At 33.8% G+C, this 144179-nt stretch overlaps 4 protein-coding genes, 2 long non-coding RNA genes and 1 pseudogene across 9 annotated transcripts; 3 read left to right on the top strand and 4 right to left on the bottom strand.

Moving 5' to 3' along the window:
• Positions 1-9361: 9361 nt before the first annotated feature.
• LOC18608600 (putative GPI-anchored protein At4g28100) lies at positions 9362-11811 on the top strand. Its single transcript, XM_007043386.3, has 2 exons — positions 9362-10507; positions 11222-11811. The coding sequence occupies exons 1-2, from the start codon at positions 9875-9877 to the stop codon at positions 11558-11560; spliced, it is 972 nt and encodes a 323-aa protein (XP_007043448.1). The 5' UTR covers positions 9362-9874; the 3' UTR covers positions 11561-11811.
• A 2676-nt stretch (positions 11812-14487) lies between these two features.
• LOC18608597 (equilibrative nucleotide transporter 3-like) lies at positions 14488-19103 on the bottom strand. Of its 4 annotated transcripts, none has more exons than XM_018115721.2 (11): positions 18921-19103; positions 18731-18771; positions 18024-18133; positions 17827-17931; positions 16942-17097; positions 16567-16710; positions 16350-16455; positions 15559-15731; positions 15312-15472; positions 14982-15240; positions 14488-14886 (listed from the first exon to the last, which is right to left on the bottom strand). In XM_018115721.2, exons 3-11 carry the CDS (start codon positions 18057-18059, stop codon positions 14779-14781), a joined length of 1248 nt encoding a protein of 415 aa, XP_017971210.1. In that variant the 5' UTR covers positions 18060-18133; positions 18731-18771; positions 18921-19103; the 3' UTR covers positions 14488-14778. The 4 variants fall into 4 exon arrangements, with proteins under 4 accessions (XP_017971210.1, XP_017971212.1, XP_017971214.1 ...); XM_018115723.2 differs by having other exon boundaries at positions 18024-18129; XM_018115725.2 differs by lacking the exons at positions 18731-18771; positions 18921-19103 and adding an exon at positions 18374-18688.
• Positions 19104-20462: 1359 nt separating this feature from the next.
• On the top strand, positions 20463-21313 carry LOC148764009 (uncharacterized). Its single transcript, XR_016024602.1, has 2 exons — positions 20463-20831; positions 21039-21313. It is a non-coding gene; the product is annotated as an uncharacterized LOC148764009 (long non-coding RNA).
• A 5301-nt stretch (positions 21314-26614) lies between these two features.
• On the bottom strand, positions 26615-29194 carry LOC148764008 (uncharacterized). The gene is made up of 4 exons (XR_016024827.1): positions 29066-29194; positions 28336-28420; positions 27404-27467; positions 26615-26993 (listed from the first exon to the last, which is right to left on the bottom strand). It is a non-coding gene; the product is annotated as an uncharacterized LOC148764008 (long non-coding RNA).
• Positions 29195-55671: 26477 nt separating this feature from the next.
• Positions 55672-57553, top strand: LOC18608593 (tryptophan decarboxylase TDC2-like). Its single transcript, XM_018116538.2, has one exon. The coding sequence runs from the start codon at positions 55795-55797 to the stop codon at positions 57280-57282; it is 1488 nt and encodes a 495-aa protein (XP_017972027.2). The 5' UTR covers positions 55672-55794; the 3' UTR covers positions 57283-57553.
• Positions 57554-60055: 2502 nt separating this feature from the next.
• LOC148764007 (uncharacterized) lies at positions 60056-117406 on the bottom strand (annotated as a pseudogene).
• A 7957-nt stretch (positions 117407-125363) lies between these two features.
• PETC (photosynthetic electron transfer C) lies at positions 125364-127956 on the bottom strand. Its single transcript, XM_018116481.2, has 5 exons — positions 127795-127956; positions 127451-127695; positions 126693-126810; positions 126012-126194; positions 125364-125661 (listed from the first exon to the last, which is right to left on the bottom strand). The coding sequence occupies exons 1-5, from the start codon at positions 127831-127833 to the stop codon at positions 125560-125562; spliced, it is 687 nt and encodes a 228-aa protein (XP_017971970.2). The 5' UTR covers positions 127834-127956; the 3' UTR covers positions 125364-125559.
• Positions 127957-144179: the final 16223 nt, after the last annotated feature.

The following is a 144179-nucleotide window of genomic DNA, read 5'->3' as shown; positions in this document are numbered from 1 at the left end:
TGGCTTCATGATAGGAATTTGGTTCATGTAATTATGACAATGTAATAGTGAAAGCTTTATGTGCAGGTGACAAGTATTTGCGAGATATGTACTTTGAAATGGGATATGTTGTAACACTGCTTGATACAGAAGGTAAATCAGTGTAATATGCTTCTAGATATTTAGGAGGATGTTTTGATCTTAAACTTTTTCTGACTTGTAAATTGTTTGATGAATCATTGTTGTTTTGGTTACTGATTGCATCAGACACATTTTGCATACTATTAGCTGTAGTAGGTATGTTGATTGTGATAGGTGAATGAATTGCAAAATCATGAGAATTTGGTGTCATTGATGTTTGTGATGGTGAAATAGGTTCAAATGAAGTTGGTTCAACTTTTGTTTGGTCTTGTGAAGAAAAATTTGGATGATGAATGTCAAAATTGTCTAGATAATCAGCATGCACACCAAGTGTTTGATAGAATGGAAAAGATTGTGAATCATGTTGTTTTGAGTGAAATGGAAACACATGTTCATGAAAAACAACATTTCTAGAAATGAGGACTTTATTTGCTTCCAGATCATATACCCTTTACCCCTTAATGTTGTTTAGATATCCTAAGAAAATGCATTTACTTGCCCTTTTTTCCAGTTTCTTCTTATATTGTGCTAATGTGGATGCAAAACACAATGAACTAAAGACTCTAAAATAATCATATAAAGGCAATTTATTGTATAGTAATTCAAAAGGTGATTTGTTTTTAAGAATTCTTGATGGCATCCTATTGATTATATGCACTGCTGTTAACACTGCATCCCCCCAAAATTCAATAGGAACCTTAGACTGATACATAAGTGCTCTTGCCATAACCAGAATATATTGTTATTTTCTTTCAACAACTCCATTCTGTTGTAGAGTTTCTACACAAGATAATTGATGGACAATCCCAGTGTTTGGATAAAAATCACTAAGTTTGAACTCCTATCCATTATCAGACCTTAAGCTTTTAATTGTTAAATTAAACTGTCTTTTAACAAATTTCTCAAAAGAAGAAACCACTATTAAAACATCTGATTTACTTCTTAACAGAAAGATCCAAGTGAAACGACAATAGTCATCCACTATAGTGAGAAAAAATCTTTGAGCTACCATTGTTGGTGTCTCATATGGCCCACAAATGTCAAAATGCATCAATTCAAAAACTCTTTCAGTATTTTGCACATGTACTGAAAATGAAAGTTTTTTCTGTTTAGCGAAGAGACAAATTTCACAAACTAAATTTTCAATGCATTTAACATTTGGAATTTTTTGATTTATTACATTGATTCTTTTAGCAAGAACATGGCCTAACCTAAAGGTGCAAAGATCAAAAGAGTTGTGTCCTGCTTCACAATAACTGATATAAAAAACCTTTGGAAATTTTACAAGTCTTTCAAAAGAGAAATTTGAAAAATCTTGCTCATCTTGACTATCTTGCATCAAGTAAAGTCTTGAGACAACTCTAGCTACCCCAATCATAGTCCATAAATGAGTGTCTTGAACAACACAACATTTGTCAGTAAAAACACAATTTTTCTTGTTTCTGGTCACTTGTCCTATTGACAACAAATTGAATTTAAAGCTGAGGACACATAAGACATCACGTAATATCATTTTTTAACTCAACTTGACTGTTCCTATATGTGAAACCGAAACTTTCTTGTTGTCTAGTAAATGAACAAAGCAGTTTCTTACTAGTTTAGCATATATGAAACATTTCAAAGAATAAGCTATATGATCTGTAGCCCCTGAGTCAACTATCCAGTAATGTTGTTTAATCATGTCAGTGCTTACACTATTAAATCTAAAAGGCATGTTATTGACAGTGTTAAAGCAAGAATGGCTTGAAACAATACCTGCAAATGTTGAATTAACAAGTGAATGTTTGATTGGTTTAGTGTTTGTTGGGACATTCTTACCATCTTTACTATTTGCCTCATTTAAATACAAGAACTCCATGAGCCTATTCACCTGCTCCTGTAGGATGGATAATTGAGACATAGAACCAGTTCCTAAGTCCTTTTCTTGCTCAACATGTTTTTCATCCCCTGTACCAGTTTCATAGCTCTCTGATACACTGTTAGCTACCACTTTCCTTTTTCTCCCACTGTTCTTCCCTTTTGTGAACTTGAAATCTTCTAGGAAACCAATAATTCTGAAACATTTATTCTTGGTATGTCCCTTCTCCCCACAATGATTGCAAACAACTTATTTTCTCCATTTCTTTTTGTTGTCTGCATTCACCATCATAGCAAAAGACTCAATGATAGGTTGTCCTTGCAGCATCACGTTTCTTTGACTTTCTTTTCTTAAGACTAAACTATAAACTTTATCCAATGCAAGAATTGGGTCCATGAGGATTATCTAAGATCTGATAGCTGAAAAAGACTTATTTAAACCATTCAAAAACCTGAATACCATGTCTTTCTGGTATTGATCTGTATACTTTCTAAAGCAGTCAAGATTACATTTCCCACACTAGCAGTGAGGTAATGGTCTATAACTTCTCATTTTTTCCCAAATTCCTTTTAATTCAGTAAAATAAGCATCTACAATTCTAGTTCCTTGAGTCACATTTTCAAGGGAATATTGAAAATTACAAATCTTAGTGTCATTCGATTAAGCAAAGTTTTCCCTAAGTGTTTTCCATATCTCAGCAGCAGAGTCCATATAAAATATCGTTGAAACAACTAGTTGTGTGATAGAATCTAACAGCCACGCCACAATTAAATTATTGCAACGGGTCCAAGATAGAAAAAGAGGGTCTGAAACTTTAGGTTTGGGGATTGTTCCATTAATAAATCCTATTTTGTTCCTGATGGAAAGAGCTAATGAAAGGATTTGCTCCAAGCAACATAGTTGCTAGTTGTCAATTTGGGGTTAATGACTATTGATCTTGGATTATCAGTGTGGTGCAAATAGTAAGGTGATTGGGGATCTGAAATAGGTGGAATCAGAGTGATTTGGGTAGAAGTTTGTGAATGTGAGATTTGAGCTGGTGTTGATGTAGTTGAATCAGTCATTTTTGTATGAGTAATGGCTAGCTAAATATGACTAAAAGATTTAAAGAAACTAGATCTAATAACCTTGAGAAAAAAAGTGATTTGCTTATTGAAGAAACGATTGAAGAAATGATCTATATTCTTCAGTAACAGATGTTTGTTAATCTAGAGAATCGGTCTGCTTTAATACCATGAAAAACATGGTACAAACAAAAACGGCACAACAGGGATGATATGAACGGATATTCTTCATTCATAGAAGACCTTTCTAGGGTACTATACAAAGAATGTCAGACTTATATACAGAGAATTACAGGTATAAAAATAAGAAAGCCTAACTAATTTTATATTTAACTAACACTAACTAACTATCTTAACTAAAATTTGAAACAAAGACTTATTAATTGAAACGGTGAGTTTCATATACAATATGCCTCTGTCTCGTTGCTATAGTTAAACGGTGTGCATAGGGAGAGTGGTATTCTTCAATGGCTTCAAGACTCGACAACCTCCTTTCTTTGTTCTGACATTTTTCTTTTTCCTTTGCTCTTCAGCTATCCAGGCCAATCTTGAAGTTATTTATATACTTCCATTTCTGATACTTGATTCCAATTATATATAGGGAACTCTTTCTAATTTACTATATATTTTGTTGTCACAATTCAATTGCAAGCTGATGGGTAAATGGTGGAATTTCATTTCAAAAATTACGTGACAAGAACAAATTAAGCTAGCAGACGTTGGAAGTAACCCAAGTAGATTTCCAACTGAGCAGTCAAAGGGCCTTTCTATAAATTGCCTTGTCTATCAATTACCACTGCATGGCTAATGCCAGTTAGGTGAAGTAAGATGAGGACTATTTTAATTTCTTCCCATTTACGCCCATTGGCTTTAGAAATTGCCTCAATTCATTTGTTTAGGTATTATTGCTGATGAAGAGAACACTAGCTAATTAGACATCCACTCATCTTTACTTGGAACTTTATGGAATGTTCAATCTCTATTTGTCTCAAGGGAAAAAAGATACCAGCATCCTCTAAATAAATAAAAAAAAAAGAACTTGTTCATGTTTGAAACTCATAGTCTCATACATTTGACAATACATATAAGTTGAAGCAATATAGTCTGAAATTAAGTTTGTCTTCGTAAAGCGTCCCAGGCAAGAGATGAGATATATAGTAGCAAACATTGAAAAAGAAGAAAAGAAAACTAAAGTTATCCAAACTAAAGCACTTTCATAAGCAATAATTATTGGATTCCTAATCAGCTGATTGAAAAGGAACTCGATCCTAACAATGCTTTATCATCAGCAATCTCAGAATTTTGCATCCGTGCCACATATTTAGAAACACATACAGTAATCATTTTCGGTGATTTCCCAGAGTGGGGTCTGCTTGTATGCTAGGAAATTTTATAGTAATAGACAGCTGCTTTTGTTTCTTTACTAATTTCACTGAAAGCTAAAGCTTTAAGTAAGTTCTATCATGCATTTTTCTCCTTTCCCCACTTTCTTTTCATATAATTTCAAAATCATTTTGCTTTAGGACTAGTTGATGTGTTGTTAAAAATGGTAAAAGGCAGCTGTATGATTGATCTAATTGAGCCAAAGTCAGCAATGTACATCCTTCCTTTAGTCTTCCATTACCAATCTTTCTGTGCTTTTAACTGAAGCTAAAACTGTAATGTGACAGTCCCATGCACAAACTTACTGCTCTTAGCGTCAAATTATTTACATGCTTTTTAATTTTTCCCTTCCCTAAGAATATGACAAGATTTACGAAAGCCAAAGCCACCGTAGAGTTGAACCTCCCTTGTGTTCTTTTCAACTTACAGTTCAGTGTTTCTTTTTTTACACAACATATGTTTCTGAAATTATTAGGATTGATTCTCGACTGAACTGTTACATATTGATTGAGAAATCCTATTTCCTTGGGCGCTGTTGACCAGACGAAAACTTAAGTTACAATTGAGGCAAAAGTTTCGTATGCACCAATTCTTCTTTAGTCCTACATGTATACATTTGTACTTAATCTACATCCAAGAATTTAAGTCAGTAAACATCTTTATATGTTGCCAGAGTTTGTGCTCGAAAACACTAGCGTCGTCTCCTTCAATTTTCTTTTTGCTTGATTTCATTACAAGAAAATCTTGTATTTTTTGCAAAATATTTTTTGTTGAAAAAATTTCATCAATAAGGCTACTTATTATTGACGGAACAAATTTTGAATTTCAAAATTATTTTCAATAAATTTTTGACAAAATTTGTTTTAATAGAATTTATTTAAGAAATTCATTCTGTCGACGTTGTTGGCAATAATTTGGTGCAAAATAGTGATTTTGGCGGGAACAATTCAGATGGTCTGGACTGCAATCACTTTGTCGCCAACAAACTCCTCTCCCTTTCCTCTTTCTTTTTCTTCCTTTTTTTTCTTCTCTTCTTTCTTATTTTCCTTTCTCTAGAAAAGCCTTACACACACTCCCTTTCTCTTTCCTTACAAACAAATCTTGAACTGAAGCTTATAATTAGTAGTTAATTTTGCCTTTCAAAAAATAAAAATAAAAGTTAATTTTTTAACTGCTTGATTGGGCAGCTCATATATATAACCATCACTCCACTTGAACTTACTTATTTAGCCGATTTATGCATGAGCCACGTCAAAAACACCAAAGATATAGCCATGCGAGTATTGAGATGGTTAAAATCATCTACAGGCCAAGGCATATTTCTTCTATCATCTAGTTCTCTCACTCTAAAATGCATATTGTGACTCAGATTAGGCAATTAAGTAATTATCCTTTGACCAAATGCTCCACTTCAAGATATATTGTCCTGGAAAACTAAGAAAGAAACCAACAATGTTGAAGCCGAATATCGCTCAATGGCAGTTAGGTCAGTGAATTGATGTGGCTGAATATTTTTTTACATACTCTGGGTGTCTCACTTCATTCTCCCATGACTCTCTATCGTGACAACAAGGCACCAATTGTCCAATCTAGTATTTTCATGAATGAACAAATCACATCGCGATAAATTACCATTTCATTCTGCAACACATCCAATATGGCGCAAATATTGTTACTGCTTATACCCCTACAAAAGCTTCAGTTGGCAGACATTTTCTCTAAAGCCTTGGGACATGATCAGTTCCATTCTCTTATTCGCAAGTTGGTCATTATAGACATCCATGCTCCAACAGGGGAGTATTCTCGACTAAACTACTGCACATTGATTGATAAATCTCATTTAATTGGGCTGTTGATTAGGCGCACGCTTAGGCTATAAATTAAGCAAAATTTTTGTAATTAATTACCAATTCTACTTTAACACGTAAAAACAAGGCTTTAGTGTTTAGACTTAAAGATTTGAGATCAACCATGTTTGTGGTAATTTACGGTTTATGTATATATATACTAACGAAGCGTGTATATATGTATATATACAGGGACGCCTTTAAAAAGAGGAAAGGAGCAACGAACATGTGACATACTTTTACAGCCGAAAAGTCTTAAAAGAAACCTGTGAAACTGTCGTCAGACTCCCCACTCACCAATGCCATTCGCCAATGGCCGTCCGTCTCTAGGATGGGGCTACCCAAAAACCACCGACCGTACCGCATCGAAGATTAGAAGTAGCCAATATGTTTGGTTTGGGCCCGTCAACATGATATTACAACACCATGATTATACCTTTTCCCTGCCCTTTTTATGCTCAATTACCAAAGATTTCGCAGGGCCACATCATAGATACCTCTCACTTTTGAATCTAATCTGCTCCTGGATAAAATTTGCATATCTGGGTCTTAATAAAGCTATATGTCTGACCCTTTTTTCCATGTATCATTTTATTGAAACAGAAGGTCCCAACCTCGAACCTAAAGTAAGATACAAAAGTTACAAAGGGGTAAGAGAAAAAGAAAAAAAAACACAAACATAGGGAAACGAGATTGTTTAGCTTTTTAACAAGTGAACTTTTTGCTGGAATTATTTTTGCTTGATTAAAGCTTTATGTTTATTTTTGGATTAATGCATCACTTTCTATTTGAGAAGATTCGTTTATATTCATTATATTTAACTTGTATTCTTCCAACCATGCATTGCTATGGGTGTGTGATAGTATTTCTTTTCTTTCTGTTTTTTTTTTTCCAATTTGTCCTTTGTGTGAAGAGAATATACGTGAAAAGAAGCAAGATCAATTTGGTAGGTAGTTGTTGAGGGACACTTATTTGGACATTTGTGTTATGTGTAGGCAATAAAAAAATGATAGAAACTAATACGTTTCTTGAAATTAAAATACAGAGTGGACAGTCCATGTGAATTTGTTTGAATTCAAAAATGTTGCATGGGACTTTTCATTACTTTACGTTATCTCTGTATAAAAGCCACTTGTGGAAAAAAGAGGGGATTAGAAAAAGACGGGAAAGAGAGAAAAGTTTGGTGTTTAGGCTGTCACGCACAAGGGCTTGTATTTGTTAGGAGTAATGAGAGAGGGAGAGAGAGAGCTGGTACTGGTAGTGTTAGCTTAGGCTCAATCAGTAGTGGCTTAAGTCACGCAGATAATGCTGCCTAAAATGAGTTCAACAGAGAGACGTCAAAATCCATAGGATGCTTTGCCTCTTTCCGGACGGTAACGCTTCTTTGCTTAAAGTGGCTTTGTCTTTTCTATTGTTTTCCTCTCTCTCTCATAGTCGAAGTATATCTCTTATACTCTCTGTTTCTTTTTCTTTTCTCGTGGTTTTTGTCGCCTTTTTTTTTACCTTGACCAAAATAAAATTATGGGGATTTTTCTTTTACCAATAGCATATCCTTTTTACCCAAATTGTCTTCTTTAATCATTATCTAAGTTAAGCGTTGACTAAATCATTGTCTAAGTCCATTGTTTCTCTTTGCAAACTTTGAGGATCACAACATTAAGATGACTCCCTAAAAATATATTGGACACTTTAACCAATAAAAATCGTTCCCTCTCATTTGCAATTTTCTTTTCATAATTTTATATCATATACTCAATTTTATGCTATTACTTAAAAAACATTGTTCCTGTCTCTTTACAAATTTTTTAAAAATAAAACTTGATATTATTTTTTTTTTTTTTTGTAAAAATGGATCAAAATAAAACTAGATAAAAATAAATAACAAAAATTTGGATAAAAAGAAATCCAAATAAATCACTCAATTTCTTTTAATGAAATTATATATCAACTGTAACGATACAAGCAATAAATTGCGTCCCTCAAGCAAATTAGTAGACGCCCGTTAACCTTTTTTTTTTTTAAGGTGGGGGGGGAATCGGAAGCTTCGCTGCTGAGTACAATGATAGTGCCTTTTATTATTTATCTTGTTTTCCTGATTCTGAATTCAGCAAAAGCGATAAGAGAGATGATAGTGATCCCCCGATGCTTCTATTTTGATGATGATTTCAATTCAGTCAAATTATCATCGTAACATTGACGGAAACGTGTGGTTCATTGTGCTTTTGATAGAACCATACTCGGGCTTGTATCTTTACGATTTCGACAGCTAGCTAGCTTCATCCAATGCATTCCACTATGCTCGTCGCAAATTCAAAGGCTTCCCTAAAACGTTAAAAACTCTGTGCTGTGAAGGGTCAATTTATTTAACGATTAAAAGAAACGAAAATACTAGAATCGGTTTGTTTTTTTTTTTTTTTTTTTTTGGTTAGGAGAAGTTTAAAGAAACAATTAGCAAAATATTTTAGTTGAAAATTGAAAGATAATATGTTGAGTATAGTGGGTTTTAGGAAAATAATTTTACCACTTGTTAAAGAACCAGTAAACAAGTAGTAGTACCACAATATTTATTTCCTATTTATTTCTCTTTAACTTATAATTCAAATCACGATTTTCAAACTCATTTTTCACAAATACTAACTCCTTTTTCCTTCCTTCAAATTGACAAACAGGTTCAGTGAAAAAGGGAGAAAAAAAATCATATAGGCTGGACGTGCAATAGAAGAGCTAGGGAGCATAGAATCTCATAGACACACACTAGCAGATACCAACTAGCCAGTAAAAAAAAAAAAAGTAGTCGCGGGCAAGCAATGACAGGAGGTGAAAGGGAGGGGGCACTTTCATATCATGCTATACTATCAGCCAGGAGAGGATAGAGAATGAAAAGGAAAAGGACACCACAAGCAGCCAATTCCTCAGACGGACAGCCTTTCTTTTCAAGCTCCAAAACCAAACGAATCTCTTCTGTTTCTCAATGGACCCATCTCTTTTTCGCCCTTTCCATTGAAACTTTAGACTATTAGAACGAGATTTACCAGTATTAAAATAAAGAAAGTTGGAGCATATAGTAGTAATATAAATTAGTGAATGATTACTTTGTTTCCTCAATATGGACCTAGAGAAATCTCTGAAGCCATATCCTCTCTCTTTTCATGTGGATGCTCATATCCGTAATCTGTCATTTCTAATTTTCTAAGGAGAGAAAGGTGGGAACCTCCCGATTGAAGTTGAACACTGAAGAGAGAGAGAGAGACAGGAGACCCCAATTTCTTCATGACTTTCACTCTTCTCCCTCACACCTTTCGTTTTCCATAGCCTGCTTATAGTTTTCAAAGGCCTCTGCTTACAGCTTATCTCTCAACGAGGCACAAAGCACCACTACCTTTGCTACTTCTACCTTTTGAATATCTCTTGAATCTCTTTCCTTTTTCCTCTCTAATATAATAAAAGGAACGATTATAAGAGCAGATTAAAAGTCGTCTCTTTAGCTTTTACCCTCGAACGCCGATTCCCAACTCCCAAGCAAACTTTTTTCCATCTCTTTCCTTACTCAAAAAACACCCTGAAAACCTCATCATCAACGTAGAAAAACAGGATAAAAAAACATGGTTTCCTTTACCCTCATTCCCGCGTTAATTTTTTTAGTTTCTTTCACTATGTTCCATCACTCTCTCGCCGGTTTTCTAGCTCAACCGGTATCCGGTCACGACCAGCCTTTAAAACCGGGAGACTACTCATCCCCAAATACGGTCCCGGCATTTCCAGTTCAAACTGAAGCTCAGGTTTGCCGGCTCGACCTGTCAGCTGAGCTATTCGGCGGCGTCAGCGATGCCTGCGGCCACAACCTGGACAGGAGCCGCTGCTGTCCCGTGTTGGCAGCTTGGCTCTTCGCAGCTCACGCCAGGTACGCTCTGGAGGTGTCGGCTCCGGCTCCAGCGGAATCGGAGCAGCCAGAGCAGCCCATGATGCCGGATGATTCGCAGAAGTGTGTGAACTCGTTGCAGAACGCATTGTTAAGCAAGCGCGTGCGGATTCCTCAGCCAAACGCGAGTTGCGATGCGATTCTATGTTTTTGTGGGATAAGGCTGCATCAGATTAGTTCTTTGAGTTGCCCCGCTGCGTTTAATGTTTCCGGGTTCCGAAACGCGACACCGACAGCTGCCGTGAAGAATTTGGAGAGAAATTGCCGGAACTCTTCTTATGCTGGGTGTACCAAGTGTCTCGGTGCTCTTCAAAAGGTAAGCAGTAATAATGAAAGTTGTTTCCTTTCTTGGTTTATGTTGTGGCTAGTTTATCAATCAGACAATAAAGTTCATGGGAATGCATTAATTCTGAGCTCTGAGTCTTTTGATCTTTTTTCTGGGAATGTTGTCTTAAAACTCGTTTTGGTTCATGAGAAAATAATTGCCCTTTGAGATTCCAATTGTTAATTAATGAATCAATTAATGAAGATGCATTTAATAGTACCTGATAATTGGTCCACATAGGAAGAATTGCATTGCAAAAATTTCTTCCTTTTGACAAGTTTTGAATTTTAGAGGGCATTGGGAAATGGGGGTTGGTTTTGGTTGTGGTTTTTAACATTATTAGCTAGTTTTGGTGTTTGTGAAATTTGGGTTGTAATCAAAATAGTATGTGAATTGGTGATGGTCACATGAAGGAGAGGCTCGAGAGTGGACTTTTTAGGCGGAGGAGGGTTCTTTTTTTTTTTTGCCGTTTCATGAAAGGAACCAAAGTCATTCCGGTAGACCCAAGACAATGACATTGGCATGTGCACCAATGAGCTATCCTTCTACATTGCAAACAATTAGACCCTTCGCTCAGATTTCCTTCCTTATCACCTTTCCCATTCCATGCCACCAGCTCTGTGCTGCGGTGCTGCCTTTACTTTTCAACCCAACCCAACAGGACTCAAGCTCTAAAACACCCTTGGTTGTTGTTGTTTATTACAGCTAAAAGGTGGATACTACAAGAACGGAACGGAAGACAGGAGCACAAGCGAGAGAGCCAGCAAGATGTTCAACCGAGACTGTCAGCTTATGGGGCTGACGTGGCTCCTCGCACGCAACAAAACGGCATACATACCCACCGTTTCAGCCGTGCTGCGGGCCATAATGTACAGTGCGCACCCTCACGAGTCCAAGTGCAGCCCAGATCAAGAGAACATGCCCTTAGCCGTTGATTCTCTGCAGTTCGAAAAGGCCCAATCGTCTGCATCGCCACATCCCTCGTGGGCATCTTTTACGTTCCCGGTTTTACCCCTGATCATTTTGGTTTCTATGTTTGGTTAGTCTTGGGTGGTGAGTGGCACTGTGCTTTTGCCAATTGCCTCTTAAATTTTTTTTGTAGTCCTCTGAGACTGTCGGGGGTTCACGTGAAAGCTTTAGAGCTATCAGACAATTAAAAGAAGGGGCTAATGCGGGGTCATTTTTGTCCTTTTACCCACTGTAAATTTCAGATCGTTTTCAGATTTGTTTGACATGTTGTAGCGGACGACGACGAGGAGCAGCTTTATAAATATATATATAGTTTTTTTTTTGAAGATTATATATATATATATATATAGTTACTTATATTAATTAACCTTTGCCATTTGTTCATCCCATTTCATTTCATTTCACCAATCTTACTGAATTTGTTAATATCACTTTGTTTATGACATAGTAGTAATTGGTTAGTAAAAGTCATTATATTAGTACATAACAACGTGAAGATTCATTGGATTTACCATTTACAAAAACAGAGAGGGCCTTTTGCGCCTGCCCCGTTTGTGCTTGAAACCAATAATTTTAAAGGCAGATAAGATAAGATGCCTTTTGGGGCTCTTAAAACAAGACTGCTTCAAATCGAGATTTGTTCCAGTTAGCATTTACTAATTGAAGGAATCAATTTCAAGAACAACTTAGTAAGAAGGGAATCCCTATGACTGAGTATGTTGGTCGCCTAGTAAATGTTTTAATCAATTTCAAAACCATAAACAGCCAGTTTAATTCAATTTATAATTAGTTTTTATAATGGAGCAAATTCTGCTTCGCGAATACAAACAAAAAGATCATGTCCAAAGTTGGACCGTTTTTGTAAATTGATGTTTAAAATATATGGGAGGTAACAATGTTCAAGAGAGTGATTTCGGTCGAATGTCGTCGCTACGCAGTATCACTTTCCAAAGGATGCTGCTCCCGTTTACCGACAGCCACAACACACCAACAAGGGATTTTTATCAACTTTTTTTTTTTTTTCAAATGGAGGCTATGGATTAGAAATATTTGGAGTTGGTTATCATTCCAAAATGTATTTATTTAAAAGGAAACAATTTTTAAAAATTATTAAACAGGATATTAAACTTTTATTTTGCCTCGGTTAAATTATGAAATCAGTTCTTATTCTTTATCAAAGTAGTAGATTTATTTCTCTACACTAATTTGTAAAAATCGAATCTCTATGTTTTTGAAAATTAACAATGTTAGTCTAATTGTTAACAACATTAAAATTATTGTGTTTTTTATGTTGATGACATTTTTTTTCCTGATGTTACATTAAATATGTTGATGTAATTTTTTTTTTATCTATTTCACAATATTCTTTTCACGGTTTTAAATTATAGAGAATAAATATTCAAATCTTTTATGCCTCACAACACTCTTTTCTTAAATCTTAGAAACTTATTTGTATTTTTTATCTGTTTCTTTTCCAATTTCATTTAAAATCATTACTTCACACTGAATAATTTCATATCTACACTTATAAAATTCATATCGGTACTTGGTTACATCATATCAACACTAATGTAGCATCATTCGTGAAATGTTACATTATCATATCATCATATTTAATATCATATCAGTAATAAAATATCACGTAAACACAGACAAACGTTATATTATTATAGATGATAGAAAATTTTTAACACATAAGACTGATACTGTTAATTTAAAAAAATGCAGTACTTAATTTTTAAAAATTATTTTACAGGAATTAAATTTCTCATTTTGAAAAAGTAGTGGCCTTTTACTTTTGATTTTAAATTGCAGCTCTGGCAAAGAGAGTAACGGAGATAGAAGAAGAGAATCGCAGAGACGCGTCGCTGTTGGCATAACGCCATCGAAAGAGGCTGAAAACAGCTCGATCCGACCTGTGACGCCAAATCTGTCAATTTCAATCTTCTATCTCTATCTCTATGCCCCCTGAGTCCCCTCCCAATTTCAATGTACTGAGGCTCTTCAACCCAATTGGACGAGCACATCCTCTTATTTGATTGGGTGGCTGCCCAATTGGCAGTCGCATTTGCTTTCCTTGGAACGCAACATCTTCAGAACTATTCAACTACGCCTTAATATCTAACACCAATGCTTGAATCTTGCAATCTGAGTAATTCCTATTTACATCTTTTATGTTTATACATTTGTATAACACCTTTGAATCAGTTTCTACCAGAGTCATTTGAAAATTTTTCATGCTTTGCCAACCTGAGTCCTGCCATAGCCATTGCCTCAGTTTCTATGCTTGAGCCTGCATTAATTTGTTTATCAACCCCACTTAATCCAATACCCTTAGTGTCCCTAATGTCAATTCCAGTAGCTAGCAGCTCTAGGAGGATTATCATGAAATGCTCAATCAATATTTACTTTAACCCATCCTTCTCTAGGCCCCTTCCATCTGCCCTGCCGTTCTGTCATTGTTCCCAGTAGCTTGATCTCCTTTTTTCTGCTTTAATATATCACCATACCCAGTCATGGGCGTCCTTATTTCTTTTTGACTAATAGTTTTAGTCTCATGTGCAATATTAATAGATAAAAATAAATTACGAGTTTTTAAAGTTTAAATATGAAATAAAAATTTACCTATAATTATAATTAATCCAAAATTGTAGCTTCCATGGTAGGTACCAGATTGAGTTGACGCACGAGTTTACGCCTTCAAATGCTCATAGTAGACGACAACAGTTGGTGGGCTACCTGTACCGTGTGTTGTGTCAGAATTTTCTTGATTTCTGAATGCTCAGTTAGCAAGTTTGGTAGATGTAGAATAAAGCCCGTTTCAAAACGTGTTGGGAGTCTACCAATTGGGGTCATGCTGTTGATTCCACGCCAAGATGGCTTTGGGCTTGCCAGTAGAAGACAGACGGCAAAGGATTCCTTTGCCCCAAGCCATCCCAACCATTGGGACCCAAAAAGTCCAGTACACTCTCACCAAAATAACTAAAATACCTGAAACAGCCTTGAGCCTTGCAAATACGGGCTTCTTGAGTCCTCTTCACTGCAATTATGAAATGATTAATATATAGAAGACAATGAACATGAAGTTGAGAAAATTTACAAAGCAATATGAATTTGGCACTATCTCTATCTGAATACGAAATTTAAGCATCGCTGCTTGTAGAGTCTTCAACTATTGAACAATTTCACCATGTCACCGAGTTTGAATAGATGAATCAGTATTTCGAATTTCACCATCCGTTCAAATGAGAAATGTGGTCTTTCATTCTTAATACCAGCTTTAGAACCTAAGTTTACCATCCCTTGCCTATGAGCCATAACCAGTCAAGTGTGACCCCTGCGAAGATGCCGCCTATGAGAAACAAAACAAGCAAATTTCCCAGTGCATTCTGCTCTGGTCCCTGCAAAAACCAGATTCCATTTAAGTTTTAATTAGAAAACTGTCTACAAGTTTCAGAAGTTGGCATGTTTCAATTAATAGCAATAGGCTACAAACCTTATAGCCCTTGGGTGCAGAAGTAAGAACGCAGACAGTGAGGTAACCATTAGTTAAGCCCAAAAAGCATGTTAGCATGATCATCCAGCCTTGGTCACCGTATTTAGCTGTGAAATAAAATGCTGGGATGAGCAAGAAACGAAAAAGTATCACTGTTGTCAGACCTCTCCTTGATTCCAGCTTCAAGAATTTCACTAGTGGAATGTATCTCCCAATAAGATCCCATACATTGTACATTGCTATCAAAACAAGCGCATACCTGAAATGTCACGAGTGTAAGTACATATTACACGCTTAGAAAGAATAGCAATGTCACAAACAAAAACTTACCAAGTGCCTAAACTGTGCTTTCCAGTATCTTCAGACAAAAATCCCGGAAAAATAGACAACGTTAGCACATATATCAGGAACATGTCAAGAGCATAATCAATGTTCTCAAGCAGTAACTTTTTGTTGCTCAGCCTTTCCTGGTGTTTTTGGTCTTCCTCAGCCTACAGGAAGACATCGATTGTTATAAAATTCTGAATTGAGAATTACAAGGAGCATTTTATGTATGACACTAGGCAAAAGGACATACAGTTTGGGGCAATGTTTGGATGCCACCAGCAGCCAGGTCAGCTGCAACAGTTTTAGATCCTTCAGAGGCTGCCTTGGAGCGGTAGTACTTGACAATGGGTAATTTTGGGAACACATATGCATAGAGAAGAACACAGAGAAGCTCAAAAAATGCAGAGATGGCAAAGAATAGAACTGCACAGGGGTGGGGTTAGATACAGAAAAAATAAAATTAGTCTCTAGTAAACCAAATTGAGATGAATCCCCAAGACAAGTACAAAATAAAGAAGGAATAAAGGCCAACAGTGCATTTTTCAGTCAATTGCAATAACAAGAAATGCAAGATATCATAACAGCATAAAGCATTTCAAGCTGTAACCATGTTTGAGATACTGCATCATCCGGACTGACCAATCCTATACCAAAAAAACCACCTATAATTCTAGACGTGCTCTCCTAAACGTTCAGCATTTATTGAATGATAATTTGAAATTAAACCATGGACTTTAAAGTGAGTTATCTTTTATTCTTTATTTTATGATGCCATAGAGAATGGTAGGAAGCATTCTATAACACAAATTACTCATCACTGTCCCAATACAATGGTTAATGGAGATCAGTAAAATTATGAAACAACAGGCACAAGAAAATGACACTAATGACTTGCAAGTTGATTAATAGTCAAGCTTAATTCAATTTCAGATCTTTAGGCTATAATTAACAAAAATACTAATGGCATTACAACAGCAAAGATGGATTTTCTTTTCTCTTCCTTTGTGATAGGGCATAAAACATAAGGCAATTTGAACATACTGGCTCCGTTGCGAAGACCATCCTGCGAATTCTCAAATGCTGCTTTTGTGATTAACCTCAAACCAGAGGTTATAACCCCTGATGCAGCCAAACCAGCGACAAATGACTGAAGAATTCAAAAAATACAAGGACGAAAATATCATAAAGGTTAGTCATCAGATAATGAGGAGAAAGGAGAGTTCATTAACATGTAAAAATGTCAATCCCTCATACTGACTTGAATAAATTCAGGGTTCATGTAGGAGAGATCTCCAATCATTCCACCTTGCACATGAGCATCTGCAACCCCAAAGGCACCACTGACAACACAAATTCCGATGAAAGTTCCAATTCCTCCTTTTCCAGAAGTAGCTAAATCCAACTATATAAAAAGTAGAGGAGAGAAATCACAGTCTTCTCAAATTATATAACTTTGAGTTAATGAAAAAAGAACATATGAAAAAGTTTAGGAGCATGAGGAGTGCTTCAACTGCCATTCTCAATGTAAACCTATCATGTACCATGATACCTGTATGATACATCTTTTGTTATGCAAAATGAATGTTAGGAGAACTGAAGGATCAAAAGAATGAACTCTATGAACAATACTTACAATTAGAACGGCCAGGGAACTTAAGAAAAACAGGATATATCCAAATAGATTCCTTCTTCTTGTGTTTATTTTTGCCTCATTGTAAGCCAGTATTGCAAGTGTTCCAAGTGCAAATGGCTGATAAACAAGAGTAAGGACCCTTGAGGGGTGATAATGCTGCACTAGGGAAAAGAAACTGGGTTAAATGAGAAGAGCAATTACAAATATCACCAAGCATCCTTTCAGCTAAAGTAAAGCAAAGCAACTCTGGAGAGTGGAAGTGTTCTGCAAGATGAAGAAGCATGAGTTGCAAAATTTAGAATTTAACAGTTAGATGGAAGAAATGTAATGCATTATAAAGCATATAGATTACGATATTTAAGAACAATGATAGTAATTATAGATCACCAGCCGAGAATCAGGATACAATCAGACAATTTGCAATCAATTGAAAAACTCCTTGTTTGAATAAACTAAATGTAACAAGGCTGGGGCATCAAACCCATTTGCAAATTTTGTGTGCAGATTGACAAAGTGCTTGATGAAAGTACAACAGCATTCCCTGGCTTTCTGTTATTAAGGTCTCCTGAAGAACCTAAATGCTGATTTACGAATTTAATAAAAGTCTGACATTGGCCATTGACAATGTTTTCAAATGACAAGATATAAAAACTTGTTTAAATGTCAATGATTTATTCTGGGCTAGATGTGTTAATTTGATGATTTTGCTACAGACTGCGGAGTGGCAACAAAACTCTGTTCAAGCTGCAATCTTTTGACGATTCTCTATCGTAGATTAAAGGTGTGCATTTTTATAACCATGGCAGACCATCACAGTACCACAACCATGAGAAATAATTAGAAAAGTCAACAAAAGAGTGTAAAATTAGGATATCAAAAAATTACCGGGAACAAATAACCATAGTAATCTTCTATTGTAAGCATACTATTCCAGGAAAAGAGGCAGCCATTTCCAAGAAGCCAACACACAACCATTGCTGCATACTTCCCCTATATGAAAGCAAATGCTTATCAGATTCAATGGAGTTCGTTGTCCAGCTAATTTTCTTAGTTAGAGGAATAAAAAAGTTGAATAATAAAACCTCAAGCCTTTGAGAAGCCTCATCAGGGAACACCATAATTGCTTTCTATGAAATGCCTCGTACAGCTACTTGGAAATAAAGCTGCTTACTATCCAACGATCATGATCTGTCTACAAAAAAAAGGTCAAGCATTTATAATCCCCCCCGTGTAGTATTTAAGGAACCTATTCTAGTTATATTTGCACAGGACCACACATCAATTTCCCTACTCTACTATTTAATAAGAATTTCCAGGGCACTTTTACAAATCATTCTTATCTAATCAGAAAAATTAAAAATATAGGAAATTCTACAATCCCAGTATGAATCCAACTCCACAATCTCATAGGATAGAAGTCAAAATCAAATACCTCATCACTCTCACAGTAGAATCAGTTATTGTTGAGTATGAACTATTTCACCAAACTTAATCACCTCTTCTGGATGCAGCGTGGCAAGCCGAAGCCAGCAATCAAAAGGTTGACATTCATCACGCAATCACAAAATGCTAATAGTATTTGTTATGAATAGGGAAGGCTTTTAACCAGAAGCACCGAAGATCAGGTTCATTCATAATTCACGCTTTTATGGGAAGAGCGAAAAGCATGGAGTTTCCGATTATTCCGTACATTACCAAAGTGCAGAAAAAAATTTTTTGTCTACGAGACATGGATAGCACTCAATTGGAAAAAGAAGGTGAAAGCAAAAGCCAGAGAGATTCAACTTACTTGTTAAAGAGATTCTTTTCACGTTAACAAGAATCTGGGATCTGTAAGTTTATTGATTCAGTTTCATCAGAAATACAATATGCCGAGAGATTCTTGACAAGGATAATAAAACAAACCGCAAGTTTTGAAAAAAAAAATATGTAAAAAGTCCACTTGTGGTTATGTCATATGGAAGAAAAAGAATACATACAACATTCACACGTAAAGCAGTGTTACCGACGGTGGGCTGTTTCTTATTTCTATCATCCAACGAAACCGAAAGTGATGGAAACTCCTTTGTTTGGCCGCCGGTTTCCAACGTTTTTGACGTTTCTGGATCTGTGTTACCCTTTCACACGTGTTTTGCAGCGTACAGTTGACCAAAATGAAACTTTCAGATAAGATTTTCACCTATTGTATTTTATTCTTTCTTTTCAAAAATATATTAGCCTGTTTGGTTTGTTTTTTTAAAAGTTATTGAGCAGTTGGAGTATTTAATTGTCAATATAATTGTTAATTGCCACTACCTTCATATATTAATGTTAACCAAGTTTTGATTTTACGTATGCAACGACTATTTGAGATATCTCTAAAATATTTTAATTTTGTCCATTTATTTACACTTTATTACCTCACCATTTCTTCTCTTAATTTTTCAATTAACATCACTAAAAGAAGGTGTGTAAATTCAAATCGGATCGAAAAATTGAATTGAATTGATGTAAGTTCAGTTTTTTTTGTTTTGTTATTTTAGTTAAATATGTTCGATTACAACGGTTTAATCAATTTAATTTTTGATTGAAAAATTGTCAACCAAATTAACCTAGATAGAAAATACTATATAAAACGGGATATTTTTATTGATTACACAAATTTTTTTTCAAAGGAATTCTAATTTATATTATAACTAAAGTTTAGGTGTGAAGGTAACTTGTTGCTCTTGGGAGGCTAACTTGTGGAAGTAGTAGTTCTTTCAACTCAGGCACAGACCCTTCAACTAGGAACTTGGCCAATGGAACTCATTTCTTGAATACGTTAGAACAACCCAACCTCATCTTTTTTATTCTGACAGGACTATTTGGAAACAAACTACGAATGGACCCTATTCGCCATCCTCCTTTATTAAGCTCTATTAGGTGGAATGTGGAGAACCCAAGTTGTCTGGACGCAACTTCGAAAATGCTTTGCCCCCTCAAAAGTTTTTATTTTCACCTGGTAGGTTATCATGGCAAAATCGCTACCAAGTATGAGCTCCACAGAAGAGGTCTCCTTGAGGCTAATGCCGTTCTCTGCACAACGTGTAGCACCAAGATTGAAACCCTTTCACACCTCTTTTTCACTTGCCTTGTTGCTTGGAAAATATGGATGAACAACTGCAGTCTTTGGGGACTCAAATGGGTCCATCCTAGTGACGCTACCAACTTCTTTGTCGCATGGCAGCACACCATCCCTCTTTCAGGCGCCGCTGAGATTTGGAATAGGCTTTTCTTTTCCCTTATTTGGTCATTGTGGCTTTGTAAGAACGAAATTTTATTTCAAGGGAAGCACCTCGACACTGATAAAACTCAAGGATATTATTTTAGTAAGGTTGGCACACTAGTGTAAAGCTAAATGGCCTTTCAACCACATCTCGACAGCCCATTTCCCCCTTGGGCCTAGTCGAATCACCTTTAAGAAAAAGAAAACCAAAACTGTCATCAATATAAAATGGGAGAGACCCCCTCCTAGTTCCTTGAAACTTAACGTGGATGGTTTAGTCCTTGGTAAACCAGGGCCGACAGGCATAGAAGGTGCAATAAGAGATCATGATGGATTCATCAAGGGACTTTTCTCTTTCCCAACCGGCATTGAAGACTTGAACTTCGCAGAATTCCTTGCCAATCAAGGAGGGCATCTCTCTCTTTCTCTCCTTTCCATGGGCCTCTTGTTCTCTCCACATTAAAAACGACTCAAAAAATGTTATCTCCTTTGTTATGGATCAAACCTCTGTCCCATGGCGCATGAAAAACATTTCCAATAGTATTGAGGCCCTTAAAACCAGCGTTTGTGAGTCAACTATCACTCACATTAATCGGGAAGCCAACACACTGGCGGATGGGCCTGCTAGAGCTAGGACTAAAAGGTGAGATCACTACCCAACTTTTCTCTGATTCCTTTTCTTCTGGCCTTTGATGATCTGCCCACTGGGTCAATTTTTTCTTCTTTTTGTTGATATTACCTAGTGGTGCTTGTGGTTAATGAAAGGAGGTGCAGATCAAGGTGTTGATTTTATTGAATGAGGATTGCTTTAATAAGGTTTCTGTTTTGTTTTGCTGTTGCTTTGTGTTAGGAAGCTGATTGGAAGATGTTTTTTGGTTTGTATTGAGAATGGTGGGGTTATTTTTGTCCAGGAAAGAGGGAACATGAGTTTATTGAAGGAGTTTTGGAGAGAGATACCAGACTGAGCGTAAAATTTCACTTGCTGGTATACACCGACCAAATCTTCATTTTTAACATATATCTAATTTTAATATTTTTTTTCATAAGTTCGATTTTTGATTTTTGATTATCAACATTTTTCGATTCAGTTTTGATTTGTATTTAGAAGAAGTTTGATTTTTTCAATTTTAGAAGATCTAGAGCCGATCTAATTATTTTAATAATTTGCACTCCTCTACGGCATTAAAGGAAAAATGACATATATGTCCCGCATTTCATCTTTTGTAAAAATGGAAATAAAACACAAGACAAAATAAATTAATAGTTACTAGCTCTTTGGACAATTAAAATCGGATAAAATGTGTTGAGAGAAATTAAAATTTATGGTATGTGTACCGAACCATCATACGAGTAAGGATAAAAAAACACAAAAGCACGAAAGCAAATACTACATGTATTAATAGTACATCCTCTAGCCTGGCCCACCATTTCGAAACCCAAGTCGGTGCTACCTTACTAGAGAAGTTGGGTATTGGGCTGTTACCAGGCTTTAACATGTACGGTCTGTCAAGACCTTGGTCCCATCACATTCCCCTTGCCGACGTACGGTACCTAAAATATTAGGCATTTTTCTTTTTTGAGAAAAATGATCCTTAATAATTTCGAAAAATAATAATAATAATGATTTTAATTGTTATTTTCTATTTTATTTATGATATTTTTTGCTACTTTATGTATCTTATTAAATTAAATTAAATGGTAAATATTGCAATACTATGTGTTGAAATTTACGTAAACAATTTTCATAAAATACAAAGCATGAATGGTTAAAGGTACTCCCAATGTAATAATTTAACGAAAAAGGTTATAATACAAAAATTAAAATTACACACATATATATATATATATATATATATATATGTGCAGAGCAATATTTTATTTGATTTCTTTTTAAGAAATATATAATTTATAAGGTTTAAATTTGAGACTACCCAAAAATATAATTGAAAATTATACCTTTTAACGTAAATAATAATAAAACAAATGGTTAGATGGGGAGAATTGAAAGACTATTAGGTGGAACCAACTTTTCTTTACGTCGAAGATTGGATACCTGTCCTTTTTTATACAAGTGCATATAAGCTAGTTAGATGTCAGGGCAGCATGAGACGAACGAGTCTTCATTTACTTAACTCTGAGTTTGCCATAAGCAGAACTGCACATTGTTGACCGCTTGAACCCAGCACAGTTTCGAAAAGTTTAGCATGGCTTAGCCATTTCCAGAAAAGAATGCAATTATTTATGTACTAAACATATGTCGTCATCGCTTCCGTAACTCCATAATAATAAACATTTTGATACACTACAACAAACAATAATTTAAAAGGGTATGTAAAAAATTTACAAATAATAATATAAAAGAGTATTTTAAAAATTTATGTACTAAATGTATGTCGTTATCGCTTCCATAACTCCACAACAATAAATATTTTGATACACTACAACAAACAATAATTTAAAAGAGTTCTATAAAAATTTGATAATTTTGCCTTATATTGGTGAAATACTTAGTAGGTTGGTTTCGTTTGTGCAAAACACAACCAATTACTAGGTTTCATTGTATTTTTGAGGTTTATCATCTATAATCTTTTTGCACATTATTAGTGAGGGTGAATAAAATCTTAAGAACAGTAACATTGATACATGCCTTGGAGCCATTCTATTGATTCTTTGTGTTTGCAGTGTTGTATTGTAACAATCTTAAAGTTTTATTTTCAGTTTAATAATGGTTGCTACAAGTGGAACACTAAAGGAATCAGCTTCTGGTTTTGTGAAATTAGATTAATTTGATGGTGACAATTTTCAAAATGGAAAAAAAAGATGCACTTCTTACTTTCAACTTTGAATGTTGCCTACATACTGACTATTCCTAGGCCAAAAGATTTAATGAATCGGTTGCTGCAACTTCAGAAAGGCAAAAATTGGATAATATAGGTTATATGTGCAAGGGTCATATTTTGAATAGTCTGTTTAATGGCTTTTTTGATAATATTAGAATGAGACTACTACAAAAGAATTATGGAAAAAATTGGAGGCCCAATAGATGACCAAAGATGCAACCATTAAAGAATTCCTTGTGAGTTGTTTCAATCGTTATCAAGTGGTTAGCGCGGTTGATCTATTATTAAACAACGACGTGAAATTGAAAGAATGATTAATCAATTTATATAAGATTAGGTAATTGTCTATTTTTTATACATGTGAGTATAGGTTAGTTAGATGTCAAGGTAGCATGAAACAATCGAGTCTTCATTTACTCAACTCTGAGTTTGCCATACGCAGAACTGCACATTGTGGACCACTTGAACCTAGCATAGTTTCGAAAAGTTTAGTGTGGCTTAGCCATTTTCAAAAAAGTATGTACTAAACATATGTCATCATCACTTCTGTAACTACATAACAATAAACATTTTGATACACTACAACAAACAATAATTTAAAAAAGTATTTAAAAAATTTATGTACTAAACATATGTTGTCATCGCTTCCGTAACTCCACAACAATAAACATTTTGATACACTACAACAAACAATAATTTAAAAGAGTATTTTTTTAAAAGTGACTTCAAATGCAAGTTCGAGTATGACCAGGTTTTTTTAAGCCTTGCATGATCTTCTAATTAAATTAAATTAATAATATATAATTAATATATATTATTATTTAACAAAGACACTTGACACTTGATTAAATAATAAATTATTTTAATTTTAATTAAAATTTAGAATTAAATGGTTGTTAATTAACTCTTAATTGTGCCAACAGATTTATTTGTGGGAAATAGACAATTATATATGTAAGAAATATATATACTTAATTATCTTTAAATAGGGATTCCTCTCGTTCAAAAGAGATAGAAAACAACATCCATACAATCTCTCCTTATTCTTTAATATTTCTCCAAAATTTTACTAAACTATTTTACTATAAAAAAGTTCTATAAAAATTTGATAATTTTATCATATATTGGTGAAATACTAAAGGAATTATGGGAAAAATTGGAGGCTAAGTAGATGACAAAAGATGCAACCATTAAAGAATTCCTTTTGAGTTGTTTCAATAGTTATCAAATGGTGGACGCGATTGATCTATTATTAAACAATGACGTGAAATTAAAAGAATGATTAATCAATTCATATAATATAAGATGAATATGGATGAAACTATAATTGTGTCTTCCCTAATAGATGAGGAATAAAACTATGATATCTCTCAACACTTCATCTGAATCCTCTTTTTTTCTCTAAACTTACTTCAATGGATTGAGTTGCTAACCTAGAGTTTTAAGTTATTTATAAGTCTCTGTCAAGGTGCTTATAAAAATATCTCTTCCAATAAATTTACTATATGTCTATGTAAATTTAATTGAAGAAATATTCATTAAGTTTGTACTCTAATCTTGGCTACATGTAACTCAAAAGTATATGTCTATCATATATGCAAATCAAATAACCTAATCAACTAAGTGAATTTGAACACATGCTATTCTATTCATGGCCTAATCTAAACTCCCTTCATTAAGTTGTATATAGATATCCAAGTTAATCTAATTGGTGATCAAGCAATTAGAAGCATTAAACACATAATTGGACAAAAGAACTCAGATTCCACTGAAAATAAGCAAAAGATAGATAAAAAATTCAAACTATATGTTAAGTTCAATCATATCCTAAAAAAGGTTAATTAGTTTATAACTAAAGATAAAAACATAATGTAAAGAAATTTAGCCATTGTAACAATTCAAGAAAAACAAAGAATAAAAAGAGAAGAACAAAAACTAAAGATTTGTTAGATCTCCAATATTCAATCTTGCTTGCTTTCTTGATTGTTTTGTAGTCGCTTTTGACATCCTCTTTGATTGCCTCAAAGTTGCATTTTTATAGCCTTTACAAAGACCTAATTCTGTCAAAATTCATAAAAGGAAAGCGTAAATATCGTAACCTGGCGCCACGGCTTTTCTCCTTGGACACTGTGGTGCCCTTTTCTCGGGTGGTACTGTGGGAGCTAAATTCTTCTAGGGTGCTGCAGTCTTCCTTCACCAGCCCCGAGGCGCTATCCTCTCTGGTCCTTGTATGGGAGCTTGGGCATCAAGGGTGCCGCAACCTCCTTCTCTCCAAGGCTACAGCCTTTGTTTTCTCATGTTATGTTGTGCAAAAACTATAGCAGTCCAACCTCTTCTAACAAAATTTTCATCTTGATCTGATCCAAACTAGGAAAAGGTAAACATGAAGGTTTTATTCATGTCTCTTAGCTTTCCAATAGCTCAAGAATCATGTCAATTAAACTTTTGTAGCGAGAATTATTCTTGAAATAGTATAGCATGTACGAACAAAGCTATCACTATTCTTACATAGATTATCACCAAATAAGATCTTTTCATCAAATTTTCTACAAAAACAATAAAAGAGATCAGCAATAACCAAATTGAAAGTAATTTAAAGTAATTTAATATAAAATTAAATTAAAATAACTTAACCTAAACTACTCATTATGCATTGAACTTAACTAAGAAAATAACTAAAATACTTAATTTCGAACATAAAGTCTTCAAGACTTAGCTATTTATGCACCCAAAATGTGACAAAATAACTTTATAAAATAGAGTTATCAATTACTTTTGGGAATGCTACTATTTGTCGATGCAAAACATTTTGAAGGTCCACGTTATATCATTGATAGCTAATGAATGGCGAATATTTTTGGAGAATAAATTCGATTTTAAGGTTGATCATGGTCTTAAAATTAGGGTGCATTTGTTGTTTCAAAATTTATATTTAACTATCTTGATTGGATTTACATTTTTAATGCCTTATTTGGTATGTTTTTCAGTATAAAACAAATCCCAAAAATATTTAAAGTAATGAATTTATAGTTTTGGTGTAGATGAAGTTATTTTTAGTTTCAAGATACAATAAATCAAATTCTCATCAAACTAAAAGTATTTAGTTTTATGAGTCCAAATGATAGCAATCCACTGTGAGTGCAAAATGATATGAATTTCCAATTTGAAAAAATTCAATTCTAGATGAAAATTACAAAGGGGAAATTGGCAAACAAGGAAAAAATCAAAATGGTCTGACCTCCTATAAGTCCTACTCCCATTATTTGCCAAAAGAAATATCTTTGCTTCCATCACATTAGTTCAAGTCAGTCATGACAAATATAACAGCCCAAGGACTGAGCCAACCGTATATCATCATATATTCATATTAATACATTACTTAAATTCAAAAATCTAGACTTGTGTTGCTAAGATCATATGATTGCGAAACATAATGTCCACTTGGAAGGCGAGTACATATTTTTATGTAGTAAGTACCCATTAAAATTTTAAAAATATTTTAAAATAAAATAAAACAGCCCTCAAATTCTCTAGAACCTTCATTTATAACTTTCTCATGCATGTCGTGAAATGTAATTTTCATGATTCTCCAAAAGATATTTAGAAGCTTCGCTTCCTTTGTTCCCCCTTTTTCTCACATGTTATTTTAGTATGCTAACACTACAACATTTTTACCCTTTTACTATAAAATTTTAGCTGCATTTTTTCTTATGTAACTAAATTCATCATATTACTCTTAATACGCTTCATTTAATTACACTATTTGAAGTGTAATCCCATAAAAAATTAAGAAGAGAAAAGCCCATAAAATAAAAGCAGCCATGTCACGACCTGGAACTCCCCATCGGGCCCGTGACAACCGCCGCGAGGCCTCGACAGACGTTCTTCACCTCGAATGCCGATTGAAACCCCGCAAGGCTTAGCATCAACTTCCGCATCTCCCAGGTGAGTAACAGTTATTAAATCTCGCATTTCAAAAAAAATCATAAGTCATTTTTAAATAAGAACAAAAAAATATTATTTTCTGGCTCACAAGGGTATTTTCGTAATTTTTCGTCAAAAATCTCAAAACTTGCTAAAAATGTAGTAGGTAAGCAAAAAATATATATTTAATGATTTAAAAACAATTAAGTATCTAAAACGTTCATTTGAAAGCAAATTGTTGACAACTAGTACTATTCAAAAATAATAAATAAAATATTCTATTTTCTCATAAAATAAATTTTTATAGAAATATTCGTAAATAATTTTTCGCACATGAAAGTAAAGTAAAAATTGTATGAATAGAAATACAAATAACCAAAATATAAGTTTTGGTCTGCAATGACACGTGAGCTCCAATTGACCAAGAGGATGTAAGACTGTGAACTCTTACTTTCTATAATGCAGTTTAGAGCTTAGTTCTCGTCCTACTCGACTATCTACAAACTGTCTTGAGCCTGAAAAATGTATAGGAAGAAGGGGTGAGATTTTATAATCCCAGTGAGTAAACAGATACCATCTAAAGTATCTAAAGCCGAGTAAATAGAGACAATTAAAATAAGTCATCATACTGTAATTTCATTACCTTTCAGTTCATTTCAACCAAATAAAATCAATCCATATAAATCGAGTAATCAACTTGGCTTATGAATTTCTTAAAACTTTGGCTCGTGCCAAAACTCATACTCGGCGATACCTTGCGCAGGGCATCCAACCGAGTCCACCAAGGCTGTTAAAATTTTGTATACACTTAAAATATATTTTTAATTTGAGAAAAATACAACCGTTCCTTGGCGTTGGCTGAGTTCCACTTCACGTGGTGGTTTGGCGTGAAGTGAACCCTAAGCTTTACCCTAGGAGATACCCTACGCGCCTCTCCGTTCCAAGTAATAATATAATGGAGTTTACCGTGCCCCTCTAATAGGCTGGTCCACGGAACCCCCTCTGCAGTAAATAATTAATATATAATCCACCAATCAATAAAATTCATTCTAGCATGACATGGCAATTTATCGCAACCTAGCCTCTCAAGGCTGAATACACAGTATAAATAATTATAACACCAAAATTAGTTTAGCCATTCATGCTCATTTATTGTCATAAGCCATTCAATTCAAAACCATAAATTTACAGCACAAGCAGGCAGTCTCCAATTACTCTATTTTCAAAACCAATATTCGATTTTCCAGAAATTTATAAAATCATTTTATAAAATTACAATTTCTCTTAAAACATAGCAATTTACCATTTAAACCCATTTTCCATAAAATCACACAGTTGTATAAAACTACTCTAGATAATTAAGACGATAATAAATTTACTTACAATATTAGGAGTAGAAATACTCCTATCTTCCGCCCTCGGGTGCAGTCTCTTACCTGAAACAATTAACTCACCACCTATCCATAATCTATGACACAAAATTCAATAAATTGTGTCAATTTATCATAAATTATTTCAGGCTCTTATCCATGCATATGCACTAGATAGGATTTGAAATGTTTAAACAATCACTTAATTACGGTGTCTGACCTAACTCGCCTATACACGGTGTAAAGTCCTAAAATCCCCAATTCGATTCTAATTCCATCCATTTCAATTTTAATTATCCAATTATATCCACAATACCTCAATGACTGTGAATTTGGTCCAATTTATCAGTCCGAACTATAAACTACGCTTTTACCCCTAGTGGGTAAAAATTTCAATTTATTGCACCAAAAATTCCCATTTAATTTCCAACCTCATAATTCATCGTTTTTCCACCCAATTCTCTTAAAATAAAGTCAACCTCATCCTCACATACCATTGGCTAGATTCGGCCTAGAGAAATTCATGGAGAAGATAAATATTTTTCTTGTTGTTTTACTCATAAACATGCTAAACTAACACTAAACACTATCATAGCTCAAAATCAAATTTATCTAACAACTTTCTCTCTCTAAACCCATATGACCAGAATTGAAATCATCCTCAAATCACATGATTCAACCATGAAAAATGATGGGAAATGCATGGGAAAGGTAAAGCACAAGACAAATTTAAGAAATGTTACCTTTTTTTTCTTGATTTTTAAATTTCCACCTATTTTCTCTTTAAATTTCTTGGCTAGAGTTTTATTTTCTCCTTTCTCTCTCTTGTTTCTTGCTTGGCCGAATGTTGAAGAAGAAGAATGGGTTATGGGCTGATTTTTTTATGCCTTTTTATTGTTTAATGAAATAATATTATTTTATTCATATTTTAAATATTTTATTAATTCATTTTTTTTTCTAGCCATCCACTTGTCCTACTTTTTCCACCATGCATTCCCTTTGACTTATCCAAGTCTTAAGTGAAATTTCCAGATTTTTCCAAAGTTTTGGTGGAGCAAATTTTTTAAAATTACACTTTTGCCCCTAAACTTTTCAAAAATTATATTTTTACCCCAAAAATTGAAAATTTGCCATAATGCATAATTTTCACTCCTCATACTCATTTCACACTCCAAATAAGTAAATTTGATCAAAATCCTTTCAAAAATTAAATTTTTTATTCCGGGTGGCAAAATTACCATTTTACCCTTTTACTCCAAATTATACTGAAATTAAAATTTTTCACTTCTAAACCTCAAATCTTACTCCAATAAGTCAAATGGGGCCAAAAATCTTTTCTAAAAATTCCCATTTTGTCCATAAGTGGCAAATGACCATTTTGCCCCTAACCGGTCAATCTTCCGGATTGACTCCAAATCAGACCTCAAACTCCGAATTACCATATTAAACCATTCTGAGATTTTAAAATTCTTAATTTCATCGTGAATTCTCTATTTGATCTATTTCGAGGCTTAAATTAACTTTGTTGTATGTCTAGGTATAATACCGACTTTTACAAATTTCTTTCGGGACTCTCTTAGCATGCAAACATGCTATCCATCACATGTATGTCATGACAATTATTTTTATAGAGTCGGGCTTGTCATCTTCTCCCCCACTTGGATCCACCATATGATCCTTCTTCTTGACTGATTTCGACATTCAGCTAAATATTAATATTTTAAAAATTTTATCTTGTCTCCTTGGTACCTGAAATACCTTATTATGCCTCACTTGACTTCTGAATTGCCTTTTATCTCACAAATTCTCCTCTGATAAAATTATTATTATTTTATTGTTATTTTCTCACTTACGGAATATTTTATCCTAAACTACTTCTTTCGTCTTTTATCACTTTTAAACATTTTAATTGACCTCAATTTGCATTCGATCAACTTTATTTATCACTATATCAAAGTATGGGGTATTTCAATCTCCCCCACTTAAATAGAATTCGTCCTCGAATTCTCGTCGATGTTGCGTTATCAATCTCCTTCTATGATCCTACTCCTTGTTCCTTCTATAGGGACATTCAATTTATTCACCTCGTTCACCTTCAGTTCAATTAAATACTTTATTTACGGCAATTATCATCCTTTGGAACTGGATCAGTAATACTTTTCATAACCATGATCTCTTATATCGAGACACTAAGCATGCCTTTATCACCATTATTAAATTTGAACCATAACTTCACCTCAATTATAGTGATTTCGATCACATATCATACTTACTTATGTATACCTAATCATCATTTTATTAATTCGCTCTGTACCAAATTTCTCAACCTTGATTCATCCATCTTATACTGGTTTATACACTTCCTTTAATAGAGTTTCATTAAGAACTTAAACAATCCAAGGTTTACCTTCAAAGTCACTCATAACTTTAATCGTTCATTGCATGTCCGTTAACACTTTAGCTCACTGACCTCTCTGGACACTATTTCAGAATCTCCCAATTACTGAGAACCATTCTTCACTTTAGTTAATAAAATTATCAATTTCATATATACATAGATACATGCATTTTCAAATGTCAACATCTCTCTTTATATATAGGAATCCATGTGTTCACATGCCTTGGACTACATTCCCCCTTTATTCATCCGTATCCTAATCCTAGTTTCAATATAATAATTCTTATAGTGCATGTCAACCTTCTTATTATACTTGTATTTAACTTCATATCATTCATATAATTTCCAACCATATGTTTGAGTTTCCCTATACTATATATCATTCATCACAATGTCATCTCCATTGAATTATAATCTATTATGCGTGTATGCTTTATAATCCTATTGATGCCTCAAAGATTTATCTCAACTTGATCATTGCATCTCATGCAATACCACAATTCCTAAGAGTCATCCTTTTGTCCTTAATCATCTTTCATGCCTCTACATTACCTTGTATCTTTCTTGCATTACAATATTGATTTGTCACTTAAGACTCGAACCCATTTGAATCATGTATGCCTTAAGCATTTTCGAATTCTAATTTCCATAATATATTAGGAAAGTTTCATTATCTGACTTCATTTTCAAGGTCAACTTCTATCATCTTTTGTTCCACTTCTTCATATGAACATAACATCATTCTTCCTTAAACAATTTATAAATTGTACTTGAAATAATAAAACTTAAAACTAGATTCTCCTCAAGTATTTTTCAATATTAATACTAATATCACTCTCAGCTTACAGCTTTCTTTTTATAATCACATAACTTAGTGCTCGCTTTAACGAAATCCAGAGCAAAACTTCTCTTGAGTATTTCCTTGGGAATATCTATCTTAAACTTATGTCTCACAGCATGTGATCCCTTAACTTGTGATTTAGCCGTTAGGCTTCTCAGCAAGTTTTAAAAATTTTACGTTTCATACTTGCTATGTATGATTAGAATCTCTTCTCAAAGATGTTTATGTATTTCTAAAACACTTAATCTTAAAGGTATATAAATACGTACTCATCCATTCAATCCCTAACTCATCTTCATAGGTTTCTAGGGTGTCACACAATTAGCCTCATGTTTTTCCTAACTCTTGTCATAAGTTTTAGTGCTTTTTCCTTCGATTTCTTTTGTAATTTAGTCGAGGATGGAATTGCCTTAAAGAAACTATGTTATAAGCTATATGATAGTGCTTATCTTCATTACAATCGCCTTTATACTGCTTAGCTAGGCAATTCAAAGACATGTTTTGATGAAATTTGTAGCTGGATTATAATTTTGTCCTTCACTTTTTATTTATAAAATTTAATGTAGTTACGCTGTCAATTCCTAAAGAATCCTAACTGTGATATGCAATAATAGAACTTATATTCTACATTATAGGCACACAAGAAAAAACAACTGAAACTTATGATATTGTTGCAATTAAGTTTAAAGGGACAAATGCTGTAGCCAATTTTGACATAAGTAGGTATGTTGTAAAGAAAATTTGCTCAAGCTCTACTCTTACTAATCTCAAGTCAAGTAATCTTATAATTAGTAAGCTTTTAACATTAAACAACATAAGTTGGAACAAGCTAGACATGATAAGGGGTCTTTCTTAGTATAACCTTGTGTATGGTTTACCGTCAATAAGATATCTTCTTTTGTTATAGTTTTAGTCCTTTCTATCATCGAGTCCTAAGGTCAATTCATCAATTTGTTGGAGCAGTTCTTGGAAAAGGATGAAGGCCACTTGACTTCCAGTTCCAGCAAAGTCAGTCAATAGTACACACTCAAGTTTTATTTTTATATAATAAACTTTGCTAAGAATTTCAGCATGAGGTTTTATTAAGGGTTTACATGCCAGTTTTGAAAATGAAAGGATCCAAAACCAACCACATCATCAAATCTTTTATCAAATCCCAATCAAAAGATATACTCATATATATACATATATATATGAATTTTAAAAGTATATTCCAGCTGGGTAAGATATAAGACCAACCAAACATTTAAGAATATCCATGTAGTTTATTAGCATTTTCTAAGAATCCTTGATTACTGTGACAATCGCACTCTTAATGAAATATCCATCAATCTCCCTTGCACATTGTCGCTGTTAATGATATGAAATAGCAACATCTAATGTTAACATTTAATGTTAACACTTATTGAATTATTATCATTTTGTATACTAACACTTACTGAATTAATGTCATCAGTTGCTTTCATGTTTTAACTACAGTTACTTGACTTTAAGAAGTTGCTTGATATCGAGTTTGAAAAGGTCAAGGCTAGTTCATCTTCAAGTCCACAGAATCATCCACTAATACATCAGTTCCGGCAAGTTGTCTGGGTATGTATTTTAAACACATCAAGGCAGTTTTTGAAATTATTAAGATAGAACACGTTAATGATTATCTTTTATCCATATGTTATTTTTATTTCTTCTTATACTGTTAATCTTATTTTGTATTTAAGGTCAAGGTTCGTCTTGGTCTTTGAGTCTAAAACATTATATTGTTTTATATATATGCATGCAGACAAAAGTATACATGTTTGTTTCTACAGCTAGTGTAATGTTTATTACTCATTTTCTTTCCCTAGATCTGATCCAAACATTATATATAAAATATGGGTATTCATGTGATAGTTGTTGTTAATTTTCAAGTTAAAGAAGAAACCAGGAAATAATCTTTGGGGTCCTTGGGAGTGGAGAAAGAATCATGTTACCATGTGGGGTTAATTTGATTAAATTAATGCCCCTTATGCCTAGGTGCTCTTTTGTCTTTTGTACAGAAATTGGATCACTATGAATATATGGTACTAGTTTTACCCTTTATTGTATTTATAATGTTGTTAACTTGTAAGTTTTTTTGTTAGTAATTTATTTTATTTTTTATTAATACAGAAAGTTAATAGGGGAAACATAGAGGAAATATCCCAAGCTGATATGTTTCTTTTGACACATAAACACAAGAATGGAGAATTGGATGAGGAAAGCATGAGAATTTTGGTATGACTACAAACTTTATATTGATATGATGTAGAAAGATCATATAAACATGAATAATTTAATTATAATTATTTATGTTTAATTTTAGTTTGAATATAAGCTACAAATATCTCAAAATTTAGAGAATTCTGAGGATCTTGAAGCTCAAAATGAAATCTTTGCTCATGTAATGGGGCACAACAAAGCTGGCCATGTGTCTCTTTACGAAAGAGGTGTGACTGCTTCAGATTTGAAGAAAAAACCACCTTCATTTGATTCCATGGATGCCCAAAGAATTGTTGAAAATGCTAGAATAGTTGCTATGGATGAGATGAAAGAAGTGAAAGATAAATTAGAAGAGGAGATGCAAAAAAAGTTAGAGCAACAAGTACAATCTATCAAGATTGAGATGACAGATCAAGTTCTAAGGATCAAATCAGAAATTTTGCAGCAAATTAACTTGTTGATCTCACAATTACAAATGAGGTTTCCTAGGCCAGCAACTTCAACCATAAATGACCGGCCATCAACTTCTTCACAAATGGTAACATCTATTGCAACTATTTTTTTATTTTCTTTCGATTCTCAAGTTTCTTTACTTATAATAATTTGCAGCTTAATGAATCATCGTTGATCGATTGTCAAGAAATGGAACAAGTAATCACACACCAAATATTTGATAATATATCTTTAAATCAGATTTGTAAGGTTAGTAAGTTGTAATCACTTTAAGAGTTTTTACAATTTTGAGGTTTTAACTTGTAATATAATTTAAGATTTATGATTTGTGATATCATTTTTATTTTTCTTAGATGGTGGAAGTTAATGTTCCTCAACTTCTCTTGGAAGAATAAAGGCACAACTTCAAACAAATGAGCCTAACAAGATACTTGGAAGAATTGATTCCAAATGTTGCTATTGATGAATTTTGTAAGTCATTTTATGTTAATTTATGTAATTGCTTTGAAGATAGTTTTGTTCTAGCATTATCATTGTAATTGTTCTCTGCTGGATCCTTATCATGGTTTTCTGATGTATTGTTCTCTGCTAGGAGCTTCATTGTTTTTGATGACTCGTAACTCTAAGGGTCTCTTTTTTAATCTTCTGGTGGCAGTTTCTATTAGTGAAACACAACAAGTTCCTGAGGTCTGTTGGTTTGGCTTTGATTTTATTTTTGTGACAGGAGCATTTCTTGATTACCTTACTTTTGGCTCCTACTGTTTTCAGTCTTCTTTTTCATCCTGTCCTTGCTGAACTTAGCCACTTCATAGAGATTTTATTGTAATTGTATAGCTCTGTTACCACACCAATTTTTATGCCATTAAAGTCTTAGGCTAATAAGACAAAAGACTTCCCATGGCGTCCATTGGTGAAGGATTAATATAATTATGCTTTTTAGAAAAAAATATTACCTATTATATACACTACTTGCAAATAAATTTTATCTTGCAAATTAATCTTTGCAGGTAAGGAAGGCCAGGAATTGCAATGTTAGCTGGTTTTGTTAGGTTGGAGAATGGACAAACAAATATGTATAGAGAGGAATTAGAGAGAAGAAGAGAGAAAGAGAAAGAGATTACTAAAATTAGTTAAGGATTAGTTCTACTGTAAACATTTGATTCCACATTGTAAACATTGTAAAGACCTTTGAAAATGATTTTTAAAGCATTTGATTTTTGAGGCATTAGTTCTACAATTTGATTTTATGATTTGTGAGCATGTCTTTCTATCATATATTAAAAGGCATTAGCTGCATATTTTATATGCTACCATATGATTTAAGATTGCAGTCATATAGCATACAACTGCACTCTAATTTTGCTGTTGAATCCCATAAACAAGTGCAACCGTACTTTTTCATACATTAGCTAAGGCTGCACTTAGAAAAAGTGCAGCCTTAACCTAAGGCTGCATATTTTTCACCTATGATTGCAATTTTTTTTTACAGCCAAAGGTCAAAAATGTTGTAATGTAAGCATAACAAGCTTTACTTACTTGACACATTAAACAAATGAAAAGGTAGATTAAAATATATTTCAGATTATAGCTTTTTACACATCTATGTATCTTGTTTTTATATCATTTTTACACATGATTAGGTCCTTGAATAGAAAAAAAAAAATTTTATACTAATAATGGAATTTTTGTTTGTTTTAATCATCCACATGAAAACTTCTTTGTAGTTACAAAAAGGATAGAAATAAATTTTGGATGTATTGTTGACTACACGAAAATGGATATATTACTGAGGCACTATTAAATGAATAATAATTGGTTGAAAATAATGACATACTGTTGAAGCCTAAATTCTTATACATTTTAATTAACGATAAAAAACACACGTATGTATATGGGAGACGTAGTCGAGACTATTTTATGGATTTCTATCAAATATAGCTTAGTGTGTTAACGAGGCTGAATGCAAGTTCTATGAGATAAAAAGTCATAACTACCATGTGTTATACAACGATTGCATCCAATTGCATTCTGTGATCTAGTGCCTAACTCAATATGGGATGTGATTACAGATATGTCTCATTTTCTTAGAGATGTTTGTCAACAAAATACATGTAGATCATATAGAGGTGTTGGAAAGAAATATTATTAAAACTACATGCAAACTGGAAAAGATCTTTTCTCTTAGTTTTTTTGACTTTATGAAACATTTGTTGGTTCACTTACCTTATGAGGTTAAGTTTTGCAAACCTTTCCATTATTGATGGATGTATCTATTTGAGAGACACAATGTTTCATGAACTTCAACTTTTGTTCATTTACTACATAGCTCGTTAGTTTGCTAAGAAGTTTATTTCAGATTTTATGATACTTTGGTTTTAGCATTATCTTAATAAGGAAGTCAAAAATTGAGCATTGATTGAAGGATCAATATGTAAGGCATGTATAATTGAGGAAATCTCTTCCTTTTACTCATTGCATTTTGAGCTCATTGTGTGAATGAGATTTAATCGGTGCCATGCAATGATGATGGGAGAGACATAGAATTTATGAGTCATCTTTTAATTTTCACTCATCCTAGATGAGCTTTCAATCCACAAGATAAGTCTCAATTTCTAGATGAAGATGATGTTCCACAAGTATATGATTTAATAAATTGCAAGGAAATACTCACATACATTTAATAAGTATCATTATAAGTTATATATAGAACTTCATATAATAATTTCCTAATTTCTAAACCACAACTATAGGATATTTGATGAAATTGTGAAAGTAGATGCACAGAATATTTCAAAAGACGACTTAAAAATAGTTTGTGACGTTAGATTCTAGATATGATTTAGGCAATTTGTAAGTTTAAGAGTAAAAAACTCTTGTTTTTGGTACGTTTTAAATGTCTTATACATCTAGATGTATATGAACCATTAAACATAAAATTCTATCAGAAATGTTTCTATTTCATTAATTTTGCGCAAGATGAAATTAAGATTTTGTCTTGTATATGTTTAAAGGTCTCATACATATAGACGTATATGAACCATTAAACATAAAATGCTATGGGAAATGTTCCCATTTCATTAATTTTACACAAGACCAAATTAAGATTTTGTCTTGTATACTTAAAGAACTATAATTTGGATTGTCTGAAATGTTCATAGAATTCAAATATAAGATCATATGAACTATATAGTATGAAGTACCCTTAAAAAATTATGATATTAATGAAGACTACTCTTACATGTAGTTAATTGATTAATCAAGGATGAGTATAGATTCATAATAGATGGAATGTTCTTATGAATAAAATATAGAAATGTTCATTGAAAGAAAAAAGTGAATTCATATGGAGATATGATTCAGTCCTTATTTCTCCAATATATAAAGCCCATTATAACATTCCAAACCAATAGGCTTCTAAGCATACATTGAGATGTATATATGTAACTTCATGGAATATTCAAGATGTTTTGAATATTACTCTCTCTAGGAATCTTAGATTTAGTAGGAGCTTGATGATTCTTAGAAAGAAGTTTCTTAGGTATCACTTGGTTACAAAGGAATCTAACATATAATATTTTACATAAAGATGTGTAATCCACATGCTTTCGATGCATAAAAACTCCATGGAATTAGTAGGACACATTGAATATGTGTTATTCATATTTAATGAATCTATTTAAAATGACTTTGTCATTGGAATTATACACTTGATTCTGTCCAAAGGAAACCAAAAGAGTTGGATTTAAAAGAATATATTTGTCTCATACACATAAAAAGATTAGTGGGAGTGAATCTAATTCTTTGGTAATACAATTGCATGGGATGCAATGTGTATACAAAGAAATTGCCAAAATCTAAAAGGATTGAGCAGCACAACGCAAAGTGACATATGTATATGATACATATAGCGTAGTCCAATTGGAATGGTTTCAAGGTATTAAAGGGACTATACCTATATATAAAATCATATACATCTTATTGCAAAAGGCTCGAATAGGAAGATATTTAGATTATTAGTTCACGAAACTAATAAAAGGTTATAAACATTGTTACTGTAATAATGGAGCCATTTTAATAAAAATCCGACTTTCATTATATTGGCTTCATAAGTTTTTGATGATAATAAAACATTCCCACTCATTGCTGTCTAACTATACTACTTGCGTGTGCATGATGAAAATGTATGTCAATAATAATCAATCACTAAAAAGTAAATATCAAAACTTATAAGAATAAGGAGTTACAAATGAGCCATAAACAGAAGCCTTTTAGTCGGACAACCAAGGGAGTTAGTCAGCTAAAATTCAAAAGTGAAGTTGGCTGGTTCAGAGACAGTAAGCTTTTAATCGGTTAAAGCCTTACTTAACCGATTAAGAGAGTGAAGCAGATTGCAAAACAGAGAAGACTTAGTTGATTAAGAAGTATTGTTAGCCAGCTAAGAGCTCATTGCCAGAAAATTTAATTACAAGGTAGAGAAGACTTAATCGACTAAAAAGTATGATTAGTCAACTAAGAGCACACTATGTGAAAATTTGAATTTGAATGCTTGCAAAAAGACTAACGACTAGAATTGACTCTAAACTGTTTCCAATGGTCTGAAGTTGTCAACATCCATCAGAGTTGGTTTTTCAAGTATAAAAGACATCCCTAACGGCTAAGAAGAAGAATTAGATGCTTCCAAGATAAAAAAGAGCTCAAAAATAGCAAAAATTCTCTCAACTCTTCTTGCTTTTCACTCCAATCTTTGTAATAGAGTTTAGCACTTCATCTTGTACCATTCAGATCAGGTTAGTGATGATAGGTACCTTTTTATATCTGTTCTCTTTGATTACTTAGAGTGTGCAAGTCACTCTAAGGGGATTAATCAAGATTGGGTTAGCTTGATTAGTTTTATAAGTTCTAACTCAGCCTAAGAAAAGTTAGATTTGGGTTTTGGTTGATCTCGGGAAAAACCATTGTTAAAGGTTGTGGCTGAGCTTGTGAAAAGCCATGTAAAAGCTTGGTGAAAGTTTGGAAATTCCACCGTTTATAGTGATTTGGTTTGAAAATCCTTGATTGAAAGATCAAAGTAGTAGAGGTAGGTCAAAAGGATGAACCACTATAAATCTTTGTGCATTGTCTACCCTTTTTTATTTTGCATTTCATTCTTCTTTAAATCACTCTCTCATTTAGCATTTAACTTCTCATCATTGACTTTTAACTAGCCCCCGATTAGAAGTCAAGTTTAATGACATTCACAAAGTGTTATTCACCCCCTCTAGCACACTTCTTTGGGACCAACACATTAGATCTAAATATAGTAATATGATAAGATACTCAAGCATTGACTAAATGAATAAAAGTGATTGACCACAGTAAATGACATAAGCAAGTCTCCGTAAAAACATGATTGCTAGATAGATTGGATCCACATACAATAAGCTAGTGATTGGTTTTGTGTTAATGGGAGATGTTGGAATGAGCTTTGTAGCCAATCAGAGTAGTTAAGGCTTAGATCCAATAATGCAATCATATCATTCATGTTGAATGATTAAAGGTTTTCCATATGACTATGATTATAAGTCTATTAATAAAGTCTATGAGATTAACTTGCCTTGCAAAGGAGTTATAAAACGTTACAATTATGAGATCCTTATGTATCAAACCATAATCTCCAAATTGTTCCTAGTGAATGTATTATGGAGACTGGACATCAATGATGCTTAAAAATTGGTATATTCTATATTTCTTAATTTGGAAGTAAGCAACTAGTCTCATAAGTTGAAGTATAAGGATACTTGAAACTAGAATGTAAGTGCTTATTCTAGGAAAAAATTCACTAAACATGACCCGACGTAAGGATTCCATTTGGTATTTCACTCTAGTGTCAATGGAGAATATCCTTATGTGACAATCATGCAAGTGATCCTTAGACTTGAGACACCAGGTTATCTTATGTGTGAAGTGTTATGCTTTGACTTCATCTCTCCGAGTCCTAATCAATGATGCTTAAGAAGGATGAACGTTGGGTATAACATGAAACACCTGAAGGCAAATGAGTGGTGAAGATAAGATTCATTACTCTAAGTGATTAAGGAGATATATCTCAATTGTTCATGCCTTGAATTAACTTATGCGAATACTCTAGCCAGAGCACAATGGATTTTAGAAAATGAGTTCCTTATAATCCATGATAACTAATCAGTGTTTTGACTGAAATGGAAGGTTTAGTAGTTGACACTGCATCATGCTCATAAGCTTTCTAAGATACATGATGAAAGAATTGAATTATACTGAGAGACTGATCATTTAAGAGTTGAGTTAAACCATCTTGACTCTTCTAACATTTAAGTGGCTATGATGGATTGCTAGATCCTTATTCATGGTTTATGATCATAAAATGATTGATGTAATCAATGATAAATTTAAAGTAAGTTTGAATTTATCTAACCCTAAATTTCATTTGTAGATTACATTTTAAGGTCATTACCAACATTTTAGAAGCCTAATTGGTCATACACAATAGGTGAATATTGAGATTAAATTGGGAAAGGTGATTAAGTTTGACTTAATCAAAACTAGAAGTTATGAATGTTGGGATGAGCCCTGCAACCAATTGGGATTGGTTGAGGCTTGATTCCAATCATGCAACAGTATCATTCATGTTGAATGATTAGAGGTTTTTCTTCATCAATAAGACATTAATTTTAATGAGTTATAAGTCTAATTGGATGAAGTCCATGAAATTAATATGCCTTGCAAGGAAACTGTAATGGGTTGCAGTTATGAGATTCCTATGCATCAAAGCATAATCTCAAAATGGTCCTAGTCAATGTATCATTGAGACTAGACATCAATGATGCTTAGAGACTGGTATATTCTATGTTCTTTACTTTGGAAGTAAGCAATCGATCTCATAGATTGAAGTATAGAGATACTTGGAACTAGAATATAGGTGCTTGCCTAGGAGAGCAAGTTCATTGAATATGACCCGCCATGAGAAGTGCATTTGGTAATACACTCTAGTGTCTATGCAACACTTTTCATGTGTCAGTTGTGTAAATACTCCCTAGACTTGAGACACCAGGTTGTCTTATGTGTGGAGTGCTATGCTTTGATTTCATCCCTACGGGTGCCTAACAAAAGATGCCAAAACAGGATGCTTTTGGATATAGTATGAAGCATGTGAAGGCAAATGAGTGGTCAAGATAGGATTCGTCATCTCAAGTGTTTTAGAGGACATATCCTATCAGTTTTTGGTTAACATTAACTTATTGAAGTCCTTGGCCAAGGCGACATGAAGATTATGAAAAAGGTTTCATAACTCTCTATAAAGCTAATGCTATAATTGTAGGAACAAATATGAAGGTCAATAAGAGTAAACACTGTACCAAGCTCTTATCATCTCCGAGATATATGATGAGGGAATGAATTACACTGATAGACTGTACATTGAAAAGGTTGTCAAAGAACCCTTTAACTCTCCTAACAATTGGGTGGCCATGATGCATTGCTAGATGCTAATCTTGGTCTATGAAACTGATTATAAATTAATTGATTGAAATTTATATTAATCAATTAAGTCATTAATCAATTCCATTGCTAACATGTTGGGAACCTAATGGGTCACACACAATGATTACATTTAAATTAAATTGGGAGAGTGACGATTTAAGTTAGACTTAAATCACATGCTAGGTAAATAACTTCTATAAACTTAATTAAAAGAGTTTAATTAAGTTTTTGGCATAATTATAAATAGTTATAATTATAAGGCCTTGATTGCAAAATATAAAGAAAATTAATTTTGATTTTAATTTTCAAGGACTTAATTAAAAGAGTTTAATTAAGTAATGGGCCCAATATTATAATGTGTTATAATATTGAGGGCTTAATTGTAAAATTAAAGTTATTTTAACCTAACTATATAAGTCACCTTTTAACTATTTTTCATATGAGAGTTTTTCACATTTGAAGAAAACTTAGTTTTTGTCAGAAAAAGAAAAACGTTTTCTTTCATTGCCACCACTTCTTTTTGTGTGAAAGAGAAAATTGCTTATGAAGCAATTTTCAAGAGAGGTTCGGCTGAGATTATGAAAAAAAAGAAAATGACAATTGTTATCCTCTTTGCTAGCACAAAGTATAGTTAAAGACTTCCTCCTTTGTTGAAGGTTTAAATGCAATCGTGTGCACTACCATTGGAGGCCAAGCACTTGATGGGCTAGGGTTTTTGCTCCTTGTGGTGTTCGTGGGATTGCTTTGGAAAATGCCATTGTGATTACGAAATTACTTGGCAAGGTAACTTTCTAAACAATAATTTATTTTGTGCTTTTATGTGTTAAATATCACCAAGGTGATCCATGGGTGGAGGCATGTTTTTGTTGTTTAGTTATAAAATTTTAATTTTCTTTCCACTGCGTATTTTGAGCATGCCGTCTATAGCCAAACTGTCACGACCCGGAACTCCCCATCGGGCCCGTGACAACCGCCATGAGGCCTCAACAGACATTCTTCACCCCGAATGCCGATTGAAACCCCGCAAGGCTTAGCATCAACTTCCGCATCTCCTCGGTGAGCAACAGTTATTAAATCTCGCATTTCAAAAAAATCATAAGTCATTTTCAAATAAGAACAATAAAATATTATTTTTTGGCTCACAGGGGTATTTTCGTAATTTTTCGTCAAAAATCTCAAAACTTGCTAAAAATGTAATAGGTAAGCAGAAAATATATATTTAATGATTTAAAAACAATTAAGTATCTAAAATGTTCATTTGAAAGCAAATTGTTGACAACTAGTACTATTCAAAAATAATAAATAAAATATTCTATTTTCACATAAAATAAATTTTTATAGAAATATTCGTAAATAATTTTTCGCACATGAAAGTAAAGTAAAAATTGTATGAATAGAAATATAGATAACCAAAATATAAGTTTTGATCTGCAATGACACGTGGGCTCCAATTGACCAAGAGGATGTAAGACTGTGAACTCTTACTTTCTATAATGCAGTTCCGAGCTTAGTTCTCGTCCTACTCGACTATCTGCAAACTGTCCTGAGCCTGAAAAATGCATAGGAAGAAGGGGTGAGATTTTATAATCCCATTGAGTAAACAGATACCTTCTAAAGTATCTAAAGTCGAGTAAATGGAGACAATTAAAATAAGTCATCATACTGTAATTTCATTACCTTTCAGTTCATTTCAACCAAATAAAATCAATCCATATAAATCGAGTAATCAACTTGGCTTATGAATTTCTTAAAACTTTAGCTCATGCCAAAACTCATACTCGGTGATACCTTGTGCAGGGCATCCAACCGAGTCCGCCAAGGCTGTTAAAATTTTGTATACACTTAAAATATATTTTTAGTTTGAGAAAAATACAGCCGTTCCTTGGCGTTGGCTGAGTTCCCCTTCACGTGGTGGTTTGGCGTGAAGTGAACCCTAAGCTTTACCTCAGGAGATACTCTACGCGCCTCTCCGTTCGAGGTAATAATATAATGGAGTTTACCGTGCCCCTCTAATAGGCTGGTCCACGGAACCCCCTTAACAGTAAATAATTAATATATAATCCACAAATCAATAAAATTCATTCTAGCATGACATGGCAATTTATCGTAACCCAGCCTCTCGAGATTGAATACACAGTATAAATAATTCTAACACCAAAATCAGTTTAGCCATTCATGCTCATTTATTATCATAAGCCATTCAATTCAAAACCATAAATTTGCAACACAAACTAGCAGTCTCCAATTACTCTATTTTCAAAACCAATATTCGATTTTCCAGAAAATTTATAAAATCATTTTATAAAATTACAATTTCTCTTAAAACATAGCAATTTACCATTTAAACCCATTTTCCATGAAATCACACAGTTGTATAAAATTACTCTAGATAATTAAGACGATAATAAGTTCACTCACAGTATTAGGAGTAGAAATACTCCTATCTTCCGCCCTCGGGTGCAGTCTATTACCCGAAACAATTGACTCACCACCTATCCATAATCCATGATACAAAATTCAATAAATTGTGTCAATTTATCATAAATTATTTCAGGCTTTTATCCATGCGTATGCACTAGATAGGATTTGAAATGTCTAGACAATCACTTAATTGCAGTGTCCGACCTAACTCGCCTATACACGATGTAAATTCTTAAAATCCCCAATTCGACTCCAATTCCATCTATTTCAATTTCAATTATCCAATTATATCCACAATACCTCAATGACTGTGAATTTGGTCCAATTTATCAGTCCGGACTATAAATTACGCTTTTACCCCTAGTGGGTAAAAATTTCAATTTATTGCACCGAAAATTTTCATTTAATTTTCAACCTCATAATTCATCATTTTTCCACCCAATTCTCTTAAAATAAAGTCAACTTCATCCTCACATACCATTGGCTAGATTCAGCCTAGAGAAATTCATGGATAAGATAAATATTTTTCTTATTGTTTTACTCATAAACATGCTAAACTAACACTAAACACTAACATAGCTCAAAATCAAATTTATCTAACAACTTTCTCTCTCTAAACCCATATGACCAGAATTGAAATCATCCTCAAATCACATTATTCAACCATGAAAAATGATGGGAAATGCATGGGAAAGGTAAAGCACAAGACAAATTTAAGAAATGTTACCTTTTTTCACTTGATTTTTGAATTTTCACTTATTTTCCCTTTAAATTTCTTAGCTAGGGTTTTATTTTCTCCTTTCTCTCTCTTGTTTCTTGCTTGGCCGAATGTTGAAGAAGAAGAATGGGTGGGCTGATTTTTTTATGCCTTTTTATTGTTTAATGAATAATATTATTTTATTCATATTTTGAATATTTTATTAATTCATTCTTTTTTCTAACCATCCACTTGTCCTACTTTTTTTTTTCACCATGCATTCCTTTTGACTTATCCAAGTCTTAAGTGAAATTTCCAGATTTTTTTTCAAAGTTTTGGTGGAGCAAAATTTTCAAAATTACACTTTTGCCCCTAAACTTTTCAAAAATTACATTTTTACCCCAAAAATTGAAAATTTGCCATAATGCATAATTTTCACTCCTCGTACTCATTTCACACTCCAAATAATTAAATTTGATCAAAATCCTTTCAAAAATTAAATTTTTTATTTCGGATGGCAAAATTACCATTTTACCCTTTTACTCCAAATTATACCGAAATTTAAAATTTTCACTTCTAAACCTCAAATCTTACTCCAATAAGTCAAATGGAGCCAAAAATATTTTCTAAAAATTCTCATTTTGTCCTCAGGTGGCAAATGACCATTTTGCCCCTAGATAGCGAAAATTTCGATTTGACTCCAAATTGATCCTCGAACTCCAAATTACCATATTAAACCATTCTGGGACATTAAAATTCTTAATTTCATCGTGAATTCTCTATTTGATCTAGTTCGAGGGTTAAATCAACTTTGTTGTACATCTAGGTATAATACCGACTTTTGTAAATTTTTTTCGGGACTCTTTTAGCATGCAAACATGCTATCCATCACATGTATGTCATGACAAATATTTTTATAGAGTCGGGCTTTTCATCTTCGCCCCCACTTGGATCAACCATATGATCTTTCTTCATGACTGATTTCGACATCCGACTAAATATTAATATTTTAATATTATTTTATTAATAAACTATTATTTTATTCTAAAAATTTTATCTTGTCTCCTTGGTACCCCAAATACCTTATTATACCTCACTTGACTTCTGAATCGCCTTTTATCTCACAAATTCTCCTCCGATAAAATTATTATTATTATTTTATTATTTTCTCACTTGTGAAATATTTTATCCTAAACTACTCCTTTCGTCTTTTATCACTTCTAAACATTTTAATTGACTTCAATTTGCATTCGATCAACTTTATTTATCACCATATCAAAGTATAGTGTATTTCAATCTCCCCCACTTAAATAGAATTCGTCCTCGAATTCCCGTCGATGTTGCGTTATCAATCTCCTTCTATGATCCTATTCCTTGTTCCTTCTATAGGGACATTCAATTTATTCACCTCGTTCACCTTCAGTTCAATTAAATGCTTTATTTATGGCAATTATTATCCTTTGGAACTAAATCGGTAATACTTTTCACAACCATGATCTCTTATATCGAGACACTAAGCATGCCTTTATCACCATTATTAAATTTGAACCATAACTTCACCTCAATTATACTGATTTCGATCACATATCATACTTACTTATGTATACCTAATCATCATTTTATTAATTCGCTCCGTACCAAATTTCTCAACCTTGATTCATCCATCTTATACTGGTCTATTCACTTCCTTTGATAGAGTTCCATTAAGAACTTAAACAATTCAAGGTTTACCTTCAAAGTCATTCATAACTTTAATCGTTCATTACATGTCCGTTAACACTTTAGCTCACAAACCTCTCTGGACACTATTTCAAAATCTCCCAATTACCGAGAACCATTCTTCACTTCAGTTAGTAAAATTATCAATTTCATATATACATATATACATGCATTTTCAAATGTCAACATCTCTCTTTATATATATAAGAATCCATGTGTTCACATGCGTTGGACTACATTCCCCCTTTATTCATCCGTATCCCAATCCTAGTTTCAATATAATAATTCTTATAGTGCATGTCAACTTTCTTATTATACTTGTGTATAACTTCATATCATTCATATCATTTCCAACCATATGTTTGAGTTTCCTTATACTATATATCATTCATCACAATGTCATCTCCATTGAATTATAATCTATTATGTGTGTATGCTTTATACTCCTATTGATGCCTCAAAGATTTATCTCAACTTGATCATTGCATCTCATGCAATATCACAATTCCTAAGAGTCATCCTTTTGTCCTTAATCATCTTTCATGCCTCTATATTACCTTGTATCTTTCTTGCATTACGATATTGATTTGTCACTTAAGACTCAAACCCATTTGAATCATGTATGCCTTAAGCATTTTCGAATTCCAATTTCCATAATATATTAGGAAAGTTTCATTATCTGACTTCATTTTCAAGGTCAACTTCTATCATCCTTTGTTCCACTCCTTCATATGAACATAACATCATTCTTCCTTAACCAATTTATAAATTGTACTTGAAATTGTAAAACTTAAAAGTAGATTCTCCTCAAGTATTTTTCAATATTAATACTAATATCACTCTCAGCTTACAACTTCCTTTTTATAATCACATAACTTAATGCTTGCTTTAATGAGATCCAGAGTAGAACTTCTCTTGAGTATTTCCTTGGGAATATCTATCTTAAACTTATGTCTCACAGCATGTGATCCCTTAACTTGTGATTAGCCGTTAGGCTTCTCAGCAAGTTTTAAAAATTTTACGTTTCATACTTGCTGTGTATGATTATAGTCTCTTCTCAAAGATGTTTATGTATTCCTAAAACACTTAATCTTAAAGGTATATAAATACATACTCATCCATTCAATCCTTAACTCATCTTCAGAGGTTTCCAGGGTGCCACACAATTAGCCTCATGTTGTTACTAACCTTTGTCATTTTACTGTATCAAAACAGATATTACAAATTCTCATAATGATATTCTACATAAACTGATTTTCTATACCAGTCTCGTAATTCTTCCTTCACACTTTCATTACTTGGTATCTCATCTCAATATAGTCATCTCAAGAATTTTTCAAATTTTTTTCTTTTAATTATATGCCTATATACAAGGTAATAAAGAAGTTTTTCAATTCATTTGGGTAAACATTCTCCAGAATATTTAAGACTCCCAGATAACAAAACACAATGACCAACAACCAAAATTCAATTTGTAAGCTCATTATCGTGTCACTCCCATCTTACTCATGCATCATAGGCGTGAGGTATTCGGAGCAGTATAATGTTGAACAGTCAATGCTGAAGTACTGTAGCTATTAGAAATTTTCCCATCAAAACTATTTGTCTGCTTTCAAAGTCACCACATCAATCATTCTCAACCAGTGGTTTCCCTTCTAGATATATATCATGAGTTCCATAAGTATAGGTACCTTCTATTTTCTTGTCATACACACTAAGCCAGATTAATACTTTCATCTCATGTCATCTTTTAACTTTTATCAACATTCATAAAATTTCACCTCAAAACATCCTTTCCATACAGTGTAATAAATTCATGATACATATACCACTCCACACATAAGTTGCTTACTATCTACAACTTTCCTCAAATTTATTGTCATCCCTATCCAATTATCTTCTTTGTCTTATACTCCAATAATCTTATTGACTTTCGGTATAATTAACTACGAAAACAGCTCATCTTCCTCCTTACTTTATTCTCGCAATTCTTACTGAATCAAAATTTTATATTCCCCATATTCCATAATTTATCTTCATTAGGTTATATTTGTGCCCAACTATTACCTCATAGTGTCATAACATCACTGAATAATCTCCTTCATGCTTAAATTACAATAATTAACGTAATCACATTAGCCATTCCAAATGTCATTTATAACCTTATTGCTTCCTTCTATAACCTTCCTCAATAATTATATTACCAATTTATCTCTATCATACTAAAGATTCTCATATACCTTCAGTTACTTAAACAGCCATTTTATAATACATTCTAGTCCTATACTTTAAAAGCCAAACTATTTTTACTTCTTTGTATAGATAATTATTATCTCTTTTACACAACATCTACTTAGAGTTAAGGTAGTGTAAAATCCTACGAAAATATTACATGTCCTTGGGATCATCATCTTAATATGATTTTATCGGAAGATTCTACTCCGAGTCCTCCTAAAGATCCTCTTCTGGGTTTTCCTTCTCTTGAGATTTTTTCCTTTGCTCCTCAATCCAGGCTTGTTGTATTCTCCTATATTCTTCATCACTCACCGGTGCAGCATTTCTTCCACAACTGGGAGGAAAATGTCGTACACTTGACACTTTTCTAAGGGGTTTACTTGCCACTGTTACTTTCTCTTTATCCTTTTCTGGTTGTCCCCTTACATTTCTCTCACAGCCTGGTGGAAAGTGTCGGACTACTGTCACACTCTTCCTAGAACGAATATATCCCCTTGCAATTTCTTTCCTCGTCCATTATCTAGCTCCAAGTTGTTCCGAAAGGAAATCTTGTTCAATTTTTGATGTATTGGAGCTACTCTCATTTTCAAAATTCTCGCTACTCTCGAAGCTCCCCTTATTATGAACCCATTCTGATAAGTTCTTAGGAATTCTATTGTCAGGAATTCGGGATGGACCACCTTCTGAATCACCTGTATCAAGGTGCCATTTGCTTCTAGCAGTAGAATCTAGCGATCCCTCACTAATACTATGAGAGACGTTGGGACTACCGTTTCTCCTAGACATGGTGTGTGTGTCACCAGCGCACCTCAAAACCTATATGCAACCAAGTAGTAATTACTTAATCATTCATGTATCCCAAAAGTAGGTAGGTTTCTATATGTAGGTGCATGCATTCTATTCAATCTAACCTAACTTAACTTATCTTAACCTAACTAGACTTGGGGCTACGTAGTGTCAGTGTAGATTTCTTAAAACAACTTTAAAACCAAAGACTTTAAAATCCAAAGCTTTAAAATCAAAATATCTTATCTCTAAACCATGCTCTGATACCAATAAAATTGTCACGACCTGGAACTCCCCATCGGGCCCGTGACAACCGCCACAAGGCCTCAACAGACATTCTTCACCCCGAATGCCGATTGAAACCCCGCAAGGCTTAGCATCAACTTCCGCATCTCTCCGGTGAGCAACAGTTATTAAATCTCGCATTTCAAAAAAATCATAAGTCATTTTCAAATAAGAACAATAAAATATTATTTTTTGGCTCACAGGGGTATTTTCGTAATTTTTCGTCAAAAATCTCAAAACTTGCTAAAAATGTAGTAGGTAAGCAGAAAATATATATTTAATGATTTAAAAACAATTAAGTATCTAAAACGTTCATTTGAAAGCAAATTATTGACAACTAGTACTATTCAAAAATAATAAATAAAATATTCTATTTTCTCATAAAATAAATTTTTATAGAAATATTCGTAAATAATTTTTCGCAAATGAAAGTAAAGTAAAAATTGTATGAATAGAAATATAGATAACCAAAATATAAGTTTTGATCTGCAATGACACGTAGGCTCCAATTGACCAAGAGGATGTAAGACTGTGAACTCATACTTTCTATAATGTAGTTCCGAGCTTAGTTCTCGTCTTACTCGACTATCTGTAAACTGTCCTGAGCCTGAAAAATGTATAGGAAGAAGGGGTGAGATTTTATAATCCCAGTGAGTAAACAGATACCATCTAAAGTATCTAAAGTCGAGTAAATGGAGACAATTAAAATAAGTCATCATACTGTAATTTCATTACCTTTCAGTTCATTTCAACCAAATAAAATCAATCCATATAAATCGAGTAATCAACTTGGCTTATGAATTTCTTAAAACTTTGGCTCATGCCAAAACTCATACTCGGTGATACCTTGCGCAGGGCATCCAACCGAGTCCGCCAAGGCTATTAAAATTTTGTATACACTTAAAATATATTTTTAGTTTGAGAAAAATACAGCCGTTCCTTAGCGTTGGCTGAGTTCCCCTTCACGTGGTGGTTTGGCGTGAAGTGAACCCTAAACTTTACCTTAGGAGATACCCTACGCGCCTCTCCGTTCGAGATAATAATATAATGGAGTTTACCGTGCCCCTCTAATAGGCTGGTCCACGGAACCCCCTCTGCAGTAAATAATTAATATATAATCCACCAATCAATAAAATTCATTCTAGCATGACATGACAATTTATCGCAACCCAACCTCTCGAGGTTGAATACACAGTATAAATAATTCTAACACCAAAATCAGTTTAGCCATTCATGCTCATTTATTATCATAAGCCATTCAATTCAAAACCATAAATTTGCAACACAAACTAGCAGTCTCCAATTACTCTATTTTCAAAACCAATATTCGATTTTCCAGAAAATTTATAAAATCATTTTATAAAATTACAATTTCTCTTAAAACATAGCAATTTACCATTTAAACCAATTTTCCATGAAATCACACAGTTGTATAAAATTACTCTAGATAATTAAGACGATAATAAGTTCACTCACAGTATTAGGAGTAGAAATACTCCTATCTTCCGCCCTCGGGTGTAGTCTCTTACCCGAAACAATTGACTCACCACCTATCCATAATCCATGATACAAAATTTAATAAATTGTGTCAATTTATCATAAATTATTTCAGGCTTTTATCCATGCGTATGCACTAGATAGGATTTGAAATGTCTAGACAATCGCTTAATTGCAGTGTCCGACCTAACTCGCCTATACACGGTGTAAATTCTTAAAATCCCCAATTCGACTCCAATTCCATCTATTTCAATTTCAATTATCCAATTATATCCACAATACCTCAATGACTATGAATTTGGTCCAATTTATCAGTCTGGACTATAAATTACGCTTTTACCCCTAGTGGGTAAAAATTTCAATTTATTGCACCGAAAATTCCCATTTAATTTTCAACCTCATAATTCATCATTTTTCCACCCAATTCTCTTAAAATAAAGTCAACCTCATCCTCACATACCATTGGCTAGATTCGGCCTAGAGAAATTCATGGATAAGATAAATATTTTTCTTATTGTTTTACTCATAAACATGCTAAACTAACACTAAACACTAACATAGCTCAAAATCAAATTTATCTAACAACTTTCTCTCTCTAAACCCATATGACCAGAATTGAAATCATCCTCAAATCACATGATTCAACCATGAAAAATGATGGAAAATGCATGGGAAAGGTAAAGCACAAGACAAATTTAAGAAATGTTACCTTTTTTCACTTGATTTTTGAATTTCCACTTATTTTTCCTTTAAATTTCTTAGCTAGGGTTTTATTTTCTCCTTTCTCTCTCTTGTTTCTTGCTTGGCCGAATGTTGAAGAAGAAGAATGGGTGGGCTGATTTTTTTATGCCTTTTTATTGTTTAATGAATAATATTATTTTATTCATATTTTGAATATTTTATTAATTCATTTTTTTTTCTAACCATCCACTTGTCCTACTTTTTTTTTTCACCATGCATTCCTTTTGACTTATCCAAGTCTTAAGTGAAATTTCCAGATTTTTTTTCAAAGTTTTGGTGGAGCAAATTTTTCAAAATTACACTTTTGCCCCTAAACTTTTCAAAAATTACATTTTTACCCCAAAAATTGAAAATTTGCCATAATGCATAATTTTCACTCCTCGTACTCATTTCACACTCCAAATAATTAAATTTGATCAAAATCCTTTCAAAAATTAAATTTTTTATTCCGGATGGCAAAATTACCATTTTACCCTTTTACTCCAAATTATACCGAAATTAAAATTTTTCACTTCTAAACCTCAAATCTTACTCCAATAAGTCAAATGGAGCCAAAAATCATTTCTAAAAATTCCCATTTTGTCCTCAGGTGGTAAATCACCATTTTGCCCCTAGATAGCGAAAATTTCGATTTGACTCCAAATTGATCCTCAAACTCCGAATTACCATATTAAACCATTCTGGGACATTAAAATTCTTAATTTCATCGTGAATTCTCTATTTGATCTAGTTCGAGGCTTAAATCAACTTTGTTGTTTATCTAGGTATAATACCGACTTTTGTAAATTTTTTTCGGGACTCTCTTAGCACGCAAACATGCTATCCATCACATGTATGTCATGACAAATATTTTTATAGAGTCGGGCTTTTCATCTTCGCCCCCACTTGGATCAACCATATGATCCTTCTTCATGACTGATTTCGACATCCGACTAAATATTAACATTTTAATATTATTTTATTAATAAAATATTATTTTATTCTAAAAATTTTATCTTGTCTCCTTGGTACCCCAAATACCTTATTATACCTTACTTGACTTCTGAATCACCTTTTGTCTCACAAATTCTCCTCCGATAAAATTATTATTATTATTTTATTATTTTCTCACTTGCGAAATATTTTATCCTAAACTACTCCTTTCGTCTTTTATCACTTCTAAACATTTTAATTGACCTCAATTTGCATTCGATCAACTTTATTTATCACCATATCAAAGTATAGGGTATTTCACAAACCCATCAATGAACTTCTATTGAACTTAATTAAAAGGTTTAATTAAGTGCAAGGACCAATTAACAATTACATGGAAGAGTAATTAGGGCTGAAATTGGTCCATGATATATATACCTTGCTTAAGCTACTCATCTATGTAACCTAGCCACCATTCAATACTAGAGAGTAGAGTAGCCATCTCTTATGAGTGTGTGAAAAGAAAAATAAGTTTTTCTTTTATTCTTTTAGCTAAGGTGAAAGGAAGGGAATGGTGTTTTAAAACACATCCTTGCTAGCACATTAAATGTTTGGCAATCCCTCCCACTTGTAGGTATTTATCCATTCACCATGTGAATTTTCGTTAGAGGCTGCACAAGAATTTTTTAGACAGCTTTGGTTTACAATAATCGGGGCCTAGTGTGGGGTCTCTTGGAGGGGCTATTTTGGTGGAGTTTGTAAAAGGAATCAAGCTTTTCTTTGTACCCAAGCTGATGACCAGATCACGTGTGTGTTTTGTTGTTGTACTACATATGATCCAAAAACCGTGAAAGCGACTTTGGGTGGAAAGGTTGATTTTAATTGTTTTTCTACTGCATTTGTAATTTTGTTTTTATTTTTATTATTTGCATTGTGATGCTTGGATGGGCTTTTCCCATCATTTCGAACCGGTTTCCTATAAAACTTTTTGTCAAAACATGCCTAATTTTTTTGTAGTGCTAGATATATTTTGTATGATTATTTTCTCAGTTTCTTCATATAAGGGTGCACATATTCTCAACCCTTAGAAGATTAAGTTGTAACATCTGTAAATATGATCGTCACGTTAGCACAAATCGCCCACACATGAAAATTATAAAAGAAATCGATATGTTTTGGGTTATACGAAACACAGATAATTTTAATCAAAGTGGAATCATAATTAACATAATTATATATATGATGAAACAATAATTTACCTTTTTGTTAAAACTTTCATTAATTATGCCATAAAGAAGAAAAGACAACCAATCATCAAGTGGAAGTGCAATCAACCAAAGTTATGATAGTGTATGTGTATTTTTTTATTTTTTGAAAAGCAAGAAAATGAATTTATTTTTCCAAAAAAAGAAATGCTGAAGCAAGTTCCTTCCTAGAATGAGAAAGAGCATCCATCGGGTTTTGATCAAACAAAAATAGAAAAGGAAAATAGTTACGCAATTTGGCTTATTTTATTATATTTGCAATATTTTCTAATAAAAATTTTTTTATCCATACCCTAGCAGCTACCTAAACAATTGTTATTGCTTTATCTTGCGCTGCTCTCTTTTGTTGTCTTGTTTGAACTTTTTGGACGCTAGCAGGTTTCCAACCACAAATTTCAAAGTTCAAACTTAATATGCTTTGATTTCTTAGAGACGTTTTGGAGCTTTCTACCTTTCAATCCATCTCTAAACATAGTTGGAAATAATACTACATAAACAGAAAGAAAAGTAAAGCAAGGGACCGGCCTATACCAAAATGTGTGGTGCACTGTTCAGATTTAAAGGAACCATTCGGGTTTTATAGTTCCTGGCGAAAGATCAATGAGACAGAAAGAAAAGAAAAGACAAGAAAACTGAAGCATATCCAAATCTTTTTTCTTTGCTTTCGATGAACCCAAATCTAGACTCCCTGATTGGTTGTGAAAGGCTGAAAATGTGTAATGATTAAACATCCGGGTTAGGAGACGTGAAGAATCGTGGATGACGATGATCTGCTTTCACAGGATCGCATTCAATCTTTATTTAATCATTGACCACTTAACCATGGCCCTGGCATTCATTACTAGCACGCGAAAATAAACCTTGACCTTTTGACTATCAGCTGGTATCGATTTGGTTGGGAGTTTTGATAAGACGTATTGTTTTACGTTGTTTTCAGAAAAGCTACGTCATAGAATTGACAAAGTATTTGGCAGTAAAACTTTTCGACATTTCAATAGAAAATATTTATTACGTAACAATAATTTTTTCTTTTCATAAATTTACCATATTTAGATGATCACGATCCTCTCCACTTATTGTTATCAAGAATTTTTCATGTTCATGATATCTCTTTTCTTTAAAAAACCTTCACACACGGGTATTGTTGATATTTTACAAACCCTAATCCTCCCCCGCCCTCAATTCCTCATTAGAAAAAAAAAAATAGTACTTGTTAACATCAATAGTTATCAAAACAATTTCCGATTACACCAAAATAGAGAAGTAAAAAAGAAATACGTACCTACTAATTATATTTATTATATATATACACCTAACAAGACCGCCAGAAATACTAAAATACCAAACGTGAATATTATAGTAATACTAACCGCGCAATGCTTCCCTCAATTTCTTTCCCTATCCACAAATATATACCCCCTGATAGCACCGAGATCCAAACCTCTCTAAAGTAACATAATCTCTTTCTCTGTTACCTTCAACGTTGTTTGATAATGGGTAGACTTGACTCTAACTTTCCCGACCCTTGCCATTTCAATCCCTTAGACCCCGAAGAATTCAGAAAACAAGCCCATGAAATGGTAGATTTCATTGCCGATTATTACCAAAAAATAGAAACCTACCCAGTTCTAAGCCAGGTGCAGCCAGGTTATCTCCGCACCGACCTCCCAGAATATGCTCCGTATCTCCCTGAACCCCTCGAAACAATTCTCAAAGACGTGCAAAACCAGATAATACCTGGCATGACCCATTGGCTAAGCCCTAACTTCTTTGCATTTTTTCCTTCCACTGTTAGCACTGCCGCTTTTCTTGGAGAAATGCTTTGCACGTGCTTTAACTCCGTAGGGTTCAACTGGCTAGCTTCTCCGGCCTCAACCGAGCTGGAAATGATTGTCATGGACTGGCTAGCCAACATGCTGAAGCTACCAAAGTCCTTCATGTTTCAAGGCACTGGTGGTGGCATCATTCAAAACACCACCAGCGAAGCTATTCTTGTTACTCTCATTGCTGCCAGAGACAAAGCTCTCGATGTTCTGGGCTTCGACAACATGCACAAGCTTGTCGTCTATGCCTCTGACCAAACTCATTCCACATTCGCGAAAGCCTGTAAGTTGGCTGGTATTTCTCCTCGAAACATAAGGTCCATTCCGACTACTCTCGACACTGCTTTCTCTCTGTCTGCTCTTCATCTCCGAAAGGCCGTGGAGGATGACGTGGCAGCAGGTCTGGTCCCACTTTACCTCTGTGTAAATGTGGGGACGACTTCGACCACTGCCGTTGATCCAATAGGACCGCTTGCTGACGTGGCGAATGAACATGGCATCTGGCTGCACGTGGATGCTGCCTACGCGGGTAGTGCATGTATATGCCCGGAGTTCAGGCATCACCTGGATGGGATAGAACGAGTGGACTCGCTGAGTTTAAGTCCCCACAAGTGGCTACTCAGCTTCTTGGATTGTTGCTGCTTGTGGGTCCAAAAGCCGAGCTTGGTAGTGAAAACATTGAGCACCAACCCGGAGTACTTGAGAAACGAACAAAGCGAATCAGAGTTGGTCGTGGATTTTAAGGATTGGCAAGTCGGTACAGGTCGAAGGTTCAAATCGTTACGGTTATGGCTCATTTTTAGAAGCTATGGTATTGTCAACATACAAAATCACATCCGCTCGGACGTACGCATGGCCAAAATGTTCGAGGGGTTTGTAAGTTCTGACCCAAGGTTCGAGATCGTGGTGCCAAGAGAGTTCGGGCTGGTGTGTTTTCGGTTAAAACCGGATGAGAATATCGGGTCGGATTATACCGAGACGTTGAACCGAAAGCTGTTGGAGTGGGTCAACTCAACAGGGCGGGTTTATATGACCCACACCATAGTCGGTGGGATATACATACTGAGGTTTGCAGTCGGGGCCACGCTGACAGAGGACCGCCACGTGGTTGCCGCGTGGAACTTGATCAAGGAAGGAGCTGATGCATTGCTCTTCTAAGGCACTGGATCCTTTCCACTCCCACCGTGTCCGTGTGAAAGAGACGTGCATGCGGGAGAACGAAAAGAATTTCATTCCTTGACTATAATAATTATTTATCTTCTATTTCTATCGAAGTTGCTTTATGATATTAAATCGCAAAAGAAATTTGTGGTTCGTAGTTGGGAGCATCTATAGTTGTATTTGTATCCCCTTTGTTGCACTAGCACTGTCATTCCCATTTGGCATTAATGCTTCATAAATAAAAATGGTAGCCAAATGATTATCTAAAGATACTTTAACTTTTAAACTTTTCGTTGCAAATCCAATATCTGTTGCTCTTGTGCCATTTCTTGGCTAAAAAACATATGAATTCATAAAAAAAAAAGTGCTACAATAAAAGTGATTAACATGGATGTGACATGTTTATTAAAAAGATTACATAACACAATCTTATTCTAATTAAATGAATAATGTTAAAAAGTATCATATCACACGATATTATTTAGGGTTAAAAACTCTCATTCTCTTAAGTTTTAATCGAAATTTCAAGCGGATCTATTAATTTTCGAAATGAATACTCCGTTCCAAAACTATAAACATAGTTAACAAATAATATGAAAATACTAAAATATCTTTTTTTCTTTATTGGTTTAAAAAATTATTATTACATAATTTCTTTTAAAAAAATAAAAAGCCTCGATCAGTGCTCTCAGCTCCCCAAGAGAGGGGAGCATTGACCATACGCCCCAAGAAAGGAGAGCACAAGATTGGTGCTCCCAATGGAGGGGTGCTCGAGGGAGGGAGCACCAAATCTCGGTGCTCCCCTCTCTTGAGGAGCACCGATCTAGTGCTCCCCTCAATTGATGCTTCCTTCTCTTAGGGAGCACTAGATCCCTTAGGGAACACCAGATCTAGTGTTCCTGATCGAAGCTCCCTAAGAGATTAATAAAAAATTAATAATAGTATTTTTTAAAATTAATAAAGAGTAAAATTGTTATCTCAATATTGTCATATCATCAACCTAACAGTTGACTAACGATTGGATCTATATGTCCAGTGAATTTTTTTAGGCGGCAGAGTATCCATTTCGATAACTAATGGACCCACTTGAAATTTTGATTAAAACTTAAGAGGATAGGCTATTTTACCATATTATTTATTATATTTATACAAGTTTAATGGATTATTTTTCATTTTAGAATATCAATAAACGAATTTAAATGGATTCAATGTGTTGAGTTATGGAGTTTAACTTATTTACAACTAATAATTATGTGTTGTAGGCATTCCATTTTGTTTGGAGTGCCTACTGAAAATTAAGGAAAAAAATATAAAAATATAAATAAATAATGAACAAAAAAAGATAAACGTGAAAAAGGGGTAAGCATTAGTTTGCATCAATCTTAATCTCAGATAAACTTCAAAATCTAAAAGAGATAAACTTAGATTGAATCAAAACTCAAGAAACTAAGTTCAAGAAGAAATAGAACACATAGGGTATTAATATACTCAAGCCTCATATCAAAAAGGGAGAAAAAAATAAAAACTTAATGGAAGTGTTTGGCATAGTAGAGAAAATAGTTTATGAGTTTTAGGGTTCGATTTAGTTTCTAAAGAAAACGACATCATTTTGCATAAGCTAAAGAAGAGACTTATGAGCTAGATCTAATCAACTTGATTCGTGCATGGTATCTAGGTTTGCAAGAACCCATTTAGGTAATCTTGGCCCATAAGTCTAACTTTCTTTTTGGGTTTTTTAACCCAACTAGGTGAGTTTCCTTTTTATTTCATTTTTATTGAAATTAGTTTAATTAATTTTTTCAACATTTTGATTAAAGTGTTTTCTTAATTTAATAACATTTGAACTAATTGTTTTTAATTATAATTTTGATTTTGATTTCTTTTGTCATTTAATAGTTAGGAGTTTACATAAATTTATGAGAATTTTCCAATGATGAAATCTCAAGGATGTTAAAAAAAGTGGGTTCTTGGGAATTTTTAGGTAACAAAATTTTCCAAAATTATGCCATAAGAGTTTGGGGATTTTAGAAAATTTCAATAGCAAGAATTTACATATATATTTAAATAAATAAATTTTCCAATGATGCAATCTCAAGGATGCCAAAAAAAGGCTTCTTGAGAATTTCTAGGTGAGAAAATTTTCCAAAATTATGCTATAAGAGTTTGGAGATTTTGGGAAATTTTCAATTTCAAGAATCTTTAATTATTCATTTCAAAAAACTAACAAAAAATGGCAATTATAAAAATAGAAAACGGGTAAAGGAAATAAAATTAAATATTAAACTAAATTTTATTTAATAAGACTTAAAGGACTCATAATTAATTAGGTACTAATTAAATAGACGTTGTGGGGGTGCTAATACCTTCCTTACGCGTAAATGAACTTTCGAACCTAATCTACTTTGTAGACTAAAACCTATTCTTTTTAATGGACTTAAATTAAGCCTAGGACCTCATTAGGAAAAATAGATTCACTTGGGTGGTCAAGGGTGGCTCAATAAGTTCAAAAATCTAAAGCGAAATATTAAAATGAGGTTTTTTTATTGAAATTAAAAAAATTATTAAAATTTTATTTTTCTAGCTTTTTGAGATGCAAAATTTTTAATCAAACTTTTATAATCAAGTTCTTCTAATGTTTCTTTTTCAAGTAATAATATAACCAATCCATTTAATCTTTCTTAAGACATTGTTGATTTTAAATAAGATTTTATTAATTTTAGTTTTGAAAAACTTCTTTCTCTTGAAGCAACACTTACCAGAATTGTTAATATTATTCTAAAAGCAATATATGCATTTGGAAAAGAATCAAGTCTTTTTATTTGATTAAGTATGTCAATTGGACTATTTTCTTCCATTTGTATAATTTCTTTTAAAGTTTTTAAATTTGAAAATAAATCTAAATCATCAATATCAGAACAATTGTTATATTTTAAGGAAAATTCAAGATTAAGGCAATATTCTTTCAAACTATTACCATCTAATGACTTCAACTTTTTACCACTAAATAGAAAACCAAAAATATTTTCATATATCTTAAATTGTTCAAATCTATTTTAGAGTAAAAAAATTGCTTGATCTAATATATACAAGAAGTAATCAATTTTAAATGATTCTTCAGGAGATCTAATTATTTCATTATCAACATTCTCATCAAATTACTTTTTTTTTTACGAATGATACGTGTATTATGAAATTTAGGTTATATTTTCATTTCAAATGCAATTTCTTTAGAAGAAATAATAGCATATACAAATTCATTTTCTCTATTTTTTTAGAAAAGGAAAGAAGACCTTTTAATTGTTCTATAGCCACATCAATACACATATCTTTTGATTGCAAATTTTTGCTAATAGAGTTAACAGCAAACAATATATCATACCAAATAGTCATGCCCAACAAAACTCAAAATTTTGCAGCTCATATGTTGTTAAGCAATTAGCCTCACTTTCAGTTTTAGGATCTTTACTAACTTCTGTTACTTTTAATAAAGCATCTCTTCTTTGTGGAGCTTGGACTCTTATTACTTTTACACTTTCAATACGACTTTCCCAACGTGTTTTTGACAATGATTTAAGAGTTAGACTAAGTATATTATCTTGTAAAATTTTTCATCATTTGGTAGAAGAAGAAAATAGTGAATATATACGTTGTACCACTCTAAAAAATGATATAGCTTTAGAGAAAGAATTTGCCATGTCACAAAGTACTAAATTTAGATTGTTACAACCACATGGTGTATAAAAGGATCTGGGATTTTAATCTAAAATTATTTTTTGCACTCTTGGTTGCTTGCCATTCATATTAGATCCATTATCATATCACTTTCCTCTTAAAATATTAATATCAAGCCCAATATTTTTTATGTCATCCACAATGACATCAAAAAGACCTTTTCCAGTTGCATCATCTACTTTTAAGAATTCAAAAAACTTTAATTGGACTTGATGAAATATTAAGACATCGTAATATAAATGACATTTGCTCTTGATGACTTACATCTAGAGTGCAATCAAGTATTATTGAAAAATATTTTTCTTCTATGAGGTTTTTAATAATTTTATTTCTAAGTTCACTTGCTAACAAATTTATCAATTCATTTTGTATATTATGTCCAAGGTAATGAGTATGAATTTTATTGTCTTTAATGCGCCGAATATGTTCTTGCATCATTGTATCAAATCTTGCTATCATTTCAATTAAACTTAAAAAATTTCCATTACTTTCTTGATAGATCTTTTCATTTTTTTCATGAAAAGCCAAATTATTTTTACCAAGAGTTTTTACTTTAGCAAGAATTCGAGTTAATACTTTTTTCCAATGTTCTTCATCTCTTTTTATTTGTTCTTGAAAACTTTTATCAATTGTTTTATTTTCAATAATCGCATTTCTAAATCAATCCAAGAACTCATATTAGTAACATGCTCATTACTCATTTCATGACTCTTAAGCTTAGCACTAAGGTTTCTCCAATCTTTGGTGCCAACATTAGTTAGTTTACTTGTGCTAGAAGCCAAACTAAACAATTTACAACAAAACAAAATACTCTATCTAAGTCTTTTGAGTAAACTAGCCATCTTCTTTCATGTGTCTCCCATTTGGCAACGTTTAAATATAGTATGTAGTAGAAAAATGTCTTGAAAACTCATCTTTGGGAAAATCTAAATCATTAACTTTAATTAGACATTTTTCTACTATAAATCTCTTAAATTTGTATCAATAGTTGTCCATTGACTTGGATCATAAATATTTTCAAGAAAGCAATTATTTAAATTAATAGGTTGATCCTCTTCATCATGATTTCTATGATCATTTTGAATCTCTTCATGATTTCTATGATCATTTTGAATCTTTTCGTTAACTTCTTGTTCTAGTATTTCATCATCATCTAACTCTTTGAGATTATTAACTTGTTCGTTTAAGGGACATTTATTAATAATTTCTTATTCATTATTTTTATTACTTGTAAAAAATTTATCAAGATCTCTTTTTTGAGATTGTATTCAACATTCAATTTTTCTTTCTTTTTAAGCTTTGAATAACCAGATTCATATTTTCTATTTGACATGAGGTACAAAAATATTTAACTATTATAATTATCTTATATTTTTTAAATGGCTAATATAAAATCAACAATGAAAATTTCTATTCAAATAAATCAACTATCACATAAAATAAAAACAATATAACAATATAATATAAACTCTAAATTAAAGTAAAAAATCTGTAAAAATTAGAACAATAGTACCTAATTGTTGAATGCTTATTGCAAACCGCAAATGAGACTCACGACTTTATGAAGATAATAAAATCACAAACTTCTTGTGTATTCTTTGGAGAAAATTGAAGTTAAAGGAAGAAAGAGCAAATGAGAAAAGAAAAATTCAAAAATAGATATTATACATTGAAAAAAATAATTAGTTTTATATATAGGAAGAAAAATAAATGTTGAAAATCATTAAATACATTCATTGGAAATAAAAGAAATAAGTGAGAAAAAAATAACTATTGAAGATGATTAAATATATATGACCATTAGTTGATTGAAAATAAGAGAACATAGTTGAGAATTAATAGCATTCTAGAAATAAAGAAGTAATAGAAAATTGAGATTTATTAGGCATATAATTAGAAAAATGAGAGAATAAATAATTTTATTAATTATTTTTAACTTGTATATTTTTTTAATTTTTATATATTTTTAATATAATTAATTATATTATAATTTTTATAAAATTATAAGTCTTCCTTAAATTTGAAGGCTCCCCAAATTAGGGGCCTAAAGCCTTTGCTTGGGTGGCTTTACCCAAAGGCCGACCATATGGGTGGTCAATCGCAACTAAACCAAAAAGATTGATGGCAACTCTTTTTCACGTAGAACTGTTAAGTTATAGGACTCACACAGTATGACAGCTTGGCGACTCCACTATAGAATCTAGAGTCGAGCTAATAGTTAGTTATGTGTAGTCTTAAAAGCCTTGTAGTTTACAATAGTTCAATTTTTAAAGGTATTTTCCTTTATTGTGTTTTTCTGTTCTTTATATGCATAAAATGCTTTTTCACACATTCACTATGCATGCATGCATAAGCCTTCTATCCAAGATTTGTCCTTTTTAGGAGGAAATAGAGTATCTCAACTCTTGTGAGGTGATAACCTCTACATGAGCCAGTGAAATACTTCTATTCAGATTGAACTCTTTTTGTTGGTAGCCTATAATGGGTGTGGATATGAGTACCTTACTAGTCCTTAGTGGACGAAAATGAGGAACAATTTGGGAACCTTTACTTTTGTGTCTAATCCAAGCCCAACATATAATGAACCTTATGGAGCCAACCTTAAGTAGAGCCTTCTTATCCTATTGTGTATAAAAAATGCCCAAGAATAAGTACATAAAAGAACAACGCTCACATCTTTACTTAATTACTACATGTACTAACTTGCACTTTTATGTTTTGCATCCATGCATCATAATCATACTAGAATATTCAATTTTGCTAATTTGAGAAGAGATTTACTAGTTGAAAATAGTTAAGCAATGGCTCTTGAATCCTCACCAACACATCAAAAGGATTTTGAGAACTTGAGGTTCCAAAATATTTCTACCACCAAAAGAATTCCAAAATAGTCCACTTGTTTGCAAACTAGAGTTATGGAGGACAAACACCCAACTCTAATGGATAAAGTAAAAAAAGTTTAAGAAGAGATGAAGGAACAGTTGGCCAAGATGATGGAATTAATGATGAACATTAGCAAAAGAAAATGAGTGGTTGAAAAACCTTATAACCTAATAAGCCAACAGACCTCAAGTAATAATGATCCCATATTCGGTCCTCCCTAACACCAACCACAAGCATCTAAAAGGTAACACTAGTTCCTCGTACCACTTATAGGAGGATATCTTTACTATGGCAAACAATCATCAACACAAGGAGCCACCACTGAAGTATGCCCTATTAATCCAATTATAATTCCAAATTTGGATGACCCTAGAGAACAAAAGCAGTTGAAAAGAGGCACATTTGAGGCTGTGGATAATTTGGGAGCATTGAAGAAATTTGACCTCTTAAAGGAACCATTGCATGCTATGGAAGGGATAAATACCTTATGTTCCATCAATGCATTAGAACTTAGTCTCGTATTTAAACTAGTTATTCCTCCCATGTTCAAAGTTCTGGACTTTGAGAAATATGATGGAACTAAATGTCTAATGGCACATGTCACAATGTATTGTTGTAAGATGGCTGCACACACTTAAGATGACAAGTTGTTGATCCACTATTTCTAGGAGAACCTTACAAGATCAACCATTTGGGGGTCTAACAAACTGGATAGAATTAAGTTATGTGCATTCATGGAAAGACTTAGCACAAGCATTCATAGCTCAATACAAACATATGGTAGACATGGCTCCAAACCACTTAACCTTGTAAGGCATGGAAAAGAAAGCTACTGAAGGTTTTAAGGACTGTGTTCTGAGATAGAGAGATATCGCCTCATAGGTCCAACCATCATTGATTAAGAAAAAAAATAACAATCATATTTGTTAACAATCTAAAGGCCCCATACTATAAAAGACTAATTAAAAATGCTACAAAGAATTTTGCTGACATGGTGCTTTTAGGAGAAACAATTGAGGTGGCAAGATCGAAGGAGGGGATTTAGCTAATTCTAGAATGGAAAACGTGCCAAACAAGAAAAGGTGAAATGCACGCAATTATATATGAAGGGCAACAAACTAAGGGTTTCATCCTTTATTATCAATATCTTTTTTGCCAACCTTACTACCTTATTCTGAATAACATTTCCAAAAATCCATATCCTTATTAATTGGTTCCAAAACCAACATTCTAGACAAATATCAATCCACAAACACCCACACCTTCACCTATATCTCGACCATTTCCAAATCCCAAGACTCACCCATTGCTAATACACATTCAAAGTTTACGGATATAATTACAATATTTAACTAATTGTGCAGAATCATGAATTAGTTATTAATTAATTAATGACTTAACTAAATTAGTAATTTAACAAATCAAATGATAATAATTAATCAATTCAAAACGTATTAGTAAATTTAGTAAAATTTAAAAGTGTCTAAATCAATTAAGGTTTTATTAAATTAATTAAATAATTTAGCTAATTAAATGAAGAAAGTTTTAGTAGTTAAGCAATAAACTAAATTAGTAATATTATTTAATTTTAAAAATATTTTAATAAATTAAGGTGTTCAATGAGGTAATTAAATAATTTAGTTGATTAAGTGTTAGGGTGTTATAAGTAATTAAGGAATTAATTAAATTAGTAATATTATATAATATTATTTTTTATTTAAATTAATTAAACAGTTTACGAAATTAATTACAAAATTTAACTAATTCTGAAGAATCATGCATTAGTAATTAATCAAATAATAAATTAATTAAATTAGTAAGTTAACAATCAAATGATAGTAATTAATCAATTCAAAATGTATTAGTAAATTTTGTAAAATTTAAAAGCATTTACATCAAGTAAGATAATTAAATTAATTAAATAATTTAACTAAACAAATGAAAAAAATTTTTAGTAGTTAAGCAATTAAGTAAAGTAGTAATATTATTTAATTACTATCAAATATTTTAATAAATTAAGGTGTTTAGTGTGGTAATTAAATAATTTACTTAATTAAGTGTTAGGGTGTTATAAGTAATTAAGGAAATAATTAAATTGGTAATTAATTTATAATATTATTTTTATTTAAATAATTCTAATATTTAGTTTGATTTTGTTTTCGATTGATGTTTGTGTTAACATTTGATAACAAACAACATCATATAGCCGTTATAATATTTTTCTCAAAATGAAACAAGACAGGAGTTGAATGATTTCTTGAATCGATTCAAGTGGATTTTTTAAGACAGAATTTGTGAATGGCATAGATGAATTTATTTTATTTGCATTCAGTCAACCAAATTATGTGACTGAGAATCAGATCGAATGTCTTTACTCTCAGTGTACGAATAGCAAGTTCTTGGCTATTGATAAGATTCGGGAACACCTATTTTGTAAAGGGTTTACTAGTGCATACACGATATAAGATGCATATGGCAAATCGTTCCATGTCGGCCAATCATCAAGACATTTTGTTGGTGAGTAAAACAAAGTTGTTAATGAACTTAGAGTAAAAAATCTATACGCTGAAATGGTTATGGATGCTTTATAATCAGAGTTTCAGTTCAATGATGAGACCCGAGATGAATCAGTCTTTCTTGAATATCTAAATTCGAATGTTGTATCTTTCTTTTTGTTGTTAGATGATGCCAATGTAGCTTTGTGGGTTGGATGCAAGAAGCACACAAAACTATCAGCTATGTCCTAATTACTGAATGTTAAGTCAGAATTTAACATGTGTGAGGCATGCTTTAATCGTCTAATGCAGCTAGTAAAAGAGATGTTGCCATTCGATAAAGCATTATCGGCAAACTTTTGTATAATAAAGACACAACCAAAGGAACTTAAGCTCGGTACTCAGAAAATTCATGCATGGAAGAATAATTGTGTGTTGTTTTGTAACGAATATTCTGAGTTGTCTTATGTCCATCTTGTGGTCATCCTTGGCATAAACTGGATAAGTTAAGGGGAGGAAGGGAGAAAAAAATTCCATCTTAGATTTTGTAATACTTTCCACTAACACAGAGATTGCAAAGGCTATATATGTCAGGAAAACTGTAGAACACATGACATGGCATGCCATGCACCCATCATTCTTTTGCCTTTGAGCCTCGCGACATCAGACTCAATTTATGTTCAGATGGTTTTAGTTCATTCGGGCTAACAACAAAACTGAATTCTATCCTATAATGGTCACTGTCTATAACTTACCTTTGTATATATGTATGAAGCAACCATGCATCTTTCTTAATATGGTCATCCCAAGGAAATTAAGTCTCGGATAGAACATTGATGTGTTTCTCCAACCTCTGATAGATGAGTTAAAAGTTCTATGTGACAAAAGGGTGGTCACGTACGATGCCTTTACTCATCAAAACTTTATTCTACGAACAGCACTCTTATGGACCATTAATGACTTCCCTACATATGATATATTGTTTGGGTGGAGAGCTCATAGACATTTATCATGTTCATATTGCATGGAACATGAAAAAAGTTTCTTCTTGGCGTATAAGAGGAAGGCTTGTTTTTTTTATTGTCATCAACAATTCTTGTTGATGGATCATCCTTTTCATCGTCGAAAAGATAAACTTAAGAAACGTATAGAACGGGACCCTCCAATTCTTTAGTTATTCGATGCAAAAATCTTGGAACAATTGGAGTCAACTCCAAAAATCATGTGTGGTACAAAAGTGGGCAACCAGAGGTTACTGGGTTTTGGTGAAACCCATAATTGGAGTAAGAAAAGCATATTTTGGGAGTTACCGTATTGGAAAATGAATCTCAATCATCATAACTTGAATGTGATGCGTATTAAGCATAACATATTTAAAAATATATTCAATACAATGATGGATGTTATGGGAATGACGAAAGACAATATCAAGGCTCGTCATGATTTAAAGGTGTGTTACAGGCATTTGGAATTGACGTTAATTGAAAATAATCATAAACTCTTTAAACCGAAAGCCTCATACACTTTGATGAAGAAGCAACGGAAAGTTGTTTGTGCTTGGGTGAAACAATTAAGATTATTAGATGGTTTTGCCTTTAACATAGCAAACTGTGTGAATGAGTAGAAAGGTAAATTTTACGGGATGAAAAATCATGACTCATGTTTTCCTACAATGGTTGCTGCGAATTGCCTTGCGACATATGGTCCCTCAAACTATATGGAGTGCAATTGTTGAGATCTCACATTTCTTTCATGATGTATGTGCAATTGACTTGCGTCTTGAGCACATCAATGCATGAGAATGGAAAATCGTTGAAGCCATTTGCAAATTAGAAAAGATTTTTCCCTTGATTTTTTCTATTCAATGGAGCATTTGCTGATCCACTTGCCATATGAAGATAAGGTTGGAAGACCAGTCCATTATTGATGGATGTATCCATCTAAGAGGTGAACCCCTAAACCAAGACATGTAATTTAAATTTTTAGGGTATTTGATAATTAGAATCTAAAAACGAATGTCAATTTTTAAGTTTTTAAAGCATCTAAAAAAAGGTGAAAAATCGAGTATCGATGGAAGGATCCATTTGTGAAGCATATATCATCGAGGAAATATCATCTTTTTATTTGATGTACTTTAAACCTTAATCCCAACAAGAATGAATCGGGTCTAATAGACGGAGATGTTGATGATGACGATCGTCTCTCAATTTTCACCAATCTCAATCGACCTTTAGGTCAAAACAAGAAATGTTAATACCTAAAGAAGGATGAGTTCTACGCGGTCGACCTATATGTACTAATGCAATGAGATATTTTCATACATTTAGTAAGTATAAGTTTAAGTAATAATTTAGAAAATTGTAATTTAGAGAATGGTATTAATTTGTGATTACTATTCCTCTTATCTATACGATGCTCAATGATATGGTTAAAAGAAAACAATACGATATATCCGAGAAGGAATTGGAACAAGTCCATGATGCATCATTTCGTAATTGGTTTAAAAATATGTAAATTATATTTAATAAGTTAATTTGATTTTGTTCATTTAATACTTCAAATAATTCAAAACCATGAAACTTTTTCGTAGGTCTGCCAACATGCAAGTCAAATTGATTTTCATGTTGTCGACATCTCTCACAAATCGAGTCGTATGGTAAGGTGTTTTAAAGGATATTATGTCAATGGATACGAGTTTCACACATTGGATTATGGTCACAATCGTAAAACGATGAACAATGGTGTCTGCAAAAAAGGGAAGTTATTATAATGATTACGATTGTGGCTTTTATGGATTGTTGGTCAATATCATTGAGTTAGAATACTTTTGTGTCAACAATTGAGTCGTGTTGTCCAAATGCCATTGGTTTGATATCAACAAAGGTGTTCGAGTAAATCCTATTCATGGGTTGGTTGAAATTAAACACAACTTAATTCTTACTAGCAATGAGCCTGTTTTTTAAGCCAAACAAGAAACTCTAGTGTACTACACTCCATATCCATCAAACAATAGAGATCAATGTGATTGGTGGGCAGTGTTCAAAACGAAGGCTCAAAGTCAATTTTCCATTACGGATAATGAGCAAAGTGATAAGGAAACAATTGACCTTAACAAAAAGGTGTATCAAAAAGATGAAGTTTCCTTCAAATCAAAATTTGACATAGTTTGGTCGACCTTGACAATAATACAATTCTTTTTACTGGTGAATATGAAGAGGTTAATACGGTGGTGTGTCTTGAACATAGTGAAGGAGATGATGAAGTTGAAGGAGAATATGACGAGACAGAGGAAGAATCAGACGAAAAAGATGAAAACGATACCGATGATGATGAATATGAAAATGAAGAAAATAAGTTACCCTATTCCAATGATAATTGATGGATCTTTTAGTTTTCTAAAAAAAATTGTACGAATTTATTGTTTCAACTATTGCATTTAAATTAATGTTTTGTATACATATTCTATTTTTTATAGTTGTACTAACAGTTGTACATTTTTCTCTTATTGGACAAACATAGTTACGGTGAAAAAAAAGAAGAAGGATCTCTTTTAAGCCAGTAGTAATAAGGGCTTTTCGACTGTCAAACATTTTGTGTGGCAACCTCCACCGCCTCTTCTACTGTTTCTTCCCCTCAGACCATAGATTCCACATGCAGCGACAAATACTACTTCGATATATATAAAGGTACCGATATCGAGTCTGACTACTCTAGTTGGAACCCTCATTCTAGACGTTGTTGTGGTATCCAACATGTCACAATCTAGGGCAGAGGGTCGAGTCTCAATTTTTCGACATCGACTTATCCGTACAGATGGATACTTATACATACTCTCAAAGGGAAGTAAGTTCCTCTACTCTAATGTATATCATTAATTATATACAGTCAATTTGGTTAATTAATTTATGCATTTTACTAACAATAAGTCTATTTTGTAGTATTTTGAGGAAACTGGAGTTACTCCAACGATCACAAGGATTATCAAGACTAACTTTAATGGACTTTGGCTGACATGGAGGCAGGTTCCCCAAGAGCACAAGGATAGCATATGGCAAAAATTTGAGCTAATGTAAGGATATACTATTAGTGTATAACATTGGATAATTTCTCGTATTAATATATATTTTTCTTGGATGTAGAAATATTTTACATGGGCTGCTGCAAATATAATAGAGGTTTGATCCATAAGGGAGAAGATTTGCAAGGGCCACCTCAACCACCTAGTAGGGGATGAGCATGAGAAGGCCAAGAAGGAAGTAAGTGGCCTCAACATTGATCTCATATTAACAAAGGGTAAGGCATGACCCTGGATCACTGTTGAGGTATTAAACCGGTTAGTTAATGATGTATGGTCCAAGCTTGAGTGGTAGTCATGCTCTTACAAGGCTAGGCAAAATTGCCTGACCGAGAAGGACGATGTCATGGCAAAACATATCAATGATTCCTTACCTTTCACCCTACACTAGAAGCGGTTGGTACATGCTTTTATTTTAATATTACAAAAATCATTCACTTCAATAATACAATTGTTATGTTGTTAACGTGTTTTTATGATTACAAGAAGAAGAAAAGTAATGTCAGGTCACGTTCTTCGAGCTCTTCAAACGCACTCACAAGTGACAGAAGGGTATCAAAGAATTTGTGAGCAATATGTCCAAGAATGTCTGTGTAAGTAATATGTGTGTTTATATATATATATATAAATTTGATATATATGACGTGTACCGATTAAAAAACTTAATAATTTTTAGTTGCATTTCTATTTATAGGAATCATACGTTTCGGATATATCATAGAAGTATGATGATGAGTAGTCAACCTAGCCGGAGTTAGATCTAGAGGCATGGACCGAGGCCATTGGAGGGTGCATCAGTACTAAGACCCACGTTTATAGATTTGGCACCAGAGGCCCTACTTTGAGACTTCCAGCTACATCGGTGAAGTTTGAGTTTGCTTGTGGCCTTACTGCCACCCCCTTTCTCCAACTCCTGTGCGTGAGCTTGAGAGTTATAAGGAACTGGTTACCAACATGAAGGACTTGAATTTGTCTTTTAACAAACTTGGTGCCTTACTGACGAAGGTAATTGGATTGAGGAGTTTGTCAGACACCTCTAGGCCTTCCTCATCACAACTGTTGGATTCGCAACCTCCACCACAACAACAGCAACAACCACCCCCACCCCATCAAAGACTTTTGTATTTATATTGGAAGTTTACATTTTGATTATTATCAGATGTTTGCAGTTGGATGTTTAAATTTGTATTACATTTTCATTTTTTCTACATATATATATATATATATATATATATATGCATTTTTGTGCTATATGTTAACTTTATCAATAACATCATATAATGATTTTATTATGAACAAGACAAAATTTGACGCAAAAAAAATATGTTTTATAGGTATTATCGATGGATTCCATCATTTATTGATGATTTTCATTATTTACCGTTGGAATACTATCATTTGTCGATGGATAATGCTTGTAAGCTTCCAAGTAGGATCATTGGCAATTCTGTCAATATTTTCCAATGAAATTTTTGACGAGTTTAAATTCGTAGTTATTGTTACCAACAAAATTTATCGATTGATTTCTTTCCTTACTGATGACATTTCGATCGACGAAATTTTCGATAGACTTTTCAATCGATAAGTTACCGATGCAATATTTCGTTGTCGACGGATTTGCCTTTACAAACGATAGCATTTTCAATTGATAATCAATGAAAAATTCTATTAGTAATTCCATAGACAATTCCTCTTACTGACAAAATCATGCGTATTAGTGATAGAATTTTTTGTCGATAATACCTTGTTTTTTTATAGTGAATGATCAATGAAATAAAGTGGTTAATTTGCTAGATACCTTCTAGAAAATCAATCAATAAGGCACTCCAAATAAAAAAAAAACTCTGAATTTAATAATCTGATAAGTGTCAAGGCTATGCTTAAATTTCACAAAATACGAATCATTTCAACCAATTCTTTAAAGCATTCATGCACTCACTAATTTTGTACTTTGGTACAATATAATCAAAGGAGTAAGATTACCTTACATCCTTGAGACAACATATTTTGTGCATTATCCTTTTCCTTTCTCATTGGTGACTTCACTTGAGTTAGAGATCAATGTGGTGCATCCTACATGAAGCATTGTTTCTTAATAGAATCTGATGTATGAATGAATTGTGAAAAAAAAAAAAAGAGAAAAAGGAAAACAACTGTTGGTAACACCACGCACTTGTGATATTCAAAGTGATGAAAATCTTTTTCCTTCAAGGATTGCGCTTTAATAAAAGTAACTATACTTAAGATTACAAATTACCATCTTTCATATTCCTTTCACAAATATGGAATTATCCACTTGCTATCTCTTTGAGCTTATTGAATTCTTTTTTAAAATGAACCTTGACCAATGATCACCTTCCGCATAAGGGGGTAAATGCAAAGAAGGATTAATTCAAGGTAAAAAAAAATGTCTTGTATTAATTAGGTTTCAACATCTTGGAAATCCATTCATCAAAAAAATGCAAAAAAAAAAAAAAAAGACATGCAAAAAAAAAATGAAAAATGAAAAGAAGAAGAAAAACCCATAAGGCAAACGAACGTTTAATGTTCTAAAGAGAATCCTTCACAAAAATGATCCTTGGTGATTACCCATCAACACATTTTAGGACTATTTATCTTTTCTTTTAAGAACCCCTAGCCCTAACCTGTTGGTCCCAATAATATGTGCTATAGGAAGGGTGAATAGCACAAATCGGCTCTTGATAAGATGAGGAACTAATTTACAGCACAAAGAAAATAAAAATAGAGTAGACAATGCACAACAATTTAGAATGGTTCGGTCCAAAACCTACATCCACTACCTTGATTGTTCAACCAAGGATTTTTCAAATCAAATCATTAAAAATAGTGGAATTCACAAGCTTCCACCAAGCTTTTACAATGGCTTTTCGCAGGCTCAGCAACAACCTTTAGTAATGGTTTTTCACGGGATTAACCAAAACCCAAAGTTGTTTTTCAAGGCTCAACCATAACCTTTTACACTAGTTTTTCACGAGCTAAACTAAAACCCAAAGTGATTTTTCCAAAGCTCAAGCACAACCTACAACAATGGTTTTTACCAGGATTAACCAAAACCCAACAACTAACTTTTCTAGGCTAAGTTGGAACCTTTACACTCAATCAAGCAATCCAAGCTTGAATAAATCCCTTAGAGTGACTCGCTCACTCTAAGTGTACAAGAAGAGAAGAAATAAAGAAGTATCTATGATCACTTACTTGATCTAGATGGTACAAGATGAAGTGTTGAACTCTATTACAAAGATTGACGTTTAAGTGCAGTAAGGTGCAGAGAGGATTTTCTGGTTTTTCAACTTTATATCACTTGGAAGCCTTCAATTCTCTCCAAAACGGATTTCTAACCATTGGAAGACCCTTTTATACTTGGAGAAACAACTCTGATGGCAAATTGACAATTTATGACCGTTGAAAATGGTTGAAGATGAGTTCTAGCCGTTAATCTGTCTTGTAGTGCTCTGGTTCAAATTGCAGATAGAAAGCTCTTAGTCGACTAACTTGGTTAACTAAGTTGGTTCTATTTCTAGTTTGCAGATTCTAACAGAGAACACTTAGTCAACTGACTTGGTCAACTAAATTAGTTTTGTTTCTCAAACTCTTCAGCCCGTCATTTCTCCAATTTGAAATTTAGTCAACCAATGTTCTTCCTTGTTTCACCAACAAGCTTCCTCCTTGTTATTCAATTACATCTTGTTGATTTTATCCCTCTTTTTCTTTCAAAAATACTCTTTGAAGAGTTAATAAATTAATTTCATATATTAATTTCTTGCACACTCAAATGAAGGTATTAAACACAAATGAATGGGAATATTTGCTATCATCAAAAACATATAAAGTCAACATTCTCTTTCTCTTATTTTTGATGATGACAAAACACTCCTAGATTAAAAGTGCAATGTATATGTTCGATATGAATGCTTTAAATCTTTATGCATAATGGTTGCTCCCCCTTAGTCAATGCATCTAGTTTTCTTTAAAGATTTACAATAAAATATTTATCATATCCATAACAACTAAACAAGATATACAATGCCCACAGTAGCTAAGCAAGATATATTGAATATCCATAATAACTAGCACATAATATTCAATAAAATCCTAACTAAGCATCACACACATAAATTAAACATGAAGACCTATTTAACTCTATTTGATTTAGTCTTCATTCTCTCTTTTTTCTTTTTCATTATTAAATAAGATATTCAAAACTCCCCCTTAATGAGTGCATCAAGATTTTCCTTTAATCTTTAAATCAAACTTTAATGAATGAGAATTATAAGCACTCATACACTTAAGTCATACAAGCTTATAGATATAGTTCAATAACTTCAAGAGTCAAGCTTTTGTCTATGTAAGAACAAATGTATGAGAGTTAAATCATTTCAAGAATTTGTCAAAGATTACTCAAATAATATTCAAGCAAATTTCATCATTTTGTCATAATCAAAACTATAATAATTTTAAAGCTAACATAACCTACGTTATTGACCTCAAAAATTCCATTTCAATCAAGTATGGTTGTTTAAGTTAAATAGCTTTCTTTGAAGGATAATTATCATACAATCGATGAGGCCTTGGTCTCATTTCTTGGCTAAAATTATCCCTTTGGATCTTTCAAGTTTACGGTGGAAAAATTAAAAAAAAAAAAGAACAAGAAAAAAGAGAGATGAAAAAAAAAAAAGAGCGAACCTTTAGAGTGAAAACTTAAAGGCGGTTTAGAGAAAAATGAAGACATTGGAAACCAACAAAGTATCTTAATCACGATTTTGTCAAGAGCATAACCAGAAGCATCAAAAGGAGATGATTTTGAGGCCATCAATGAGTATCGAAGGCCATTAAGAAATTCAAGAATTCAAGATCTTGAGTCAATTTTGAAATTTGAACCTGTCTCTTTCAAATTACATTCAACAATCATGACCTTGAAATAGCTGGTCCTGACACATATTGAAATATCCCACAAGAGATTATATGAGTCCTAAAACTGATTATGCTTTAGGATGAATCTTTACATAAAATGCTTGTTGAAAATTGATGTTTCATTGTAAGCCTACATATTAATTCTTTTTTTTTCTTATAGAGCAAGATAACTTTGAAGATCTTGATGTGTTGAATAAGTCAATCCCTTTGAAAAGACTAACATTGTTAATTGCCTCATTCAAAAACATTTTAAATAGTGATCACTAATCTCAAAGAAATTCAAAATTCACCATTTTGTTCAAAAATTGGGATTGACTCATTGTTTGTTCCATGATTCAATTGTCATTGTTATGATAAATAGTTGTGTAGGGCAATTTTTGACAACATAAGCCTTGCATGAAATGGAAAAAGTAGGAAAAGAAAAATATGTTTCAAAAAACAAAAAAATAAGAGAGAGAATTGTTATGGTCACAATGGGGCATCCATTGTAGTCATGAGGATAAAATTTTTCAATGACAAGATGGTCAATTTTGAAGAGAAGAATGTGATCATTAACTTCTTCAAGAAAAAAAAATGTTTGCCAAAGTAGTTCGCACGATTAAAAGTCATGGAACCATTGAAAATTCAAATTTGATATGATACTTGTATGAAATCTAATTTTCTTTTTGATGATTATTCATGTGGACGAGGAAAAAGGATTTCAAGAATCCAAATCAATATTGCAAGGTTATTTTTCTAGAACATGGAAGATGTCAAATACATGAGGTCATACATACAAGTTTTCATCAACAAGACCAAGTGAATATTGATCAAATGAGCACCACCGAAAGGCAAAACCAATGAATATCATTCTCTTCCCATCATTCAGTCATGCATACAAATCTATTCATGTATATGATCATGTAATAACACAATTGAAAATTTTCATGCAAAGTCCATTAGCATAATTTTTTTGACTTTTAGAAGTTAAAGTCCATCCAATTTATAATTTTTGTCATCAAGTTTAATGAGTTCCAAAACCTCCGAGTACATCTTTAAATCCTTCACGTAATCCTTTTTGAATCCTCCAAGAAATTCTTTTCCAAACTTATGAATACACTTTCAAATGCTTTGAGTAATTCATTTTAAATCCTCTAGGTACATCTTTAAATCCTTCAAGTAATCCTCTTTCAAATCCTTTGGGCAATCTTGTTAAGTATAAGCCCTACAACCAATCGGATCTCTCAAGGTTTATATCCTTAATCCTACGACAAGATACTTATAACGAGTGATCAAAGGTTTTCCTTCATCAATAAGCTCTTGTACATAGGCTTATTAGATAAAGTCCAAGGAATTAACGTGACTTGCTAGGGAATTGTAAAGTGTTACAATTATGAAATCCCTATGCATCAAAGCATAATTCCTAAATTATTTCTGATCGATGTATCATCGAGACTGGACATCAATTATACTTATAGACTAGCACATTCTATGCTCTTTACTTGTGAAGTAAGCAACTGATCTCATAGGTTGAAGTATAAATATACTTGGAATTAGAATGTAGGTGCTTGTTTTTGGAACAAGTTCACTAAACATGACCCTTCATGAGGATTCCTATCAGTTAAAATTCTACTACGCATGTCACGACCCGGAACTCTCATCAAGCTTGTGACAACCGCCACGAAGTCTTGTCAGACATTCTTTACCTCGAATGCTAACCGAAACCTCGCAAGGCTTTCATATCAGTTTTTCTTACCTCCCTTGTGATCGACAGTAACTAAAATCATGTTTTGAAACGATATGGACCATTTTCCTGTCCAAAAATAATGAAAATTTATTTCTGTCTCACAAGGGTATTTTAGTTATTTTTTTTTCAAAAATTTTGAAATCTGTAAAAAATGTAATATGTAAGTGAAAACACATATTTCATGATTTAAATTAAATTTTTAAGTCTAAAACATTCGTTTAAAGTAAAATTATAGATATTTGAATATAATAAAAATATTAAATAAAATATTCTTGTCGTAACGTGCGGGTCCGAGAACCCGACCGCCAGACGCGGACGAAAATTAAAATCTGTTAGGGAGTCGCCACCAATCTTTTTTATCTAAGTGTGATTGGTCACCTATTAATCCAATTCTAATCGACGAAATCTTAAATTAATTTTAAGTCCGTCAAAAAAACGAGAACTGATCCACGTTTTTTAGAGATGGGTTCGGGAGTGCGGTTACGCACGGAGAAGGGTTAGCACCTCTGTGGCGCCCGTTCCACGAACGGTACCATTTAATCTTAAGTTATCTTAATATAGCCTTCTCTTAATTTAATCCCTACTTTATTAATTAAATTTTTATTAAATTGATAGACTGAGTTTTTTGTTTGGTTTTACGTATACACATGATGCAAGCGTAAAATGATGTTATGACTTGTTTATTTTAAATGATGGAGTCGGTAATCTTTTATTGGAAAATTATTCGAAGACCATCCCAACGCTTTGGTGAAGTCTCGAAATTCTCCTCACCTAGAGATATCCCTGGAAGAACTCGTCTCTACGAGCTCCTCGGGGAAATCCCATCATCGGGATTTCCGTACCATTTGCAAAATAAGAGTGGCATGCTATGACAGGATAAAATGATGATATCTACATGCACGCGTTTATTGATTTAGGTGATTTATAATTCACCCAACTATGTGTTTAATAAAAATTTTTGGATTATTTATTATTTTTATTTTTTTTTATTTTTTATTTTTTAAACAAAAATTATTCGGACTAATGGGTATAGGGGTATAGAATCCGGATTTATCCCGACGCTTCGGTGAAAATCCGTTTCGAACTCCGCACTTAAGTGACCCACCCGAAAGAGACAACTCTTTGCCCCTTTTAGGTGGTAATGCTCAAATAATTGTTCCATTTATATATTTTTTTATTATTATTTTTTATTTATTTTTACTATCATTATTATTTTTTGAATTTTTAATATTAAATATAAGTATTCATATTATATATATATATATATATATATATATATATATATTTCTTTCCTAAAAAATAAATGCATTTTAATTAAAATGGGCTAAACCCAAAACTAACTAAAACAAACCCAAGCAAAAAAGAAAAGGATTATACCTTGTTGGGTTGCGATTAGCCCAATTCGGTGGCCTGCAGAAGCCCAAATCTACTCCGCCCAGCCTACTTCTGGGAGCCTACGAGGTAGGACTCAAAACGCATTGTTTGGTGCCTGCAAAGCCTCTCAAAACGACGCCGTTTTGACACTTTCCCCTTTTAAAATTTTGACTTTAAAACTGGACCGTTTTGAGACCCGAACCCTAGGTATTTAACCCATTTTTCTCTCTTTCTCTCTTCATTTTCATTCCTCACTTTCTCTCTCTAGCGGCGACACTCTCCACCTTCTCTCTAAAAAACCTTTCCTCCTTCGCCGGTCGATCCCTCTCTTTCCCTCTCATTCGGCTTCCTCTTTTCTATTTCTTTCTCGCCGGCGGATCTCTTTGCTTTCTGTCGCAGACGCCAAACTCTCTTTCTTCTCTTTTTTGCCGCCGGTCGGACACCTAGACAGACCCACTCCCTCTCTTCTCTCCGCTGCCGGCCAAAACTCTTTACCCTTGAACCCCTCTCCCTCTCATTTCTCAGATCTAAACCCCTTTTCTTTTTTTTTTTGCTTTTTGTTTTGTTTTTTTGTTGCTAGGCTCTTTTTGTTGGTAGATCTAGGATTTTTGTTTTTGTTCTTCTCTCCCTTTCTCTATTTTGCAAGTAGTCTTTTAAAAAGCCGGGTTGTCCAAAAATTTGGACAACCCGGCGATGAGGTTCTGGCACCAGGGAGTTGGTGGCCAGAACCCCATCATGCGGGGTGGTTGGGGAAGGGATGGGGAAGGGATGGCTGGGGGTACGCCTAGCCATCCTTTTTTTTTATATTATATTTATATATATATATATATTTTTTATATTTTTAGTTTATTTTATTATAATAAAATTTTATTTATTTATTTATTATTATTATATTTTTTTTAGGTGTCTACAGTTGCCCCTCTTTGTACATTCTTGAGAATCAAGGATAGTGCAAAGAAGTAGACACCACATTTGGCTTATCTCGAAGCCAGTTGGTTTAATCAAATCGATCTAGACTCGACTTATCTCAAAATAAGTTCGATTTAAACAAAAATGAAATTTTTCGACTTGATCTGGGCTTGACCCATATTAGAACAAATTCAATTAAAATTCCTAGACTTAATCTTGGCCCGACCTATCTCACAACAGGTTCGATTTAAACAAAATTAAAATTCCTAGACTTAATCTAGGCTCGACCTATCTCACAACAGGTTCGATTTAAACAAAATTAAAATTCCTAGACTTTATCTAGGCTCGACCTATCTCGCAACAGGTTCGATTTAAACAAAATCAAAATTCCTAGACTTAATCTAGGCTCGACCTATCTCACAACAGGTTCGATTTAAAATTGAAATTTCTAAACTTAATCTAGGCTCGACCTATCTCACAACAGGTTCGATTTGAAATTGAAATTCCTAGACTTAATCTAGGCTCGACCTATCTCACAACAGGTTCAATTTAAATTCTTTAATGCTAACTTAATTGGATTAACATAAAATAAAAAAACTCAAATCTTTCCATCAAAGTTTTACAATCTCAACCCTTTTGGTCGAGTGACTTTCTACCTTCGACGCTTGGGACATGAATTAATTTTGATTCTTGTCGAGTGCGTGGCTAGACATGTATGCATGATTGACATGATAGAATGTTTTTCATGTTTATGATTCATTAAGGCTCCAAAACCCTTCTCTTGCTTCATCCGATTTTTCACTATAGCTTTCAATGACCTTCGTCTTGTGCCTTTCTTCTAGAGGCTTTAGGTAACTCCGGATTTTCCCTAAGAACCTTCTCTTTTAACATTTGATTTTGCCCCAAGTTTAAGGCTCCGCCATTCTTTTTCTTCGTCATTAAGTCTTTTGCTGAACAATGAGTGTAATTTCTTGCTTAATTAGTTTATTTCTTTTACCAATTATCATTCATTTCTATGACAATCACTATGTGAATCATGGGATGGTAAATAACGAAAGAGTTAAAATAAAGAGGCAAAGAAGAACTTCATATATGAGGAATCAAATAGTTCAAGGCAAATAGAATTTACAGGGCAAACATTAGATCTTTAAATAATGAACACTCAGACCACTAAGAGAAAACAATCTGATATTCGACTTCAAGAATTGTCCTTGATTGATGCTTTGAGCAAATCTGTAGGTTGCAGATTCCCTAGCTTTCCCTATTTTGTGAAATTGTGGAGCTCCATTCATTGTGTATTTCTACCTCCATCTTGTGTTCCCTTTAGGCTGACATCCTCAAATTCCATTCTAATTTCCTGCTTTTCGACCTCAAGCCACCTTTTTCGGGTTTTCAGCATGGGCCTCCTCCTTTAGGTACGAGCTGCCCTTTTCGAGTTTTCAGCACGAACCCCTTCCGTTTTTTTTTTTTTAAGCATAGTACTTCTTCACCGCATCCGCATTTATCGGATTAGGCAGATCTCCCCCATCCATGTCAGCCAAAATCAAAGCTCCTCCTGAAAAAGCCTTCTTTACCACATATGGCCCTTCCCAATTCGGCATCCATTTTCCCCGAAAATCAGTTTGATTAGGGAGTATTCTCTTGAGAACCAACTCTTCTTCTCAGAACTGCCTGAGATGAACTTTTTTCTCGTATGCTCGCATCATCCTTCATTGGTACATCTGACCATGACAAAGAGCCGCAAGCCTTTTTTCCTCAATCAGATTCAACTGTTCGTAGCGGAAGCGACCCACTCAGCATCTTCCAATTCTGTTTCCATCAACACCCTCAATGATGGGATTTCTACTTCAATAGGTAGAACTGCTTCTGCACCGTATACTAATGAGTACGGAGTTGCCCCGGTGGAAGTACGCACAGAAGTTCAATATGCATGCAAGGCAAAAGGAAGTTTCTCATGCCAGTCTTTATAAACTTCAGTCGTCTTTTCGATAATCTTTTTGATATTTTTGTTGGCTGCCTCTACCGCTCCGTTCATCTTCGGATGGTAAGTTGTCGAGTTATGATGCTTGATCTTGAATTTAGTGCAAACCTCCTTCACCATCGCACCATTCAAATTGCTTACATTATTAGTAATGATCCTTTCCGGTAGCCCATACCGACATATGATCTCCTTTTGGATGAACTTGCACACCACTTTTTGTGTCACATTGGCATAGGAAGCTGCTTCTACCCATTTCGTGAAATAATCAATGGCCACCAATATGAATCGATGTCCATTAGAGGCTTTTGGCGTAATAAGTCCAATCACATCCATTCCCCACATTGAAAATGGCCAAGGTGCTGTGAAAACATGCAATGAGGCTGGTGGAGCATGGATTCTATAAGCGTATACTTAACATTTGTGGCATTTTCGAGCAAAGTTTATGCAGTCTGACTCCAATGTCAACCAACAATAACCAGCTCTCATAATTTGTCTAGCCAACATATGTCCATTAGCATGAGCTCCACAAGTTCCTTCGTGGACTTCTTTCATTATTTTGTTGGCTTCCGCAACATCCACACATCTCAAGAGTACTTGATCTCGACTCCTTTTGTAGAGCACTTCTCCGCTAAGGAAGAAACCCATTGCTAATCTTCTAAGAGTTCGCTTGTCATTGTCCGTGACATTCTCAGGATATGCCTAGTGCTTGATGTATTGCATGATATCATGATACCACGGCTTACCATCAACCTCTTCTTCAACATTCAAGCAGTGTGCGGAGACTTCACGGACTTCTAAATCAAAAAGGCGTACATCAGCCGCCTCTTTTATTTTGAACATCGCTGCGAGGGTGGCCAAGGCATCAGCAATCTGATTCTCTTCTCGAGGCAAATGGTTGAAGCTGATTTCTTTGAACTGTTTGCTTAATTCTGTAACCAGCTTTTTATTTGGAACTAGTTTAGAATCTCTAGTTTCCCATTCACCTCTCATTTGACATATCACTAAAGTCGAATCTCCGTAAACATCTATCGCGTCAACCTTCATCTCAATTGCTGCTTGTAATCCCATTACCAACGCCTCATACTCTGCCATATTGTTAGTACAATTGAAATTCAATCTCATCGTGGCTGGGTAGTACTTTCCATTTGGAGAAATCAACACTGCCCCAATTCAATGCCCCAAAGCATTAGATGCTCCATCAAAATACACCTTCCATAGATTTAGTTCATTGGGACCAACCTCTTCTACATGCAAGACGGCCATCAAATCTTCATCTGGAAAATCAAAACTTACAGATTCATAATCTTCATTAGCTCGATCTACAAGGAAATCGGTGATGGCGCTCCTTTTGATTGATTTTTGGGACACATACACAATGTCATACTCAGACAATAGCACTTGCCATCGAGCTATTCTTCCAGACAGACAGGGTTTTTCAAAAATATACTTGATGGGATCTAATTTCGCCACCAACCATGTTGTGTGATACAACATATACTGTCGGAGCCTCTAGGCGGTCCATGCTAGTGCACAACACATCTTTTCGAGCGCAGAATATTTGGACTCATACTCCATGAATTTCTTGCTCAAGTAATATACGGCTTGCTCTTTCTTCCCAGTTTCATCATGTTGTCCCAATACACATCCCATAGAATTCTTGTTCACAGTCAAATACAAAATAAAAGGTTTTCCGACCGTCGGTGGCACCAACACCGGTGGATTTGTGAGATATTCTTTGATTTTATCAAAGGCTATTTGACATTCTTCATTCCACTCTCTTGGGTCTCGTTTCCGAAGCAGCTTGAAGATTGGATCACATTTGCAGGTGAGTTGGGATATAAATCGAGCAATGTAATTCAACCTCCCTAAAAATCCTCTCACTTCTTTTTGCGTTTTGGGAGGTGGTAGCTCTTGAATAGCTCGTATTTTATCCGGGTCCACTTCAATTCCTTTTTCACTTACTATGAACTCCAACAATTTCCCAGAAGTTACAACGAAAGTGCATTTTGCAGGATTCAACTTGAGTTAAAACTTTCGCAATCTCTCGAACAGTTTCTTGAGATTGACAGTATGATTCCTTTCTGTATGAGATTTTGCAATCATGTCATCCACATATACCTCTATCTCTTTATGCATCATATCGTGGAACAAAGCTACCATTGCCCTTTGGTAGGTAGCGCCTGCATTCTTCAATCCAAATGGCATTACTTTGTAACAAAACGTTCCCCACATGGTTACGAACGTTGTTTTTTCCATATCTTCGGGTGCCATCTTAATCTGATTGTAACCAGAAAAGCCATCCATGAATGAGAACAAAGCATGTTTTGCTGTGTTGTCCACAAGGGTATCAATATGTGGCAAAGGGAAGCTATCCTTCAGACTCGCTCTGTTCAAATCTCTATAATCGACGCACATTCGAACTTTTCCATCCTTCTTAGGAACTAGAACTATATTAGCCACCCATTCAGGGTACTTAGCCACCTCTAAAAATCCAGCATCGAATTGCTTTTTTACTTCCTCTTTAATCTTCAGCAACATTTATGGCTTCATCCTTTTCAACTTCTATTTAATAGGCTTGCAATCTGGTTCCAAAGGTAACTTGTGAACAACCATGTCAGTATTAAGACTTGGCATGTCCTGATATGACCAAGCAAACACGTCCACATATTCACGGAGCAATTCTTCTAGCTTCTGCCATTCATCAGATGACAGCGAGGTGCCAATCTTAACCTCTTTCTTCTCTTCCCCATTTTCGAGGTTAATTATTTTCGTGAGTTCCTAGTGAGGTAAAATCTCCTTTTCCTCCTGTTCCAGCATTCTCGACAAATCATGGGGTAAGCCATAGTCATCCACCTCCCCTTCATTTTTCAATTCATCAATGTTCGAAATCATCTCAAAATCGATATTCAAATCATTGTCTAGATTGTCTTCGTGTTCATTATTTAAAGACCTGCAAACAGGTAAAGTTGGACGCGTGTATGGGCGAGTATTTATTGGCTAAAAGGATAGATGAAAGGAAACATGCAAAAAGATTGATGAATTATGAAACACATTATGCATTGTCATTTATTTAAATGATGAAGGTAACAGAAAGCCCTACTTAAATAAGAAATTACTCTTAACACCCTTGGACATAGGCATTTAGATAAAATTGTTCATTACATTTCGGAAGACTTAAAGATGATGGGCAGTTCCGTGGCTGTCCAATTGCTTAGCTCCTCTCCTGACAGTACTAGATACACCACAGGGATCTTCTCATTAGGTTCTTCATCTCTGATCACATGGATTGATAGCTCATCAAATATCCGTAGAACCTGATTGACCTTTGTTGGTGCTTTGAGATGAATGAAACCTACAGAGTGAAAAGTCTCATATAAGTGTGGGATTGTCCGTTCCCCATATTCTTCTTCCTTTCCCTCAAGTTGAGCCATCCTTTTAATCTTCTTTCGACCTGTCAGTTTCCTTCTTTCTTTTTTGGTAGGTTTGTATCCCAAACCAAATCTTTCGTCATTCTTTATTGGAGTCAAAGGACGGTTAATTCCTTGTAAATTATTTTCTAACCCTAAATCGGCACGGCATCCTTTACCCACTATCTGCTTAACCCCCATTTTGGTTTCTACTGACAAACGAGGAGTCGGTATCACTTCTCTTTCCCCCACATAAGTAGCATTAACAAATTCAAAAGATCTAAATGAGCATTTTGGGACTTCTTCTGTCGCCTCTACATAGGGAGCAGATGATGATTGAATAGCCAGTATGTCTTCCTCCGCAGATACACTTATCAGTTGGCCTTCAGCTATGAATTTAACTTTTTGATGAAGGGAAGATGGTATGGCTCCAGCCATATGAATCCATGGATGCCCTAACAAGCAATTGTATGACGGGCAATGTCCATGACTTGAAATTAGACCTCAAAAATGCAAGGGCCAATTTTTATCGGTAGTTCAATATCCCCTACCACCTCCCTTGTGCTCCCGTCGAAGGTCCTTACAACCATGCGGCTGGTTCTCATATACAACACATCTACTGGCAACTTGGTTAAAGTAGAGCGAGGCATAACATTTAAAGCTGAACCATTATCAACCAAGACCCTAGGTACGGCATGGTCCTTGCATTTGATGGTAATGTGCAGCGCTTTGTTACTTCCTCGACCACCCGATGGTATTTCTTCATCATTAAAGGCAATGAAGTTCCCCACTGTAATGTTCCCCACGATGTGGTCTAACTTTTCCACTGATATATCTTGTGCCACATAAGCTTGGTTCAAGACTTTGAGCAGTGCGTTCCTGTGTGCTTCCGAATTCAACAGTAAGGACAACAACGAGATGCGAGCGGGCATCTTGGTTAATTGCTCTACCACGCTGTATTCACTGTGTTTGATAAACTTGAGAAATTCACCTGCTTCTTTCTCGGTAACTGGATTTTTGACCTCATTGTTCGGAGCAACTACAGATTCGTCAACTTGGTCCTTGGAAAAGGTATCTGCTTTCTTTAGGCCTCCCTCTCCCTATGCTGGTTTCCCTTTTCCAACTCTTTCCGCTATCTCAGGGGAATAACATCGCCCACTTCGCGTTATACCCCCCACACCAGTTAGATCTTCAGAAGATGCTTGGGGGGCTGATGAAGCTGTGCCCAAAATATTACACTCATAATTCCATGGGACAGCCTTATCGCTCTTGTAAGGGAATGGGCTGGGGACTTCGATGATAATACCACTTCTGATCATTGTAGGGGATGTATCATTCATCGGGCTTCTGTTTTCTTCATAGAAGATGGTGAGAGGTTTAGGTTTGTTTGCCCCGAATGAACTTGATGCCACTTCAGCTGGGGTGTCTCCATTTATGGTTCCGACCAAATTCTCTTCGGCTTCTTCATAAAACTCAATTACCGATGAATCCATCAATTCTTGCAACTTACGACGAAAGCTATCACAATTTTGAATGGAATGCCCAATTGCCCCCATATGAAATTTGCAAGAATAAGCGAGATCATGCTCCAATTCCTTTGTGTCGATGGGTTCTGGAGTGATGGTATTTATCTTGGACAACGCCTCAAACACTTTATCCATTGGCGTTTGAATCTCATCAATACCCTTTTTCATCCTTCGAATCATCCCTTCATGCATGGCATTCACAGTCGGTCTTCCATGATTAGGTAATGGGTTCCCATCAACACTCGAACTGTCTTTTTTGGCAAAATTTAAAAGTCCTGCCTTAATGAGCGCTTGAACTTTATGTTTTAAAGCAGTACAATTCTCGGTGGAGTGCCCTTGAATTCCAAAATGGTAATCACAATGCGCATTCGGGTCATACCATTTCGAAAAAGGTGGTCGAAGTGGTTCTAAAGGGGTTCGAGCAATGAGTCAATTTTCTATGAGTTGTGGCAGCAATGTAGTGTAAGGGACTGGAATAGGATCAAACTTTGATCTTTCTAGGGTAGTTTTAGGTCCTCTTTGACCATGGCCAGAATTATTGGTCGAAGTTACCGGTCTTGGTGGTGGAGTTTGTGGAAGAACATTGGTTTGAAATGTTGGTTGCGGGACAAGTTGGTACACATATGGGTTTTGTGTGATGTTGCCTATGTTCGGATAGAAGGGCTAGTATGGGGGGTACGGGTAATATGGGTTAAAGTTGTGGGCTTGTTGGCTATCGTGAGCGACTGCTTGCACATCCTCTTCTTTCTTCTTGGGCGTACTCCCTTTCTTTGAGCTGACAACTTCATGCCCTTCAATTTTTTCACTTTTGATAGCTCCTTCTATTATTTCTCCCGATAAGACCAAATCTGCAAAGTTTTTCGTGGCATTGCCGATCAAGCGCTCATAGAATGGAGCTCGAAGTGTATTTATGAACAAAACAGTCATCTCCTTATCAGTGAGAGGTGGCTGAACTTGCGCTGCTGTATCTCCCCATCTTTGGGCATATTCCTTGAAGTTCTCGCTTTGCTTCTTTTCCATAGTCTGCAATGACAACCGATCAGGGTCTAATTCAACCACATGCTTGTATTGAGCTATGAAGGCTTTTGCTAAGTCTTTCCAAGTCTTAATACGATTTCGATCTAACTGTACGTACCACCGAGCAGCTGACCCAGTCAAGCTGTCTTGGAAAAAATGGATCAGTAACTTATCATTGTGAGACTGTGCAGCCATCTTCCGACAATACATGGTAATATGTGCCATGGGACATTTTGTTCCGTCATATTTTTCAAATTTCGGAACCTTGAACTTGGTAGGGATCAATACATCCGGCACTAAGCATAGCTCGGTTGCGTCCATGGTACCAAACCTATCAACTCCTTCGATAGCACGAAGACGTTCTTCCAACAGATCATACTTTATCTAGTCTTTTTCATTTTCTCCTGTTTGTGACGAGTCCTTTCTTAGTTTTTCTTGCTCTTTTGGATCGTCTAAATATGGGACATTTATTGGTTCAGCAGGATTTATCCCAGAATATGGCCCAAATTGCCCATGAGTCGGTTGATGGCCTAGCGGGGGTGGTGCATTGTAATAGACGGATGGCATCACTTGAGGGTGGACCCTTTGAGAGGTTTGGGCATGTGGTGGAGTGAACCTTGGGGGATAGGATGGATCATCCCTTTGGTTTCCACTGTCTTGTGCTGGTGGATTTTCTAACGGAGCTGGCTCTTCGATCACTCTTTTTCCTTTACTGAGACTCATCATCAATTCCATCATCTTTGCTAACTGTTCTCTCATTTCTTCCTGAGCTCTTTTCATTTTGTCCATTCGCTTTCTTTGTTCTTCTTCCATGATCCTTGCTCGCTGACGCGTATTATGAACACGTTGGTCACTTGGCTTAAGTGGTCGAGCTATTTTGGAATCTTATTATTGATCATAAACATGAATTAGATGCGTATTTGATGCATGAATGAACCCATTATCTTTATTTTTAGATGCAAATACTCATTGTCATTAGATGATGATTTATGCATGTATGAATGATTATGGACTAAAAGTATTCATCACATGACACCCAACAACAAAGTCATCCATTGCATAAGGTATTTGTCTTTGATTACAACTCAGAAGCCATCTAGAAATATTCGCCAATCTTATTATAATGGCTATACACCTCATCTAAATGCTTGATCAATTGTTGCTCTTGTTTTCCAACTGGAAAGATCTGACTTCTTAATATGTCTGTCTTCCAAGCCATGCTTCTCGTCTTGTAAGCCACCTCCTTCATTTGCCAAACCAAGTAATCCATCTGGTCTTATTTCTCTGTATAAACTTGTCTGTAAGATTCACCCCATTCTTGAATTCTGGTGCTCTGTTGCTTGAGGCGTTCATATTCCTGTTGATAAGTCGTCATGACCCCTTCAAGCTCTTCATACTCCTGTCTTAGTAATTGAATGGACTCTTATTGGAAACGCACTTGTCTTCTTAGCCCATCATTGTGCGTTTGAAGTTCATTGCCTCGATTTTCTCTCACCTGTATTTCCCTTTGAAGTTCACTGGTTGTGGCAGAAAACTTATCATTCAGGCTCTCATACTTTCCTTCCATTTTTCGGACTTTCTTTCTTTGCTCACTTACTTCTCTTTTCATTTTCTCACACTCTTTTTGGAGGTCTTCATACCGTTGCTTCCAACTGGCATTTTCAACTTCGGACTTCTTTCGAGCCAACTCACTTTCGAGCAAAGCGTCTCGTGGTTCTGGATCAACTGGGCCACGTAGTGCATCTTCTTTCGGATATACCACATCCTTAACTCGTTGGTCATGCCATATCTGATATCCGGTAGTCACTTCATCGGTGTACCTCCCTTGATCAACTCGGCTAGTTTTCTTCCAGGCTTGCGCAATCTCTTCAATCTTTTTTAGAAAACCCGGCTCTCCATAAGCAAACTCCAAAGTATTAAGTCGGTGTGTCATCGGCACAAACTACTCTGACCCAAATTGTCTTCTCACCATAATTGGGGCGTAACTGATGACTCCCCATGGCCCCATTAACGGTACCCAAGGTTCATTTCCGCATTTGTACAAGACCGGGTGATGCGGCATCCACGGGGCTCTCCATGTTACTTCCACGCTCATGAGTTCATGAAGTCTAGAGATCCATTGTTCCTTAGTCCTATTTTCTAGCCATTCACTCTCACAAAATTCTCTGATAGGGGCAGTTTGTGGATGAAATGGCTTTCTGAACTTATCGACCTTGCATTCAAAGTGGCTCACTATCCAGATGGAAAGAAGCTGTGCACATCCCACAAATCGTCCCTCACCTTTTCTTCGACAGTAGTTCAGTGATCTGAGAGTTTCCGCTAGAATAGAGGGTGAAGGTTTGGCCTTGTTGATGACTTGCTCGAAGAAATCTATAATTTCGACTTCTATATGTCCCAAGACCTTGGGAAAGATCACTAGCCCGTAAATTCCCAAGGCCATCACAAGCTGTCCTTGCTCGGTGTCCCGATGCTTCATGATATAACTACATAGAAAACTCCATGAGATACATTCATTGTCCCCTTTTTTTCTTAGATTCTGATCAACTTCCGCCAGGGTAATACCCATCATTTTGGCTAACTTTCTCCTGTGTCCGGTCTTCTGTCCTTTCCAATATATCTTGTCCGGATTATCAAGATCGATTTGTAGGAGAGCCGAGTACTCTTAGATTGTGGGAACCATATCCACTTTATTGAACACGAAGCATCTATACGACGGATCCCAAAATTGCACAATGGCCTTCAACAACTGTTCATCTATCTGGACCTTAAAGAGTCGAGCTATGTGGCCATATTTCCTATCAAAATTTGCCCGAATGGTAGCCCCCCACTTATCCCATATGTTGAGCAAATCGGTGAAGTCGTTCTGTTTGAGATCAAGGTGGACCCTATCAGGTAGTGATGAGAAGTGATCCTTTGACAAGCAATCTCCTTCACTTTGTTGGGCACTCGCCATATGCTGAGTCACTTGATAAATTCCATCGTAACTTGAGGATGGCCATGATGACTCCATGTATGCAACTGGATCTACTCTGTTAATGGTTGTCAGGTGACAAATACTTTTCCTATTATGATGCAAATATGCATATGACAAAAAATTCTAGTTAGCACTATAAACAAAAATTCTAAAAGATGAATGAAAGTAATTAATAACCTAATACCTTTATTATTCGCGGAGAAGAATTTAGAACAAGGGGATTATGAAAATTCCTTCATGTGTACCTAGTCAAAAGGTATATTCTCACGGGTGAAGCTCTACTTAAGCAGAGGCGACTCTCGGTATTCTACATGCTGAGTTTGGGTTGAAAATGGAGCTAAAGGTTCCCAAATCGCTCCTTATTGTCGTCCACACGGACTAGTAAGGCACCCCGATCCTCACCCATTACAGGCTTCAAACGGACTAGGTTCGATCTGAGTGGGAGTCTTCACTAGCCCGTGCAGAGGTTATCACCTCATGAGAGCGTAGCTACTTAACTCCCTCCTAATTAAGGACAAAGCCCGGGTGGAAGGCTTATGCATGATGCAAGATGTGTAGTGTGTGAGAAGGAATATACTGATCTCGGACAAACAATTTCACGCTCCCCTTATCTTAAAATTCTCGAAATTATTAAAAATAGTAAAGTAATAATAGCAAAATAAATGAATGCATTAAACAAAAATATGCAAAATTGATGCTAGGGAAAACAACAAATTATTCAAGGCTAAAGATAACTTATGATTAATTAATGGCTTGACTCTCGATATCCTCAGTGGAGTCGCCATCTGTCGTAACGTGCGGGTCCGAGAACCCGACCGCCAGACGCGGGCGAAAATTAAAATTTGTTAGGGAGTCGCCACCAATCTTTTTTATCTAGGTGTGATTGGTCACTTATTAATCCAATTCTAATCGACGAAATCCTAAATTAATTTTCGGTCTGTCAAAAGAACGAGAATTGATCCACGTTTTTTAGAGATGGGTTCGGGAGTGCGGTTACGCACGGAGAAGGGTTAACACCTCTGTGGCACCCGTTCCACGAACGGTACCATTTAATCTTAAGTTATCTTAATATAGCCTTCTCTTAATTTAATCCCTACTTTATTAATTAAATTTTTATTAAATTGACAAACTGAGTTTTTTGTTTGGTTTTACGTATACACATGATGCAAGCGTAAAATGATGTTTGACTTGTTTATTTTAAATGATGGAGTCGGTAATCTTTTATTGGAAAATTATTCGAAGACCATCCCAACGCTTTGGTGAAGTCTCGAAATTCTCCTCACCTAGAGATATCCCCGGAAGAACTCGTCTCTACGAGCTCCTCGGGGATATCCCATTATCGGGATTTCCGTACCATTTGCAAAATAAGAGTGGCATGCTATGACAGGATAAAATGATGATATCTACATGCACGCGTTTATTGATTTAGGTGATTTATAATTCACCCAATTATGTGTTTAATGAAAATTTTTGGATTATTTATTATTTTTATTATTTTTATTTTTTATTTTTTAAACAAAAATTATTCGGACTAATGGGTATAGGGGTATAGAATCCGGATTTATCCCGACGCTTCGGTGAAAATCCGTTTCGAACTCCACACTTAAGTGACCCACCCGAAAGAGACAACTCTTTGCCCCTTTTAGGTGGTAATGCTCAAATAATTGTTCCATTTATATATTTTTTTTTTATTATTTTTTATTTATTTTTACTATCATTATATTTTCTGATTTTTTAATATTAAATATAAGTATTCATATTATATATATATATATATATATATATTTCTTTCCTAAAATATAAATGCATTTTAATTAAGATGGGCTAGACCCAAAACTAACTAAAACAAACCCAAGCAAAAAAGAAAAGGATTATACCTTGTTGGGCTGCGATTGGCCCAATTCGGTGGCCTACAGAAGCCCAAATCTACTCCGCCCGGCCTGCTTCTAGGAGCCCACGAGGTAGGACTCAAAACGCACCATTTGGTGCCTGCAAAGCCTCTCAAAACGACGCCGTTTTGACACTTTCCCCTTTTAAAATTTTGGCTTTAAAACGGGACCGTTTTGAGACCCGAACCCTAGGTATTTAACCCCTTTTTCTCTCTTTCTCTCTTCATTTTCATTCCTCACTTTCTCTCTCTAGTGGTGGCACTCTCCACCTTCTCTTTAAAAAACCTTTCCTCCTTCGCCGGCCGATCCCTCTCTTTCCCTCTCCTTCGGCTTCCTCTTTTCTATTTTTTTCTCGTCGGCGGATCTCTTTGCTTTCTGTCGTCGGCGCCAAACTCTCTTTCTTCTCTTTTTTGTCACCGGTCGGACACCTAGACAGACCCATTCCCTCTCTTCTCTCCGTCGCAGGCCAAAACTCTTTACCCTTGAACCCCTCTCCCTCTCTTTTCTCAGATCTAAACCCCTTTTCTTTTTTTTGCTTTTTGTTTTGTTTTTTTGTGGCTAGGCTCTTTTTGCTGGTAGATCTAGGATTTTTGTTTTTGTTCTTCTCTCCCTTTCTCTATTTTGCAAGTAGTCTTTTAAAGAGCCGGGTTGTCCAAATTTTTTTATATTATATTTATATATTTTTTTATATTTTTAGTTTATTTTATTATAATAAAAAATTATTTATTTATTTATTATTATTATATATATTTTTTAGGTGTCTACAATTCTATTTTCTTAAAACACAATATTTTCAAAATCTTCCTAAAATAACTTTTGTAGCATAAGAGTAAAATAAATTTATTCATATAGTAATAAAGATAATTAAAGTATGAAATTTCGTTTACAGTGATACGTGAGCCCCCAACTGTCCAATAAGGTGTAAGGTTACGAACCTTTACTTTCTAGGATGCAACTCCGAGATTAATTTTCGTGTTAATCAACCATCAACAAACTGTCTTGAGCCTAAAAAATGGATAGGAAGAGGGGTGAGATTACATAATCCTAGTGAGTAAACAATTACCATCAAAAGCATCTAAAGCTGAGTAGACGGAGATAATATAAAAATGTTATATCTCAATAATGTTCATAACGTAAAATTCGTTTCAATCTATACCAAATAATTTCTTTTCATCAAAATTTTCCAGACTTATGAGTTTCTTAAACTTGGCCCCTGCCAGAATCATTCTTGTGGGTACCTTTATCAAGGTATCCCACTGAAACCGCCAAGGCTGTTAAATGTCTCATACCCATAAACATGTTTTTGCATCTGACACACAACCGTTCCTTGGCGTTGGCTGAGTCTCACCCTCACGTGGTGGCCTGAACGTGAGGTGCACTCAAATCTTACCTCAAGAGATACTTTATCCAACATCTCCCCTGGGAGGTAAGTATATAATTGGGTTACCGTGCCCCTCTCATAGGCAGTCCACGGAAACCCCCACCACAGCAGTGACCGTTTAATATACCATCAAACCCATAAAATTTTCAGTAACATAATATGGCGAATAAAATTTAATTCAGTCTACCGAGATCAATCCAAAACTGTTCATATATTTCATGCCGACCCCAAAAATTTAGTCATCATGCTACCATAATGTCATAAGCCACAATTTCAATAACATATAAAATCATAAATTCAACACAGTCTCCATATACTCAATTTTTCCAAAATAATATTTGATTTCAAAATCAGTATAAATCTCATTTTTATTAAAAAACATTTTAATTGAAAAACATAATATTTTATAATTTAAAGTCACAATTCAATAAAAGCATTAAACAAGTATAATTACTCTAGATATTTAAGACGATAAATTGTCCACTCACAGTATTAGGAATAGAAATACTCCTATTTTCAGTCTGCGGGTACAGTCCTTTACTCGTATACAATGGCTCACCACCTAGCCATAATCCATGACACATATTCCAATTAAATTGTGTCTAACAGTCATAAGCTATTTCAGGCTCGATATTTATGTGTGATATGAAATGAAAAATGCACGGGTAGCCATCTAGACCCGGTATTGGCCTAAGTCGATTTTTCATCCGATAAATTGGCTAATGCGTCCAATTTCACTCCAACTTGCTCCATTTCTTTTCCAATCCCTCAATTCACCAAAGACTATTATTTCTTAATCAAATCACTTAGAATAACATCCCATTCTTCCTCATTATTCACTTAGAGAATTCGGCTATTGATGGGCACCAAACCTTTGGTGGTTTTCTTCACTTGTTTTCATGCTACACATCATTAATCACCTAAAAACACTAACATACCTAAAAATCAAACCAATCCAAGATCATTCTCTCTCCATACCTATTTTGACCAGCCATGAATTCACCATGAAAGCATGCTTTTCAACCATGGAAATTAAGAGAAAATGCATGGGAAAAATAGTTCATAAACTAAAATCAAGAAATTACACCTTTTTTAACTTGATTTTCTTGAAAATCCACACTTTTCTCTTAAATTTCTTTCCACCTAGGGTTTGTTCTTCTTTTCCCCTTTGTTTTCTTGCCAAAGCCGACCCTTATGAGAGAGAAATGGTGGTGTGGGCTGATTTTTATAGTTAAATAATATAATAATTTAAACTTGCCACATGGCATTCCATGATTGGTTCATTTTTTAAAATTCTTATCTTTTAAGCTTTAAATCTCCACCACACATTATTCAAGGGTCAAAATGATGATGGGTGAAGACCTTGTGCTGGAAAAATGCTTTGGGGGTGCAAAATTACCGTTTTGCCCCCGAGGTGGTAAAATTATCATTTCTCCCTTATACTCCAAATTATACCAAAATTAAAATTTTTCACTTCTAAATCTCAAATCATACTCCAATAAGTCAAATGGGACTAAAAAAATCTTTTCTAAAATTCTCATTTTGTCCCCAATTGGCAAATGACCATTTTGCCCCTAGATAGTAAAAATTTTGATTTAACTTCAAATTGATCCTCGAACTCCGAATTACCATTTTGAATCATCACTGGATTGTGAAACTCTTAATTTCACCTTAAAATTTCTATTTGAATTAGTTCGAGGCTTAATAGACTTAATGATACCATTATGGGCAATATCGTCTTTTAACGATTTCTAGAACTTCCTAAACATGCAAACATTCTATTGAGCATGTAAATGACGTCGTAATTATTTTATAGAACAGGGTTTGACAATGCAAGTATACATATCGAATAGATAGTATATGAGTAAGCAAAGTATCGATTCCATAGGGAATTGATCTAAAATTTTACTAAATACTAAAATTAGAACAATTTAATCTTATCCAAACACTCAAAATTAATTGATCAACTAAACTAATTAACTAAAATTTAAACTAACAAGAAAATCAAAATAATAATAACTTAAGAAAATATCAAATCAAACAAGCCTAAGATTACAATATCCCTCACACTTCATTTAAATCTTACCTCTCTTTCTTAACTTATTTCAATGGGTTGAATTGCTAACCTAGAGTCTTAAATTATTTATAAGGGTCTCCCGACTCATCTTATAAACATATCTATTTTAACCAAAACACTATATTCCTATCTAAATTGAAATTAAAATAGACTTATTAAGTTCAAGCTCTAATCTAGCTACATATGGCCTATAAGTATATCCTTATCCTATACGTAAATCAATTAATATGATCATATACTATCCCAATTTTAGTCTACTCTAAACTCCCTTTCCCAAGTTTGTTTAGGTTCCTAGATCAATTTAATTGGTGGCCAAGCAATTAAAAGCATTAAGAACAAATTGGAATAAACAATTCAAATCCCATTAGAAATAAGTAAAAAAGAGATTAAAAACTTAGATTACATGTGAGTTCAATTGCAATCCTAGAAAAAGAAAATTAACTACTCATAATTGCATAAACAAATAACATTATAATAAATTCAACCATTGAAAAGAACAAGAACAATAAAAGCCAAGGAAGAAAACAAAACAATATTTTTCGGCCTTGATCTCCAAGTTTCAACCTTAACTTCCAGCTTCTTGAATCTCCCAAGGTTTTTTTTTTTCTAATGTTGTTAACATATCCTATTTATACTAATAAGCTTAACCTAAAATTCCTTAAACTGACCTAGGATTTAATTGGGCTTAAAAGTGTAATGAGAGGCCCAAAAATCAATTGTCAATCTTTACAAATTTCCATTTTCAGTGTAGTACGTTCATCTATTTTTTGACATGATTTTCTCTATCTTCCAGGCAGAACTAGGTAAATTGATATCATGAAAGTTGTATCTCTGTCTCTTAACTTTCCAATGGTCTAAGAAAAGCATCATTTGGACTTCTGTAGCTCGAGATATGACTAAAATACTGAAGCATATGCAAGCAGATTCTAAGTCTTTCAACACCTTACTTTTCAAAATTAAGCCCAATCACTTTCAATCCTACAAAAAATATAAAACTAATAAATAATAACCAAATTGAAAGGAATAACATAAAATTAAAACAACTTACTAAAAAAATAAACTAATTATAAAAACAACTAGAAATAACTAAATTATAATTGAAAATTGAGGACTTAGCTAATATTTAATAACAAAATTAGAGTAACATAATTCTATAAAATAAAATTATCAATTCCATTTGGTATGTCACTCAAGTGTCTATGGAATATATCCTCATGCGACAGTCGTGCAAGTGATCCTTAAACTTGAGACACCAGGTTGTCTTATATGAGTATTGCTATACTTTGATACAATCCCTCTAGGTCCTAACCAAAGATGCCCAAAAAAGATATTATTGGGTGTAGCATGAAACATATGAAGGCAAATAAGTGATCAAGAGAGGATTCACCACTCCAAGTGATTAAAGAGATGTATCTTGATTGATCTTGCCTTGAATTAACTTAATGAAGTCTTTGGCCAAAGCAAGATGGATTTTGGAAAAGAAGTTTTCCATAATCCATGATAGCTAATTAGTGGTTGCAAGAACTAATATGGAAAGATCAAGGAGTAGACACTGCATCATGCTCCTTAGATTTTTAAGACATTTGATAAAGTGATTGAATTGTATAGAAAGACTAATTATGAAAAGGTTGAGTTAAACCATCTTGACTCTTCTAACATTTAGGTGGGCATGATGGATTGCTAGATCCACTTTTGATCTAAGAACTTTAGATAGTTAATTTAATTAATGATAAATTCAAAGTAGTTTGAATATATCTAATCCTAAGTTTAAGGATTATATCTTAAGTTCATTGCCAACATGTTGGAAGCCTAATGGGTCACACATCCAAAATGAATATTGAAAATAAAATGGGAGAAGTGATTAAGTTAGGCTTAATCAAATTAGAAGTTACAAGCTTCTTAAAGACTTAATTAAATAATTTCATTAAGTTATTGGGTTAATTTGTAATTACATAAAATTTATGTAATTAACCTAATTAGAGCTTAAATTAATCTAAGGTATAAATACCTTGTTATAGCCGCCCAACATAAGCAAGCCTACACACTTGCAAACATTCTTGCACTAGCTACACCGCTTGTGAGAAGAAAATTATTTTCTTTCACTTTGTGTTTAGTGTGGTCGGCGTTAAGGTTATTTATGTGGGAATTTGAATTTATGAAACTCATTTTTGCTAGCACATTGCCACAACATAGCACTCCTAATCCTTGGAGAAGGATTTTTAGATTAATTGGTATACCGTTAAAAGTTACAGAAGAACTCCTTAGACAACTTTAGTTTGCAACAACCAGGCTAAGGTGGTTGAATCTTTTGGTGGCTATTATGGTGGTTTAACAAAGGATCCAGCTTCTTTTGTTATTGAGGTAAGATCCTTATTCTTGTTTTAGTGCTCAAATCGGCAAGAAAGAGATCCTACGAGGGTAAGGTGTGTTTTTGTTCATTCATTTTCTTCTGTTATGATTTTATTTGCATTTGATGCATGACCAGTCCTTACCCAACAGTGGTATCAGAGCCCCTTTCATGCCATTAGAGTGCTTGTTCATGTTCAATTGATGATAGATTAACAAAGAATTGTTTTACATTTTGATATGGTGCATTTTTTATTAATTCATTTAAATAATGTTTAAGTCTTACATAATGTGTGTTTAAATTGTGCAAAAATTGCACAAGCAAAAGAGCACTAAAAGGGTTGGATTTGGAGGTTGTCTTGTATAGACAACATAAATGGTTTTGGGTACAGGTTTTTCACTTATGTTTTGCTTATTTTCCAGTAAAGGAAATGTGAAACTGTTTCACATTCATTGTTTGAAAATGGACAGCAATTAATCATGAAAAGTGCATGATTTAAGGGGCTAAAATTGAGCAAGAAAGAGGTCAAAGACCAAATCTGTTCTACTGTAATTTCAGCCTGGATATGAGCAGTTTAGGTGCAAAATTTGATTCTATTTTGTGCATAATTTCCAAAAAATGAAGTGTGTAATTGTTACATATTCATTGCTGGATAAGTGGACAGCAAGCAAAATCATAAATTTTCATGATTTGATAATCTAAATTTAAGCATAAAAGGAAGCTAAACCGAATTTGTTGTATTAAAATTTTCAGCTTGTGTTTTTCAGTTCTTTTAGTGCAAATTTGTTTTGCATTATTTTTGAAAAGTTCCAGAACTGAATTCAACATGAATTGTTCATGTGTGAGGTTTGAATTAGGTTGAAAATCAATTTGAAAGGGAGCCGAAAAATGCTACATTTTAGAAGTTTTTTCACCTAGGGCCACGACTACCAAAAAGCAAAAGTTGCTCCAAAGGCCACTGCACATGGTGACCTAAATTGCTATTGGTATGGTTGCCATCAGACCTAGATTGGGAGGTTAGTTGCCATACATGGCAGCAAGCCATGGTATGCAAGGATTCTTTCCTTGTTTGATCTTTGATCCCTAAATGTTAGGGAAGTGCACCTAAAATCACGGATGTGATCCTTGATTGATTTCAATCAATAATTTGATTGAGATCAAATCTTCAAATCAATTAATCTTCCTCACTTGGATGAGGACTGCCAAAATCAAGGGATTGTAATTTAAATTGGTCAGCCTTTAATTAGATTAGATGAACTTAGTTAAAAATGGCAAGTCATCTTGTGAAATGACATCTTAACCGGATTAGGAAAGCCTTTTAATTAATGAAAGTTTACTAATGAATTAAGGCTTCTAACAATGATTAGAACTCTAAAAATTAATAAATGGATAATGCAAGATTTTAAAGTGGATAAGGAACTTCCTAACATGCTTAGGATGAGTTTCTAGATTTAGAAAGTTTCCTAGAGTGTTTAAGCTAAATATGGAAAGCTTCCTAAAATGTTTAGGACATATTTAGAAATTTCCTAAAATGTTTAGGATACATGATTGGGATCATGACACATGTTTGGGATCGTAAACCTTCCTAAATGGTTTAGGACGGATACTCAAATTAGGAAGTTTCCTAAAAGGATTTAGGTTTCTAATTAAAAAGGTTTAATTGGAAAGAACTTACTAATTCAGTTCACTCAATTATGATTTAAGCTAGCTAAAGGTCTTGATATGATCAATTCCTTTACTAAGTAATTTTTGAAAATTTATTTTCTAAAATTACTAAATCTTTTCAAACCTAAGCACTAAATGATTTGAACTATAATCCTAAATTGTTGAGTGACATTTTTCAAATGAAATGCATGATCATCATCGTATTGAGCATGTGTTGGTCCCTATAATATGTGCTAAAGGGGGGGTGAATAGCACAATTTGGCTCTTAACAATATTGAAAACTAATTTCCAGAACTTAAGAAAATAAAAACAGAGTACAAGATACACAGTAATTTAGAGTGGTTCAGTCCAAGACCTACATCTACTACCTTGATTATCCAACCAAGAATTTTCCCAACAAATTCACTAAGAACCGGTGAAATTCACAAGCTTTATTCAAGCTTTACAATGGCTTTTCAAAGCTCAACCAAAACCTTTTACACTAGTTTTTCACGGGCTAAACTAAAACCCAAAGTGGTTTTCCAAGGCTCAACCACAACCTACAACAATCAAGCTATCTCAAGCTTGAACAACCCCTTAGAGTGACTTCTTCACTCTAAGAATACAAGGAAAGTAGTAAAAGAAAGTACCTATGATCGCTGGTTGATCTGATTGGTACAAGATTAAGTGCAAAATACAAATGCAAAGAGTAGGCATTTAAGTGTAGACAAGTGCAGTGAAGATTTTTTTATTTTTCAACTCTCTATAGCTCAAATCTCATTCAAGGTTTCTAAAAAATTTGTTTCTAATTGTTGGAAGACCCTTTTGTACTTGGAGATGCAACTCTAATAGCAGTTTGACAGTTTTATGCCCGTTGGAAACAGTTGAGGATGAGTTTTAGCCGTTAATCATCTTATAGTGCTCTGATTCAATTTGCAGACAAAGAGCTCTTAGTCAACTAACTTGGTCAACTAAGTTGGTTCTTTTTTTCAAACTCTTCAACTCGTCATTCGTCCAATTTGAAACTTGGTCAACAAATATTCTTCCTTGTTTCACCAATAGGCTTCCTCTTTGTTAGATAGTTACATCTTATTATTTTTATTCCTCTTTTTCTTTTGATATCATCGTTGATGAGTTAAATGATTATTTTCATATATTAATTTTCCTAGAAATTTTGAAAGCCTCTCATACCAAGCTCTAGGAGCTTGTTTCAATCCATACAAGGCTTTATGAAGTTTGAAAACATGATCAGATTTTTCAAAGTCTTCAAAAATAGGTGGTTGTTCTACATATACTTCTTGTTGAATTAATCCATTTAAGAATGCACTTTTTACATCCATTTGGAACAGTTTAAAATTCATGAAACATGTAAAAGCTAGCAACAGCCTTATGGCTTCAATCCTAGCAACGGGAGCAAAGGTTTCATCATAATCTATTCTTTCCTCTTGGTTGTATCCTTTTGCAACTAGCCTAGCTTTATTTCTAACTGCATTTCCTTGCTCATCTATCTAATTTCTAAATACCCATTTTGTACCAACAATAGGGTGATTTGAAGGTCTAGGTACTAATGACCATACATGACTCCTTGTGAATTAATCAAGTTCTTTTTGCATGGCCATTATCCAACTTTCTTCTTTCTCAGCTTTTTCAAAGTTTTTAGATTCAATTTGAGATATAAAAGCTGAAAACTCACAAGTTTCTCTAGTTACTTTCCTAGTTTTAACTTCTTGTGAAATGTCACCTATTATTTGGTCTTGTGGGTGATCTCTTACAAATCTCCAACTCCTTGGTAGATCATCATGCTGATTTCTGCTCTTTGCAAATTTTCTAGAGGTGGAGTTTCATTTTCTCTTCTAAGTGAGCTTTCTTCATTATTTTTGTTGTTTTCCAAACTCATGTCCTCCATTTGTTTTTCTAGGACTTCTACATCATCATCATCATCATGAACTTCTTTTTGTAAAGTATTTGACTCATCAAAAACTACATGAATTGATTATTCAACGGTTAAGGTCTTTTTGTTAAAAACTCTATAGGCCTTTGAGTTTAATGCATATCCTAAAAATATTGCTTCATCGCTCTTTGCATCAAACTTCCCTAGGGGCTATTTTCCATTGTTCAATACAAAACACTTGCAACCAAAACTCCTTAGGTGAGAAATATTTGGTTTCCTACCTTTGTAAAGTTCATATGGAGTCTTTGAAATCAAAAGTCTTATTGGGACTCTATTAAGAATATAAGCTGCTGTATTTACTGCCTCAACCCAAAGATATTTAGGTAGGTGGTTCTCACATAGCATAGTCCTAGTCATTTCTTTTAGGGTTTGATTTTTTCTCTCTACAACTCTATTTTGTTAGGGTGTTTTAGGTGCAGAAAAATTGTTATCCAACCTTTTTTTATTGCAAAATTTTTCAAACTCATCATTTTCAAATTCTCCTCCATGATACTCTTTATGCTAACTACAACCAGTCTTTTTTTATTTTCTACTTTCTTACAATGACTTAAAAAGACTGATAAAGCATTATTCTTATGAGCAAGAAAATAAACCAAAGTATATCTAGAATAGTCATCAATTATTACAAAGCCATAAGATTTTCCTCCTAAACTAGTTGTGCTTATTGGACCAAATAGATCAATATGAAGTAATTCAAGAGGTCTAGATGTTGAAACAGTCTTCTTAGACTTGAAAGATGTTCTAACTTGTTTTCCTAGTTGGCAAGCATCACATATTCTATAATTTTCAAATTTTAACTCTGGCAGTCTAGCAACAAAATTTTTCTTAATTAATTTTGACATGGTATGCAAGCTAACATGTCCTAATCTCCTATGCCATAGCCAACTATCATTTTCAGCATTTGCAACAAGACATACTTCACTATTTACTTCAAGATCTTCAAAAAAAACTACATACATATTTTTCAATCTTTTTCCTATAAATGAGATTTTATTTGTACTCATATCTATTACTTCACACTTAGTTGAATCAAAACATACTTTAAATCCTTTATCACATAATTGACTAATACTTAGTAAATTATGCTTTAAGCCTTTAACCAACAACACATGACTAATTTAAGTTTGGAAATTCTTACCAACCATACCTATACCATGGATTCTTCTTTTTGAATCATCTCCAAAGGATACGATTCCTCCCTTTCTCTTATTCAGCTGAGTGAATAGCATTTCATGTCCTGTCATGTGTCGTGAACAGCCACTGTCCATGTACCAAGGCTGTTTCTTCTTGAGTTGAGCTCTTGAACATATCTCCTTTAAGTCCAGCTCAACCTCTGTTTCATCATCTTGTGCCATCAAACAAATATTGGCTCTTTCCTCAGATTTTTCATCTTTAGCTTCAAAGCTTGACGTGTCACTATCCGACCATGCCGCAGCCACCATTGCTTTCTTGGATTTCTTATTTTTCTTGGGAGATTCATCTTTCAGCAATGGGCATTCAGACTTAAAGTGACCAAGTTTCTTGCACTCGTAACAGATGAGCTCCTCCTTTTTGTTGGAGTCAATTTTGTTTCTGTTTTTCCATGAGGCACCTTGGTCTTTCTTGAAACCTCTTCTAGCTAGCCTTCAATTTCTTCTGCTCATTAGCTTTCTAAATTTTCTTGTAACCAAAGCTAATTCTTCATCATCATCACAGGAAAGCTTTTCCAACCCTTCTTCAAGGATGTTGGCTTTAAGTGCAATACTCTTTTTCTTTTCTTTTACTTCCCGTCAGTCTTCTTTTTCTTCTTCTTTAAGCTCTAGCTCATGAGTAAGAAGAGAACCACAAATCTCGTCAAGTGTGATGATGTTCAGATCTTTAGCCTCCCTAATGGCAGTCACTTTAGGTTTCTAGTTTTTTGGTAGACTCTTAAGCAGTTTTTTTACTAATTCATGTTCAAGAATAGGCTTGCCTAGCTGACTCAATTTATTTGTGATGTTTGTAAATCTATCAAACATGCTGGTGATGTCTTCACCAGGCTCCATTTTGAACATTTCATAATTATGTGTTAAGAGGGCAATTTTGGACTCATTGACTTGAGAAGTCCCTTCATGGATTATTCAAAATTTCTCCCACACTTGTTTAGCTGTTGTACAGCTTAAGACTTTGTTAAATTCAGTGGGGGTCAAGGTACAATGTAATGTGTTGATGGCCTTAAAATTTATTTGAACTTTCTTAGTTTCAGCCTCAATCCATTCAGACCTTGGCTTAGGCATCAACTCATTTGTCACTACATTCACAGTTGAGGGCATAAAGGGTCCATCAATTATGACGTCTCACATTTCATAGTCTATAGTCCTAATATAGATTGACATTCTTGTGCTCCAATAAGGGTAATTAGAGCCATCAAACAGAGGTGGTCTGTTTGTTGATTGTCCCTCAGCAACTATGGATTTTTGTTGAGTCATTTGGATCATCTCAAAGGATGTTAAGCCTTAATAATAGGGAACTAGCTCTAATACTAATTATTGGTCCCTATAATATGTGCTAGAGGGGGGTGAATAGCACAATTTGGCTCTTAACGATATTAGAAACTAATTTTCAGAACTTAAGAAAATAAAAACAAAGTACAAGATGCACAGTAATTTAGAGTGGTTCGATCCAAGACCTACATCCACTACCTTAATTATCCAACCAAGGATTTTCTCAACAAATCCACTAAGAACCGATGAAATTCACAAGCTTTCACCAAGCTTTACAATGGTTTTTCAAGGCTCAGCCAAAACTTTTTACACTAGTTTTTCACGGGCTAAACTAAAACCCAAAGTGGTTTTCCAAGGCTCAACCACAACCTACAACAATCAAGCTATCCCAAGCTTTAACAACCTCTTAGAGTGACTTCCTCACTCTAAGAATACAAGGAAAGTAGTAAAAGAAAGTACCTATGATCACTGGTTGATCTGATTGGTACAAGATTGATGGTAAAATACAAATGCAAAGAGTAGGCGTTTAAGTGCAAACAAGTGTAGTGAAGATTTTCTGGTTTTTCAACTCTTTATAGCTCAAATCTCATTCAAGGCTTCTAAAAAACTTGTTTCTAATTGTTGGAAGACCCATATATACTTGGAGATGCAACTCTGATGGTAGTTTGACAGTTTTATGCCCGTTGAAAACAATTGAGGATGAGTTTTAGCCGTTAATCTTTCTTGTAGTGCTCTAGTTCAATTTGCAGACAGAGAGCTCTTAGTTGACTGACTTGGTCAACTAAGTTGGTTTTATTTCTCAAACTTTTCAGCCCGTCATTCCTCCAATTTGAAACTTGATTAACCAATATTCTTCCTTATTTCACCAATAGGCTTCCTCCTTGTTAGATAGTTACATCTTGTTATTTTTATTCCTCTTTTTCTTTTGATATACTCTTTGAGGAATTAAATGATTAATTTCATATATTAATTTTCCTGCACACTCAAGTAAAGATATTAGACACAAATGAATAGAAATGTTTTATTATCAATCAAAACTAATGGAGCCAACAACATGTTTACCTTATATGTTCATAATTAAATTATGGGTGTATGAGGATGGTTATGGACTATAAGCCCAATGTGATTATGGATTTTTGGTTAAATTGCTATTTATGAAAATTTTTTAAATAGAGTATACCCTACCTTATCTCTTACTCTCTAGATTTGTAAAATTCTCTCTTTATCTTACTCCCCTCAAATATAACTCAAGATTCCTACATTCAATTGTAATTAGTAATAGGAAAGGAATTTTGTAAATTCGAAGATGGAGATCTAAGGTGCCATGAAGAGCAAAAGAAAATGCAAGCTAAAGCTTGTAACAAATAATGTATGCTATCCCCTAAAATTTGACCAACTAGTTTTTTTTTTTTTTTGTGGCTCAAGGAAACTAGAGTAGAAAAGTCCATAACCATCCTAGTAGAACAACATGTGATAGATTTACTTTATGCAATAATTTAAATGCTATACATGCTATACAAATGAGACATAATAAGAAATACTAAAAATCCCTCATAAAATATTAAGTCACATGCTACCCATAATTAAGATGCCTTCCAAATCCATAGTATAAAACCAGAGCTCTTCATATTGAAGGCTTGTTGAGCAAGACAAAGTCCAACTTTATCAAGAGCATGTTTTTTCTATGGACATGGGTCTTACTTAACTAAAATTGTATGGTTTGGATGAGTCACACTTGACCATGCAAGCTTAGAGGCAATAGTTAGGCAAAACATATACGATATGTTTAGGCAAAGAGTTGCCACCTAATTGAATCTAGGAGTCACATAAGTGATGTGATCAATAAGCTAAGTTATCCAACTAACTAGGCTTATCATGGCTTGTTGAGTAACTCAAGGTTAGGGTAGGTTGAACGGGGTCCTAGCCTACTAGAAAGATCATAGTGGCGACTTTCCAAAATGACTTGGAAGGTTGTCATTTTGCATAAAATAGTGGGAGAAACTTTGAAGATATTAAAATCTGATCCTAAACGATGTATGCATGATAATTCAAATTTGCTTAATTTATCTGCATTTTTGTTACTATATATTGCCATGGATAACCATTTTTCACTTTAAAATGCATCAAAGATGCAAAGCAAACCCACTGGACCAAACTTTTTTGAAAGGTACCAAGATTTGAGAAATGTTCTTAAGCAAAAGGTTATCTATCTATAGAAAGCTTTGCCATAAGCCCATGTTGAGGTAAATGGTGATGAAGCATGGGATTCTTCTTAGACTCATTAAGCCACATCTATGATATTGGCTACTATGACTCCAAAGCTTCAAAAGCAACATGAAAACATGTATGTAACATGTATGATTTTACAATCGAAAAAATTGGTCTATAAGCAAGGTCATACATAAAGGTATGAGATAACGTAGAAATTGTTTCTATGTGAGAAGATAGAAGATAGTTTTGTTGCAACTCATGACTTAATGCTGCCAGGCTTTATAGTAAAGATAGAGCAATAGAGATGTCGTGGATAATGAACTAAGTATCGTTTCGTTTTATAATCTCTACCAAACACAATTCATAATTAGGAGTGAGCTTCCATGAGATGGAAGTTTCATTGCCTTAATTTTGAATTGGGAAGACAACAACAATAAGGGCACTAACTAGGGAAAAATTCTCAAGCATCTTTATAGTAAAGATGGACAAAAGAAGAACTAAAGATGTTTCATTAACAAAAGTTAAGGAAGAAAAAACTTATATAAGTTTCAATTTAACCAAGTTTATGATTGAGTTGTTAAATCCTTACCATTGTACCAACATCATAAGTAATTGATATTAGATGTGGGTTGCAATTATGTAATGACATAAGAGTGCTAAACAATAGTAGTAAATCAATGCTCCAAATAAATGTCGAGAAATTAATATTAGATAATCATGTATGATCTTGATTATGGCATTGGAGTCTTGGTCATTAAAGTAGGAATTAAAGTATGAAGATACTTAGATCCTTTTAATTTGCAATCATAAAGGAATGAGAAATTCTTATCTACGTGGCCAAATCATTTCTAATGTAAAAATGAATGACTTGGCATGTTAAAGGTTTCATACATATAGATGTATATAAACCGTTAAACATAAAATGATATAAGGAAATGTTCCTGTTTCATTAAGTTTATACAAGACCAAATTAAGATTTTGTCTTGTATACTTAAAGAAATATAAATTTGAATTGTTTGAAATGTTCATAGAATGCAAATATAAGATCATGTGTATTATAGAGTATGAGATACTTTACTAAGATGAGATCTTAGTGAAGTCTACATACACTTATAGTTAATTTATTATCGTAAGAAATGAATAAGATTCATTCAAAGATGGAACTCTCTATTTGATCGAACGTAGAGATGTTTATTGAAAAGAGGAAAATCATGTAAAGATATGATTTAGTCCATATTCTTTCAATGATCTTAGCCCATTGATATATTCCAAATTTGGAAAAAGGATTTCAAATCAAAGTTGTAAGAAAATCATCTATATTTGATATAGGATGGATTTGTGTTACTTAAAACTTTGACATACAAAAGAGGTATATGGATGTAAGTTCATGGAATATCCAAAAATATTTTTTTTGGATATTATTCCCTTAAATGAAAAGAAGTTTTCTTGGTACATCTAATGATTAGTGGGAGCATGATGATACTTGAAAAAAGTTTCAATTATCACAACTTACATTGAAATCTAAACCTTGGATTATGGCATAAAGATGCATAATCAAGGTTTTCTAATGTACAAGAAGTCTAAAGATTTAGTAGGATACATTAAGAATGGGTTATTCATAGATGATGAATCTACTAAATATGACATTCTCATTGGAGTCACGCACTTTATTTTGATATAAGAAATCAAAAGGTTTGATTTATTGAAAATGAACATGTGTTGGTTTCTTATATGCATGAAGGGTTTAGTGGGAGTAAATCAACTTCTTTAGTAATGCAATTACATGTGTTGTATAGCACACTAAAAGAAGATACAAACCTAAGCTAAAGTCGTTTGAGGTTTAGCAACTCAAAGGGAACTTTTTGATGAGATGTTAAAAGAGTTTAACATAGTTAACTCCAAAAAAGGGGAGTGACATATGCATAAGATGCACATGGAACAGTCATTTGGAATGGTTCCAAACAGGACGCTGTTGGGTATAACATGAAACATATGAAGGCAAATGATTGGTCAAGAAAGGATTCACCACTCCAAGTGATTAAGGGGATATGTCTTGATTGATCTCGCCCTGAATTTGCTTAATGAAGTTTTTGGCCAAAGTAAGATGGATTTCGGAAAAGAAGTTTTCCATAATCCATGATAGCTAATTAGTGGTTGCAAGAACTAATATGGAAAGATCAAAGAGTAGACACTGTACCATACTCCTTAAATTTTTGAGACATTTGATAAAGGGATTGAATTGTACTAAACGAGTGATCAATGAAAGGTTAAGTGAAACCATCTTAACTCTTCTAACATTTAGGTGGCCATAATGGGTTGCTAGATCCTGTTCTTGGTCAATGAACTTTAAATAGTTAATATGATTAATGATAAATTCAAAGTTATTTGAATTGATCTAATCCTAAGTTTAAGGATTATATCTTAAGTTCATTGCCAATATGTTGGAAGCCTGATGGGTCACACACCAAAAATGAATACTGAAATTAAAATGGGAAAGGTGATTAAGTTGAACTTAATCAAATTAGAGTCATAAGCATTTTAAGAACTTAATTAAATTATTAGATTAATTGGAAATTACATAAAAATTATGTAATTAACCTAATTAGGGTTTAAATTAATCCAAGGTACAATTACCTTGTTATAACTGCCTAACACAAACAAGCTTGCACACTTACAAACACTTTTGCCCTAGTCGCACCCCTTGTGAAGAGAAAATTGTTTTCTCTCACTTTGTATTTAGTATGTTCAACCTTAAGGCTATTTATGTGGGAATTTGAGCTTATGAAACCCATCTTTGCTAGCACATTACCACAACATAACACTCTCAATCCTTGGAGAACGATTTTCATATTAATAAGTGTGGATCACCATTAGAGGCTGTACAAGAACTCCTTGGACAGTTATGGTTTGCAACAACTGGGCTAAGGTGGTTGAGTCTTTTAGGGGCTGTTATGGTGGTTTAACAAAAGATCCAGCTTCCTTTGTTATTGAGGTAATATGATTTGATCATATGGTTATATCCTCGTTCTTGTTTTAGTGGTCAAATCAATAATAAATAGATCCTAAAGGGCAAGATGCATTTTTGTTTGTTCATTTTCTTCCACTATGATTTTATTTGCATTTGATGCATGACTAGCCTTCACCCAACAAATCCTTCCTCAAAACTTTCGAGTACACTTTCAAATGCTCTGAGTAATTTATTTCAAAATCCTTGAGTACACTTTCAAATGCTCATAGTAATCATTTTTATATCTTTCAGGTACATCTTTCAAATCCTTCAGGTAACCATTTTTCAAAACATTTGAGTAACCATTTTCAAAATCTTTAGGTAACCATTTTCAAAACGTCCGAGTAATCATTTTTCAAATCCTCTTAGCACATCTTTTAAATGCTCAGGGTAACCATATTTCAAAACCTTCGAGCAACCATTTTAAAAACCTCCGGGTAACTATTTTCAGAACCTTTAGGTAATCATTTTTAAGACCTCTGAGTAATCATTTTCAAATCCTTCGAGTACATATTTCAACATCTTCTGGGTAACTATTTATCAAAACCTCCGAGTAACCATTTTTAAAACCTCTGAGTAATCATTTTCAAATTCTATGGGTACCATTTTCAAAGACTATTTAATCTTCAAAAGTCGTTAAGCCTCATCAGAAAAGCACTTTTTAAATTTTCAAAGTCATTAAGCTTCAGATGAAAAGCCTTTATTCATCTTAAAGTTATATAGCCTTATTCTAGATGAGGAGTTTATTCATTTTAAAGTGACATAACCTCATTCTAGATGAGGAATTTATTCATTTTTAAAGTGATATAGCCTCATTCCAGATGATGAGCTTTTTCTTTAAAAAAGTATATTTTCAATCAAAATGGCGTTTACGTATTTGCACAATTTATGATTTTCAAGAAACAAGCAAAGAGGCGCAACTGTAGACATTTTATTTTGTTTGGGGTGCCTACTAGAAATTAAGGAAAAATTGGAAAAAGAAAAAAAGGAAAACAAAAAAACTATATAAAAAAGAGATAAAGGTGAAAAAGGGGTAAGGATCAGTTTGCACCAATCCTAATCCTAGATAAACTTGAAAATCTAAAGGAGATAAAGTTAGATTGAATCAAAACTCATGAAATTAAGTTCAAGAAGAAATAGAACACATTGGGTATAAATATACCCAAGCCTCATATCAAAAAGGGAAGGAAAAAAGAAAAACCTAACAGAAGTATTCGGTAGAGGAGAGAATATAGTTTTTGAGTTCTTGGGTTTCAATTTTTTTCTAAATCTAGGAGAATCAGATCAATTAAAGGGAGAAATAAGAAAAAGAATATCAAAAGGAGATATATAATAATCTGAATATGACATTGTTTTGGATTAGCTAAGGAAGACATTTGTAGGCTAGATCTAATCAATTTGACCTGTGATTGGTGTCTAAATACTGGTGAACCCATCTAGGTAATCTTGGCCTATTAGTCTGGTTTTCTTTTTTGGTTTTTCAACCTAACTAGGTGAGTTTCTTTTTTATTTATTTTTATATTGAAATTAGTTTAATTGATATTTTTTAACATTTTGATTAAAATGTTTGCTTAATTTAATAACCTTTGAACCAATTTTTTTTTAATTATTATTATGATTTTTTGATCATTTAAAAATTAAGAGTTTACATAAATTTATAAAAATTCTCCAATAATGAAATCTCAAGAATGATAAATGAGGTAGCTTCTTGCGAATTTCTAAGTGAGAAAATTTTTCAAACTTATGCCATAAGAATTTGGAGATTTTGAAAAAATTTTAATCGCAAGGATTTACATAAATATTTGAATAAATTAAAAAAAGATAAAAAAATATAAAATTAAATAAATAAATTCTCCAATGATGAAATCTCAAAGATGCCAAAACAATGCTTCTTGAGAATTTCTAAGTGAGAAAATTTTCTAAAATTATGTCATAAGAGTTTAGAGATTTTGAAAAATTTTCAATATCATGAATCTTATTTATTTAATTTAAAAAACTAATAAAAGAAAAAAGAAATTATAAAAATAGAAAATAAGTAAAGGAAATAAAATTGAATATTAAACTAAACTTTATTTAATAAGGCTTAAAGTACACCTAATTAATTAGGTATCAATTAAAGTACACCTAATTAATGTTTATGTTTACTATTCAATAATATTTTCTTATCTTTAAAAAAAGAAGTAGGTATCAATTAAATGAGCGTTGTGAGAATGTCTTTCTCATGCGTAAATGAACTTCTGAACCTTATCTGCTTTGCAAACTCAAACCTATTCTTTTTAATGAACTTAAATTAAGTTTAGGATCTCATTAAGAAAAATAAGTTTACTTGAATGATCAATTACTCTTAAATAAAAAAATTGATGATAACTCTTTTTTACGCTAAATGATTAAATTTCATGACTCAAGGGTTATGACGTGTAAATACAAGTAAAATAAATTTTCTTTTCATTTGAATGAAGGGAGTTTAAAAAAATATAAAAAATAAAAGATTAACTTATAACTAAACATAAAATGTTTATGTCCTACTCAAGTTGGCATAATTATGACACAAATAGGATTATCTCTAATCCAAACCTGCTAGGCAACATATTGTATGCAAATATGGTGTTACTAAGATGCATCACAAATTGTTGATTCAACCGGAAAACCTTTATCCAAGCTCTAAGTAATCAACGAGATTATCTTAATTTACAGGCAATTGTCAACAAACTTATCCTTTAACGTTAAAATTTATTTAATTTAGATGATTAATATATGAATTTTTCAAAAAAAATGATTATAAATTGATTAAATGGATTAGGTTATGATATATAACTCGTAAAAATGAGTGATTTGATGTGTCGGTACAAGAAAATGAAATGAACCTCATGAAGAATGGCATTTCCACGGCATAATCGAGTTGACCAGCTCATATCAAGCAAGACGTCGTTTTCCATATCCCAACCAGAGTTGATTGATAACCACATGAATACGAACAAAACGTGCTAATGAGGTAAGGTGCACGTCATTTTCTTATCGAAATAAGTCACAAATTGAGGTTCGTACTAAGAGACCTGTCCAATTACAACACGGAACAATTGCAATTCCAGACAGTCTTATCAAGTTAAGCTTTTGTTGTAGAAAATGAAGGATATCATGCTCCCTTCCTTTTGTTTTTTTCCTAAAGTGTGAGTCCGCGGGGCGTGGGGGGGGGGGGGGGGGGGGGGGGGGGGTTTACGTACTTCAAAATTTTTAAATTTTTATAATATATGTTTAATTTTTAAATTTTTATAATATATTTTTAATTTTTAAAATTTAAAATTTTTATTTTTATAAATATTAATCTTTTGATACAACTGTTTTATAAATATTATTTTCACTTTTCAAACGCGAAATTCTAATATCTTCCTTTTGTTTTTTTCTTTGGATACTATGTGTTGCTTTAATTAGAATTAGCGCGAGTCCATGAATTTCACAAGAGTGGCGCTTCGGGGCTTAAGGTGAGTTAGCCTGCCAGGCAAAATGTCAGACATCATCTAGTTTGCGTATACAAAGAGTTTGGGTTCATGATTTTTCTTCCACAACTGAAGCATATGGAAAGACGTTCTTGCCAATCTGAATGTTTTCCAACTGTTGAAGTGGGACTTATGTTTGGCTGCTAAATACTGCTTTTTGGGAGCTAAGCACAGAGTCAGACATCATCTAATTTGACTTTAGAGACATTTTTGGTTCATGAGTTTTCCATTACAGTTGAAGTTGAAGCATCTGAAAAGATATTCTTGCTATTTATTTTGTCCATGATTCTCTCCTGATTTCCAAAACTATTAAGTACTCCTCGTTCGCCTAGAAGCGGCTACAGCACGTGAGAACGATTGCAGTTGTACACCTATCATTCAAATATTGCAAAGAGCATAATAGTCGAAATGCCTATTAATAACTTTAGCCACACATTAGAGAATCAATTATAGTTTAAGGAATTACTCGTTAATATTTCTTTTTCATTAGTTTTAAAGGTTAGTAATAAAAATAAACTAAATGTTAAAATTGAGGTTAAATGTTTGAATTTTTTTTAATTAAGTGTCAAATATTTTAATTGTAATAATTAAAAATAAAATATTTTTTATTTTTTAAAATTAAGAATTAAGTTGATAAGTAAATGAAACGTGTATTACACGTAATAAAAAAATTACGTTAAAAATATAATTTTATATATTATATTAAAATTTTAATTATTATATATTATATTAAAAAAATATAATTATTATATATTAAAAATCTTAAAAATTAAATTATTACATATTATATTAAAAATTATACTTATTACAAATCATATCATGATAAAAAAAATTATTATATATAATCTCATAATTTGAATCGTTTTGATTTAATAAAAAAAAAATTTAGACAATTTTTTTTCTTTTTAAGTCAAGGTATACATGCGTATGTCTTACGTACTTCAAAAACCTTTTATCTTAATTTTTAATTATAAAAAATCAAAGATATTTAATCATTAATTATTATAATTAAAACGTTTGATAGACAAAAATTCAAAAATTTTAACTCCAAATTCAACATTTAGTAATAGAAACTTTGTAGCCGAACAGCAAGCTATCCTCAAGCAAGTGGATGGAGATGTCAGAGCAAGAGTACATAATTTGTCTAATCAGAGGCAGAGAGGGGGAGGTCAATCATAGAAAGTATGTAGCGGAAAAGCAAGCTGTATCTTCAATCAAGTGGGTGGAGATGTCAGAGCAGGAGTATGTGATTTGTCTAATCAGAGGTAAGGCCAGTAGGGGTCCCGTCTTCCAAAGTTTTATAATTTTTTAATTTTTTCAAAATTTTATAATTTCTTTTTTATTTTTATTTTTTTTTAATTTTATCGCTACAAATTTACCATTTAATCATAGAAAATATGTAGCGGAACAGCAAGCTGTATCTTCAATCAAGTGGATGGAGATGTAAGAGCAAGAGTACATAATTTGTCTAATCAGAAGCAGAGATAGGGAGGTTAGTAGGGATTTCGTCTTCCAAAGTTTTTGTAATTTTAAAATTTTAAAATAAAAACGAAACTATAAAATTTTTTAAAATATAAAAAAATTATAAAATTATAAAATTTTGGAAGACGAGATCCCTGCTAACCTCCCTCTCTCTACCTCTGACTGGAGAAACAGAACTTCTGACCCTACTACTGTGTGTAATGTTGCTTCAAAACAATCAAGTCGCTTTCGGACAAAGTGGGCTATTACTGTATTAGTTTGTTAGATTAATGAGTTAAGTTTGGCTGCTTTTTTGTGGCTTTATAGGCTAGTTTCGGGTGCTCTCTGAAACAAATTTTCTTTTATATTGAAGTAGGGCTCTCCTGCGTAGTGGGATGGATGAATGAAAAAAAAAAAGAAAGGAAAGGAGAGGCAAACAACAACATACAAGATACGTGATTTCAATGATCAACTATTGTCTACAAAATAGATGGAACAGAAATCCAGCCTAAAAAATAGACTTAAATACTAAAAGGAAATTCTTGCATCTCAATGATGCTTCTAATTTTTATTTTATTCAAACGAATTCTTGTATCTCAATTATGCCTCTAACTCTAATTTCCTTCAATGAAAGAAAAATTAAACACAGACACACTCAATACAAATCAACATTTTATATTCAAATGATAAATGACCCGATGAGCTAACCTAACCCAGGCCCAGGGGTTAGTTGATCAAACAATTAAGTTAGTAGCAAACCTAACAACTAAAGTGGTAACGTTCATGGTACGTTTAGTTGACAGAATAGATAGGAATGAAATAGAATAGTTATTATGTGAGAATAGAATGAGGTGAGAATAGAATAAAATAGTTATTACTTAATTTAGTATGACAAAGGAAATAAGACAAGAATAATTATTATGACTTTTTGTAGTATTTGGTTCGTAACAATAATTTTAGAATAAGAAAGGAATAGAAAATAAAAAGACAAAAACACCATTTATTATTTATATGACATTTTACTTTTATTAGATTTTTTAAATATTAATAATCTAGAATTTAATTAAAATATTAATAATTAATAATTTAAATATTAATATTTATTTAATTTAAAATATTATTATGATTAATTTTTATTTTATTTTATTTTTAAAATATTAATAATTGATAATTTATTTAAAATATTAATAATTGATAATTTCAATATTAATATTTATTTATAATTTAATTATTTATATTGTAAAATATTAATATTTTATTTAATTTAAATATTATGATGATCAATTATTTTATTTTATTTTATTTTTGAAAATTAATAATTGATTATTTAGTTAAAATATTAATAATAGATAATTTAAATATTAATATTTTATTTAATTTAAATATTATTATGACTAATTTTTTATTTTATTTTTTAAATATTAATAATTGGTAATTTATTTAAAATATTAATAATTGATGATTTAATTATTAATATTGTTTATCTAATTTAAATGATATTATGTTTATTTATTTTTAATTTATTTTGTTTTTAAATAGGAATAATTTATAATTTATTTTATTAATAATTGATAATTTAAATATTAATATTTTATTTATATTTTAATATTAATATTTTATTAAAAGTTGGAATCAAGTGAGAGAAAGAGGAGAAAGAGAGAAAAATAATATTTTTTACAAATGAAGTTGTAATTTTTTAAACTTGTAAGGGATATTTTTGTTTTTATTAATTTTTGAATTTGTTTCTTAACCATGGAATAGCTAATACCATGGGGGAGGGTGGTATTAGCTATTCCTTGGTTTTGAAGGATTTTGAAGAATAGTCATTTCATAGGAATGGCTATTCCTTGGATCATTTTTCAACCAAACAAATGAACCAAAATTCCTTGAGAATAAAGGGGAAATGGCTTAGCCATTCTCCCAACCAAACATGCTATCAGGATAGTTGACTGGCCACGTTCTAAAGTGGCCACGTTCTAAAGCGGGTGTGGTGGTTTTTTCTTCTCACTGGTCACCCTTTCATTGGTTCTTTTGTCTTAAATAAATAATTAAAAGAAAAAATCATCTATTTGTTTTGATATAAAATATTTTCTAGGTGTTTGTTTAAATAAAAAATTTATTTTAAATGTAAAATATTTTACAAATTAATAGAAAAAATACTCATTAATCACATAAAAGGTTTTTTATCTTTAAAAATTGTAAGACATTTTTTTAAGAATTGAAAAACACTTTTATATTAAACTTAGTAATGTATGTTTGATGAATATTAATATTTGATTTAAAATAATAAAAAAATAATATTTAACTTAAAGTAATAAAAAAATAAAAAAATATTAATATTGAAGTAAAACAATTTAACTTTTTACTTTAAAGCTGGAATAACTCTCAGGACTAACTCCTTGTTAACTTTTTATTAATACTCAGAAAATAAAGTACATTATGGAAGGGGGCATAAACTTACCTTCAAAAATAAATTGAAAAATAAAAAACCTAAGAAAAATATTACTCTCCTATCATATACTTTTCTTTTGCATAGGAGAAGCGATATATATTTCTTTTACAATGATCTAATGTGCAAAAATAAAATAAAATTCCTAAGAGCGATATTATTTTCCTAGCAAATTTTAATAATATTATGGAAAAATAATATTATTCTTTTACAATAAGCTAACATTAAAAATAAATAAAGAATAATACTTCTTTACATTTATTTAAAGCCAACACATGGTCAGTTCATTTTATCTAATTTTAAGAAACCATTTAGCATATCTTCAGCATGATGAAAAACCTTGAGTTCCCTATGTGAGTGTCCTTGATTAGATAAGAAATCGGCTTCTTGATTACCATCACGGTGGATATGAGTGATTCGATAATTAAAGTGTTGTAAACGTTTTCTAATAAAGGCAAGAATGTACTGAATATCATAAGATCCATGAGTACCTTGGGCTATCATATGGACAATCACCTTTGCATCCATTTCAATCCATGTATGAACATTATAATCTCGACAAAGAAAAAGGCCTCTTTGAAAAGCAAGTAATTCAGCTTTCATTGAATGTTGTGCACCAAAATTTTCAGAGAAGCCAAAAATAAGTTTACCTGTGTTATCTCTCGCTATGTGCACCACCTCCTGCTGCATTCTGACAATTATCTCTTGAACTCCCATCTACGTTTAATTTAATTTCTGACCTACCTAGCTTCAACCATGTGATTATTTGTGGCGGAATGAGGGCAAGTTGATTCAACAAAGAAACACTCCACAACTTTGTAATCTGCATGTCCCCTTTCCATTGTTGCTTGCGTATAAGAACTTCTTTATGAAGTTGCATCAACAACTTCATGATCCACCGTATAAGTCACTGTTGATAAACACCTAATTGCCTGTGCTTAGAGTCATTCCTTTCAACCCTTAAAAACCAACATATAAATATTGGTAATAAAACACGAATATGTCCGGCTTTGTATAGTCGCCTGAGTAATACCAAGCCCATAAGACATGCAAAATATTACGTGGTCGTTCAATCGAAACCAAAAAAAATTGTGAAAAATATTTCCATACATACCTTGCAACAGGACTTTCCCAACGTACATGTACTAGTGTCTCTTCAGATCTACAACATTGACATTTTGAAGCCATTTGGAAGCCCTTTGCCTTTAATCTTCTATCAACAGGCAACCAGTTATGTATAACTCTCCAAAAGAAAAAGAAAATAGTCAGAGAAATACTTCTATGCCAAATTAAATTATAAGCATTATTTCTAAGATATTTTTTACGCACTGATTCTCATGCAGTTTTAGTAGAAAAGATTCCATTAAAAGTATGGATCCAGTATGCTACATCATCATTGTCTTATTCTCTTAGGATTTCAATAATATTTTTTACCATGCAATTAGGTAAATAGCATTTTAATTTCTCCACAACCTACTTGTCATCTTTATAAAAATAATGAACTTTAATAGAAGAATGCAAATGGAAAGAGAAAGAATTTACCAAAGGCGTGTCTCTCTTCCAACAATCACGCTAAAAAAATAAGTCTCCTTTGCCATTTTTCCAACGTATATCCTCCTTTGCAATACAACAACCACGTTTTAACCGTTTCCAAATGGAGAATCGTGAATTTTTTTTTATTCACCTGCATAGGCACTTGTCCACGATAATATTTTTGTTTCATGAATCTAGCCCAAAGACTATTAGAAGTGCGAAATAACCACCAAAGCTTTATATTAAAAGTTTCAAAGAATCCATTAAGCTTCTAAATTCCAAGCCACCTTCCTTGCCAGGATAAAATATTTTTTGCCAAGTAGACCAGTGAATGTGCTTGGTATGTGCTGAATCTCCCCATAAAAAGCTACTGAAAATTCGCTCTATTTTTTCGATCACGCATGTTGGAGGTTTGTGTACCTACAACAAATATAGTGACATAGGGGGAAGCACACTACGAATCAAAGTAATTCGACACCCAGAGATAAAATCTTGTTCTCCCAACTTAAAATTTTATCTCAAATTTTAGATACCAAAAAATTAAATAAGATTGATTTCTTTGGACCTTTATAAAACGGCGCTTCCAAATAAATAATTGGCAAAACTTTATGAGAAAATCCTACAGCTGATGTAATAATTTGGATCCTGAAATGAGAGGTTTTGTTGCTCAAGATAAAACAACTTTTTTTCCTTGCTTACTCGTTGACCAGACACTGCCTCATATTCTTGCAAAAACTTCAAAATCCTCCCTAATGCTGGTCGGTTACCGTTAGTAAAAATAACAATAACATACACAAATGCTAGATGACTAATATTTATGAGGCAACTTGAAAAATATCAGACTGATGGATATTTCTCATATAAATCATTTAACCTCTGTGAAAAATATTCTGCTGCCAATATAAAAAGTAAGGGAGAGATGGGATCACCTTGTCACAGCTCTCTGCTCGATTTGAAATACCCAACGATGAGCCATTGATTTGGAAGGAGAACCAACAGTTATCAACACATCGTTGTATCATGTTAACCCACTGTTCAGAAAATCTAAATTTTCTCAACATTTTGTATAAAAAATTCCAATCAAGCCAATTATAGGCTTTCATCATATCCAATTTAAGAATCTCATTTCCACCATGCACTTTTTATCAATCCAGTGAATTAATTCTTGAGCCAATGGAATATTATCACTGATGAGTCTTCCCACTATGAAGCCACTTTGATTATTTGATATAATATCAGGCAAAATTTTGGCTAAACGGTTAGCAAGCAATTTAGTAATTATTTTATTCATTACCGTGCATAAGCTAATAGGTCTTCCAATGTGTTGGTGAAAGATTTTTGGGCAGCAGAACTATTGTTATCGAAGTAATTCCCCTTGGCAGTGCCGCACCATGGAAAGTCTTTTCCTGCTTCCCATAAATCTGTAGAGATGATATCCCTGCAACATTGATAAAACTATGATGAAAAGCCATCTCGGTCAGCTACACTATTCTTATCTATGCCAAATACTGCTTCTTTAACTTCCTCCAATTTTGGTGATGCACATAAAACATTTTAATATCCTATGTTGATATAACACCAGGGATTAAAGCATCATTAAAAATTGAAAGATCAGAAGTTTCAGACTGCATCAGGTTGCTGAAAAAATCAACTGCTGAATTTTGCACTAATACTGGATCATCAATCATATTGCCGTCAAAATCTTAAATTTGGAAAATAAGCTGCCTAACCCGTTTCTTTCTCAACATCATATGAAAAAATTCAGCGCTACGTTCTCCTTCAACTGTCCATTTAACTCCAGATTTTTGTTGCCAAAAAAAGTCCTCCATGCTCAAGGTACGGTTCAGATCTGCATATACCCGATGCATGGCTTCTCTATTCTGTGCAGTTTGATCATTCTGAAATAAAATCTCACATTCTGCTGCCCAATTTTCTGCTTGCCAAATATTTGAGAAGATATCTCCAAATACCGTTTTATTCAAATGTCGAAGACCTTGCTTAAGTCTTTGTTGTTTCGATCAAAATGCCTTAATGCTGGAACCATGTACAGGAGCACTCCAATTCCCTTCCAAATAGCTCAAAAAATTATGATGTTTAGGCCAGGCATGTTAAAAACGGAATGAAGTCGGCCTTTTAGACTCCACATAGCTCAAAGGAGCCTGATCTGACCCGTCTCTTGTTAAATGTTGTACCCTTGTAATCGAAAACAGTTCAGACCATTCCATATTGTAAAGAACTCGGTCAAGCCTTTGAAACATACATGAGTTAGCCCAACTATATTGGTTTCCTTCATATCCTGCATCCATCAAACCACATTCCAAAATAGCTGTAGCAAATTCCTCCATTGCACCCCTGTTTGGTAAAGCACCATACAACCTTTCATTACTATTGAACAAAGTGTTAAAATCCCCTCCAATAATCCACGGAGCTTGCAACTGACCAGAGATGGACCTTAGGCACTCCCATAACACTCTTCTTTCCGTTCGTAGACATTTAGCATAGACAAATGAAACAAAAAATGGTTTTGTTATCCACGTTGAAGATACTCGAATATGTAGTCACTGTACATGATCTAAAACCACTTCACAAGAAATATCATGGTCCCAGAAGACCCATATTTTTTAAGAGAGATTATAAATTGCCCTCTCAAATCCCAAACGGCGTCTGAAATAATTAATTTTTGAAAAATCTACCATAAGTTCCAAGACTGCAATAATTTTTAGGTTGTGCATTAATTTCAACTTTTTAATTAGCCTAAGCACAACCCGTCCTGCTATCCCTCGAGCATTCCATATTAGGCTATCAATCATGGATTCAAAAAAGAATTTGATTCTTTGGAAGAATACCTGCCATCCTGCCTTATGCTTCGTTGTTCAGTCTCACTATAATCATCATCTGAATTAGACTCAACATCCTAAGGAGTCGATGGGATATCACTGGTGGATTTCCTACGCCTTTACTTGGAGGGATGAATTTCTAATTCCTGACTTGAATTAACTACAGAAGAAGAGACGAAAAAATTTTCATGTTAGTACCACAATCTGCCAACTCAATTTCCTTTTCCAATGTCTGATTATTGTTCGTGTGTAAGCCAGATAAATTTTGCATGGGAATCCGTATATTTTCTTCTTCATTTTCCTGTTTAATTTTAGCCTTGTCACTGATTTTTTGGGGTGGTAAGGGACTTTCTTCTTGGCTGGAGGATACCTTCTGTGTTTCAACCTGAGATGAGCCCAACTTATTTTTTGCTCTCCCAGTTTTGTTTTTTCACTTGGTAAAAAAGCAGAGTAATACCATGTACTGCTTGCATGTGAGCCCCAACCCCTGAGTTAGTCAGTTCCTCCCCAGTTTTGGAAGAAAAATCTCCATGCTCCTCCTGCACCTTAAAATCAACTCCTTTTCCAATTTTTTTAGTTTTTCTGTGCCTTGTGATATTCATTGAACTTTCTAGAGCCCATTGCAGCATAGCTTCTTCAACATTTTCTGCCATAATGCTTCAGGAGGTTCCCACACTATCATCACTTGAAGTACCTATACCGTCATTACCTTCATGCTGCACACTGGAATCCTTCATCTTATCTTTCATTTTTTTAGCTTCAAGAGCAGTTTCAATATTCAGCATTTTTCTTGCTGTCACCCCCTTTTACACTACTGGTAGCTTCCAAAATTTGGTCTGACTTATCCTCTCCATCAGCTGCCAATTGACTATCATTTTTAACAGCCACGTGATTTTTCTTTTCACCATTTGGCATTTTAACTCCCTATTTTTCAGTCACGTTCCTTTCTTTTTGCATGCCACCCAACTGATTTTTCAACACCAAAGAATTCTTCACTTCTTGTACCCTGTTCCTCTCTTTTCCCATGCTCTGTTCTTCATTTTTACCTTCAGTTGCAATCACATTAAATCTATTAGAAACTTCAACCTGGGGATTCTTAGAGCTATTTTCTGAAACTATTTCCACCCCCAAAGAAATTTTAGCTCCAGTTTTACTCGCTTTTCCAACTTCCTTCCACTGCCTACTCTGTTTTAGTGGTACTGTCCACATTGCTTCCTTTCTTTTTCCGTTGTTAACTATCACTGCCTTCTCTTTTCCTCCATGAACTTTAAAATTTTTTTCTTCATGATTCTCGCGGATCGGAATCCTTGATGGCTCATTTGTCTTAACAGCCTCCGTAGGTTTTGGCATAGGCATCCCTGGTTTTTCTTGTTTATTTCCAATTACAAGACAACCGGAAATGTCGTGACCTACATGGCAACAATGAGTACAATAATCTGGCATTTTGGAGAACTCTACCTTTTGTGAATACCCTCCTGTAATTGCACCAGTTTCTCTCTTGCTAATAACTATCCATATGTTATCAATCGGCGGCTGTAAGCAATCATACTCCAATCACACCCGGGCTACGCTTGGTCTAGTGCCATTGGCAGTGGCTTCACCAACAAACAAAGGCCTTTCTATCGTTTTTGCAATTGTCAAAAGAGCCGATTTCTCAAATAAATGAGCCTGTAGATTTGGAAAAGAGATCCACACCGGGACAAGCGAGGATTCTTTTTCTGGGTGGAAATCCAGTGTCCACTTAAGGTTCGCATCTTCTGGTTGGAGATGAACCAGATTTGCTTCGTTCAAATCCGAGTAAAGTCCTGCTCATTTGAAAGGTTGATGAGAATGTGTTTGTAATCCAACCATCGAATATTATAAAGACCAGCGAGGCCTATTCCTGTGAAAGCTTTCGGATCTCAGTCAACTGTGGCATTTTAGAAAACTTTCCAATAACAGAGTATTTGAAAGGCTGTGCAAGGGCTTCGATCTCATCTTCAAAGAACATGGCAGCCGGTCTGTCTTTGTAACATGCAGGGCTACGTGATGCTGAAATCAAGGGAGGTTCTTCTCCAACAGCTATTGACAGGAATGATTTTTTTATCACACGGGGTGAAATAGGGGCTGGTATTGGGGCCTGCATGCCTTGCGGCAAAGCTTCAAAGGTTAGTGGCTAGGTTGATTTTTCTGCTGTAAGTATGGGGTTGGATGCTGCCAGTCTTGGGATGGAAGAAGCAATGACCGGTGATTGGTGGAGGGGTCCGGCGGCCTACCGGCTGCCAAACCATGGGTAGTAGCAAGTGTTCTTGTTAATACAGAAAAGAGGCAGCAGGCATGCAAAGGAGAAAGTAAAAGCAATGGACAAAACAGAGAGCAGAACTTGGTTAATATCGATCCATTCATTTACTGAGGAGAAATGCATCAATATATACAAGAGCTATTTAACCAACACTTGTACAAAAAATATCCAAGTGTTTGACACAGCATTAGAGCAAACATGCAGTGTTTACACGTCCTAGGACAAATGTGCAGCAGCATGCACTGTAAATTACAAAACCAGCACAACAAAACAAAGTGGACACTTGTCCTGGACATAGTTAAACAAAATGACATTCAAACTAGTTTTTATCTCAACAGCAAGGGGAGGAAAATCGGCTTGGTTGAGAATGTTTTGCATTTTTACCTTAAAATATTAATATTTAAATTATTCAACACTATTAAAATATTATAAAATTAATTTTTTAATGAAATCATTTAATGTAAATAAAATTTTTATTTATAAATTAAATAAATCTTATTAATAATTATAATACAAAATATTTAAATGATCATCATTTAATTAATATATATTTATAATTATAAGTTTTGAATATTTTACAAAATTGATAAATATTAATATTTGTATAACATGAGATAAATTTTTTTTTGAAAAATTAAAATTTACTTTCATTATAGATATATTGTTAAATGTTTTGAAAAATATTATTTTTTATTTTCATTATTAATTTTGATATGAAATAAGTGAGAACAAAATGCCATTATTGTTTTGTAATCAATTTCTATTCACTATTTTCACACACAACTAACTGCACCAGTGAGGATGAAAAATATTTTTTACAAAGTAATAAAAAATATTTTCAACAATTTATTTAAATAATATAAAATATTAAATTTTTTAAAAATATTTTATTCAAAATAATTTTTTTCACTAAATTATTTTTCGATTATCAAACATATTCTAAATTGTTCCTTCCTTCCTTATTCTTTTGTAGAATTCGTTTCTTCCTCCAGTTTTTACGATTCGTTCCTTCCACGCATTTACAAAAAAAAATAAAAATAATAATAACCATTCTTCTGCATTTAAAGATGCATTTGACTGCCTTGAGTTTCAAACAATGAAGTTGCAGTGTCCTTGCCCCTTTTTGGTTACCATTACATCCCTTTGCGCTTAGATTTTCTTTAATGTCATGGCTTTCTTTCCTTCCCACCTCGAGCCAGGACCTTCGTGCACATGATTTTCAAATAAAAAAAAAAAAAAAAGAACTAGACAACAACCCAAAATCTAAAATCGAATGCACGTTACTCAAATCAAAAGTTCCTCTTTCAATTTTCCAATTAGCCTTTTCAAAATCGATTTCACTTTTTTTTTTTTTTTTCCAAAACCAGTTTCTCTTTCCGTTTTGTTTTGGAAATCGATGTTTCTTTTTTTTTTTTTGAATGCGTATAAAATGTCACATTGAGTTTAAAGATGGTAAATTTCAGTTAAGATAAAGAGTTTATTTGATTATCAAAATTTAAAATTTTCTTTAGGTATTAATAAAAGGTGAGGGTGTAGTTGAAAATTGATAAAATATATTACATGTTTTTCTTTTCACTATTTAAGCCTAAAAAATAATTAGAACTATGCTAGTATCAGATCTGTTTTAGACTTTAATTAGGTAAATCAAAGATAAAAAAAAAATAGGTTAATGGGGTTGTTCCTGGGTGCGAGAGCTCCATGAAAAGGAGCCTGCAGCCTGCTTGCCATTGGGCCTGAGGGACAAAATTCAAGAAATGTTTCAACAGTTTAACTACTTAAACCGTGGAAAGAATATTTTCGTCGATTATGAGAATGTTACACTAATCAAAGAGAGCAAACAAATATTGATTTGAACAATAATTATTTAGAATCAGTATTTAATTGCTCCCTAAATAGCCATCTTCCACATCTTGGGAAAAAGTCAACTGTTGCCGGTGCGTAACATGTTATTTCTTGTACCATTGCAATTTGGTTATCTGATTGGTGACCGTTTCATATAGAACAGTAACCACACCATCATGAATAGATATGAAAGAAAACTTTTCAAAATCACGAGAATATTAGCGCCATGTCTAGATTTGGACTTAGGTTCTTGCATCTTACAAATTTCACTATACAGAGGATAACTCTATGGTACACGATGTTTGGCGATGGTGCAAAACATACAGAGTGAATAAATCTTAAATATCCAAAAGGGGGGGAATGAACTGAGAAGATGTTTAAGCCCACCATGGAGCCTCACCGGTTCTGAAATCTGTTTCGACCCATGGAACAAAGACTACCTTCCCATCATCCACATCAGCATGAGCCAATGCCAAGGACTGTTCCAACAAAGACAATACAATTGATCATTATAAACAAAGAATGAGATAAGAACAAAACAAAAGAAAAATGATAGACAACATATTTTGAAAAGAAAAATTAAAATGTACAAACTTTTGACTGCTATACTAAAATGCACGTTTGCACTTATTTGGCAATGAGATGAGATCTGCTCAATTATTAGGGTGCACTACGTTTCGCGTTTCTGGAAGAATAACTCCCAAGTATAATGTCGATCATGATGGATTTACCTATTCTGTGATCCTTTAACACCATGCCCAAATTTTCTTAAAGTAGAAGATCAGTGATATAACAGAAGTGTATACTTTTCCCTCTTAATCTCACTCACCAGGGGGGCAGGTCCTCTCACAACTCTTCCTTGTTCGTTGTACTGAGATCCATGGCAGGGGCATATGAATTTGTTCTCAGCTTGATTCCATGGAACAACACATCCAAGGTGTGTGCAGACGCCATTTATACCATATGTTGCAAGAGTTTTGTCTTTCTCCACCACTAGGTAGGTCGGATCTCCCTGAAATTCATAAATAATCAAAATGCCTTTCAAATTCACATATTTTTTTACAACATCCTGATATTAGAATGTTTGAAAACTGATTCTTCTTATATAACGAAAAAAAAAAAAAAAAGTTAAAATCTAAATTCGCCTTTCCAGTTTTATATGGCTCTTTTGTAGGAGAACCATACATCACTAAAAAAATCTTACAATATGACATTGGCTACAGAATCGACATTCATAATACGGTTACTACTCTTATTAATGTCTTATCATGCCAAACATTAACAAGAGGCTAACAACCTCAACATAAAAGAAGATTGAGCTCAAGCAATTACAAGCATAACTCATCTTCACAAAAGTCACCATTCACCACCAAATCCTTGCATTATAGTGCTTACATAGAAAAATATTTCCTAGAAGAAACCACAGCTCTTAAATTTTTCATGTTAACTGCTCTTTGGATGGTCTTTGACATTCGCTTAGAACAAATTGTGATTAACATCCTACAATTACCTTCAATCCTTGAGTCAGAGTTCGGTCTCCAGGGCCATGGGTCTTAAGCCATTCGGCAGCAATGACGTCATTTCCAAATGCGTCCTTGGCAACGGTACCATCACCAGCACCTCGCCCCCTGGTATTGTATTTTAGCAAAGGTTTAATCCAAATAGATATAACGAGATTGCCCACCAAGTAAAGAGCAATCTTTTTGATGAAAGTTTGTTGACATATTTCGAGCAAAAACCAGTGACATGATTTATAAGTCCATATTTGATGGCTTGATGCAAATAAGTTAAATGGCTAAGTTCTCCATGGTTTCAGATATGCTCACAAATGAGATAAAGGGCAACTGTAATTTACTATATTAGAATACCAGCTAGCTATGATGGGGAATTTGGCTCAATTAAATTCGGGGGCCATAAATCAGTATGGGAGGTCAATTAGGTGGAAAACACTTATAGGTAACTAGGATGGGAGAAACCAATTTTCGGCTTCTTCTCATGTAAAACGCTACCATAATCATGTTGCTCCTGTCTTGACTTTAGTATATTTTCAAGGGTACTTAAGGTCAATTTATCACTTCAAAATTCATAAACTAATAGTTGTAACTTAAATTTGACTAACAAGTAACTTTTCCTACCAAAATGCAATCAATCAGTTATAAGAATCAGATGAATCATCTTAAGGCATTAATATCACCACTCTCATTATCAATAAAGTTAAATAATACTATTATTAAAGGAACTGAACAGGGAAAAAGGGGGAGACCTTACCCAGCTGGGACAAAGAAGGCCCCATAAGGAACCAACATGAAACCTGAGGGGAGTGAAACAGCCCCCAACAGAAGCAGATTCATGAGTTGCCTCTTACCCATGTCTGGCACTCTATCATCAGCGGGGATGCTGGTGGCCTGGCATGTGAGTCTCATTCCCTTGTCCTTTTTAACCATCTGGGTCCTTGTTGGTTTCACCAGCAGAGCTTGTGATGGGCAGAACAAGCCACTCTTGCTGGAGCATAGCTGTTAAAAAGGAAAAATAAAGCAAAAGTTGAGTTTAGAGTTTCGAAGAAGGATTCTGCAAAGTAATTTAACCAACTACAACCGTTGGGATATATATACCTGCGAAGGAGCTGCAGGGGAGAGAGTTGAGGAAGCCATGATAGAAGATAGTGGGTGCTGTGCTGAACCTGTTGGCGTGTGTGTTCCATCTGATATTATGGAGAAGACCCACGCTATAACGACCACACCAGCAAGGAGATAAGGCGCGTTGCAAGTTATGGTGCCACATAAGCCACATGTTTGGGGATCATGCTTGTCTCCTTTGCAAGTGGCTCATCCTAGTCTTGGGCCTAGTCCAAACACTCTCAAAGTTGAAGACTTTACTTTCTGTAACGTCTACCGGGGTCGTGCTCAACTTAATGGGCTAAAAATAAGTAGCTTAGTGTCCCAAAGTCTGCTTCTAGCCATAAATAGCCTGTTTTATTGTATTTTAAACTGTACTTTGTCAAGGAAAAGCTGCTCTTGTAAGGCTGTCCTTGTGCATATAGAGCTACGGAAAAAAAAAAAAAGAGTGGTTAACTTTGGAGTAGCAATGACAAATTTACATAAAACTTTTCAATTGAGTTAAAATTACCTTTTCAATTTTTCTCAATATTCTGTTTATATGATTAAATCATGTTAAAATCCAACTTAGATGGCTCAAGTGACATTGTTGATGCCTGGGATTAACTGGTCTGCTTCTGGGCCAAACTGGTCTAATCTCATCTGTCCCTGATCCCCTTCCGTGTTGGGCTTCATTATAGTATTCACCTAGCTTTTATTCATTTTCAGCTTGGTTTATCAGCTTATTGATTTGTATATCTTTTTGGGGTAATTGAAATTTCATTAATCATCCAAAAATAAGCAGGAAACCTGCTTTTGACGTACAAAAATGGCAAACCCTAAACAGCTTATCGTAGACATTATAAAAATTATAATTTTATTAATTAAAAATCATAAACAAAAAATGAATGAAAATGATAAAAAAATAATAAAGAAAAAAATGAAAATAGGAAAAGGGGTGGAGAGAGGTATGACTGGCAGGGTGCGGATGCACCCTGCCAGACACCTCCCTTACCCTACCAGACGCGAAAAATTCACGTCTGGAGGGTAGTGGGAGCGTGCCCCCCCCTTCAACCGAGTATAAAGGGACACTGTAGCACCCATCTGGGGGGCCCGAACCTGCAAGCCAAAGAGAAAATCGAGATCAAAAAAATCCGGAGGAGCCAAAAAAATCAAATTCCTAGCTTTCTAACAGCCCCTAACAATCCACAAAAATCAAGAAATATACCAAAAATTCAGAAATACACACAGTGAGGGAGGGATTTTTAGGTTCATTTTTTTCCTTTTGGGGGCTCGGGTTTGCGTCGGCAAGAGAGGGTTTGCGTCGGCAAGAGAAGAGTGAGAGAGAGGAAGCCCGATCGGTGCTGATATTAAGAGAGTTTTGGGGGCTCGATTTTACGTCGACAAGAGGAGAGTGAGAAAGAGGAAGCCCTACCGACACCGATTAAGAGAGAGAGTTGGGGGCTCGGGGTTGGAAACCGGCAAAGCGTAGGGAAGAGAGGAGAGAGTTTCGCTGCCGACCGTCGCGCCACCAGATCCAGCGCAGGGAAGAGAGGGGAGACACCCGATCGGCGCTAAAGAGGAAGGCCGACGAAAGAAAGGAGAAGTAAGAGAGAAAGGTGGGATTTTTAGAGAGAGAAGAGAGAGTCCGACCGGCTAGAGAGAGAACGAAGGGAGAAAATGAAGAAAAATGAAAAAAAAAGAAGGATTTTATAGTTAGGGTATAAGGGCTCAAAACTACGTCGTTTTGTAATTAATCAAGAAGCCCTTCCAAAGCTTTGAAACAACGTCGTTTTGTCACCTGGAGGCTACTGGGCAGGGAACCAAATAATGGGCTTTGGAGTAGACCACGGGTCAGGTCCAGCGGTAGGCTGGGCTAGCCAAGCCTGATCAGGCAAAGGGCCTTATTTTTTTATAGATCTGTGATGGACTGGTTGTTTTGGGGCAATCCCATTTTTTTTTTAAAGCTTGGTATTTAGTAAAATTAAATGGTTTGAGCATGATATTTAAAATCCTTTTAATAATATTTTAGAGGATTTCAGAGGATTTAAATTGATAGAAAAATGTGAAACAATAATTTTAATAGTAGAAGGTAGTAAAAAAGATTTAATTATTTTTTTTTGTCATCACTACAAATCCTGCAACACCCGACCCTAAATTATCTGTGATATATCATTCACATGCTTTGGATAGCATGTTTGTAAATTGAATTGCCCCGGAAAACAAGTTAAATGACTATATTGCCCCTAATGGTACGGTTCAATTAAATAAGTCTTGAACTAATTTAAACAGAGAATCGAGGATGAATTTGAGAAAAACTAAAACCCATGGATTGATTTAAAATGAGGATTCAGAGGTTGAGGTCCGATATGGAGTTAATCCGGACTTTAAGTATTCCAGGGGTAAAATGGTCATTTGCCACCTAGGGACAAAATGAGAATTTTTAGAAAAGATTTTTTGGCCCCATTTAACTTATTGGAGTATGATTTGAGTGTTGGAGTATAATTTGAGGGTTTGGCAATGAAAAAGTTTAATTCCGGTGATTTCTAGAGTGTAGGGGTAAAATCGTAATTTTTCCACTCACGGACAAATTTTGAGATTTTGATAGAATTTAGATCAAATTTGATAAATTGGAGAATGGTATGAGTATAAAGAATGAAAAATATGTCTATGGGCAATTTTTCAATTTTTGGGGTAAAAATATAATTTTTGACTTTTACGAGGGTAAAAGTGTAAATTTCAAAAATTACTCCACCAAGACTTTGGATAAGTCTGAGAATTTTATCTAAGCTATGGATATGTGGGACAAGTGTATGGTGAAAATTTGAAAATAAATGGATGGCTAGAATTTAAGGAATTAATAAAAAAAATGAATAAAATAATATTATATTATTTTAGCCTTTAAAAATGTCAAAATTCCAGAATTCTCATCTTCTTCAGCTGTCCAAACCAGGAGAGAAAAAGGGGGAAAAGAAATAAGAACCCTAGCTGAAAAAATTTGGGGAAAATCAAGAGAAATCAAGAAATCAAGCATTAAAAAGGTAAATTTCATTGATTTTCCTTTTGATTTTCACTACCCATGCAATTTTTTCTCATTTTCATGCAAAATTAGAAAGTGGGTATGGACACCCATGCTGGCCAAACCTTCATGGATGAGTTTTGAACTTGAGTTTTGGTTGATTTTAATTGAATTAAGTGATTTTAGTTAGGTTATATTGAAATATAGCAAAAATAAGCTAGAGAAATAATTTTCTCCCATTGAAACCCATTAAGCTGAATTTTCTAGGGGAATATTGGCTGCTGATCTTGATGTTTATTTGAGGAATTATGATGAATAATGATGAATTATGAGTCTAGAAAAATAATGGAAATTTTCAGAGCAAAAATACGAATTTTTACTCCTTAGGGGTATTTTTCGTAATTTACTACAGGGACTGATAATTTGCACCACACTGAGGAACATTAAGTCAATTTGGGTGCAATTGAGGTATAGAAATTGAAAAAAAATTAATTTGGAGTTTAAACGAATGCGTATATCGATTTATCGGGTAAAAGACCGAAATAGGCTAACATCTCGTTTAGGCAAAATTTAGACATAGGCAAATGCGTATATCATGCATTAATAGTATAAATTAGTTTATTTTTGTTTAGTATTAAAGTAGTAAACCTCTTAATTGTACAGTTTGTCAAGGTGGCGAATCCTCTGGCAAGGGCAAAGAAATCGCACCCGAGAAGTAATAGTTGTAGTACTTGAATTTGGTTTTCAAAAACTGTGAGTAAACTTATTATCGTCTTAATTATCTAGAGTAGTTTTATACAATTGTGTGATTTTATGAAAAATGGGTTTAAATGGTAAATTGCAATGTTTTAAGAGAAATTATGATTTTATAAAATAATTTTATAAATTTTTTGAAAAATCGAATACTGGTTTTGAAAATAGAGTAATTGGAGACTGCCTGCTTGTGTTGTAAATTTATGGTTTTAAATTGAATGGCTTATGACAATAAATGAGCATGAATGGCTAAACTGATTTTTGTGTTAGAATTATTTGTACTGTGTATTTAGCCTTGAGAGGCTAGGTTGCGATAAATTGCCATGTCATGCAGAAAAAGATTTTATAAATCAAGTGGTAGATAAAAGATTAGCTACTGCAGTAGTGGGGGGTTCCGTGGGCCAGCCTATTAGAGGGGCACGGTAAACTCCTTTATATTCTCACCTCAGTCGTAGAGGCGCGTAGGGTATCTCCTGAGGTGGGCTTTTTGAGTGCACTTCACGTGGACCACCGCGTGAGAGTGAAACTCAGCCAATGTCAAAGAACGGCTATGTTTCAAAATAAAAATATAATTTATACAAAATATGAATTTTTAACAGCCTTGGCAGACTCGGTTGGATACCCCTGGTCCAGGTGTCACAGAGTACAGGATTTGGCATGAGCCAAGTTTTGAGTAATTCACGAACCATATTGATTATTTAGTTGAAATGAATATTCGTGATGTGAAAAATTTGCTTAAGTTAATTATTTTTTTATTTTCTCCATTTACTCGCCTTTAGATAGTTTAGATGGTGTTTGTTTACTTACTGGGATTTTATAATCTCACCACCATTAATTCCTCACATTTCAGGTTCGGGATAGCTGGTAGATAGCAGATTGCATCAAGGACTTCAGTTAGCCTTGCATTGTCAAAATTATAGGTTCACAAACTTGCTTTTTATTGGTTAGTTGGGGGCTCACGTGTCATTGTAAAATTAATTTTATACTTTAGTTATCTGATTTAAAATATGTATGAACATATTAAGCTTTTACACCATGTTTTTGGCGAGTTTTGGTATTTTTAAAGAAAAATGACGAAAATGCCTATGTGAGCCAGAAAATAATATTTTATTATTTTGATTTGGAAACGATTTATGATTTCTTGAAATGTAAGATTTAATAACTGTTGCTCATCCGGGAGATGCGAAAGTTGATGCTAAGCCTTGCGGGGTTCCAATCGGCATTCGGGGTAATGAGTGCCTATCGAGACGTCGCGGCGGTTGTCACGGGCTCGATGGGAGTTCCGGGTCGTGAGAATTAAAGTGGTATCAGAGCATGGTTTAAAGATCAGAGATTTTGATTTTAAAGCTTTGAATTTTAAAGTTTTTGGTTTTAAAGTTGTTTTAAGAAATCCACACTGACACTGCGTGGCTCAAGTTAAGTTAAGTTAAGTTAGTTAAATTAAGTCAAGTTAGGTAGAATAGAATACGTGCATCTGCATATAAAATTTGGAGTTATTTAGACTTATTTTGGTTTTTCTTATAGATCTTATGGGAGCTATAGGAACTCCTGATCCCAGTAATTCACTTCTTTGTTAATGTCATGCAAAGGTCATAAGTAGGGTCGTTGTTCGGGTTTAAGATGCCACCCGTGCCACGAGCCAGTATTGGATAGATCTTAAAACGAATGCTCCTAATGAAAGATTAATGAAATGATATATCCCTTCGATTATGGATGGAGAAATTTGGAATTGGACAAATAGGCTGTGATAATTTATTCATTTGGTGGAGTGTACAAATTATGCATTGAGGTAAGAGTAAATTCATACATATGTGCATGAAGATGAGAACACTATGTTAATTGAGCGTGTTATGCCCATATAAAAGTGGTGTTGATTTCAATTAAGCGATTGTGAGATTTTAAAAATTGATTGGATTTATTATAGTTCATGGATATAAGCACGAGAACTAACTCGAGAGTGAGTACTAATGATTACCATAATTGATGTGTGGTCATGAAGTAAGAAGTTAGTAAACAAATCTGCTCCAAGGATGAGCTTGAACTTTGTTATGCATAGTAAGGAGGAGCCAAGGGATTAAAGGACTAGATGTGGAATTGGCAGCTTGAGGTTAAATGACTTGGAAATGTCGAATCTAGTCTAAGTGCCATATGAAATTCTATAATTGAGATTGATATACGAATTACTTGAAAGATCAATTTAAAAGTTTATTCAGTTCAAAGTGTGGCCTATAATATGAATGATCAATCTTAAAGGTGATCTCCCTAGAGCAAGAAATTTAGAAAATTTTGATGTTTGGATATACTTTAAGAGAGAGAACTTTTGCATCTTAAGTTTAGAACAACTTTGATCTTATGATTGCAAAGGCAAGGTGTAATAACTAAGTAAATTATTCACTTAATAAATGTGATTGATTATTGATGAATAAAGTCAAGATCTTGATGTTTAGTGGTATACAATCTGATAATTATGTATTTAAGGGTTATTTAGAGACAATTTCTTTATCAAATTTGCACTAAATGCTATGGTCAAGGCATATCAATGTTAATATGAAAATGTATCCAGGAATGATCTTAACATATCACCAAAGAAGAATTAAACATGTTGCAGTTAATGTTCTAATAGTGTGCATATGATAGAAAGCTAGTTTGTAAGTTGTAGTCTTCATGCAATATATAAGGATTATCAATATATGGACATACACTTGGAGTTGTAATTTACAAGTTTGGAGTATTTAAGATATGATTAAATGGAATTAGCATTAGTTAAGGTAAGTGAATCTTTTAATTAAATTTTGTGGAGTATACATGATAGTAGAATGGAGGAACAAAGTGCCGTGATACTATATGGTGAAGTTACTATACAATATGGAAAGAGTATTCTAAAGTGAGATTCATTGACTGATGATAAGTGATGTGCAATCTGAGATACATGTAGCTATGAATAAATTTGGAGATCTTTGCTTAAGCAAACTCGTACTAAATGTTATGGTAAAGATATATGAATGTTAGTGGCAAAATAAAGACATTAAATCAATGTTCTGATCGCGTACTTGTGATAGAAAATTAGTATTGCCAATTGTGGTATAGACTCAGAGGGAAACCACACGATTGTGAATAATTGAGGTAGTAGCTTTAAAGGTAGAAGAATTGCTGGGATAAAGAAAATTCAAATAGTTGCAACACCACAGTACTGATTATCAAATGCTGTTGCGTTAAGAACCCTTAATGGCTAGCAAGCATGAGCAAATTGAGAGTGGCATGAAGATGAAACTTACGAGTTGAGGAATGGTCATTGGTTTTCATGCTAAGCTTTGTTGTTTGGAATCTTAAGTGCATTGGGGAGGTATTAAGATAAAGATGATGAGTGAAATTATAAAGTTTCTTTATTGCCTTGTATATTGGCATGTAAGAGAAAGAAAAGTTAGAGAGTTTTTGAGATGGTTACATAAAAAAAAATTAACATAGGGAGTGTTAAGATGAATAATATGATGACTAAAGTCAAATCTTAAGAAATAAGGAAGATAAGAGATTAAGTCTTGTTAAAGACTAATGAGGAAGCGAGCGAAAGGTTAGATGAATGTATGAGATACTGATAAGAGATGTCAATACCAAGTGAGGAAAAATGTAAATAAAGATTTCAATAATGATATAGCAAATGAGTTGATATAGAATATTGTTATGAGAATATACTAATCCTGTCTTAACTTTGTTGAAAGGAAAAGATTAGTAACAACACAAGTAAACTAGGTGACATGCTAGAAACTCTTGGAGATAAATAAAAATATGAGTAGTTGGGTATACCTTTATGGAAATGATATACTTGGAGTATGAAAGAGCAAATAAGTGATTAGGTGTTTCAAGAATATTTAAATACCTTTGAGGAAGAATTATACATTATACGAGATGAGTATAAGATGTGTGATTTTAAAACTTGTTGAGGAGCCTAACGGCTAAGTCACAAGTCAAGTGATTGTATGCTGTGAGACATAAGTCTAAGACAGATATTCCTAATGAAATACTCAAGAAGAGTTTTGCTACGGATTTAGTGAAAGCAAGCACTAAGTTATGTGATTATAAAAAGGAAGCTGTAAGCTGAAAGTGATATTCATATTAATATTGAAAAATACTTGAGGAGAATCTAGTTTCAAGTTTTACAATTTCAGGTACAATTTGTAAATTGGTTAAGGAAGAATGATGTTATATTTATATGAAAGAGTAGAACAAAGGATGATAGAAGTTAACCTTCAAAATGAAGTTAGATAATGAAATTTTCCTAATACATTATGGAAATTGGAATTTGAAAATGCTTGAGGCATACATGATTCAAATGAGTTTAAGTCTTAAGTGACAAATCAATATCGTAATGCAAGAAAGATACAAGGTAATGTAGAAGTATGACGGATAATCAAGGAAAAATGATGACTTTTAAGAATTGTGGTATTGCATATGATGTAATGACCAAGTTAAGATAAATTTTTGAAGTACTAATGAGATTTTGAGACATATACACATGTGTAGGGATTGATATTATGATCAGCTCAAGTGAAAAATGGTTCTTGGTGGTTCAAGATTTAAACTTAAGATATGATGAAAAGATAATACCCCCATTAGTTCTTTGAGATTGATAAATGAAATTTTGAGGTCAAAATTTTTATTTTAAGGGGGGTAGGACTGTAACACCCGATCCTAAATTATCTGTGATATATCATTCACATGCTTTGGATAGCATGTTTGTATATTGAATTGCCTCGAAAAACAAGTTAAATGATTGTATTGCCCCTAATGGTACGGTTCAATTAAATAAGTCTTGAACTAATTTAAACAGAGAATCGAGGATGAATTTGAGAAAAACTAAAACCCATGGATTGATTTAAAATGAGGATTCAGAGGTTGAGGTCCGATATGGAGTTAATCCGGACTTTAAGTATTCTAGGGGCAAAATGGTCATTTGCCACCTAGGGACAAAATGAGAATTTTTAGAAAAGATTTTTTGGCCCCATTTAACTTATTGGAGTATGATTTGAGTGTTGAAGTATAATTTGAGGGTTTGGCAGTGAAAAAGTTTAATTCCGGTGATTTCTGGAGTGTAAGGGCAAAATCGTAATTTTTCCACTCACGGACAAAATTTGAGATTTTGAGAGAATTTAGATCAAATTTGATAAATTGGAGAATGGTATGAGTATAAGGGATGAAAAATATGTCTATGGGCAATTTTTTAGTTTTGGGGGCAAAAATGTAATTTTTGACTTTTACGAGGGTAAAAGTGTAAATTTCAAAAATTACTCCACCAAGACTTTGGATAAGTCTAAGAATTTTATCTAAGCTATGGATATGTGGGACAAGTGTATGGTGAAAATTTGAAAATAAATGGATGGCTAGAATTTAAGGAATTAATAAAACAAAAAAAATGAATAAAATAATATTATATTATTTTAGCCTTTAAAAATGTCAAAATTCCAGAATTCTCATCTTCTTCAGCTGTCCAAACCAGGAGAGAAAAAGGGAGAAAAGAAATAAGAACCCTAGCTGGAAAAATTTGGGGAAAATCAAGAGAAATCAAGAAATCAAGCATTAAAAAGGTAAATTTCATTGATTTTCCTTGTGATTTTCATTACCCATGCATTTTTTTCTCATTTCCATGCAAAATTAGAAAGTGGGTATGGACACCCATGCTGGCCAAACCTCCATGGATGAGTTTTGAACTTGAGTTTTGGTTGATTTTAATTGAATTAAGTGATTTTAGTTAGGTTAGATTGAAATATAGCAAAAATAAGCTAGAGATATAATTTTCTCCCATTGAAACCCATTATGCCTATTTTCTAGGGGAATATTGGCTGCTGATCTTGATGTTTATTTGAGGAAATATGATGAATAATGATGAATTATGAGCCTAGAAAAATAATGAGAATTTTCGGAGCAAAAATACGAATTTTTACTCACTAGGGGTATTTTTGTAATTTGCTATCGGGACTTAATTTGCACCACACTGAGAAACATTAAGTCAATTTGGGTGCAATTGAGGTATAGAAATTGAAAAAAATTAATTTGGAGTTTAAACGGACGCGTATATCGATTTATCGGGTAAAAGATCGAAATAGGCTAACATATCGTTTAGGCAAAATTTAGACATTTTGCACTTCATATCATGCATTAGTAGTGTAAATTAGTTTATTTTGGTTTAGTACCAAAGTAGTAAACCTCTTAATTGTACAATTTGTCAAGGTGGCGAATCCTCTGGTAAGGGCAAAGAAATCGCACCCGAGGAGTAATAGTTGGAGTACCCGAATTTGGTTTTTAAAAACTGTGAGTAAACTTATTATCGTCTTAATTATCTAGAGTAGTTTTATACAATTGTGTGATTTTATGAGAAATGGGTTTAAATGGTAAATTGCAATGTTTTAAGAGAAATTGTGATTTTATAAATTTTTTGGAAAATCGAATACTGGTTTTGAAAATAGAGTAATTGGAGACTGCCTGCTTGTGTTGTAAATTTATGGTTTTAAATTGAATGGCTTATGACAATAAATGAACATGAATGGCTAAACTGATTTTTGTGTTAGAATTATTTGTATTGTGTATTTAGCCTTGAGAGGCTAGGTTGCAATAAATTGCCATGTTATGCAGAAAAAGATTTTATAAATCAGGTGGTAGATTAAAGATTAGCTACTGCAGTAGTGGGGGGTTCCGTGGGCCAGCCTATTAGAGGGGCACGGTAAACTCCTTTATATTCTCACCTCGGTCGTAGAGGGGCGTAGGGTATCTCCTGGGGTAGGCTTTTTGAGTGCACTTCACGTAGACCACCGCGTGAGAGTGAGACTCAGCCAACGTCAAAGAACGGCTATGTTTCAAAATAAAAATATAATTTATACAAAATATGAATTTTTAACAGCCTTGGCAGACTCGGTTGGATACCCCTGGTCCAGGTGTCACCGAGTACAGGATTTGGCATGAGCCAAGTTTTGAGTAATTCACGAGCCATATTGATTATTTAGTTGAAATGAATATTTGTGATGTGAAAAATTTGCTGAAGTTAATTATTTTTTTATTTTCTCCATTTACTCGCCTTTAGATAGTTTAGATGGTATTTGTTTACTTACTGAGATTTTATAATCTCACCACCCTCAATTCCCCACATTTCAGGTTCGGGATAGCCGGTAGATAGCAGATTGCATCAAGGACTTCAGTTAGCCTTGCATTGTCAAAATTATAGGTTCACAAACTCACTTCTTATTGGTTAGTTGGGGGCCCACGTGTCATTGTAAAAGTAATTTTATACTTTAGTTATCTGATTTAAAATATGTATGAACATATTAAGCTTTTACACCATGTTTTTGGCGAGTTTTGGTATTTTCAAAGAAAAATGACGAAAATGCCCATGTGAGCCAGAAAATAATATTTTATTATTTTGATTTGGAAACGACTTATGATTTCTTGAAATGTAGGATTTAATAACTATTGCTCACCGGGGAGATGCAGAAGCTGATGCTAAGCCTTGCGGGGTTCCAATCGGCATTCGGGGTAATGAGTGCCTATCGGGACGTTGCGACGGTTGTCACGGGCCCGATGGGAGTTCCGAGTCGTGACAAATCCTTTGTTTTTGGACAATATTAATAGTTTTAATAGTATATTATGTGAGCCTTATGGTACCGTAATATTAACCATGGAAAGAATACAAAATTGTAACGATGATGGGATGATCGGTCGGGACGCGAGAAGTCGCAATCCCGAGCTTATGTTCCCTAGGTTCAAAATCTGAATCAAGGCTCCACCAGTACGATTAGAGGGCCTCGATTTCAAGATCCCGAAGTTTTTAATAAATAAAGAATTTGACTATACAAAAATTATTCAATAAAAATAATAATAAATAACAATAGATAAAAAAATGATGATAAAAATAATAATAATGATTCAAATATATAGTAAGTAATTAATTTGTAAAAATGCAATATACATGTTATTACTCAATTAAAAAAAATAAATAATAATAAAAATCTAAGACAATAATTAATTTAAATTAAGCATTAAATGGAATCATAAATAATTTATCTAATTATAAAAAGAAAATATATGAGGAATTTAGGATAAAAATATAAGATATAAAAAATAATAATAATAATAAAATAATAAGGAATAAAATAGAAAATATAATAATAAAAAATATGATAAAATGAAAATAATAATTAAATAATAATAAATAAATAATAGACAATTGCATTAACATAACATATATATATATATATTGCATCATGCATATAATCACATATAAATAATTCTGTTTTCGAGTTTAAGCCCCGATGATGGGATCTTTCGAGGATCTTGCGAAGGCGGGTATTCCTTTGGAAGTTTCCTAAGTGAAAAGGTATCCCCAAGTCCCACCAGTATGATGGGAAGGCTCGAAAAACATCTTTAATAAAAGGCTTTTGCTCGAATTAGGTTCATTATGCACGAAAACGTTTATTTTAACGAAAAACGTACGATGACCCCGATGATGGGAATTATTCATTGAATTTGCGAGGGCAAGTTTATTGGATAATTCCCTAGGTGAGAGAACACCCCGGATCCCACCAGTATGATGGGTGGATTTGGGTGAACGTTCTTGATAAAAGGTTATTCGTTCGACATTTTTATTCCACGCCATGCATTTCATCTTACCTCACATTTGCATTCCATTTTAGGTTAAATAGGAGATAAAATAAGAGAATAATAACTAAAGAAATATAGTGAACTTAAAAATTAAAGCCTAATTGGATAATATAAAAAATGGTACCGTTCATGAAACGGGTGTCCCGGGGGTGCTTATCTTTCCCCGGGAGTAACTATACTCCCGAACTTAGATATAGAAAAACGTAGACTAGTTTAAGGTTCTTTTCGATGGGCTTGAAATTAATTTAAGGCTTCATCGATTAGAATCGAGTCAATAGGTAGCCAATTGCACCTAGTAAAAAAGATTGGTCGCGACTCCTAATTTTTCCTACTTTTTAGAGTTTTCACCACGTATGGCGGTCGGGTTCTCGGACCCGCACGTTACGACAGCTGGCGACTCCACTGGGGACTGCTGAGAGTCGAACCATTAAATAATAATAGGTTATCCAAGGCTTTAAATAATTCGATGTTTCCTTAGTGTTAACGATTTGTTCTGCATATTTTGTTTGGTGCATTCGTTTATTTCGCATTTGTTACTTTATTGCTTTTAATAATTGTGGGGATTTAGGATAGAGGGATGTGAGAATGTTATTTCGAACTCGATGTTTTCCTTCACACACATAGCACATTTTGCATTCATGCATAAACCCTCCACCCGGGTTATTGTCCTTTTTAGGAGGGAGTTTAGTAGCTACGTTCTCGTGAGGTGATAACCTCCGCATGGGTTAGTGAAGACTCCCACTCAAATCAAACTTAGTCCGTTTGAAGCCTGTAATGGGTGAGGACCGGGGTGCCTTACTAGTCCTCGTGGACGACAGTGAGGAACGATTTGGGAACCTTAGCTCTGTTTATAAACCCCGCTCAGCACATAGAATACCGAGAGCAACTTAATCCTAGGTAAGGCCATACCCCGTGAGAGTATACCCTATAAATAGGTACACGTGAAGAAATTTCTTTAACTCCTTCTATTTTAAATTCTGCCACGAGATAATAAAGTATCGTGGAGTAGGCAGTAATACCCATGATATTGCTTATTATTCTTTCATTATTTTTAACACTCCATTCTTTCTTTTTACCATATTAACTTAAGTTTATTTTGCTTGTCATGTGCATATCACATGTTCATTTGCATGCATCGTAATTGCATATAGGAGAAATATTGGCTACACAACATCCAACTTGAGAGATCCCGATTACATCCATGGCATCGTCCTCAGCAGGTCCACTTAACATATATAGAAATGACTATGAGATAGAGTTACAGATGGGGCAGATTCAACAAGAAAAAAGAGACTGTTTGACCCAAGAACATATTCTAACTTTACCTAAGAGAGTTCACTTGGACCTTCAGCAGAATGACTTCACAAAGATGATAGGATTTGAGAACAGTGGAGACGTGCTCACCGAGATAATTTTTAGAGAAAGTATGGACACATTGCATGGCTCCTATACATACATGTTGATGACTAGATACTCTGAGCCATCGTCCAGTTTTGGGATCCTTAATACCGTTGCTTTGTCTTTAACAAGGTGGACATGACCTCTATCATAAAAGAGTACTCCTCTCTATTCCGGATAGATCATATGCAGCTTGACAAGATCTATTGGAGGGCCCAAAAGATGAGACACTGGAGAAAATTGGCCAAGTTGTTAGAAATGACTACGGTAGAAGTGGATCAACATCTGAAGAAGAAAGGAGACACAGAATGCCTTCCATGGAGTTTCTTGAACGGATATATTAAAAAACACATGGAGGATGAACAAAGTCTCCTAACTTTCGCAATGGCAATCTATGGCTTAGTGGTCTTCCGAAAAGTTTTAGGTCACGTGGAGGTATCAGTCATAGACTTCTTCAATCAGGTGACAAGAAGCATTAACCCGACCCCATCCATCTTAGTTGAAACCTTCAGATTCTTGAATTTCTGTCGACGCAAAGGCGAAGGACTATTCATCGGATGTGCCCAACTCTTAACCATATGGGTCAAAAGCCATTTCGAATGCAAAGAGGGTAAATTTTGAAAACTTTATCTGTTTGTAAGTTGCCCTATCCTTGAGTTCTGCGAAAGTGTATGGCTTGACTGCAAGAGGAAAGAAGAATGGGTCACGAATCTCCGGAGGCTAATGAGCGTGGAAGTAACTTGGAGAGCTCCATGGATACCACGAATGCAAGTGATGTATAAATGCGGAGACAAGCCGTGAGTGCCGCTAATGGGACCATGGGGAGCCATTAGCTATGCACCGATTATGGTACGGAGACAGTTCGGATCTGATCAATTCATGCCTATGACTCACCAACTAAACCAGTTAGAGTTTACATATGGAGAGCCGGGAACGCTAAAGAAAATTGAGAAAATTGCACAAGACTGGAAAAAAACGTGCTGAGTGGATCAAGAGAGGGTTACCGATGAAGTCACCACAGGATATCATACTTGGCACAACCAAAGGGTGAAAGATGTCGTATGCCCCCCGAAAAATCCTTCAAAACATCCCATAAACCCAAAACCTCAAGATGTCCTGCTAGAAAGTGAGTTGACAAGAAAAAGACTTGAAAATGAGATGATGAATATGAAGCGGAGACATGAGGATGAACTAGAAGAAGTGAAGAAAGAGACGACAAGAAAGGTACGAATGGCTTTGGAAGAGCGGGATGAGTGGCAAAGCAAGTTTGAGGAAGTGAACATGACAAATTCTTCTCTGATAGCCAGAATGCAAGAACTTCAAAGTATCAACAATGCTTTGCAACACGAGGTACGAAGACAAGAACAAACTATCTAAGAGTTAAGAAATGACTGCGGCTTGTTGGAAACTGCCATGGAGGGCTATAAGGCACAGTATGAAGCAGTAAGGCAAGAGTATTTCCAAATGAGGGAAAAAAATGATTCGTGCACACAAAGCCTTCAAAGGAAAGAAGCTAAAATGCGATGGATACTGAGACAGATGAGAGAAGTGGCATTTAAAGCGCGAGTAATGGCAGACAAGATCGAAGAACTCAAGCTAGAGATTCTTTCGAGGGATGAATTGAGTGAGCGGTTGATCGATCACCTCAGGATGGTTAGGGACCAATATGACAAAGCTGGTTTTTCCTTTTGGTAGTTCTGTAATGATTTTAGACAAAGATGTAATCGGATATTTTAGTTTTATGGATGTGGATTTTCTTATGGTAAATGTTGGATGGCTAATATCTTTCCTATTTTTCTTTTCAATACATTTCACTTGCATCATATTTGCATGATTCATATAAATAATAATAATTGATAATGTATTCATCAACATAAAATTCTAACTTATCCATTTGACCCGTAAAAGAATAAAATTCTAGAGAAACGAACCTTACACAGACACAACACAAGACCTCGCTTTAAGATCATGGGGGACGAATATTCTGAGAGAATGGACAAGATCGAAAAGAAGCAAGAAGAAATCATGGGTCAGTTGTCAAAGATTTTGGAGTTGATGTCAACAGATAAAGGGAAGAGAGTGGCAGGGAGTTCTGGTGTGTCAAAAGATGTTCAACAGACAGAAGCCAATACAGACCCCGTATATCCACCAAGATTCACACCACCATCAGCAAGGAATGCGTCTATCCTCATGCCGTCGATAGGACAATATCCGTTCTTTGGGATGCTAGTGCCTACAAGGCCACCACTGACTTGTGCCCAACAGAGGCCAATTGGAGGGGCAAGTCCTTCAGACCCCATCTCTGTACCTAACCTGGATGATCCGAAGGAACAAGAAAAGCTTAAGTGTGGATCCATTGAATCAAAGGACAATCCTGATACCCACAAAAAATTTGACCTTTTTGAGGAAAGACTACGCATGATAGAAAGAATGGGAATGTATTGTGCTATGGATGCAATCGAACTCTGTCTCGTTCTAGATGTGGTTATACCCCCAAAATTCAAAGTTCCAGACTTAAAAAAAAATGACAAAACTAAGTGCCCGGTCACACACATCACCATGTATTGCAAAAGGATGGCCGCATATGCCC

This window comes from Theobroma cacao, chromosome 2 (genome assembly GCF_053813885.1).
Source record: "Theobroma cacao isolate CCN51 chromosome 2, ASM5381388v1, whole genome shotgun sequence".
Lineage (NCBI taxonomy): Eukaryota > Viridiplantae > Streptophyta > Magnoliopsida > Malvales > Malvaceae > Theobroma > Theobroma cacao.
The sequence above is the reverse complement of the archived record's forward strand: the minus strand, read 5'-3'. Positions and strand labels throughout refer to the sequence as shown.

What these genes read in the sequence shown, in the direction of transcription:
- PETC (XM_018116481.2), bottom strand. Translation starts at nt 127,833, where the DNA reads ATGGCTTCCTCAACTCTCTCCCCTGCAGCTCCTTCGCAG. An exon ending in CCCCTGCAGCTCCTTCGCAG is followed by an intron (nt 127,696 to 127,794) that starts GTATATATATCC and finishes CCTTTTTAACAG; the next exon opens with CTATGCTCCAGCAAGAGTGG. An exon ending in GCCTTCTTTGTCCCAGCTGG is followed by an intron (nt 126,811 to 127,450) that starts GTAAGGTCTCCC and finishes ATACAATACCAG; the next exon opens with GGGGCGAGGTGCTGGTGATG.
- LOC18608597 (XM_018115721.2), bottom strand. Translation starts at nt 18,059, where the DNA reads ATGGTGTTCCCTGATGAGGCTTCTCAAAGGCTTGAG. An exon ending in AGGCTTCTCAAAGGCTTGAG is followed by an intron (nt 17,932 to 18,023) that starts GTTTTATTATTC and finishes GCTTTCATATAG; the next exon opens with GGGAAGTATGCAGCAATGGT. An exon ending in CTGCACCCAAGGGCTATAAG is followed by an intron (nt 14,887 to 14,981) that starts GTTTGTAGCCTA and finishes TGGTTTTTGCAG; the next exon opens with GGACCAGAGCAGAATGCACT.
- LOC18608593 (XM_018116538.2), top strand. Translation starts at nt 55,795, where the DNA reads ATGGGTAGACTTGACTCTAACTTTCCCGACCCTTGCCATTTCAATCCC.
- LOC18608600 (XM_007043386.3), top strand. Translation starts at nt 9,875, where the DNA reads ATGGTTTCCTTTACCCTCATTCCCGCGTTAATTTTTTTAGTTTCTTTC. An exon ending in GTCTCGGTGCTCTTCAAAAG is followed by an intron (nt 10,508 to 11,221) that starts GTAAGCAGTAAT and finishes TGTTTATTACAG; the next exon opens with CTAAAAGGTGGATACTACAA.